The sequence below is a fragment of the Vanellus vanellus genome (assembly GCF_965231255.1).
Source record: "Vanellus vanellus genome assembly, chromosome: 3".
NCBI classification, from domain to species: Eukaryota; Metazoa; Chordata; class Aves; order Charadriiformes; family Charadriidae; genus Vanellus; species Vanellus vanellus.
The window spans coordinates 29815124-29959302 of NC_138907.1; the positions used below are offsets into that span (position 1 = coordinate 29815124).

Below are 144179 nucleotides of genomic sequence, written 5' to 3' on the forward strand. Positions count from 1 at the left end.
AGCTGAAGAATTCAATCAACTATCACAGGAATAGCACCAATACTAGTTAAAGTTAGACATCAATTTCTTCCTTATCCTCTAGGTTTCGCACATTTATCCACTTTTGAAGCTGAGGGGTTTTTTATGCTTTAGGGTAAAAACAAAACAAACACCAGTACATCTTGCTAAAAGGGGAGCAAATTCCCAACAGCTTTTGTGCTATGGAACAGTGGGAAGCAAATATACACACACACTTTTCCCATTGTAATGAAATTCTAACCATACTTGTTTTTGAATAGGGCAACAGCAAAAACAGCTGAAGTTTGAAATGTGACACTCAGCACACGTATTGTCCTTAATAAGAAGTACATGGTGTGCTGTGTTTGAGGAAGACATGGGTTTTGCTTTTTTCTTCAGTACTAATTGGCTGAAAAAAAAAATCCCTTCCCATTTTAACAGAGCCTAATAAAGCTATGCCTTTTTGACATCAAAACAGTTACCTCTGCCCAGATTGACAAGCTCATGGGCTGCTGAAAAGATTTGTGTGAGGGAAGTGTTCATAAATGGATAATATCATACTATCCGATTCATAAAATGATAGAAACCTGGGTAAAATCACCTAAAAGTGGTCACTGATCCATAATACAGACCAAATACTGGCTTTGGCAGCTCAGACTTAACTCAGTCTAAATCTCAGATGAAGTCAGAACACCCATTTCTTCTGGAAAAACTTGTGATCGCCTGTGTGATCACAGTGCCCTGAATTGCCTTTGCACCCAGCTGGAGGCCTTTGCTTCCTCTTCTCCAGTCATGAAAAATTTGGAGATGATGTTTCTGGATGTCCCGCTTCCTTTGTAAGTTCAAGGCCCCTTTCCTACTATTCCATGTGGAGAAATAAATGTTGTTTGTCACTGGATACTGCTGCTACCACCTTCAACTACCTACAGAGTGCAACTCTCCCACAAAACAGACAGCAACGTAGCCTTCTAGCCTTTTACCTATTAATGGCCAAAGTTATGCCTTCATCTCTGTCATCACTATTAAGGCCACAGCTGAAGTGTACAAAGTCTGATCTGTCTCGCTGTGAGATTGATCCCAGGGGAACCTCCTTGTCCTTTGGATCAAGGATTTGGATCAGAGCAGCATGGCTATAAGGGCCATTTACGTGCAGTATATGCCATGTGGGCCATCAGGATCCTGGGCTGTTATTGGACAAAACCATAGGCACTGAAGGTTACATGCAAGATAGCAAGCCAAAACAATGCCATGCCTTAAAGGATTTGGAGTTTGGTCATGCGTAATTCAGGAACATGGTCATGTAAATCTCAAAATTTATGGACAGCTGCAGGAAACAGGATGGCATGGCAGATATCCAGGACAGATATAGTTTTCAGACAGGAATAGGATAGATGCCCAGGGCATAGAGGGACACAGGTCCAATATCTTGGACCTATGTGTCTCTCGAGAGATCAAGTACAACTCAGATACAAAGGCCGACAAGCATTCATTACAATCTAGATAAATTGGAGCAATCTGTCCAGGCAGAAACAGGAAAGGGGACATATTTACAGGGTTGCGAGTGTGTATATCACTCTTATTTAATGTCTTTTAGTCATGTAGTTCCTCAAGGCTAGTGATATGCCATATACAGTTGTAACTTGCCCCCATGCTGCGACCAGTCTAACAACACTTCTCAGTCTCCCTGTTTCATCTGCTCCATACAGCACCACAGTGAAACCTTGATGGCACGTAGTCTTTCACTCCCAGATCTTAGCTGGTTAAGTTTTCAGTTTAGCAGATTCAAAAGATTACTAATACTCATAATTTAACATTGCAACAAGCCAAAACCCAGGTTCTAACCACAAAAACAGTCACCTCATGCGTGCTGTCTGAGCTTTCCAGCTCAAATAATTGTCTGTGACCGCCAACACAGGACACATGAGTAAGACACTGGCACTGAAGTGAGTACTGCAAGATCAGTTATCAGGGTTTGCAGGCTTTTCTCAGCAGCAGGGAATGCAGCCATCATTTTCCATCTTTGCAGGATTTCAGTAGAAACAAGCCTCAAACTTCATGAAGAAGAGAGCTTTTGAGCCTTACACGAGATGTCATGTATATCATTATAGCAATGCTGCCTGAATACAATTGAAAAATGTAGAGATAAGTGTCCGCTGCCTCTCTCACTTCATAGAACGATTTAGGTCGGAAGGGACCTTAAAGACCATCTAGTTCCAACCCCCCTGCCATAGGCAGAGACACCTTCCACTGGGCCCCATCCAACCTGGCCTTGAGCAATTCAAGGGCTGGGGCCTCCACAACTTCCCCAGGCAATTTGTTCCAGTGCCTCACCACCCTCATAGTGAAAAATTTCTTCCTAATATCTATTCTAAATCTACCCTCTTCCAGTTTGAAGCCATTACCCCTCGTCCTATTACTACATGCCCTTGTAAAAAGTCCCTCTCCAGCTTTCTTGTAGGCCCCCTTCATATACTGGAAAGCTGCTATAAGGTCCCCCCGGAGTTGTCTCTTCTCCAGGCTGAACAACCCCAACTCTCTCAGCCTGTCCTCATAGGAGAGGTGCTCCAGCCCTCTTATCATTTTGGTATCCCTCCTGTGGACCTGCTCCAACAGGTCCATGTGCTGAAGGCTCCAGAGCTGGACACAATATTCCAGGTGTGGTCTCACGAGAGCAGAGTAGGGGGGCAGAATAACTTCCTCAACCTGCTGGCCATGCTTCTTTTGATGCAGCCCAGGATATGGTTTGCCTTCTGGGCTGTGAGCGCATGTTGCCAGCTCATGTTGAGCTTCTCGTCAACAAACAGCCCCAAGTCCTTCTCCTCCGGGCTGTCCTCAATCCATTCTCTGCCCAGACTGTATTGGTGCTTGGGATTGCCCCAGCCCACATGCAGGACCTTGTTGAACTTGGCCTTGTTGAACTTCATGAGGTTTGCAAAGGCCCACCACTCAAGCCTGTCCAGGTCCCTCTGGATGGCATCCCTTCCCTCCAACACATCAACTGCTCCACACAGCTTGGTGTTGTCAGCAAACTTGCTCAAGGAGCACTCAATCCCAACATCTGTGTCACCAACAAAGATGTTAAATAGTACCGGTCCCAGTACCGACCCCTGAGGAACCCTATTTCCCATCCTCTAGTCACTGACAACTTTAGCTAATCATAGTTGGACTTCCTGCTCCCTCTTAATTACCTTTGAAAATGTTTCTAAGAAGGTTGTGTCCAACACCATCATTTGGCCTAAACCAAAATCCTGGCACCTCCTTGCAGCCCTCAGTCTTAGACGTGGACAGGACACAGGACAATAGTCCCAGCCTGGATCCTTACACTGAAGTTTTCCAAATTAAGAGAAAAAATATTTTTCTTACCTGTAGACCTTCCCAAGCCTTAAAAACACTTGTGAGGATTGCATGTCAGAAAAGGATCAGGACTTGATACTCTCAGGTATGCTGGGACAACTGCATTCTTAATCTGCTGAAACACGTCATTTTAAGGCATCCGCTATGGCACAGCCCTTAGCCACACTACACATTTAAAGGCAAGAAGTAATGCCAGGGATGCTGGCAGGAGGTGTCACAAGGCTGTGTCAGAGAACACAGAAATGGCAGCATTGTGAGAGCAAAGAAGTGATCTTTGACATCTACTATTCTCAGGCTTCAGCCAATACCAGGTTGATGGCAACACATAACAAAAATCCCAAGGATGAAATACAGTGCTGTCGCAAGTGCCACAAATATCAGTTGAGTTGACAACTTGATTTTTGCCAGCAAAATGCACACTCCACCATGATCCTACAGGTTGCAGCTGCATCAGGGATATAGAGAAAAAGAGTAGGCAAGGTGATCAAGGAGAAAGATGTAGTCCACTCATTTCTGTGATCTCTACAAGGCCAACCAAAAGGGTTTTCTCCTCTATGCAACTTTACATATCTACAAACAAGTTACTGAAGCTCAGACATCCTGCATTTTGCCCTATCTGCCATCACTGAAGGATACAGAAAGAGTAGAACTGTGTTGTGACAGTTCACAGATTGATGGAGAAAAACATTCTCCTGTTAAAACAAAACCTCACCAGGTCTACAATAGAGAGTGGAGACATGCATACTTTCAGTTCCCCTGGAACAGATGGAGTAAGCCAGATAGGCCACTCCTGGCCTTCACATGTCACTTTTGCAGATAGCTTAGGCAACTATCTTTTACAGCTTCCCATACTTCTCAACGGGCTCCAACCCTTGACCTCATGATATCAAGTCTTGTCCATAGACAGAAGTCAGGACCTGCTAGCTTCTGTTGCTGAGTGACAACTGCATGGTCAATGACATGAGCATAGGGCTTACCACCATAGCAGATACAGAGTAGGCTGTCATGCATGTCTTTCATATACTCAGTAATTATTCCAGCCTTGAAACACAGAAGCAAACTTTACTAGCCAAATTTTCTTTATATCTTCCCCATTCATATTCACCTGACATGATTAAAAATTCAGAGTATAATAGATCCATACCTATGTTTTTATCCACCATTGGCAGAAAGCTTCAATTTCTGCAGACCTGGAGAGTCACATAAGTGTTACAGAAATGGTAAGAAGTGTCCTATAATTCTTATGTATGCTCCTGTCGATGATGATTAGTACCTCTGTAACACAGACTGAAAGCAGGAAAGTCTCAATCCTAAAGTACTGCATAATATGCAGAAGGCATTAGTCTTGTGTCTTCCTGGCTTTCCTCTTGTGCTGACCTTGGAAATAGAAAATTGGGTTGCAGAGGCAATGACTTACACTAATCAACCCCACACTCATAAAGCAAAGGAACACTTCTTCCACCTGGCACTACTGAAGCTCAGATTCAGACATGTCTCATTACCAAGCTCTTGTTGCAGCACCAGGCCTCTTCAGTTCAGGAGCTGGACCTGTATCTGCTTTTAATACCAAAAATGTCCATCAAACTGTATGTAGGTCCTTACATACAACAGATTTCTTGGAGCCATGGAATCATCTGGGCTTTTGCAAATCAGCATGGCATAGTTTCTTTAGTTTAAAATATAACACACTCCCTCATTGCTGTAAGAGAGTATTTTGATAAGATCATATTGATAATTCTGAATGGAAAATTCTTAGAAAGAGATATTAAAGATTAATTAAACTCTGGTGCTTCTTCCTGAACTTAGTGAGGCTTGAGGATATTCATCACTTTGCAGATTTCCCCTTATTGTACATACACGAATGAGGAACAAAAGTGTGCTCACTGAATGATTGTAAACCTTCATTGTTCCTTACAGAGTTTTAACATAGTTTTCACAGAGGGGGATTGAGGGGAAGGTTGTTAGGTTTTGGCTGGAAAACCATATTTCAGAACAATGCTAATCAAACTACTAATGACTATCTCATGGACAAGTGTGGCCAGCATTGTTCTTTGCAACAAAAAAAAATGTACCAGCATTGTTCAGAGACACTAAACTAGGATTCTCTTGGCTACAATTGACAGTGTAGCATGTTGGTACATAACACCATTCTGATGGAGAAGGCCTAATGCTCTTGATGCTTATCTGAACATTATTGGTGCCTCCTCAGTGGAAACAAAGTTATCAGCAATGCTGCTTTTGGCCAGTCTTTCTTCCTTCCAAGCAAATATGATAGACTGCAAGAACAACTTTTCAGTTCCAGCTAAATGAGCACAGGTCAGCTCTAAGTATAATAACTATAAGCTCTAAGCACAATAATATAATAAGACATTTCTAAACATCCAAAAGATTGCGTTTCATGAATAAGCTGCTTTAAATGCTATTTAAACAAACTTATCCACTACTAATACCAATGTTGACATTGCCCTGGATTTATAATGCATTTTCAAAGGTCATTAATATTGTCATCATCAAATATCCAGCATTTCTTCTCCGAAAGGAGAAGATTTTTGTTTTCTTACATTTGATCTGATAGTATCAAAGAGAAACATTTCAAGTTTTTTTCTGCAAACACTTTTGACTCTCTGTTCTAATTCAAGACAAAAATAAACTACATATATTCTGAAACCTCAAACATCCCACCAGGCAGGAGCTCAGTTTTTTAAGCAATCTTCATCTGCTCTGAAGACAAACTATTTTGAACGTTTCTAGGAAGATTTCTAAATGCAAGTTAGCTTGTGCTACCAGAACACTTAGTGTTATGTGAAGAGAATACCAAATACAAAACACTCAGACAACTTTCCACGTGCACCCTTTTCTTACCTTCAAGATATAGCAAAATGCTTCTACTCTCTCCATATCTCCCATATTGATGACCCTAATGAACACCCTCTAAGCCACCTGGAAGGATCCCAGGGATGCTGGAGACAGAAGTGCAGAAGTCCTGGAGTAGGTTTTAATGGTCGCTGTTGTAGCAGGTCTAAGCAAAAATGCTGGCATCAGGTTCCTGTGGCCTCACATTGGACTGACCCTGAACACAGACCTATTTATGAAAGCAATAGGACTTATTTTCATACCAGTTCTCACTCCCTAATCTAATCTAATCTAATCTCTCCTCTCTAAGAAGGGTGTTTCCATCTGGAGTCCTCTGACAGGTCACAAGGTAACAAGGCAACGTATTCATTTTAACACTGAAATTCTACAATAAAACAGATGCACTGATGAGAGCTATCACCGAGTGGGAACATCCCAGGCCACTAACTTGGCATAATTACCCTCAGTACTGTAGGTAGCAACACTCACATCTAGCTCCATTCTGATCTCTACCTTGTTTACAACAAGTAATCTTACTACAATTTGAAAGGAGTCTCAATAACAACTACAGAACAAGACTGGGCGTATCAAATATTTATTTCAAAATCATTCTAAAATACATTAAAAGTGAGATGCAAAAAAGGTGAGAAAATCTGAATAGCACATCCTAACAAGACTTCAATAACTACTGGAAAAAAGTAAGTGCTTTATGGGATATAGGGTTAAAATTTGAAAATGTAAGTTCTTTCCCTGTGTTTTCAGGTTGTTTTAAAAACAAATTAAAAAAAAAAAAATACCCCTTCCCAATCACTCTGAATAGTTTAAACCAAAACATCATAGACATCCAAGACTCATGGACACCACCAGATGAAGACTGGATTCATTTTCTGGTGTTTTCCTTGGAGCTAGGATGAAGTTGAAAATGAAATGCTCAACAGCTTTGCTCAGGAAGAGAAAGGTCTGTGGGACTTAAAGCCTAATGCATTAGACGCTCAATAAAGAGTTGTAACTGAGATGCCCACTTGACCACAGACCTTTGGCTCACTCAACAGATACTGGAAAAGGTATTACAGAACTTGCAGACTCTTGCAAAAATTTTATTTTGGAAGGCAATACCTCAGCCTCACACAAGTTTAGAAAAATAACTAGGCCAGTACAAAAGGATGTTTACTGTATTATATTTCCCTTTTAAATGTGAGCCTTATTTCTTTTATTAAAATAACAGTATGTATGTGCTTTATCTAGGTTAAGTTATCATTTCATCAACAAACAAGTACTGTACATCCCACCCGCTCAACTTTGGAAATATCCCAAGTGAAAGATAATAACAGCAGTAAAGGAACATCTCAGTTTATTATTTGACTTTTCTGAAGTGCATCTTTTGTGCAACTCACATGCTTTGCCCATAACACCCTTGGGAGCAGTCAGGGTGGCTACAAGAATCACAGAATCTGTTTCATGCTTGCCTTCACCTACTTGGCTGTCTCACAGGCTTGACACACCAAGTATACTCACATGAAGTCTAATGAGCTCAAAAGGGCAAGCCATTTCTGAAGCTGCTCTTCTGACTTACTTTCAGTACTGCAGGTAAGTCAGGTTTTGATAGTATATAGCACAGAAATATATGTTATGTGTGATACAAAACTGTTGTTCATGAAGAAGGAGAGGATGGCCAACCACACGGTACGTCTTCATACCTCTAAGCTTGCTTTATTGAGAAAGGTGTCACAAGGCAAGAAAAGTGTTACAGGAGTGTACAGTACCACTTCAGCTAAAGCAAAAAGATAATGCAAAACCTGAAGTAAAGCTCTAATCTAAAATGCGTAAGTTGGTGTTTAAGGATTATTATGTACCTCCTACTGTATGCAATACCAACTGGAATTTCTTCATTCAGAAGGCTCTTACTTAGTCACATCAATATAAGCTCTACATGGTATTAATAGGGGAGGATCACACTTAAGTCAGAGGAACTCCACCGAGTCGATGGAGTTAGACCAGTCGAACTGTGGTGTGAAAGAGATATTAACAACAGTGTCAAGCCCTGTGCTTAAATCAGTCCACTACAGAAAACCTTGTGCATAACAGCCAAGGTTATAGCACGTTAAAAATACATTGTGAAAAGAGAAAAAATGCCATGCTTTATTTTGTAGCTGCCAAAACCTTTTTTCTCCTTTGCCATATGCAAGTTCATTGCTAGAAGAGCCTCTTTGTTCAGGCCAAGAAGTCTGGCATGAGGAAAGGGAGGTGCCTGGTCCCTAAGCATGAGATCCCTTTAATATTACTGATAGACTATTCTTTAAAGAGATCCATCTGTTTCTTATTTGGCATATTCAGAATAGTAGCTTGTTACATTTTTACAAGAATCTGTGTCATCCAAGGAAAGCAAAACTTCATGTAATGAAAGAAAAAGAGAGAATACTTATTAAAGAATCCCATCCATGCTGTACAACTTAAACATCCATCTCCAAAATGGCTTCAGCCTGTTCCATTCACAGCTGTTAAATTTCTTTGCTTCAAGGGAAAGGGGGTAGAAGGCCACTTATTTCTCTTCAGTTTTCCAAAATATGCATAAAGGTAACATCTCCTAAATCCAGAATAAATCTCTTCTTGCGAGTCAGTATAAAATGCTGCTCTTCATAGCTGTATTACAAACAACAGGTTCCTTCAGTCAAAGTCTAGGCTGCTCCTGCAAGAATGTAAGCTAAAGGCAGGAGCTGAAGTATGACAAAGACAGGAGCTGAGGTATAACAAAGTCAGGTCAGGACTGATCTATGACAGTAGGTATCTTTATCTGGATAATAACAGTTGCAAATATTATTCTGAGCTGAGTTTGGAAGTATAGAAGACATGCTGCCAAAGGTGGGAAAGAAAAAAATGTCACAACGTAAAGACTGGGTCTTTCTTTGAGTATTAACAACAGAAAGGGCTTGTATTCAGCTTGTAGTATATATATATAAACTTGCTCAATTACCCGAAATAGTCAGGAGCATCATTTCTTAGTGAATACAGCCAATACAACATTATTCAGAATCCAGTGCTTCTTTTTTACCCTAACAAAGAATTAAACCTAACTATTCACACCATTTATGAGCACTTCCCCTTCCTCTAGCTGGTTCTTAACTCAATATTACAAAATGTTATATGCCTTCCTGATTTATAAAGTCACTTAATTGTATTCCCAATTTTGAGGATGCATATTATCTACTGACAACATCCACACACAAGTATTTGTATCATATTTATTATACTATTTAAGTAATGCAATGTCAGGATGAGGTTGCAACAACCAAACCTCCTTCTAAGCCACGGACAGTGAGAATTCAAGACATAAATATGACCAGAGTAAAAATTTAGTACCAAGATTAGGCTCCCGAGAAGTCATTTGATTTTCAGAAGCAATATTATTTTCACAAGGTTGCTACGTACTATGATGCCTACCACTCATTTCATGCAGCTGTAGGTTCAGGACACTGCCACGAGTCAGCTGTAAGCAGGCAAAGTAGATAATGCAGTTAAATGCCATTACCATTAACCTCCAAATAATTGCCTTTTTTTAATTCCCATATAACTGTACACAAGAAGCATTATTCTTCTTTTTATAGAGAAGTACTTATCCCATAGTCATGATGAAAGATATTAAAACATAGAAGCTTCTGAAATTTTCCTGAGTCTGCACATACTCCAAACTCACAATCAGCAAAATTAAATTATCGTCAGGATTCAGAAACAAGAATTGCCACTGAAACAAATTATTTTAGCAGCAGAACCACAAGCTGATGTGCTTCCTTTTCAGTTTCAAAATGAAAGAGCAGTTAGTCACTTTCACGGTGCTCAAGAGGTGCATGAAAACCAAATCTCCTCTGCCTTCAACTGCAAAGTGCTCGTGCCCGATAGAAAGCAGCGTGCAGTCCTGCCCCCCATCACAAGCCTCCACTCCTGCCTTGACTTCAAGCACAAAGGGCAGCACCACAAGCCCCTGCTGCTCCCTACTCCACTGCCAAAATCTCTCCATTGATCTTCTACAATGCATTGGTGCTCTATCAGTCCAAAAATAACACTGCTGCTATGCTTCAAATTTAGGATTTGAAACAATACAAAATGAACTGGATAGCAAAAAAGTGCTACTGATTAGCACAGACAGCAAGGGATGAAACTCGGAGTGCTCTGTTACGTGAAGGCTAATACACAAGTAGGGCATTTAATTTTGGTAATGTATTTGGCTAATGGGATATTCCACTAGCTGCTCTTTGTGCATTGCCAGTTTGCAATAAGGGTGGAAGGAGGTCTTGGCACAGAAAATAGACAAGACCTCTGGTTTCCTAGGTTGGAAGGATAATGGGATGCATCTTTCAAAACTATTACTTGGAAAAAGTTGTATCGTGAAGCACCATCCCACTCTGTGACTACAGAGAAGCACTGATGCTTTGCAGAGGCCACTGCTAATTCCTCCAGCTCAGAAGAGTGCTCCTAATAATATGCAGGATATACAGGCAAACTGAAAAATGTATTTCCCTTTAGATGTCAAGCAATGATGACATCTTGATCCCAGAGACAGTGTTAATCAGTCTCCAGAAGGACCTCAGACTGTTTGCTACAATTTCAAAACTTTGCTTTAAAAAAAGAAAAGAAAGAGTAAAGAGAGACCAGACAATGAATATATGTCTTAAAGAGTACCATTAATGCCCTCTGAGCTTCAGAATGGGTTACTGGAACTTACTGTGGCTGAATAATGCACTGGAAACCCCATTGAAGCAGGCATCCCCACACAAGGCCTTCACCATTTTTGATGAAAAACTTGCAATATAAGCTATTATGTATAGATAACATCTGCACTAGGAAATCTCAGCTCTTTCTCAGCTAAGCCTGAAACAAAAGAGTACAGCTGTTTTGACATCTGAAAAGCTGTAAACCTGTACTTAATTTCCAAAAGCTGATGATTTAAAATTTCAATTTAAATTTCAGCTGCATTATTGTCATAGAGCACACTAGAGTCATATACTTCAAGGAAATACACAACAACAAAGGTAAGATAAAAGGTAGATTCCAATACCTGCTTTCATGAGAAGTGTGGTTCATTCCCGAGAATGAAGGACAGCACCTCTGCCATGAGGAGCCCTTTCGTTCTGGAGGCCTGTGCTGCCTCATAAGAATATATCATTAGAAAAGTCTGCATCTGCTGCATCTGAACACAGTGTTGGTATTTCTACGCACTGTGGGTAGCCAGGGCTCACTCCAAACTCTGTGTCACGGTGCCATGCGGGACAGCGGCAGGCACGCTGGTAGCTGTGGAGAGTTCTCCAGGGGTCCATCAAGGCAGGCCCTCACCAGCCAGGGCCTGTCCCACCGCCCCAGCCAGGAGGGGCCAGGCAGCTCCAGCCCCGGGCATCAGGGCAGCTCCCCGGGGAAGGGGGCAGGCCAAGGCCAGGCCAGGCTGTGGGCCTGGCTCAGCAGGGCCCATGGCCGGGCAGGGCAGAGACGTGGGGAGCTGGAGACCGTCCCTGCTGTGGCCTCGCCGGGGCAGGGTCTGATGGCCCCAGGGGCTGACATGGGGTCCTGTGCCGTGGGCAGGGTGGGGGAGCCCTGGGGGCCGGGCAGGGACACTGGGCCCTGTTGGTGCCCCCTGGGCCCTGACATTTTACAGCTGTACTCATTAATGGTGCCTATGGAAGTATAGCTGAGTAAATGATGCAATTTTATGAATAAAATACATTTAAAATATTACCAAACAGCAGGATGAAAAGCTATTAAAGCTATTAAAAATGCCAGTACTTGTTCATATATGAAGTAACGTACATTTGCTAACTGGTAGACTTTATACGGTAGTGCTCGGTTGGAGGAGGGAAGGGAAAAGCCTGCTGAGTCCAAGACCTTTTTGGGTTCAGAAAGGAAGAAACCCCTTCTTCCTTATTGGATAACTTCCTCATTAACCCCTATGAACCAACCCCTCTTTTCAGAGCTCTGAACACCTCAACTCAGATGTCTCTTCTCAAGCAGGCAAGAAACAGAAGGACTTTCACTGGAGTAATTTAGCAGTATTTGTGCAGACCTTACCCAGCCCTTGGTACTTCCATTCCACCACTGGGGCCGCCTCCTCTTTCATCTCCAGCCTGCAGCGTGGGCGGGTCCTCTGACTACAGGGTAATTTGTGCCTTAGTTTCTTCCTAGCAGAATAGGTGGTCCATTCAGTCAAATCATGAGAGGAATTTATTTCTAGGGTAATGCAAATATATACAAATTGCCATCAAAAGTAAAAAAATCCAGTGTTCGTTTCCAGGTGTAAGAGCCATCCAGACTTCTTAAGGCAGGGTTCATTAATAATCCTTCACTGAAGGCATCAGATTTTGTCCCATTAACACAACCATGGTCATTAGTTATAGGAAAATATTCCTTCTTGACAGATGTAATGGAAAAAAGCACTCAGTGTGTTTATGAAAATAATTTCTAGCATACATGTAATTCATATCTACTTGTTTACAAATAGTCAACAAATAATTGACGTGAAACAGTATGTATGTGAAATGTAGAAACACAAAATACAGAATTATTACAATCTCAAGTACTTGTAGAGGAAGAAGAATCCCAATTAAGACCATCAAAACACTCTTGCCGTTGTCTTATTGCACCAGTGGATAAAGACAGTTGCCCAAAATCTATGTCTTGTTCTAACGCATCAGTAAGATAACTAAGGCAATCATACCTTATACTTCTGGAAAGTACTGGACGTCTGGGTTTAGAGTCGGGAGTGAGAACAGGGCTTTCATAGAGAAGAAGAGAGATGGTCGTAACCGACAATTCATCAAAACTGAAATTATTCCCAGAAGAGCATCCTGTCCTCAAAAAAAATTAGAAAAACAGGTTTTGAAATTCTGGAAATGTGCTGTTTCAACATTTTTAAAACAAAAAGTCTTGGTTTTGCGGTTAAAAGCATCTTCTCCTGTTGAAACTTAATTTAGTTTATATTAAAAGGTTAAAAAAGAAAAAAAAAGGTCAGCATTAAAATGAAATATGTTTGTTTCTTAAGTCACTCATATATTCACTGAGCCCCGTGCCAGGCCTAAAATTTCAAAATCAACGGAATCCTTGTGGGACAAGAAAACTGTTTTCTGTATATCCTATCCACAAAACAAAGGGAACATTAGCAGTTCAAGCTCTTCCCATTTTCCTTCCTGTGTGGCTCAAAAATTACTTTTGAGAACCACCTTGATGAATGGAAACATAGTCTAGACCTTCAAGCTTTCAAATGTTTACCAACTTCTTATTCTCCTCCCCCTTTTTTTACTTTTATTATTATACTTTTTAGAAGAGAGCTACACCAATAGTCTTTAGGGGACTAAAACCGAGGAGTTCCTTCAACCAAATCAAAATAGTTCTTGTAGATACATGAAATCAAAGTATTAAATATACACACCTATATTTTACTCTGGCCTTTGTGTGGCAAATAAATAAGTCCTGGACCTGTTATGACAAACTGGGTGGTTGTTTTTTTTAAAGGATATCATATTTGAAAAGCTGGCAGTCAGAGGCCACTCCTCTTTTTCAGCGTCCAGCTTTTCCAATCATCTTTTCCCAAGAGCACAAAGCACAGTAGCAGGAGAAAGTTGAACTTATTTGAATTGGTACAAGTTATAAATTTATGGAACTTAAGACCAGAAAAGACTGCTTGATAAAGCAATCTGAATGCCTGTATATGCCAAGCTATCAAATTTCCTCCAGGCTCTCTTATATTGTGCTCCCTTCATTGTATCTGAGTGACACACTGTGTTTGGCTAAAGCATGTCTTGCAGACAGCCCTCCAGCTGAGGGACAGTTGAGATATTTATTTAGGCACAACGTACGTATATAGAAGAAGTAAGCCACAAAGAGAGTTTTAGACACTCACAGAAACAAGGGTAACCAGCTATTGACTACAATCTAAAAACTAAAAATCTGCCTCTGGAATTATGCATATCCGTTCTGGACACAAAATCATCAGCTTTCCCTGAAATAGTTGAAAAGCTATACCATGATATTTTTTTCAGATCTTCCAGTGTCATTTAGGACATCCCAACTATGCTGTCCTAGCTATGCCACCAAACCCATCTCTGTGGGTGGAAGACATACTGGTACAGGAGCAATTGTCTTATGGCTAATGACACTGTTTAACCATGCTAAAGGAATACCTTCCGTGACCATTGTGGTGATTGCTGATAACAGTATATGCTATACAAATACTCAAAGCCCTTTGTAGTGTAGGCTGCAAGGTTTTTTATCAGAGAAGCAGTTCAATGGAGTTATAAAGATGATGTTTGCAAGCCACCATGAAATGGCAAGGTCTTTCTTCCAAGCATGTAGTCACTTAAATCCTTCCTTCTTTATAGCAAGAAAAATACATCTCAACATTAAAGAACTATTTATTTTCATGTTCAGCTGTTCAGTCAGGTACAGCTTTCCTAAACTTCCAACTGTCCTGCTAGATTTAAGTTTCTGCATTGCCCAATGCCCCAAAACACTGGAAAAAAAATGGTTTAGCTGTCCTCAACTGGAGGACTGCTATAGGAGGAAAAAAGGAATAATCTTTTAAGGTTCCCTTTTAAGCAGTGTGCCAGATCACCCTACAAGGAGGAGAAAATTAAACTTTAGCTTAGAAATGGTCTACGATAATGACAAGTAACTTAGAATTTCCTTCGTGGACTGTCTTTTATTTCACTGAATAAACCCAGCTTACTTATTTCAGATTCTAATGACTGAAATACATCAGGTAGGAAAGCAGCAGCATTCATGCTTACTTGTTTATACCCTTTAACATGAACTGAAGTACATTGAGCCCTTTAGTGGAGAAGAAGAGTCTCTTTAGTACTCCAGAAGGGATTTCCAATATTGTAAAATTGTGCTAGTAATATGACTTGTAGTATAGAACATGTAGAAACAGTCCTACAGTCTGTAATATTTTTAAATACTTTGGAATAATCTACCCCAAATCAGGAGATGGATTCAGATTGGTGCTATGGTCATTGCTACTTCTGAGGAACTCTTTGTAATAGTATTAGTGAAATTATAGACCTATAGCTTTTAAGGCTGGAAAGGACCACGTGTAATATCTCATGTTCCCTTCTCTTAAGGAAAACCATATAATTTCACCCAGCGGTGTCTCCATTGTTTGCTAAAGCATACCATCCACTCTCTGTTTAAAGATTTCAAGAAATGGTAAGCTCACTGTTCCACTAAGTAATTGGTTCCAGTGACTGATAGCTTCATTGTTAGCAACTGAGGAGTGTAATACTAACCTAGGTGGCAACCAAAAAATACTGGGGATAGCCCTACCTGTTTAAACAACAGTATCTGAGATCTTTCACACCAGGTCTGTTCATCATAAAAGCAACAGGGCTTTAAGAATTTTTTATTTTTTTTAAGCAACCACTGCTTTTGTGAATTTTTCACATTTGTTTCTCATCATTGGGTTTTCTAGAAGCTTATAAAATTTGGAGGCAAATCCACGTTCTGGTTTCCATCTCCATGGGCCACAATGCTTTCAAACAATGACTGATACTTTCTTCTGTAGCTTTCTGTGATTTCCATGCAGCCTTTTTTCCTGATAGAATGGAAGCCGCCTTCTCACAATGAAATTATTCCCATATGGACTCATCACTGAAAATTCATGAGAACTCCTGCACATGCACAAAAAAGGAATAAGAAACGTGAATACTCTTTGGGATGCCACAAAACACATTTCCAGATAAAATAATAGTTTGCATTTTTGCAGACCTTTCCCTCTTCAAAGCATTGGGCATGCATTCATCATCAGAAAAGATTAGTGACATTAAAAGTCATAAATGTTATTTTACTAAGGTTCTACTTCACGATCACTGTCAGATTTAGCGGCTGCAGTTCAAGGGGTGATAAAACTATTATGTATGACTGACAGACTTAGCCTCTGTAGCGCACCCAACTTTGACAAGTACATCACCAGCGGAGTTCTTGGAAATCTCACTCGCTAGAACAGGGTTAGAATATGGAAAAAGTGTGTCGCACAAAGGCTGACTGCTACCATATATTAAGACCAGGTGGTCTTAATGGGTGGGCTACAACCCTCTTATCTGCCCTTCCTCTGTAAATCTGTACTTACTTTGAAGCTTTACCCTTACAAGTTCTGAGTCCTTTATTAGAAGCTGAGGCTCAGCAGCACAGAGGATTAGCCTTTATTGTCTCATGGCCAGGCCTGTCTGAAGGCCCTTTTTTCTGCAAGAGGTGCTTATTGATGGCAGAAGTCCTGTGGAGGATAATTCCCACACTACAACCATACATGGCAATGGACCACAGCACAGAGACTCCTGAGCAAAACTGACAGCTGAGATAGTCCCACAGCGTACTGCAGCACTATGCAGAGAAGCTGCTAAGGTCCCAAAAACGGCTCAGACATGTTTTTATGGCCCTGCACCCAACCATGGCAGCCCCAGCTCTAGTTCAGAATCACCTTGATACAGCTCTACCAGTTCAGTGCCCATCTCACCATGGCTGCAGGACCTCCGTAACGGTGACACATGGCCGGGAACTGCCCACTGCAGTGGATTGTTATAGCAGCCAGCACTTCAGAAATGAACACACAATAATGCTGAAAAGAAAGCAAGAAAGTACTTTAAAGTTTTACATTTATCGTCTGTTACACTGACAGAGAGGGAAGCCTAAGTTTGACTGATTTGATCAAACTAAGCAATTCAAGCATCTTCTACCTAATTTTAGGCCAAAGAAAATTGCAGCAATGCAGAAGCAGCTGAAAAATCAAAAGCAGAAAAATAGGAATTAAAGCTCAGTTCAGGCCTTTCATCTTTATTACCCTTCTTTATGTGCATATGGTAGGTGTTCAACACTTTCCAAGTCCTTATGATACTCCCTTGTGCTTCAGGAGCTGTAGGACTGTAGTTGTCTATAAAAAGGCAACCTAACAGTTTCCTGAGACCGACAGTTGAATATGTTGTTTGTTACCAGCTGGTTCATGGATAAATTGAGCCAAAGTCTTGGCTTTAAGTGATCAGACTTACTTTAAACCACACGCTCATGGGGTGAATTCACATAGAGAGAGAATTCTGGTGCAATATTTTATTTCTGACTTATGGCATATGACTCTTTTTTTCTAAAACAATATTAAAACCAGAACCTATAATACACCAAATACAGACTGCATTTTTTGGAAAGCTGATACCAAACTAACAGTAAACGAACCCTTCTGAAAGGTTAAAGTTGCTTTCATATAAAACATTTTCTACCAGGAAATGGAAGTGGAATGTTGAACCAAACATTTAACTTGAAAGAACTGTGCACAGACTCCAATGGTTGCGTTATCCTTTAAAATAAAAAAAGCAAAATGTTTTTCATGAGCATACGTAGCTCTAGTTTCGTAAAAAGGGTATTATGTTGACAAGGTAAAATGAATCCCAGTATTTTAGATGCTTCTTTTAACCTTCTAACAGCTCCCTTCATGTGCACTAACCATTCTAGGGTGAAGTTTTGCAGTATGGCTGAATTCATAGAATCATTTAGGTTGGAAAAGACCTTTAAGATCATTGAGTCCAACTGTAAACCTAACACTGCGAAGTCCACCATTAAACCATGGCGCCAAGCGCTACATCTACATGTCTTTTAAATATCTCCATGGATGGTGACTCAACCACTTCCCTGGGTGGCCTGTTCCAATGCTTGATAACCTTTTCTGTGAATAATTTTTTTCTAATATCCAATCTAAACCTTCCCTGCACAACTTGAGGCTATTTCCTCCTGTCATTTTTAAATGTTCAGCTCGTATCCAGAAAAGAGTTCAGCTCTATGCAAAGGATGTAAAAGAAAGCTGTTGACAATGGGATCTGGAAAGAAGATTCCCTGGCATAGCTGATTGCAAGAAACAGCACAACACTGCCAAAAGACCATTGAGCACCACGCAGAAGAGTGCATGGCTAGAGTCTCATCTTCCCCATGAACACAAATCTCACTCTTCAGCAGCTGTCTGACTTCACTGTCCTTGGGATAATATTACAGAGGGCCAGCAAGCGATGTCCTTGATTAGGAGTTAAGGCCATTTCTGCTTTAGTCCCACCTCTACTGTGCCACCACAAACAAGTTGCATCATGCCCTCAGTTACCCTATGTATAAAATGATGATGGTGACATTCAGTTTACTGGGCAAAATATTTGAAGGTACATCCCATGACAGTGGCATCTATTTATAGTACTTCTATTATATATTTTTCTCCTTCAACTGTTGTATAGAGTTGCTGCGTGCAGGAGCGGCTGATCTAGCAGTCCTGCTCCCTCCACTTCTCCCTGCATCCTTCCTTCCCTGGCATACAGGCCCATTCCTTCCCTTCCACTTTCTCTGGTTTACACATGGCTCCTCAGTGAACCCAACTGGATTACTAAACTAAGAGAAAACTATTCATATTTTTATTTTGCTAAGTTAGTTTTCTACCAGCTGGCAAGGTGAACAGCTCTAGGAGCGATACAGAAATCGGATCTGGTGCAGAAGAATCAGTGGCTGAGAACAACACTCCTAGATTTTCTTGGGAGACCTCAAACACTTAAAGCACCATTCTAAATAATGTGATTGCCTCTTACAAATACACTTACCATTTGAGATTGTGGACATGCTGCACTAGCTTCTCCAAAAAATTAATGAAAGTAATGGTACCAAGCAGATTTACCAGAGACAACAAAGATAAATGGCAAATAGATGTACCATAGAGTGGTTGCCCATTCTCATGAAGAGACGCTCCTGCATGAGGGCAGAGACCCATACATCTTTATATAAAGTGATCAAAGAGTGTCTCTTTACTGGATACTTGTGTGTGTCCTCCCACCACGTTTCTGTGATGGCGACTATATCATAGTTTCCTTGCTGTACAATGGCCTCCAGCTCCTCCTGTTTATTTCCCATGCTGCGTGCATTAGTATAGATGCACTTCAGCTGGGCTGATTGCCCTGCCACTTTCTTGGGGGGACAAGCCCTAATTCGCACCTGATCATACTCAGGCACTACTGTAGCTACCAAATTATCACTACCCCTCGTGCCTTGGCTGATACAATCTTCTGCTTCAAGGAAAAAAAGAAAGAAAAAAAAAAACCAACCAACCAAATAAACAGAAAACTTTACACAGTTTCCTTGACTCTTGATTTTGATTCCTTCATCGTTTGGGGAGAGGGGAAATCATTCAAATGAGCTTGGCACATTGAGCTACTGCTGATTTGCCAGATTCCAGTGTCCTCAAGTGTGACACAGCATTATTATTCAGTGTCCTGTATGTAAAATCAGAAGGGATTTAATCTGGCTCTCAGCCATCCCACTTGCTGACTTGTTGACACCATGTAAATAATGCATAGCTGTGTGACCAAACTACTTTCATACCACATGCTGAGAGAAACAGACAACACCTGCTATTATTATTAGCCACATCTTTGATACCTTGGAAATCTGCAAAATGAACACCAAAATTAATTCAAACATGTTGTGGTCTCCAGCTCCAAACTCTTTCATTAGACCTCAAAGGGAACCTGTGCATCCACAGTGATTAAAAACAGAGATTGCTGATTTACATCTGACATCCTTTAAAAGTCATCCTCCTAAGACTGTTACTAAATAACCGAGTTTGTTAACTGACACAAGAATTCAACCAGCAAGACTTTTCTCTGTACAGTGTTGACTGAAAAGACCATCATTTTAGAAGAAAGCTCAAAGAGTAACAAAAAACGAGTTCTAGACTGCAAAATTCTAACTACCTAATTAATATCAGACACTCCTCGCTGCTAACATTAGCCAGTCTACTTCGACTCACGGTCACATCAAAATGTAAACCAATGTCATCAGGGAACGCTCATTAAACCAGAGTGAAATTGTGGTTTTAACTGGGGGTCATTGTAAAGCAAAGATAGCACATCTAATATGTCACCTACCTCTTACATGACCGTCTTTTATCATTTAAGTGTCATACAATCTCAGTCATATTGAGAGCAGACAGCAATATATACTGCTTTTCACAGGGCATTTAACAAGGTTGAAAGTTACTATCTATATCACTGGTCCCCAACTATCGCTACATATACCGTCCTTTCTAATCTTGTGACCGCCAAGCAGAGAAAACAGTTGATTACATTTTTACCTTTCTGTCACATACAGCAGTAGAAAACTTGCCCGTCTTCTTCATTTCACTAAGCCTATGCTGTCAGGGCAGGACCATGATACGTGTTCTTCCTGTGAAGACACACAGGAGTAACTATTAAGTCAGGAGAGACAACAAAATACAACAAACAATGAAAAATAAAAATGAAGCCTTTATAGTTTAGAAGCTGGGATGGCTGTGTTGTTGTGGAGAACTCACCTCAGTCCTCACTCTGTAGTCAGCACTAGGAACTGCACTTATGTAGATATGCAGTTCCCTACCAACTTTCAATTCCCAAAGCCTGAAATAAAAGAATCTACGGCTTCAAACCACTGAACTGTGCAACTAGATCATAATTTCTCAGGGAAAATCAGATATACAGCTCAAAATGCCTTGCCCAAATAAATTCCTTCAGAAACTTTGGAAACGAGCAAACATAAAAACGAAAGGGAGGGTCTGGGGTTTGGGGGTTTTTTTTCAGCTCCTATGAGACAGTCAGAGCACACAGAAGGTTGGTTTATTTCTGCTCAAGGATGAACACACTGGACAATATTCTGTACTTGTTCACACTGTTCAAAAGGATCAGCATTTTGAGCGTCCCAGACTGAGACCAATTCTTTCTGTTTTCTCCATTAAGAAGACCAGGAATCTTGTGGTCTCTTTTCAAAGGAATGTCTTTGTCCAGAATCTTGCCTCAGAGATTTATTTGCACTGTGTTATTTAGAACAGAAAAGAACACTGGAATGACTTCCTAATTTCTTTAGTAAATCTGTTTTCAATCTGCTTTATTCCAAGCATTTTTATAGACAGTTTCTTACATGATGTTCTACTCTGAAGCTCTGTAATTACACACACACTGGTCAAACTTTCTCTTGACTGGAACAGACTTGTAACTCCAGTACATTGAAAGGAAAAGTTTGAGGAAAAAGATTAGGTTGGTTGAGAAGATAACTTACTGCTCAAGATGCGATTTCTGTTCTGACAGTTGCTATGGGTAACGTAGATGACCCTCACACAGAAGTGAGAAAGCCTGTCTTGTGGAGGTTTTGTACAGTTTTTGTTTTGCCTGGGGTTTGGATTTCACAAGGCTAACTAGATTGCCCTCGTCTAGGAAACCCCCGGGGTAAAGCCAGATGGTGTCTGCGTGCAAGCTGGAAAGAGTGAAAACTGGAAAAGGGTAGTAGCTGAAAACCAGAGAATAAAACCCACTGAACTAGATGAGCGGGTAAAATATAAGAAGTTAACAAGAAGTTATGAAGTGGCATGACAAGGGTAATGAAGTGTGCTCACCACAGGCAAAAACGTGAGTATTTTGAGAGGAATGTCAAGTGTATTTGGGCATTTTTTCTGAAGTTCATTCAAAGCTTCTTTCAGTAAGGTTTTCACTCTGCCCCCTCAATGGAAGCCTTGTGAGACTACTATTAGCTTCAGAAAATTCTTCTAAATGCTTGTTGCTAGATATATACCTGTATATGCAAGAATAAATGAATTATTACAAACAAGTCCAGTGCTAGACAAGTAGCGAGTAAAAATAGCACAACTTGCACATTCTTGCTAAGAGCTAGCTCAGCAGTCAGCAGCGCTGCCTGAATGGTCAACTATAAAAGCTCCCGCTGTGTGGTAACCTGATTTGACTGTTTCCTCTGTGACAGTGTCCTATTTAAGTGACTTAAAATGTACAGGTAAGTCTCATATTTTGTGCAGCTGAAAGTGCGCCAACACAGAAAGAGAAAAATCTGGGTAAATGTGAGCTACTGACAGCAGTAATGAGTCTCTTCGAGAGGAAATAGTGCACTCTTCCTGTCACTGGTTTCTCTCTCGGTGGTGGAGGGGGTAGGAACGAGGGGAAATAGAGACTCTGCCACATTCAAAGGCAAGATCTTCCAATGGTGAGGCTTTCTTGCATTTTATCTGATGTCCATATTTACAAACTTGAGCACATGTGGTTTCACAGAAACGCTCAGAAGGGAAGATAGAGGCGATGAGCAGCACATGCATGACCTGTTTCCTGTGGTGGTTGAGAAGGGTGTGCTGGATGCCAGGCCAGGCTGGCGGGGCGGCAGCGAGAGCTGTGGCACGCAGTCAGTGACACCATCAAAGTTGTGGCAAGAAGCCGCGTGTGAGGGCACAGGATGAGCATACGTACATGAGCCCAGCTGGAGTCCAATGGCAGTTAATTTTCCTTTTTTATAAGTTGTGTCATTCGCAGACCAGTTTCAAGTGACACCAAAAAAAGCTTTTTTTATATATATATACATAACGATTATTGCCCCATCTATACAGAATTTTGAACATTTTCTGTGATAAACAGTGCTGGATTTTGTTTTTATATTCTACTATCAACATGCAAGTTTTCACATCTAAAAAGCATGCACAGTTCCACACAGAGGTGTAATCTCTGCTTGACTGTTTACAATTCCAGTGTTATACCCTTTCTTATCTGTTCATTTTGGCTAATGTGGCTTGATGATTTCACTCTGTGTTTTCCCTTTTCAATTGTATATATCAGATAGCAGATATTCATACTTCCCTTCCATCATGTGACACATTTTCATAATGCAGGGTGACAACGTGGCAGACTTACTTTTGCAAAGAATTAGCCTTGATCTATTCTACAGCATTTCTTAGAAACTAGTGTTAATTTTTACAGTATAAATTAAAGAATGCAAGGTATGGACGGTACTGTGCTTGCAAATATAAATTATATGTGTTTCATTTCTGCAGAAAACCAGTACTCACTGAATTAGTCTGAAGATTCGTTTGTTGTTTAAGGCTAATTCTATTTCTGAAACAGCCTCTTCAAAACAGTATTATCTGCTTCATCTCTGTGCTAGCCTGCTATCTCTGATATGACTGATGCTTTGGAAGACATTGCTGTGAAAGGAGACTACGCTTGCAGCAGTTGTACTTGAAAGCTAACGAACTGTCATCCATCTTCTCTTTTACAGTATGTGCTGGTATAAACAATGGGAAAATCAGAGGCTTATTGAGGCTGCATTGAAAAGTGGTGACACCGAGTTTCACTGAAAAATTGTTAAGGGTGCTGGGCTGTAATTTTAAAGGTGTTCATTGTTCCAGATAAATGTATATTTAGCTTCCTGTGAAGAACTAAGGTACCTTAACTCCACTTACTTCAGCTCAAGGTGAATGCTTTCAAAGTTCTCAAAATTGCAACAGGCAACTACTTGAATACAAAAGGCCTAGATACCCTTGAAAATCTGAACCCCAGTTCTTGTTGACCAGTAATCTTAGCCTGCCAGCTCAATTCAGTCTTGAACACTGTATGAGTGCTACCTACCCACCCACTAGAACTAGGTCATTACCACACATCTGAACAGTAACTCAGAAGTAATGAGTAAGAAATATCCCTCTTGGTCAGTATTTGAAGTAGTGACATAGAGGTAAAAGGCTAACCATACCACTATAAGCATCCTAACCCTCCAGTCTTACCATCATTCATACCTCTAATTAAGCATGTAAAGAACAAATATCTTCCTGACGGTCTTTCCTCAGGCTTGGTATGAGTGATCTGACAATGTCCAGAAAATTGCTATGAAAAGACGTCATGAAATATTTTTTCATTCTAAGAGCTTTTTTTTTATTCTAAATAGACTTTTTTTTTTTTGTTTCAAGAAACTGTAACAATGCTCTAAGCTAGAATCTATGTCTTGAAACTACAGCAAAGCCTACACTCCAGTTACAATAAATAAAATTTTAAAAAAAAAAAAGTTACGAGCAATAATTTTTTTAAAAGACAGAAGAATTTGTGCTTTTAAGATTATATCAGTGAAAGATCTAGCAAGCCAAAGTGCTTTCCTTTTCCATTCCAACTAAATCATACACTATTTGGAGTAGAACTTTGGCAGGGAACTCTGTTGGATTATCCCTACATTGTGGCTGGACTGATTTCTTTATCCTTTTTTGATAGATGGACGTCTAGCCGAGCCCTGAATATCTTCAGTGGTGCTGATTCCAAAACTTCATTTGGCAGCTGGTTTCCTTGGCTATGAGTCCTTATGTTTATAAACTTTTCCCTGATATATAATCCTCATTTTCCCCTCACAGTGCTTAACGGCCACTTCTTTCTTTCTTTCTTTATTGTTAACTAATGACAATAATCAAATATCATCTCTTTTTCTTTCCCTTTCTATTGTGGGCAATAAGAGAGGTCACTTTAAACTTCCTGGAAATAACGTGATTAATTCTCTTAACATCATACCGTGGGTCTTATTTTGCAAGCCTACCATCACTTTTCTTACATAGCTAAAGATTTAGCCAACTTTTTTTAAACAAAATATCTAAAACCAGTTACAGTACTTCAGCATATGACCATAAATGACCATAAACAAGACCAAAGTTCTCCCTTCTCATTATGTACATTTCCATGGACATAAGTGGTTACACTAGCTGATTATGTGGAGCTTTCATCAGGCTAGAAAGTGTAAGAGTTTGTAGAGCTGAAAAATATCAGTGCTGGAAAAAGAATGACGCTAATCGTTGAGGCAACAGTTGGAGAGAATAATTCTAATCAGCAAAGAAATTAAATAGTAGACCAGTATCAATATTAATCCCACTGAATTGTGAGGCTGGTGGTTCTGTAGCCACTACAAGACCGTTAAGCAGGGTTAGGGAAGGAGAGATTTATTTTAGGGGGAGTAAAGACAATGTGAGAAAAGGAGCAAGGGGATGTGAATTAGCACTTTGAAAAGCTGCTGAAAAGGAGACTCTTTTAGGAGCTGAAGAAGGGCCTAAAACTGTCTAAAGAGTTTTGGGGAGCTGATCGTACATTGGGAAGCTACAGAAGATTGTTAGCTGTGCAGTGCCAAGCTGCATCACTCAACAACAGTTCATGGCTGAGGATCCTAGGAAGAAGGAGGCTGAACTGCATCCTAGACGCAGAGAAAAGTGAAGCAAGCTAAGCACTATTTTTCTTCCAAACAATTCCTACCTGCTAGCAGTTTCTTCCTTGGTATGTGCAGAGTTTGGTGCATTCCCTCCCAAGGTGCCCAGGCATGCTCCTCAGCACAGTATACTACATCTTTTCTGGATAAATCTCATTAGGTGCCTTAGAACACAGAAGTTCTTTGGTGGACCTAGCCCTGGGTTGGATTTGCACAAAATCATCATTAAATCAAAAGCAGTAAGTATCTGGTAGCTTCTGGCAATTCCACTAAACACCTATTTGCTTAAAGTGTTTTGGAACAACTGACTGCAAGTGCCCCCATTGGTCATTGCAGCTTCATGGATCAGACAACAGGATGTGTGAACACACACAGAAAGACGGATCACAATGGTTTGAATCTGGGAGTCTCTTCTATTAACAGGATGAGCACTTGGTTCAGACTGTGTTTGCTCAAGCTTCCGGACATTCTCAGCGAACATGCTCGTATGACTAACGGGAGCTTTACCAGAGTGTCTCCCATGCAGGCATTAATCTAATTTGCCGATACATTCTCACACTACTAACCTGGCATGCATCTTTCTAGTTACCATGTAATCATTTACTTTTTGTCAGTGGTTACACAGTACCAAATGTGCCAAGACCATTCAAATATTTTTGACCATTTCTCTAGTTCGGTTCCAACCACAAAAAGTAACCCAGCCGATCCCAAATATAAAAGAACTGCTTCATTGGGGCATTAATCGCTTGTAGTGACAATTAAATAAGTTGTTTTGGAGTAGGAGTGTTATGGCCACTAAGTAGAAAACTCACCATAGCCTCAGATCTGACCTTGTTTTCCAGGTAGCTTTTAGCCACTATACCATTTCCTCTGAGCTGTGAAGCCTTTAACCACTGCATGTACATCTGGATCAGTGTGTTCAAGGAACATTTATTTCTGCATCTCACTGACCCCTGTCATCAAGCTAAGGATTACCAAGATCTTTTCACTATAGGACTGTCACTTTTAGGACGTGGGAAATGTGGTTCCTTTTTTAAATAAAGAAAGTCTGAGTAATTCTGTAAAGCCACGAAGACCAAACTCTGCATATGCATTTATTCCAGCACCTTACATCATTTCAGCTTTTGAATTTCTGATGTCCAAAACAACCTTATTAAAATCACAGAGCTTTTAAGCAACCAGGTCCATTGAGAGCAATTGTTTCCTGACACTGAGGACAAAATTCCCTAAATCGGAATACTGCACTTGAAAGTTTTCTTGATACTGTAAGACTTTGTTGTGCTTCCATCTGTCTGCTCAATAATTTGCTGCTAAACATTACTACTGTATACAAACCACTTGGCAGCATTGCTTCCAGGTTGAAGAGCCACTAGATTCAGTCAGACATTGAGAAAAGTTCTGCCTTGCTGAAATTCCTATTTTTTTGTTTAGATTTGCATCTTCCACTAGCTTGCTGTATGATGCCACACATCTAGTTTGCTATCTGGAACCTGGAACTGCAGTCTTTGACAGAAGTAGACAGACAGGCCTGCTCTCTGGTGGAACCCTTCTCATTGATGTGCAGTCTAGAGGAATGCCACTTTGAAATCATTGCTGCATAAAATATTTGCATGGCCATTAAGACAGCTAGCAAGGCAGCAGGAGACCTCATGCTCTTGGGCTGCTGATGATGGATGTTTATCATTCAGGTACTATCCACTTCAGCCACTACCAAAGCACTGAAACACAAGCCAGAGCAAGCTCCCTGGAGTTCAACAACAACAACAAAAAAAAAGTTGAGCACAGTGACCTTGAAGAAGCAACTAGGGAGTATCTGCATAGCTGTGGCCAACCTTCTCATATGTGGCCAATAGGAGCTACCCACCTGAGCCTTCCAAAGCAGCAAGGTACCTACTACAGACCTTAGGAAGTCAACAGATGGGAGACTGAGGATCAATTAGCAGGAAGAGATAATCAGCTCACCACTGGTCCATAGACAGATATGTAAATCCTGAATCTGTCAAGTCCTGGGACAACCTAACAGTATCAATTTCAGCAGCAGACACGCGTGCTAGTACACCATGCTGTTTCTCGCTTACTGACCAGGACACCTTGCTGGGAGGCCTACAGCGCTCTCAAGCTGGGATAGCCAATCCTTTGATCCTGCTGAGTCGCTTATAGCCTACGGTCTGGTGTCTGAACAGCACTCACTCCTACTTCCATATCACATTTGAGGGCAGTGAGGGTTTTAAAGCCTGAATCCCTAATTAAACAAATACTGTCAGTGCTTTTTGAGGTTCAGGGACACTAGACCTTGCCACCTCCAGATCAAACCAATTAAATACGGTGACATTTCAGGCATGAGCTGTTTTTTTGATATGGCTTTGAGGATGATGGAAGGTATGTTTTTAGGTGGATGAAAGGAGAAGAATCAGGCCAACTAAATTCATTGCCTGAATGCTTTCTAGTACAGCTCAGGAGAATCAGGTTCTGATCTGAACAGAATACCAGACTAGAAACCTTGTTAATATGGTTACCCACATAAAGTCACTAATTTAAATGAAAACAATTGCTGACAACAATACTTTAAATTTACAAAGCTCTTTATAGGTGGGATTTTAACAGAACTTAGTCTAAACCTAACTCTGACCATTTAAGTCTATGATAAAGCTCCCACTGACAACTGCAGAAGCAGAGACCTCATGGAAACTTTTTTAAAGAATTTTTAAACTTTCACCTCACTGCTTTAAAGCATTTTGCAAGCACATACACCTCAGAGGTTTTATATAGCTGGTGAGTAAGCTAAAACACATGAGGAAGAAATAATTTGTTCTAAGCCACAAAAGAAATCTGTGTCAGAGCTAGAAATTGCACTCAGAACTGTTGATATCCTGTTCCCTGTAGCATGGGAAAGTCTTCTCATTGAGATTTCAGGTCCACAGGGCAGAAATGATACTATCAGTGAGTTAAAGCTCTTTGAGTTGTTTATGAAGAAAAGTGGCCATGATGATACCTGTAGCTCTACATTTTTCATTTCCTTATTACAAAATGGAAGATAATTCTTATTTTAAAGCGTCTATTTGAGCTTAGTCAGACTGAGTTTAAGGGCTTAATGCACTTTAAGTAGAGACCATAGGAACTGTAAAACTCTAACATGTTTCATCAGATCCTTTCAGCTGTAATGGTCAAATATTTAAGGCAAAAAAAAAAAAAAAAAAAAAATCAATAGGCATGACAGAAGCATACAGAAAGCATTTCAAGTTTTCTTAGTATTTTATATTACAGAAACCAGGAAGACAAATAGATTCTTCTCCCTGAAGTGCTTAACATTATCTCTGAAAAAAACAAAGCATGTATAACTGCACAGCTGATTTTCAGCATGTGACCTCTGATAAATGTCAATTCTTCTGGAAAATGAAGAAACAGTGCATAAAAATATAATTTAAAAAAAAAAGAAGAAAACAGAAATTAGACAGTGAAAAAGCAGCATTGAGGCAGATCTCAGGAAATATATTTTCTTTTCCAGTTTTACATTCCAAGATATTTTTAAATCACAGATATTGAAAACAGATTCCCATACAATTCTTAATCAGTTACAGTAGCCACCGGGGTTAGTGGTTCCTAACATGTGGCAAAAAATATAATATTTCTAACTCAAGCCATGTCATGTTGGTATTTTACCAGCATTCCTTATACTATTGTTACAATTCCACTAGTTTCACAGCATTTGATTCTTTCCCAATGTAAGCACAAAGTATCTCCCTTTATGATTATACTGCTTGCTGTTAATATCAGAGTAACCACGGTTCTTTTCATCCCACTATCTCAAGATACTTTGATCCCTACCCCTGATGATTTTGTAGGTGGAGAACCTGCAACTCAGAATCATGAGGTGAATCTCTGGAGTCAGCCAGCGGTAAGCTTGCTGTAGGGCCTAAAATGGAAAAAAACAGCAAAAAGAAGCACTTCCCAAACTTTATAGAGTCTATGTGGTCTCACACATGAGAGACTTTAAATTCTAATCTCCTCCTCTTAATTTGCACCCCAGCAATGTTGCTCTCATGCATCTCCAGGGCAGCATGGCTTCCTCACTGTGAAGGTGGGACCCCAACCCGCCAGACACAGCTAATACACAGCTCTGCAATCCCCTTAGAGGCGACAGCCTCTGGGGGGGAACCCTGAACAGGGTCCCCAACAGAGGCCAGGGAGAGGGATGCACCACTGGAAAGCTGACACCCTGGTCCTGCTGCTACCACTTGAGACTGTGCTCCTGGAGAGAAAGGGGCACAACAAGGCACAACCTGATATGGGGACTCCCATCACCAAGCCATTACCCACCAACAACTGACATGTGGCACATGCCAGTCCTCACCCCTGTGATTTGCAGCAGATATGGACATCAGGTATCCACATGCACTGGGGCAACGCGTCAAGTCTTATAAAAAAACCCTATAAAAAGTATTATTCATCTGTGAGACACTCATAATTATTAGTGAAACTTACTGTTTATGGAAAACACATTGAAATAAATCACATTAACAAAACCTACCTGATTTCATAAGCAACTTGTATCCAATATTTAAGATTTTAAAACTGATTAAACACTTCATTTAACAATGGAGTAACTAGAAAACTCTGAGATAAAAGCTACAAAAAGAGAATCTGAAAGAGATCTTGAAAAGCTTGGCACAAATCTATATCAACGTTTTTAAGAGAAACCATTCCTAGTTAGCTATTATAAAACAAAGCAGAGTTACATAGAAAAGTTCAAAACAAGAGTCACTGTCTTCTATTTCATAAGAAATCCTGAAGAGGTGGTATTTGCACGACTGGCTGGGCTTTCTGTTCTCCATCATCAGTGCTAAGAGTATGAAGTGGCAAATCACGTTACCCCAAAAGTTCCACTTGGAGATCACCAAGCATGATTATAAAACGACACAAAAGATGGTGATGGGTGAAAGTTAATCTAGGAAAGCTGGATAATTATGTTTCGAAAGTGACATACTATTTTTACATGCACACAAAAAAAATATTTGAGTTGAGTTTTTCATTTAATTTCAAGTTAACCTGAATCTGTTTGGTTGGTTGTTGTTTTTTTTTCAACAGTATCACTTTCCTTACATTCCCTGAGGTTAGAGGAAAGAAAAAAACCAAACTAGCACCTGACCAACAGCAGGGAAAGGCTCATTCCAGGACACACAGGGATTGTTATCTGTCTCCTGCATAAAAAAATACAACACAACAGTGGCTAGCAAAGTACTGCTGACTTATCTGATGCAAATGCTGCAGGCAAGTTAAACATTTGGAAATAAATAACCTTCTTCCCTTACAACAGTTATTAATGCACTTCAAATGCAAATTTTACTTTTCTTAGTCCAGAATAAGAGCTCCTGGAGAGCATGGTATGCATGGATTGAAAGTTGTCAGTTTTATTTATATTAAAAATATATTTCAAAATTGAAATGCTAGGTTTAAAATTAAACATTTGGTTAAGATGACCTGGTATTTGCCAAACTTCACCAGCATAGTCACAAATACAGTTACAAGAATTTGGCTTCTCTTTTTCATGTTCAGGCAATTTACAGAAATGAAACTAACCCTAAACTAACAGTGCCCATTGCCCTTCCAAAAAGACTGATGTCCAGGTTCAGTGCATTTGTTTTCTCGCAAGGACGTCAGCAGTATATTTAGCACCAGGGTGGAAATAGGGGAGGTTAGACTAAAAGACTCATATTACATATCGCAAGTCTCATATTCCCACTCTTGTGTTGCTCCTGAGTTTATGGCCTGCTCATTTCTTGGTTGCTGTAGCATGGTGTTATTTTTTGCACAAAAACAGCTTCACAGACTAAAGACAGAAAAACAGGGAAAAAACCTTCAGATGTAGAGTTACAGCAGGAGAAACCAGGGGGACTGTAGAAGCAAAAAAGGTTCGAGTAGCCGTTTTGCCTTTGATAAAAGAGAACTGAGAAGAACTGAAACCATGGAAGTAAAGCATTAACAGCAGAACACAATCAAGAATATTCATGCAGAGCCAAATTTTTTCAGCAGGCAAAGGAGAGGGAAAGGTAACAACACTGGCCACAGTGTAGCCCATAAAGAGAAAAAGATTCAAAGGGTCCCATCCTACCACTCCCTCCCTGCATTGGACTAAAAAATGAGATTTATTCTACTAGAGAACGCAAATTGAGAGGAAGGACAATGGTAAATGCTAATGGGAGCAGGAAGATATCACATCCTACATTATTTCAGGACTTTGCTTCCTTACAGAGAAACTCTCTGATCCAGCAAGAAACAGACTGTTCTGACTTTTCAGTGAGGTCAAGATATGTTTAGAAGTTTTCTACCAGTCATTCCTGGTAGTACGTGGTACTAATATCTCTATACTTGAGATTCAGAGAAGTGGCTGTCACCTGCAGCCTGAGCACAGTCGGCAGCGTTGATGTATTTCTGCCATTCTAACTGCGGCGGCATCTAAACAGGGGGGGACTATTCAGCACCCCTCTTCTCTCATACCCTGGCAAGCAACTTATTTCTGTGAATGCTTTCCTGGCTGGCTAGTTTTGTTCTGGGTCCAATGTTAGTTCCAATTCCGCTCTCTACCATCCTGGTTGTTACCAGATCTCTCTTCTGTAACTTCTCATTAACTTTTCAATGTGCAAAGCTATCGTTTACTAAACAGACTCCCCTCCGCGCAATACTTAAGAATATCTTTATGTCAACCACTGGATCAAAGAGCCTTTACTTTTTTTTTGCTGCATGAGAAAAATCCCTTTTGGAGTGAAAAGAAAATACCGGGAGTTTCATCTTGTGAGATTTCCCGAGATGCTCAGTAAGCAAAGAGCATTTATACTAGTCTCTCACCATCTCTCAGCCTCTCACAGGGCTGGGCATCCAGGCTGTACCCAACCACGGCTAATACGAAAAAATTTCACAAGGAACAAAACAATACAGATGCAAACGCTCAATTTCAAGCATCATATTTCTATGTAAGTTCGTACTTCTCTCCTTTGTCATTTCAGGGGTGATGACTTGGACCTATGGGTCTTTTCTTGGGAGATTTTTCTTTCATGTTCCAGCCTCTACCAAAACGCTGGTGGTGACACTTCACAGGGGCCTGCGGTGCAAAGAAAGCAATGTCACAGGCATGCTATAGAAGCCAAACTCATTCATTAGTCCAAGGTCTCCTTTTACCTCAAACACTGTTTGATAATGAAAAAAAAGCATGGGATCCAGAATTTACTTAACAACATGAAAACAATATTTCCATGTGGTTTCTATAAACTCTTAACCCAGGAACAACATTCAAGGGTTTAATTGCACAAAAGGCAACATCACCAGCCTCTCACTCTTGATGACCTGTATTAACACTAAGTCTCAAATCACCTACAAAAACAATACCACAGTGAAAAAGTAATCAGTCCTGACCTTACTGCACATTTGTCTGCGTGGTATTATCACAGAGTTCAGAAATTTGAACCATCTCATAAATAAAGGCGGCATTAAAACCATTTGGAAGCACCTGAAGTACACGAGGAAACGTGTGCTTTGCTGCTTTCTGGCACTAACCTTTTCCACAAGTCCCTTTGCCAGTCTGACCATGCACAAGGCTGCGGGACCGAAGCAGAAACTGATTAAACTATGCACGGGCACGTGTGCCCGTATAAATGCGCGCATTTATATGTATACACACACATTTCTAAGTATGTGCTAAGGAAAGAAAGGATGCAGGGAGGACTTTAAAAAGCTTTTATGCAGGGTAAGCTTAAGGAAGTCAGGGACAACTGCTCTCGGTAAACTGATCTGAGATAAAGAAAAAAGGAAATGGTCCCCTTTGATGAAGGAGTTTAGAATAGGTACAGCTGCATTGTGCAGGAACAGGAACTTGATAATAAAAACACTGTGATGTGGCATTTACCCCAAAACATCAGTGAGTAAAAATAAATACACATCCACAGAGCTTAGGCTATTCTGGTGCAGCTCAAATCGCTTTAGAGCATCACAAGATTGGGGACTTGCTGGAAATTAGGCTTCTAGAGAGTATTTATGGTTGCTGCAATCAGTTACTGGACATTTGTGTCTTTTAGGTAGTCGCATACAACATCAGTGGAATGCAGCATCTGTGGGCAACAAAGTTCTAGATTAGGAACCAGCTATTTAAGGAAAATTAGTGCCCTCAGCCAGGGCCTATATCACCCACATTCTTTGTTGGGTTCATCTCTTTTGCTTATTGAGGCTGTTTGCATGGATTGCTACTGTCCTAAAGTCGCACAAACTGAAGTCCTCTTGTTCTTACTCATTTGGGCTACTTTTTTCCAGTCCAGTACAGCTGTCAGTCAGGGTTCAATCTCTTTGAGAGCAACAAATGAGCCAGATGCATAGTTCAATGGCCAGACACTTCAAGTCATAACAAGCTAGTGAAGCGAGCTAATTTTGCTTGCAAAAGAATTAGCCGTTATTAGCCACTAATACCACTTTTTGCCCTGCATAGCCCTTTAACCAGCTGCAGCTCCATTGACATCACATATTGGAAAGATTACTAGTGGCACGGCTGGTTGTGGAAAGCTTAGAGGGCTTTCTAGAGTAGCTACCACCACTTACTAGGCCAGCTGAGGAATGAACTGAAATTACCGCACTGTACGCATTCATGTGGGATAAATCTTGCCATTCAGACTACAAATTCTGCAAGACGCTTTTGCCCGTGTCTAATTTTTGTCGTATGTTTATCACATGTACATATGTGTACACATGTACATACATGGCATGCATGTTAGTAACTTAATGAATTGAGGCAAGAGCTGATGGAGAACATGTACAGAATTGCATATATACATATGTATTTTTATGTGTGTGTATAGTCATATACATATATGTATATTTTTGTGTTTATGTCATCATGTTTGGTCTTGGTTTTGGAGACAGTGATGGAATCATTGGTACTTTGTATTTTTCTATCTATCTTCTCTGTTTCTGTAGAATTGAGGACAGTCAATAGCCGAGCTGCACTCATAGACTCTAACTTCAGATATATTTTATATGAATCACTATGGTTCACAGACCCCGGCTAAACCCAGCGTACTTACTTTTTTTCCTATGGAAGCGTTGGACTGCAGTGATATCTTACAACTTTGTAATACTGCTGTAGATCAAAAATCACAAATTAACCTGCTGATCTAGAGGATCAGACAAAAGACCAAATCTATTTTAATCAGCTATGGCACTTCCTACACAGAAAAATAGTAGAAGGTCTTGAGATCCTAACAAGCTGAATACAGGCAAACTCACTTGATTTCATTTCAAAGGGTTCAAAGTCCAAGTAAGAAGCAAAATTATTTTTGACTCTGAATAATGTTTAAAGAAACAAAGTACAAGGAAGCTGCATGGGTTGCAATGCTGAGAGGGAGAAGAGAAAAAAAAATCTCAAAAAAATAATAGTGTATTAAACAAACCACTTTCAAGTTTCAATTAATCATAGTCTAGCTTTGAAGGAGAGGGGGAACAGTATCATAGGTTCTCTGTCAAACTGTTTAGGTCAGAAATCCAAACCAGTTGATTTTTTTAGTAACTATAATCATAAAAACGACCCATGAAGGCCACTGATACCTAAAAGTATTAAAAAGTCCAATAAAGAAAAGACAGGGAGTTACTTTTAGAGTTGCCTACCTCAAAAAAATTAGGGTGTGGGCCCCCACACAGTGGGAATGTGCCTCAGCCACTGGAAGTATTAGTCCCGCTGCTTCAAGAAGCACGGCATCATCATGCCTCTCCTATATCCACAAGAAGTCTCCCGACAGATGGGCTACAGTTTCAGTCTCATGTGACATCTTTTATATTGTTTTTTGTCTAATCAAATAAATAAGGAGTAGGTCCCTAAAAGGATGTGTTTCACCTGGAATATAACAGTAATAATGTACAGCAGCAATTAACATGTTCTGGTATAGCTAGGATGCTCAACACACTTTAAACCCAAACTGACTAAAAAGAACAAAGGAGGTTGAAATATTTCCTTTCATGTAAGTAGATATTTTCTGTGGATCAGATGCATGGCTAGCAGCATTAGTAACATCAACTTTCCATCATTTAAAAAACTGTAAGGAAGGCCTCCCTGGGACAAAACTGGAAATTCTGACAGACATATTTCAGTATGGAGCCGCTGAAACATGGACTCAAACCATGATTTAGCATTCATGGGTAGGATGTATCAAAGGGAACCCTTTCCCACCAAAAGCATACCTGAGCAGAGGGAACCAATCCAACCAGACTTCAGGCTGCGCCAATAGAAATAATAAATATATGCCCCTTTGGGCAGGATGCAGAGTGGTGTTCTCCCTCTTTCTGTCACATGCCAGCATGGCTTCGATAAGAAAACCGTGGGTGTACATCTTATCAGTGGTTGCAAAAAAGAGCATTTGTCTTTGTCTTTGCCTTTCCTTCTAATCATGTTCTACAAAGTCTACCATAATGGATTCTCAACTTTGAAATTATTAATGAATGCAGTTGCGATCATCCCCTTTTTATGAGTAAGCTGGACAAGTTCCTACACAGTATATAAAAGGGTAGCCCCTTAAACACTTCTCTTGCACAATACAGGAAAAAGTAAGAATCTGGCAGACAAAATCCCAAACACCTCATGGCAATGCAATTCCTCTCCTGTCTTAGCAACACCAGTTCTCCTCAGCATTGCCACAAGCAATAGCTGCCTTTGCATTTTTACTTCACTTATAACCACAGAAAAACCAACGTGAATGTAGGGCTGGTCTTCTACCTAGCTAACTGCTTATGCCACCCAAAGCAAATCTGAACGTGGCAGCTCGTCTGCCCCCGCACTTCCTTTGCTGCTCCCTTTACTGGTGCTACCCAGAGAGGTCAATAAGATGGAGAAAAAATGTTGTGTGGGAAAAGCTGCAAGGAAATAGCTGCCTTGCCAAACAAACAGTAGCTGTTAAAGGGTACACCTGCTTTGTAGGGCATACAGAGAGAAACCAAAATATTTTAGAAAGGACACCTGCTACAGAGTAGCAGGAGCAGAGATTCTCATCAGCTCCAGTGAAGCTGGCTCAGATGACTGGTGAAAAAGAAAAACATCATTCTTAGGAAAAGCAAAACAACAAACAAAAAAACCTAATGAGATGGTTAAAACTAAGGCGAAGACAAACAACACTTGCTACCAGTGCGACACACCTACAAGAGAGGGAAGCAGTAGGGAAGAGGGGAAGCCACGCTAATACCACACCACAGCAAAGACTGGCCCTGAGAATACATTCGCCATGTACCACAGTCAAAATAAGGGTCATCTGCACCGTGTGATGCTGCCAGGGATACTGACAGTCTCAGCAAGTTTCTGGATTTGATGCATCAGACATTGAGTTGCCATTGACCCACATGGAAAGGACAAACCCGAAAGGAGGGATTACGATTGGCACAGGCAACATGGATTAAATTTGTATGATGGTAAAAATCAGGCTCAGATTTTTGCTTATATTTCCTCTCCCTTCCCCCCACAAAGCTCTCACGATTAAAGAGTGGAGAACAATGTCAGATCTCACACAGAGTCAGCATGGCATGAGACAGGGAGTCTGCGCTAAACCGATTTTATGGATATATGCTTCCAGATGAAATCAAAACTTCCCTAACACTGCAGCCCTTCTGCTCCCAAGGCTTTCCCAACTTCTGGAGGTTATTGGCAGTTACCTAAGGGCTTATTTTAAGGAACAACTGGGAAATTGCAGTAGTCTGGATCTGTCATAAACAACCAGACGCTGCGCTGCTGGGTACCCAGGCAGTCTGGGAGCACAGAGGCCCTGCAGCTGGGGCTGGAGCCATGAGGGGGTTTTGCAATCCCCATTATCTCCTGTGCAGTCAGCTCCTGGCCACAGAAAACAGGCAGTTGTGCTTAAATTGGGGATTTAACCTGGGGGGATTGCAGTTAGATGAAATCTCCATAGAGAGGGATCTTCCCTGCCACCTCCACCAGGAAATGGGTGTTTATAGAGTTATTTGTCCCAGATCACACTAGCAGACCAGCTTGGCTACCAGTTGCGAGGACGTTTGGGGGACTTATCAGATTATAAAACACTGAAGTGTGATGATTACTCAGCCAGTGCCCTCTCCAGTCACCACAACCATCATCTGTGGCTTACCAGCCACTAACTTCGAGTCATGAAAACAGAGGCTGTTGACTAGTGAGCCACGTGGGCTCATCTCCAGCCCACCAAACTATCTACCACAGCAGAGCTGGAGTGCAGCACCTTAACTTTCAGTGAGGTACACCGGTCAGAAGCTGTTATATCACCTTCATCGTGTATTATCTTGATACTTAAGCGATGCAGGCTCTTTCCTAAATCGTTCGGTAAGGGGGGTTGGCAATGGTTTCATGTTACAAGGCTTCTTTTTATATGTCCTGCTGCCTCTTTCAGGCCCTATCCACCCATTCCTTGCAACTATTAATAAAGTATGCCTTCCTCCAGCTGTGAGAGCAGGCTTTGCAGCCTGTTTTTAAGCTATTGTTTCACTTTTAACAATTAAGACTTCACAGCTTAGACTTCATTATTTTCTTTCCTTGACTCCAAAGTGCATTTTTAAAGAAACTATGTCAGCTGACATCTAGTCCTAAAAATAGGTATTAAAAAAGCTAAAACCTATAGAAATGCCTCCGGGACTTTTTTTTTTTTTTTAATTTAAAAGAAATACTGGTGTTGAATTTAACTTTCTTCTGCAACCCAAGTAGTACTGCTCTGTATTAGCAAGAAGAAAGAATTTGAGGGAAAAGTTAACTCTAAGCCAACCATCCTGACAGCACCCATGCTCATGCTGTCCTTTTAAAAAGCCTGTCCTCTCGCTACCCCTGCAAGATACTACCCCCTAGATTCACCTACACAATGGACGGAAAGATGGAATACATAGGTTATCTATGTATTATCATATATATTCGGTAGCTATTACTTCTATTCCCCATACAGTACAGTCAGCACTGTTCTCACCACCATCTTAGTGGAAGACCACATCTAAATCATAGAGAAAGCCCTAGAGCAATTAGGATGTTATGGAAGAGATGTGCAGAGTCAGGGTGCTGTCACACTGCTCAGCTTTGCTTCCTTTAACGTGGACCACAGCAGGATACACCTTCTGGGTTCCAGCACAGCAGTATCCAAATCTGCTCGCCTAAATTCAGCAAACCAAAGATCAGACACTGAAATGATGAAGAGCACATAAGGATTTTGACTGCATCCTTCTTTTTCTCCTTTCATTTTTCTGTGCCATATTGACACACTCCAAACACACCAAAATTTCAGAAGGCGCGTGGTCTACACTCCTTTAAAGCCACCCTTCTCTAAAATTTCTCACTTTTGGACCCTTAAAAAATAGAGGCGCTCAAAATAAACAATCACTTTGAAAATCTTGGCCTATATCCCAGTAGGGAGTGAATCTAGTCACGTACACAACAACCTTCAGACTACACAAAAAATAAGCATTAGAGCAGTAAAACCACAACAAGCAATACAGAAACAAAAAAACCACTCGGTATGATGCAGCAGCTAAGATCATGTAGATCTCGCTTATCTATTAAATCGTAAATGATCACTACTTAGTTTGTTAGTCCCCACCATGAACAAGAACCCCATTGGCTTTCTGGTCCTTGAAAAGCAACGCAAAACACAGTTCCTATGCCATCAAGTTTAAAATAAATGCAGTCAGAGCCAATACTCTGTGTTACGTTTTACCTGTGCTGTTTCCTCTTCATGTCAGGCATTCAGTAAGGAAGAAGTCCCAGATTTCTCTTATTGACTGCTGCCATTTCTGCCTTCTTTTCAGCTGACTCCATCTTTCTGAGGGGTTATTACCTCTTTGGTTCTGATGTAATTTTTAATTTAAAGGGAACGTAAAGCTGTACAAAAGGTACATACTTGATTAGTATTCTTCTTCTTTTGTCTAAGCATACTCGTTCACAAAATCAAAACGCATGGCCAGAAGTAACAGGAAGCATCAGTTCTTGAATAATAAAACCACTGAAAGAAAAAGTTTTACAAGCCAACTCTGGTCCACAGACCACAATGTAAAAGCTTTTAGATTAAATTATTTTCATTGTCTAGGGTTGAAAAAGGAAGGAGAGAAAGAAAGAGAGAGAGAGAAAAAAAAAATCCTTTACATCATTATCATAGTTAGAGCTGGAAAAAAATGAAAATTTAATCCTATAAAATACTTTGGTATTCAACATTTTTTTCCTAAAGTGGGATGAATAAGTAAATATAAAATTATTTTTGCATGCTTTTTAAGGAATTTCCAATGAGAAATAAAACTTTGGGGTTATTTTGGGAAGAAATTCCAATTTTTAGTATTCATGAATTGAAAAATTTTCTTTCAATTTGCTGGACTCTTTCCCTGCTGCATTTCTCATGAGAGCTCAGGAGCAACCGTCTGCATCCCTCATCCTCTTCTATGGAATAACGACTGCCATAATGTACTAAGCTGCTCAAAGAATACTAGTGTTCTGATGCTTAGTGGCAAATACCAACTGGCAAGCAAGCTCAGACCAGCAAGGAAACTGGGAGCAGTAAGCATACAAACTATAAATTGACTGAAGAAATAAAGCACAAAAGGGAAATGCAGAATTTACTCAAAACTAAATAGTGTCAAAATGGAAGGCTCCATTTCCTTTTCTGAAAGAAAAATAAAATAGCACAAAGTTAAAAAACTAAAAGTCTTTTTTTTTTTTTTTCTCACAACACATTAATTTTTCAGAAGTTGCATTATAATGTCATCATGATGGCAGATTCCTGACCTGTCTGGATTTGTCCCTTTGAATCACTGGTATTTCATATTCCCTAAAAGATAATTCTGTTATCAAAATCACCTTTGAATATGAGGCAAAAAGCAGATTAGGGCACAAGTGGCAGAAAAGCTATAGTAATATTTTCTTCACGTCTATTCAGGAAACTCTCCATGTTAGGGGAGAACGCAAAGCTTAGGCTTCTGAAAGTGTAGGTATCATAATGCTATCGTAATACAAGGAAGCAGGTCAGTTTGCTAGTTAAAATATATAGAACTGGCCAACACGCCTCCCAATTTCTTTTCCAAGCTCTGCCGCTGACCTACTGTAGCCTTCCAGAAGTCATTTTGACTATATTTGAAAGATCTAATAGATAGCTATTTTCTTCCACAAGATGTGTGAAACATAACTCGTATCTAAGCAATACTATAGAGATCCACAGTCAGAAATGGACTAGGGAAACAAATATAACAAATGCATCTTTGTGCTGTTCTCTAAGCCCCTGTTCGATTAAATAATATGCCCTTCCTCCTATAGCTGTATTGAGTAGTTCTTGCTGCCCATTGCGGGAGTTCTGTTACACTGGAATCACTTATCTCCAGCATGACTTAACATTATTTTATTTTTAAAGCATTTTTTTTTAAATAGATAAAACAACCTCATCAGAAAAGTTTTCAAAATAAATATTCCTCTTGGGTTTTGTCAGGTATTTTCTTCATATAGACCAGATTGCTGCACTTAACTCAGGAACATGAGAAGGACAAGAGAGGAGACAGCTTACGCTCTTGAAACGCCCACGGTTGTCTCGGACAACCTGGAGGCCTGTCTAGGCTCAGGGCCGCTTTATTTTATACTTGGGTGAAAATGCTGCTTGAAGCCGGGCAGGAAACAAGCCTTCACGAGCCCAAACCACAGATGGCATGCTTGCCTTCACCGTACGATTCACCAGGGGTTGAAATCTGGGAGACATCATTTGGAAGAGCCCACGATGTCACTTCCGAAGCACAAGCTGCGCAGTCCGCGGGCAAAAGGCAGGCACAGGGTCTCTGGGTGCCAGCGTACAAAAGGAGTCTGTACGCATGAGAGCCCTTATCACTGGCAGACTCTAGGACTTGCAAAGTCAGAGCAAGGAAGCCCAAAATACTTATATATAGGCAGAACGAGCGACAAACTTTCCACCCTGATGAAAGCGCAATGAGGAAAATCTTTCCGACAGATTCACAGCTGGTTTCAATCTACAGCCTGAGCATATCTAATGGGCCGCCTTTATCAGAGCAGCTCTCATAGGGTTCTGGCTGCTACTGAGGGCAGTTTGCCACTGTGCAGACCCCTCAACAAAAGTCAGAGAGGACACTGTGTACTCCCTACACGAACTGAGGCACGGGGTAATAGACACCATCTGCTACAAATTCTGGCCTTACTTGCACCCTTATTAATCCATTCCAGCTCCTAAGAACTTACTGCAGTTAATGTAGCTGCCCTATTAAAGTATCAGAAAAATGCAAGTCATAGCTCTCAAGAATCTTATTTCTTCTTCTATCGCTCTCGGAGGTAAATTACAGGGTTCTACTCCTGTGGATACAGAAAGTAACAACGCCTGGTCTCAAACACTCCTGGGTGAAACTCTGGCTTCTCTAGAGGCAGGAGAAGCTTTTCTGTTTGGAGAGGTTAAGAGAAGCCACCATGTTCAGTAAAAGCAGGACATTCACCTTCTTTTACAGCACACGCTACTTACTAAACGAGAAAAAGTTCAAAACCCCATATCCGTTCATGAAAATTTGCACGCTAGGGACTTGTTGAGAAGTTATTGTGTGCATGTCATGTAGTAAGTAAAAAGCACTTCAAATATACATGACTTTATTTTTCACCCCAGTGGTTTACAGATTTGTCCTGGGACAATAGAAGTTTACAGGGAAGGGGGAGATGTCTGTGATTAACGCGGCTTTCAGCTCTTCTTCCTACAGATACCCCGTGGATATTGCTGTATTCTCCAGAATCTAAGCTTCCACTTAAAAAACAATGAAGTTTCTAGCCCATCTGGGTTTGCGGAAGCAGAATGTAAACAGATGTACTGTTGTCTTATTTTAGAAGCTATAGCAAGCCAGACTGAAACAATAGCACTAAGAAATGTCAACTGCTCCCATTCATCTCAGTGGGGTGGGGTGTTAACTTTGAAGCCTAATTGTGACCACTTTAAAGCCAACCTTTTAACCATTTCCCTGCTCTTGCCACACCAGAAACTCCAAAGTAATGAACTTACCCGGCCTCTGTATTTGTATGCATTACTCTGAGATCTCCCATTCACTTGAAAAGGACACTGCATTACAATCGAGCTGCTTTGAATATTCTTTCACTTAAGAAGTTAGCTAAATTGTTTGCTACTGTCTTTCAAAACTAGGGTTAAAAGAAAGTCAAGGGTGAAAGGTTAGCTTCATTGTTGATGCGCTCAAAAGTGCAACACGTGGGATTTCACGCTCTTTGCTTTGATCAGGGCCCGCGGATGGCAGTTCATTTCAATAAACTGACAAACAGCTACGTACAAAACTGAAAATAATTACTATTCAAATAACACAGCACCATCAATTAGGAGTAAAGAAAAAATCCTAATGACACGGTAACAAGTGCTTGCAACAATAAAGGAGGGGAAAGAGGGGAAAAGGGTCTTCATTTTCAAAAACTCCCGACTCTCGTTACCTTAAATCTAAGGTACAATGGCCCCGGTTCTGAGCATACAGAAAAAACACGCCTTTCTGAAGATGTTTTACATCCAGTTTCCAAGAAGTTGAAGGACTCTTCATCAGTAGTCACTCTTGAGTCAACACATGAATTTTCCTCTGGGATCAACAGCTGAAGACTACCAGCTCTATGCGCACATTTTTGTAAACATGACTTCAGATACTGTGGAAACTCACGGTTGAAAATCATTAGGGCGAGTTAGTCTAGTTCATGTTTCTGAGCATCCAGAAGTCACTGGCATGCAGCTGCACGCCGGGTCCCAGAAGCAGTGGCGCTGCAGAGCACGATGGAGATGCGCTGGGTCGGGTTCGGTGAGGCTGTTTGCAGCTCACCTGACGGCTCTGGGCTCAGCCGGCCCTCCCGCCCATCTCCACCACAGGACATTTCTGCAGTGTCTGCCATCACATCTGCCACAGGTTGTGGGTGGCACAGGACTGCTGCAGAACAATATACGCGGTATGTTAGTAACTCTTCCCAGCTCCCATTTCTACGGTTACCTCTGCACTGATGACCCAGCCACAAGCCTTTTTACCTACCATTTTCTTCCTAACAGCACATATATTAGGCTGAGAAGTCAATACTAGCAACACAACAGCACTACTCCGGCCATCATTAGTACATCTAAGTTTGGTACCTTAAATAGATAATGCTGACATGTCTCAAGATGCCCTCAATGCAGCTACAGCCACCAGCTCAGTGGGAGTGAAACAGGACGGGGAGTGTCATCCAAGTCAGCTACATGGCAGAGCTATGAGAATGGTATCACCCAGCAAGATATTGAACAAGCAGGTGGGACAGGAGTAACCTCTCCAGCTCACAGAGCAGCAACTGGAAGAAAGAAACATGGAAGGATCTGCATAACCCACGCTACGTTTACAGCAAGATAACTTCTTGAGAGCACATTCTCATCCCTGAATAAAACCGTCTTCACTTGGGAAGGTCTTGATCTGGCATAAGAGTGCCTACATGTGGCAAGGCATAGGGTTATTCTGCTAGAAGGGGGAAACTTTCCTGTCTACGCAATGCCTAGGTGTTTGTGGAAACAAAGCCCTAATTCAGGCAGCTCAGGTTCCTTTGCCTGCTGCAACAGACAGTACTCTGACATTGTTATTAGCACGTTATGAATGCACAATCCTTCCATGTGTAAACTTCCACTGTAAGCTGGGCATTAGGGTGTTTGGGATTTGCCCTAATAAAAACAGCAAATCCAAACCCCTGTATTATCAAGCACCTGTGTTTCCTAAATCTTGATCTTTAAACCACAACAGAATATTTGTAAAATGCTTATGGTAGAAAACAGAAAATAAAACTCTGTTTTCACTTAAAAACCTGCAAACACTGACTTCACATGTGAAAGCCCTGGTATGGAAAGACAGACAAGACACCTTCATTTTCTATTGACTTCAATCAGCTGCAGCAGGGTGATCAGTTCCCTGCAGAAGGTGCTGAATAAGATCATATATTATTTCACAGAAGCGTTTGAGTGCCGTTGAACACGTTTTCTGCAGATGCTTAGAGGTACAGAACAAAGGCAGCTGAACACAGACTTGGTAAGTTTACAGTTTTACTTTATCACTGTATTAAATTCCCATTCAACATCAATAAGGCACCACACACTTATTATAGAAAGAATAAACAGCCTCATAAAAACTAGACTCGCCACTCTTTGCTTTGCCTCGCATCCCTCTTCTTTTCAACTGCTAACAAGTAAAACAACCCCCCGACAGCTGGATGTGCAGAAGCCTGTGCCGGCGGTGTCCTGGTCCGGAGCGATGCTGGGGGATGGAATGCTGACGCTGGCAGGGCTGCCACCGCGTTTACTTAACACTCATTTCTCTCAGTCTGCTTCAGACCAGAAATGCCGGCAATGAAAACCTATTCAACCTTTGAGAACCTCGGCCGCGGAGGTTAGCAGAGAGGGGTCTTTGCAGGTACATGAAAGAGGCTTTCAGAAGACGCTCCCATTCAAGGGAGGTAGAAAGAGAGCCCCCAGCTGTCTCTGGTTACCTTTTATTGGCATGAAAAGGGGGAGGCAGGAGGAGCAAGGTTTCAGGACAAATGAAAAACAAGCTTTCTAAGATTCACTGTTCAACCTCAAAACAAAAGCTTGGCGAATTTAAGCCAAAGGAGCTTAGTTCCATTTCTTTCAGTTTGGCAATTTATTATGGTAAAGAGAATGAAACAGCTGTTTCAAGTAGTTGATTAAACATTGCCCTGTAACAGAAGTAGAGTGGAAAAAAATATATGTTATGAATTCATCGAGTTTCTCGGATAAATAAATAGCAATTAGCAAACACATGAGAAAGTGTACCATATTAGTATGTATCCAAGGATCTTCGGGTGAAAACATTTACATCTTGATGATAGCTGGACAAAACATCTGCCACAGAAGCATTATTAAGTAGAGGGTATAATCTGTAAACACTCGCCACCCAAATTAAACCAAGGTCTGTTGAGATGTAGGAGAAAGGCCTCGTGTTTGAAGGTAGGCGCCATGGCTGCGGATGGCCCAGTGCTGCCTTCCGGAGGAAACCAGCCCAGGGCAAGGTGAGGGCAGGAGAGTGGCACTGTCAGGAGTGTCAGTCAGCCGGGGGAGGAGGCACACTGGCCAGCAGACCCCCCTGCCCCTCTCAGCCCACGGGGGTAGGCAGCCCACAGAGCCCTGCACTGTCCCAACCTTGCTACAAGCCTGAACAAAACCCAATTTTGTAAGTCTTGCATGACGTGGCAGACTCTCCCCTAGGCGTGGTGGATGCCCAGATTAATTCTGGGTTCATTCCATGCAGCCAGCACCTTGGAAGAGAAGAGGTATGGGCCAAAACTTCCCCACAAGTACTAGAAAACCCATTGCCCCCCACGTGACCATGAGCAGTTTATCTACCCCCCAGCCATGCTGCATGGTGGGGCACAGCGCAGGGACCGCAGGACAGCTCCAGGCACCCATCCTGCAGCCCAAAGCACAGCCTGGCACCATACAGCACGCACGGCATAGTGCCGCACCAGGGCCAGCACGCACTCTCGCTCGTGTGGGGTGAAGAGTTAAGTCTCGGCACAGCATCAAGTCTCAATTCTTCCCGTTAAATGAGGACAGTAGCATGTTCCTGCTTGATAGGATCTTTTAAAGAAATGTGAGGGCCTCAGACACTGTGGAAGAGGGGACCCCACAAGTCAGGAATGCCTGTTAAATGTGTTCAACAGTGAATTTAACAGATTACCTCAGTCAGGAAAACATAATTAATAACTATAATACCTAATATTTACATAGTTCTCTATACAAACCTATTATTTTGCTGTAGAGGTGTAAAAATATTACCTAATCAGTCACCTGAGGACACATGGCCAAATCCTTGGCTTCTTGATGAACTGCAGAAGTCTTAAATTGTGACCACGCACTCCAAGGTTTGTTGCATTGAATCTAGGCAACGCAAATTTAGCTGCACTTGTGTAAATACCTTGAGATAACTCAGAGCGCCTTATAAATTTAGGTGTCCTTCATGCCACCTAAATTTAGGTAGGTTTGTGAGACCTGAAAAATGATACAGAATAATTTATTAGCAACTATCATAATTTTTTTAAGACCAATATTTAGCATCTATGATACCGTTTTCATTTCACGCCAGTATGTCTCTTGGAGGTAAGCTAGCCAGAGAGCAGACTGTCGGGTTGAAAAGCCACGATCTGGATCATTGCATGCTATCTATCACCTTGATACAGAATGAAATATAGAAAACCAGGAAGGATTTATTTGGAATTCATTTGGCAATACTGTAGGATTTGCTGTAAGGGAAAATATCTAGGAGTTTATGTAATTCCTTAAATCTTTGAAGAGATGAAATGGATAATTTAGAAAAAGTTCTTAGAAACACTTCAGAAAAATATTTTACTCATTACAGTAGCTTCTTTTTTTCTAGATCATTCTTTTAGTCTCTTAACATATCTTCAAGCAAACATGGCCTGCCAAATATTTTAATCAGACTACTTCTGATCTGTAATCTCTCTGATATAGATCATATCTTAATAAATCATTTCACAGTCTAGAAGAGCCTTTAGGAGCAAACTACAGCACACTTGCAGATGGATTGTACAGTAGTCACTCAGTGTTACTGTAGCTGATAAGAGAGGATAGAAACAATGGTCAAAATTCACTGTTGTTACCCGAATATTTAAAAATCAGCGGATAAGGCCTTGATTCCTGTCATTTGCCAAGCAGTTCTACTGAAGCTGACCCTAAAAGCTAACATTAAAAGTTGTGAGAGAATATGACGAGGTGCATTCCTATAGAAACCTTACTCAAGTCAACAGAAGTCATCCCACTGACATGAATAGAATTTGTCAAACCCAAATATTCAGTGGTGTAAAATGCACACTGAGGAGCAAGAAAAGTTCAGAAGCAACAGGATTTTAATCTCTTGGGCTCAAAGGATGGATTTATTATTTTGTCTCAGACCTCCTTGCAAGACACCCAATACATTTTAGACACTACATTAAACAGAGGTAAATAAATCAGTATTATTTTCCTAAAAAGAGCACTTACTGGCAACCATACTTTCATCTCTTCTCAGGTTTTACGTTGGTGGCGAATCTTGCAGGTGGTAGGATAAACACTATAGCAGGCACCTGCTAAACACAATGCAGTTGTATTCTGTTATTAAAACTTCATTCTTTCTTGTGTTTTTGGCAGCATTCACTATTCTATGTAACATTCTGCTTTACTGCTGTCCCGACACATATGTCCCGATCCATAAGTGGTCTGTTTTTCATCCAGGCCGTCCTTACTCACCTGACTCCTCACTTGCACAGTTCTTTTAGCATTTATTTGGGCAAGCTACACTTCCCTTTCTTTTCTGGTTTAACTATTACGGGGAAATGTCTGCTACCCCCTTGTAGAAAATGGACACTGTGCCTGCACCTGAGCTTCCACCCATGTAAACAACATTGGCAGCGTGTTTAGGAGAGTCTTCTGGTTAACGTTTCTGTTACTGGGCCAAGTTCAGGTCTGTCATGGGCTATTCGACTCTTCCTGTTTTCTCCTCGATCCCAAGCCCTTCCCTTCTCCTCACCACCACCACCCCCCCTGACCTCAGCAGAAAAAGGAGCTGGTCCCACTGGGGCCAGCGAGAGCCTGTCCAGAGTCTGCCAGGAATCTGGTCCCGCATCATCAAAACAGCCCGACCATTAACTTGGAAGTCGTAACCATTTCTGGGGAAAGTCTACTGCTTATGTAACACGTCAGTTTGTCAGAGAAGCAGCAGTCTTTAGGGGATTTAGCTTTATTAAAAACGAAACATATGAACAGCTGCACCCCTCCTTTAGCATCCCCACTAGCCAGGGCAGCAGAACAAACAGAAAGCTTTCCAGGAGTGGCCTTCAAGGAAGAAAATAAAAATTACTTAAAAGGCTCAAAGCCACACAGAAAAACTCTTCTTGTCCGAGAACTGGAATAATGAAAAAGAGCAGTCCTTGTGAAAATATTATTTACTACTGAACAGATCCAAGCTCCGTGTGACCCCTGACATGCAGCAATAAATGCAAGAAGTGAGTGTCTTACTTGCAGGAAAAAAAAAAACAACCTGAAAAATTTAGTATTAAATATGATTAGAAAACACTACAGAATTTGAAAGCTTTGCTTCAGATATCATCACTATTCATTACTGATTGCGCAGGGAACTCTCATGAGGAGCTCACTAGAAAGGTTTTATAATCTGATTCCCAAGGAATTGCAATAAAAGGCCAAGAAAAAGGGTTGAAATAATGAAATAAAGCAAGTTACCATCAGTAACATTGCATGGACATTGAGCAATCGTATTTACAGACCATGAAATAGTATTTAGGGGTGTTTTGGTAAATATTTTACTGACTCATTCCTTAAGGGCATTTACGTTAGAAGGAGCTCTTGAAAAGGAGATAGTAGACATCTTTTGGAAGAGCATGCAAAGGTAGGGGCAATACAGGCACAGAAAAAGAGATTAATGAACAAGATTAATGAAACTTTAGATATCATCAGTTGTTTATCTGAATGTCTGCAGTTTACTTTGGTTTAAAGATTAGGCTTACAAGAACACGTAGTATCCATCAAGCCAGACATAACCACCAAACTCTCTCACTGTATCTTGGCTTCTCTTCCTCTTTTCCCGTATTTGTGTGCGAGGCTGTACACGAATAGAAAACTATTACTATCTTTTTACAATAGTAATCTTGTATTCTGTTATTAAAACTTCACTCTTTCTTGTGTTTTTGGCAGCATTCACTGTTCTAGTGAATCTTGGGGAAATCTGTCTCCCAGGTTGGCAAAATCCTTTTCTTATCTGGGCACATTTGCACAGCATCCTGACAATCCAGTATGAATACACTACGGATACTTTATGCTGCTGCCACTGTCTCACACAACAGGCTGAAACTAACCTTGTAGACAACCTCAACTCCTATGTAGTAAACACGGGTTACACAAAAAATTCCCTTCCCACCACTGAGAGAGAACGCCGTATCAATTGCACAGTGCACGAAAGCAGAACAAAACCCTTCGGAAGAGGAAGCGGCAGTTACAGCATAACTATTTGATGCTGCAGGGGGAAGAAGGCATAATCTAACTTGTTCACAGCACCTGGGTGGAACACCTTATTCTTATCACTTATTCCATGTAACAGAACTCAGCCAACTGATCTTTACTTGGATAAGTAACTTTGATGACCTCCAGGTCATTAAAGCGTTTCCCCCTTCTATCTACCATTATGCGGACTGAGGACTGCAAAGCGTCATGAAGTTCTTGGAAAGGGGCTTTCCTCACACGTTTTAAAAACAGCCAAAGTATCTTGTTTTCAAAGAAGGAGCTGTGAACTTTCATGAGAGACTTCGTCTGCTTTCAAGTGTTGTGGCTTTTTTTTCTGCAAGGTAGCACTAGTAGTTTCTGGAAAAACACCTGAAAACGCTGGGAATACATAATATAAAGGAGGTAACATGGAGGAGCTCAGGAGACTGAGCTACGTACAAGATTCTGCACCACTTTAGTTGCTAGTTGTAACCTCGCAAAGTCTGTAGAGAGGGAGGTCTGTATGGTTTCTATTTATGGTTGTCCAAAACCACACTGGAAGATAAAAAGACACAGCTGTGAGGTACAGTGGGATGGGGTTTCAGAAAAATAACTCCACTTTCATATCTCATTTGGGTCATGCTTACACAACAGGAACAAACGGTTTGTAATTGAATCAGCTGAACAGGATTCGTATAAACAAGACCTGCTGAAGTTTAAATTTTGTTCTACAGTTTCCAATATTCATCTGCAGCTTTTTCTAAGAATTCCCTATTCCTGGGAATAATGAATCTTTCATGAGGCCTCTGATGAACTGTGAACACATAATGGGAAATTAGGTGATTGAAATAAATTTCTGTGTCCAGTCTGGCACTTAACTAGCTTGGTTTCAAATGCTGAATTGGCTATTAAATGTGCTAAAGGAAAGCTACTCTAAACACTAATTAAACTATTTGTAAATTGTTCTAGGATGTTTTAACGTGTTTATATGCCTTGTTCACAAACGTTTCCAGGATTTTAAGTAGTTTAATTTAATATTCCCAGTAAAGACTAAGCCTAAAGGTAATACATGTTGATGTGATCAAAGTCTCTCTCTTCCTGAATGAATATACAACTCGGTGCAATATAACTAACACAATGAAATAAGTTCTGTCAAGTGATATAGGCCAACAAATCACAAACCCAGGAGGTCTACAGGTAGAAGACCCAGCTGTTCTTCTCAATGTCATCCCACATTTCTGACTAGAATTTCCAAAACTAAAAAAAAAAAATAAAAATCCTGATCCCCTCTTGCCCGCAGTCAAACAAAAGTGAGTCAAAATAAGAGGATGACATAAATGCAGTCATCCATCTATCGTTAACACGCCTACCAACCTGTCTAAGCAGAATCTCACTTCATATGAAGTCTCTGCTTTTTTTCTTGTCCTCTGTAGCATTATTAACATAAATATTATGGATTGATTTTTCTACACACACCAGAAAGTAAATGTCAAAGTATTTCAATATTTAAAGTAAGTGGTCTTGGTACCTATATTAATATAACCTAGGCTATATTCTCTCAGGTTTCCCTGGAAAAAAATATGCCTATCTAAACTCCTAGGGGCGAGGAGGAGGTGGGGGTTGGACAACTGTTGGAGACAGAAAGAGACTTTGCCTTAAAGGTAAGAAGAGGAAGAGTGAGGGTGTATCCCAGAGGCTCCTTCCATTCCCTGTCACCACTATAGGAAAAGACAAGAATTAAGACTGTTCCTGACTGTTGCTGGCTTACTTTGTGTATTCACTGGTGTTTCACCGCTTCAGCCTAGGGCTCAGCGAGAGCTTTCTCACCCAGGAGTCTGTATCAGTTATTACCAGCAACACCACAACGAGGTAAATCAGCAGCAGCAACGCAGTTCTTTCAGCAGTACAGGAGAGAAACTATGGAAAAGGATGAGGCCCCACAAAATGTCAAGCCACCTGTCCGTTCACGGCCAAAAAAACCCAAAAGTATCTACGCGGGGAGAAGTAAGTAAGTGGCTATTTTTCCCCTAACAGAATAAGCAAGACATTTTCTAAATTGAAGCATTTCTGACAGCGTCATAGTTGATATTACTGTGTTGAAAGAATGAGAAATTGCTGAGAACTGTGGCCAACTGTCCTGCAAATGGCCTGTGTCTATATTAGCAACCTCTCTTAGCCTGTGGAAGTAGGTGATTGTGTGCAACCTGCCTATTGGGATGGTCTCTGGGATGCCCTATCTCCAGGGAATGCTCTAATGGGTCACTGACAGAGGTGACCATGTCCCAGGTATTGGGAACATTCCCAGGTACAACTTAACTAATTACTGGTACTTATGCAGCACTAACATCTTTTTAAAGTACCACACAATACCTTCCTCTTTCACGAGGCAGTCACAATTCACCAGCAATCCTCTGTTATTAACAGTGTTTCCGAGGATAACTATAGGTGTCCTCTCTGTTGAGCCCAGGGACAAGTTGCAGTTTTTTGCAGAGTTCCTGAGAAGCAGGTACACCTCCACATCGTCAAAACACACAGACACCCTAGAATGGACTCCCTACGTAGCATCTTATAATTTTGTGTTATCGGGCTTTGTGCTAACAATTCTTATAAATTTTCTAGCTTAAACACACACGCGTGCATTACAAACAGTCCCTCACCAGCTAGATTCGCATTCATTGTTACTCCTTAACCTGAAACCTCAGGTTTAAATAACTGCCAGCTGATATTATCAATGTTTGGCTTATGAGTCATCCAGCCAGCATGAGGGGCCAAGGTAGAAAACAGCACCCTTACAAACATGTCCTATTTTTTCTGCTGCCATGGGGAGGAGGAGAAGCAGGGAGAGGGCACAGGAAGGATTTGCAGCCTGAACCAAAATATACGTCCCATGCCAGGGTTATACCTGTTAAGCACATGTAAATTTATAAATCAGGTCATGAAGACAACAGCAGGAAAACAGCTCTGGGACATTAGACCTAATGTTTCAGCATAGTTTCAAGTTTCAGCAAGAAACTTTTGCTAACTTGCTTCCTATTTAAGTTTGCTCCTTCACCTAAACGTCAGATTTCTTTAAGTATTTATTTTTTCCCTCAGTGAGGCTCCAGAAGTTTGAAAACCGGGAAGGGAGAGAGAAATCACTGCTCTAGATTTGGCTGTAAGGTCACTGAAAAAGCAACTGTCTGCCCTCCCATGCACACGTGCTAAGGACAGTTTTGCTAAAATCATCAAAGCAATCCACTTATGGAGAAGCACAGAATCAAGTTGCTCTCATGAGTCTTCTTCTCAGCGGAATTCTGCACTGTCCCTGGAGCCCAGCAGATTCCGCCTTGCCGGGTGCTGAGCACCTCGCCTGGCTGCTGGCTCCAACAAAGAGCAGCAGAGACCTAGCAGCAGAGAGCAAGACACAGTTGCCAGCCTCACTCAGATTGCACAGATATGCAATATGCCCAGGCTGGAATCATCTGGGATGCATTAGGCTGGGAAATCTCTCATCTCTGCTAGCATACCTGCTTTTTATTCAGGGCGAGTGTCGTTGCAACAAGAGTTATTATACGTTAGACTGCTGCGATAAAATTGTCTATCAGAATCTGGGTTGGTCACTTTTATCTCAATACTAAAATTAAATATTTCTATGAAAATTAGCCTTGACTTTTGTTGCACAAAGTAAATCAAAACCCCTTTGGTTTTGTTTAAACTGGTGGATTGCAGATATCGGAAGAGAACATAAGGAGGGGAGTGGAAAATTTTGCAGTATGGCACTAGGTGATTCATTATGTTTTATCTGTGCTGCAAAATCATTTTCAAGGGTATCGTATTCTCTGTAAATTATTATAGCTTCTAAACCTATCACAACTTCAACAGCAACAGACCAAAACCAGCATGCAAATACTGACTTCATGTCTTGTGTTCAGATCCTGCTAGCTATTGTTCAAGTATAGTCATTTTAAATTATTAGTGTTTTTCTTATCTGCATCTCCTATATAAAGGTGCAGACCCTTTACTTACGCTTTTGTGACACCTGGTTAAGGTTTAGGGCTTCAGCCTGAGAACAGCAAGGTAACAGTTTCTTTCATATAATTTCCAGTACTTCCTTGCTACGGCCAAATCAAAAACATAAGCAGTACTGCATTACTCAGATTTTTGCCGTGGACAAAAACCAGCCCCGGAAAGTTGCCTGGGCTCCCTGTGTGGTCAAGCTGGAGGTAGGCAGGCTCTTCCCAGGGGCACTTAATTCCACCATCACCACCCCCACCTCCCCAAATTAACACAGGTGGGATGAATTGCCCTCTGGACATACTTATTTAGCCTCACTGACTATAAACAGGGCTTAAGCCACTAGATGCATTGATCAAGATAGGCAAGATGAATCTGCTACTGGAACCTAAGCCTCAAGTAAAAAAACCGAAATGAAACGCATTCAGTAAGAATGCAGTGCCTTTTCCTTTAAAAGCAGTAGCCGTAACCTGCTGATGTTTCAGACCGGGATCATGCGGCCACTGGGAACTCTGGAGCTGCCCTGGCTTCCAGCTATTTCTGGTGCAGGTCTTGGTGTTGATTTTCGACCTTTTGGAGACCTCTTTGTGTAAGGTAACACTGCTCACTAGCCCTCTCCCCAAAACGCACAGGAGATTGAGCAACGCAGGAAAGTGAAAGCAATAGCAGCATTCCATCAGGCAGGGAAAGAGTTAAAGATATGAGGATCAGGGAAGCTGACTTTCTTTAGGAACTCCTACAGTTTCAGTCACTTATTAAAAAAGGATTTATATTTCTGAAGTAAGGATCTGTACTTCCTCCCTCTTCTGAAGCTATACATTTCTCTGCCAGACTGTGATGAAAAGGGCCCTCCCTTGTCCATCACAAGCCAACGCTGAAGTCATCCTGTTATTCTTTTTCACCTTGCACACATGTTGAGGCTTCTCTGTGGAAGTCTTGCCGAGACACACATCTCATTGTCTCTCATTGCTCTTTGCTCATGAGGCCTTTTTTTAAATCCCAGATTTCTTCTGCATATAGTTCAAGCAAGAATGTTTCTGGTATTTCAGTGAAGGGGGATCCATACATGTAGACAATCCTGCTTTCTAACTGCACACACGATCATCTGTTAAAACCAGAAGTCATTTCTATGAAAAGGGTATTGTAAAGAGCTCTTGCTAGGTCTTGCTCACCTCTTGTTTGAAAGATCACCTGCTGTGCCCAACTACAATGGATGAAAGCAGTAAGGTCGGGAAGGTGGACCCCTTTCACACCACAGCAGGGTTTGGTAGGCTGCTGCTTTTGGCAGGTGGATGTGGAACCAGCCACAGGGTGATGTGGCTGCAAATGACCCCTCTCCCACCTGCATCGCTAGAGAAATGCTGCAAAGGCCCAGTGCCGCTCACAGTACTTCTCCATGTTGGAACTGAGAGATGCAGAGGCTACCTCTGCTCTGTTTTAGGTAATATGCTCATCCTTGAGGTTGAACTTAAGGGCATACTTAAAGATTGTCTAGATTTTTTACCTGCTGGTATTCATTCTGGGCTGATCTGTGTGTGTCAAAGCACTGAAGGGCATACATGGCTGCAGGACTTCAGCAGCCACTTCCCCAACCAGGTCACTTCCATGTATTCAGTCTGTCCTCCCAGTAAAGAAAAAGTCTTTCAAAAATGGGCACCACAGTCATTTGCTGGAGGAGGTGGAACTTGGGCAATCTGAACTCTGCACAGCAAAGACACAACGAGCACTACAGGCTTCAGACCACTCCCAAGATCAGTTCAGATACGACGCAGGTGTAGCCACAGGCTTTCCTTGTGGGAAGGAGAGAAAATTGGATAGCTGTATGTTATATATCTTTGGGGTTGTTAGAACGATGAGGATAAAGCGAAGCAAGATTAAGATGAGTATTAGGCTGTCTCTGACAGATTTTTCCACCTGTCAGGAAGAGTTTCCCACTGAGCTCACAGGAGATGCTGAGGCCCTGTGAGGACTCCATGCAGAGGCGGGAATTTGCAACCACAAATGGCCCTGTTTTTCTGTGCAAGGCTGAACTATCAGGGAAGGTATCAGTGCAGCCTGTTGCTACTGATACTGTAAGCAGAAGACAGGAACAGTGGATCTTTTGTTTATCAGCTCCCTGCAGTGTACAGCCCCTTTGTGAATAATAAACCACCTTTCTGCAGCTCTGGTATAGTGCAATGCAACATTTTCAGGTCAGCTCAGCTGAACTGAATCTGTAATCACCTGATATCAGGGAGTTAAAATACTACTGATAAGAAAAATGTCAGTACAAGAAAATTCTGAGGAGCACGGCGCAAGAATAAGTTAAACCAAAGACGACACGTTCTTTCTCGTAAACACACGTTACTTTTGGCTGGTCTTTGCATCTCAGATTTGCTACTTGTACTATGGGAATCGTTGTATTACCTCATCAGGGGGCTCACGTGAAGCTGTGCTTACTCATGCTTGCAAAGCACTTAAAGATCGGAGAGAGCAGGGTCTGTAAAACCATAAAGGATACTTCGTTACCATTATTATTTGACCACAGCAATGGGGAAATATGTTTTAAAAATGCTTCAGGTTCCTTAGTTCATGACTACCTTTTAGTAGCTATAATTTTAGCCGAGAACCTAAAAGCAAAATCCGGCAAGCTGCAAGGTGGCAGCTTCAGACTTCGTACACCTCAATACAGGCCTATTTTTTCCCTCACTATAGCTGGTGCTTATTTTTAATACTGTCTTTAATCCAAAGGTAACAAGTAGATGCAGAGGTAAAGTAAATGCAAATGAATCTGGGACTCACCCTAAAACATCTGTCTCCCAAAATGTTACCCTCTGCCCCACATCCCGAGTTGCTATCCTTCTCCCTGCATAAGCTTTTGGGGTCTCATTAACGCACCGGGCAAGTCTGCACAGCAAAAGGCTGTCAGAGATCCTGAGGTAGCTTTGAGGAAACTGGCTTGTCTACATGGTACATAGCAATGCCATGCACGGAGGCTAGCTTACATCCCAGAGGCAATGTAGCTGTGTCTGTATAGCAAAGCATGCACAGTAATTAGCCCTGCCCCTGAGGATGCTGCGGGAATGGAGCTAATTAGGTATGCTGAGAGGCACCTCTGTTAATTAGCCCAGGGAGAACACAACAGCACTAACAGAGCTTCCGATCATGGCATTAGCTCAGGGATCTCTACAGTGTACTTGGCTGTGCAGCATAGCTGAGCCCACAAGCTCTTCTGAGCATCACCCTAAGAACCTAAATATCTTCTTTCAATCCAGTCTCAGCGTCTGACCCTGCTTTTGCAAGTATTCACAGTTGGCTTTTTTCCTTGATGGTAGGAAAATGAAGTAAATAAATAGATTCAAAAGAATGAAGAAAAAAGCCAGTATAAACCACACTACAATAATCCAGTATTATTAAATTCAGCTACAGGTAGCGACACGCCTGTAGGGAAGCACTGGATATTCCTAACCCATCTTGATAAAAGGCATGCTTTGGCTAGTGGTACGTGTTTTGCAAGCAGTGTATCTCTAAAGGTACTGTTAACGCAAGCCAACTCAGCCATAAATACAGACGACGGTGTATTAAGTTGTAATCGTGCAAGATTTTCCATTACATGTTCAGGGCTGAATGAAATCATTTAAGCACAGGCCCACACCTAGGAAAGATGGAGCTCCCGAGAGAGCAGTTTTCTCCTCTTCCTTCTCCCCTGGTTTGCCCAGGCGGGAGAACGGGGCTGTTCTGGCTTGTCCTTCTGCCTCCTCTCTCCAACAGACCCCTGGCTCGACAGCACCGTTGTCCGTAACTTTGCACGTCGTAGGTAAGGCTCTCCCCGCCCCTGCTGCTATCCCGCCTGGCTCCCAATGCTAAGCAACGTACACAGTTAGTCCTCTAACTTCCACGGGTTGCTATACAACAACGCAGGGGTAAATAACAGTCTGTCTCCCCTACAGCCAGCACAGATACCAGGACAGCGATCAGACTATTGTTAAGGAGCGTTTCCAAATGCCATTCCAAGCCCCATATCGTAGGTACGCATAAAAAGTTAATGCCTTTCAAAGAGAAAATGCGCAGGCTTTGTGTCGTTCTAGGAGGGGTTATTTTACGGCTCTTGTTTTTGAAAAACAGATCACAGTGATTTCCAACGATCTTCCAGGCACATGCATAAAGGCACCCAGTTCTTTCCCACACAGTTCAGAAAAAATGGTTTTGCACATGCGTAACTTCTGAACAGGACCCTAAGCCCTTAAGTCCTGGCTTGAGTTCTCTATCTGCAAAAAACGCACAGTGAAACTTTAAGTCAGCCTTTAGAGCTTATAATGTGGATCTGCTGGAACATTTGAGACAACCAAAATTTAAGAAAGTGGATATTATGAAATGATAAATACCAGAGAAGGCAGAGATTTCTTCTGGAATTAATGTGATTCCAGCAGCCATAATACTTAGGCTTCTGTTAAAAAAGGCTACCTTTTAGGTGTATAAAAGCAAAACATTTCAGGCTCTTATCTTTTAGGTTCCCAAGAATTTAGTATTTAGGATATGGAGGGTGGGTTGTGGGGCATAATATATTTTAAAATCAAAGTTCAGTGTTTAATCTTTACTTCGTATCCTTTAGAAAAAAAAAATGATCTTAAAAGTATGGTTTCTGTTTATGTAGCTTTATGATACTTGTCAAAATAATATAGTGTGCTATAGCATTTACTAATGCAAACTGGGATATCTCACGCAACCTTGACTTTACAACAGGGGTTCTGGATGTATACCAGACACACAAAATGGTCATTAACTTGATATGATATGGGAAAGGTGTTGAAGTGAATAACTTATATTGTAGTAATAGTGGTTCTGTCTATGGACATTTTATCTTGCCCTTGAACGGCAAAAAAATACTTTAACATGCCTTGTCTCCAGGCAAGTTTAAAGTGACCTAGAGTCTTCTCAGTTTCAGAGTTCAAAATCTGCCTCTCCATTTATACTTGGCCAGTGCTCAGACCAAGGCTGCGACACATCACATCGTCTCAGAGACTTAAAAAATAGAAGAGACTGAAATTCTAGGCAGGAGCATCTCCTGACTCTTTAAAAGACGATACTGTGTGCCAAAATAATGAAAATACCCCAGCTCTGTTTCCAACTGTATAAATAGCTCAGATTTTCAGTTTTACTGCCAGAGCTTGGCTAATACCCCTCAGGTTTGCCTGTCCAGTTTTAAATCTACCAATAACTGTTTTCTCCTCTTCTATCTATTCAAAACAAAACCTGAAGCACAAAGGTTATCAACTTCCAAAACCTCTTGTGCATAGGCAGACCCATAAGGTCTCTGTCAATGCACAACAGCTCATCATTCATTCTTATTATACTGGCGCATAAATCTTCTGAGTGACCAGGGAAACGGGAAGCTTGCTACCCTCATAACATTCCTTGCGTGCCTGCTGAAGGCGTTATGTCTATACGTTGCCCGCGATTCCCAGAAACAGAGTTAAGAATAATTCAAGATACATAATGAGGAATAGGAGGGAAGGGTGACCTGCATGTAAACTTTGACAAAAAGTCCTCAAAACTAATTGCTTGAGGTGGTTAGGAAAATAAGAAAAAACTGTGATGGTTATCGGTCTTACTTCTCAAAGGTTGACTGGGCTGAGTATAGTTTTGCATGCCATCCCCTCACTACTCCCTCCCCCCCCCCCCCAAAAAAAAAAAAAAGTGATTAACATTAGAGCTGAGGCTCATGGTTTTATACAATTTGGAAGCCCTTACAAATTTTCTAATGGGGGTGCTACATGGGCAACAGCTTCACATTTTTTGAGTTACCCTGCACTGACCTCTTCCAACAGCCCACAGAAATGAGAGATCCAGCAGGCAACGGGCTGACTGCCACGGAGCTACAAAGTCATCTGTGAGACAGAAAGGCTAAGCGGGTGAGCAGCAGCATGTCCAGGGTACAAACATGGCATTTCCCAAAACTCACACACTCCAGACCTGCCCGACATATCCATACAGACATAGCCCATTTCTTTTGTGCAAAGGAAGAGCTTCCATTTCATACAAAAAAAAACCCAAACACGTCTGCCCTCCAAACTCTTAGAATTATAAATAGTTTGAGTGACAAATACTTCTGTCACAGTGTTCAGGATACCTTCAAAAGATATCCCTAGCACTGTATGTGATTAACCATCGCCTGGCAGAGTTCACCCTTATAAATATATTCTGGATAAGCATGTTGGTTTGAACAAGAATTTGTCTGTCTGTGTCTAAAGGAAGAAGAGAAGAAGCAGGAAGGTAAGTTGTGTCAGTCCCTTGAACACTTTTCAAGCTGACTAGTATAGCTTGATATCTGGGCTTTGACAGTAATAAGAGAGTTAAATTCCTAAATGTTGTGCACTACGTTGCTCAACAGGTTTTATCACAGAAAAACTGAGTAGTCTTGATGAATGAAGTTTCATATAGGGTAATGTTTAAAAAAAAAAATTAGACATTATTTGCATAGATTGCATTAAGTTGCTTGTTTCCCACCCCTCCCAAGCATCTCAGTACCTTAGAAATAAATTATAGTCAGAGAGTTATTAAAATAAAATTAAAAAAGAAACCCAAACCAACCAAAAACCTGAAGTCAATCTCAAACCACAAGACAAAGCAAACAGTACTGTAGTCTATTCTCAGACCTCCTCGAAGTTAATCATATTCTAGTTGTCAAACAACCATGCATCTCCCAGCTGTCTTTTTTCCTGAAATTCTGCTATGGTGCCTTCCACAGACACATTAAATTATTTCCTCTTCAATATGTTAAGGGGGAAAAAAAAAAAGGCCAAAAAGCAAACCACCCTAAAGTCACATGTGTTTCTCTTTAAGAAAAAGGGTCTCCCCAGTTCAACTTAATAAGGAGAATAGTCCTCTGTTAATGAAGTCATGCTGTGATTTCAAAAGTATCTAGATTAGGAAAGCAGTAGTATTGGTAGCAATGTCATTGTCACACAAGGTAGAAATATTCCTTCTGACCCTTTTTTAATTCCAGCCTTCCTGGGACAGTGTTTCAACCTGTACAAACCAGATTCTTTGCTAAATATATAACTGTGTTGAGAAACACATCACTTCAGAGAAGCGCAAGGAAAGCTGTACGAAATACTAAGGTTTAAACTCTCTTTCAAAAATATTTGTTGTCTTTCCAACCCAATGGGAAGAACAAGGGAGATGAAAGGTTTGCAACAGCAGCTTGCCTCTGTTGGTAGAGCCTGAATAGGGGCTTTTGCCTGGTTTATTTTAAGTCCAAGCAGCTAGCAGCTGGAGTATGTCCCACATGCTAACACTTGGAATTCCCCCGGGAGAAGGTTTGTTTCAAATGTAACATTGGCCCTCCAAAGCTGGTGATCTTTCTGCTTTATTAAGTTGAGGTGCTCCATCATTGCCTCAAGTCTTGATGATAATACACCCATTCTGAGCGATCAAACCTCCTCGCCAGCTTCATATGAACTGTTTTTGATTTAAATGCAATCTATTAACAATATCTGCTCGCGCACACATACGCACCCCCGCCAGATACTAACAGACGCAGTCTTGCAGACTTACACAGCAGCTGTGACAACAACTGATGTCACCTCCTTTGCAGAAATTTCCACAAGTGTCTTCCAAAGGCCAAGTTAAAGGAGATAGAGCTTATCAGTTTCTTTAAAGTGCTCTGGATGAGACCAGTCCATGTGACCCCCTTCCCAGCCACGGGGGTGTGGTATGTCACGGCTCCCCTATCAGCTGGCACATGGCGGTGGGAGATATGAGACAGCAGAAAAGTAGTAGTAACAACATCACCCGGACTGCCGAAGACGGAACAAATACGCTGAGTAACTTCAGTGTGCGTGCACTCACTTTCCGAAAACAGGTGGAGGGTTTTCAGCCCTGACTTCTGCTTGCACATCCCGCTCGGCACAGATGGGTGGTAATGTTGCCAGCAACGCGTTGGAAAGGCTGTGGTTCATTAGCGTCCTATTAACACCTTCAGCAGTGAGTTGCAATTTTTTTTTTCTTCCCAAAGTTTTCCCCTCTTTTGAGTATTCTGTGAATATAAAGAAATTACTGACTAGCAGAGATATTTTTCCAAAAGCAATTCCTTAAAATAAATTCCCTGCCTCTGTTCTTACATCAGAAAAATTAGAGAATTTCAGAAGATACCCTCCTCAGTTTTACCACTGAAAACACTGAATGTTTCAGGTTTCCTTCACTGCCTTTAGTTATGATTAAACAATCAGTTGCAAAGAGTTAATTTTTAAGCTTTCACAATGATTAATTTTATTCAAAATATTAACCAGCCAATAACATATTAACAACAGCATATATTTAAATATTTGCAAAACACCTCATTTAATGCTTCATCTTTGCTAGGACAAAAAGGCACCTTATTTGCAGCAATTTAAAACCAGCCATATTATTGAGCATTGCATTTAATCAGCTAGTAATTTCCACTCCAGGGCTCTCTCAGTTTCCCTACCTGGGCCTGTTACCACAGAGAACAGCCTTAAACTCTTACCTCCAGCTAGTTATCATATTTTAGTTAACAGATGCTGGGAACGCACCTTTTTTTCTTTGTAAATGTACCCCTTCAATTCCTGAATTTATATGCGCTTACCCCTCCTGTCACTGTTCCGCTGTGCTTCATTAATAGTTTCCCCACAGTAAACTTTTCTGATTTTAAAAAGCTGGAAATATGCGGTGGGAATGAAATAAAATAAAATAAAATAAAATAAAATAAAATAAAATAAAATAATCTGCTGAGCAAAGATACGTTTCAGACTGCCTTTTTTTTTTTTTTTTTTTTTTTTTTTAACATTTCAGGAGTCAGGGGCTTGCCTTCCTCTTTGCAGCACAACCATTTGCTTTTTGCCTTGCTGTACCACTGGATATGTTGCATCAATATAGAATCATAGAATGGTTTAGGTTGGAAAGGACCTTGAAGATCATCGAGTTCCAACCCCCCTGCCGTAGGCAGGGACACCTCCCACTAGACCAGGTTGCCCAAGGCCACATCCAGCCTGGCCTTGAACACCTCCAGGGATGGGGCCTCGACAGCCTCTCTGGGCAACTTGTGCCAGTGCCTCACCACCCTCAAAGTGGAAAAGTTCTTCCTAATGTAATATATTCTTATAATTCTTATATTATAATATTCTTATAATGTAATATATGTAATATATTCTCCTTTGTTCTTTTTGTTTTTTTCTTGAGGTTGTCACGCCAATCTGCTTTTACAGATTCATACTTTGCATGCTCAGAATTCACCTTATATGGGCACTTCTTGCACCAGCATAGTTAGTCACTCTAGTTCACTTGGGCACGTCCCTTGTAAGTTGTGCTAGTGGTGCAAGATTTTCAGATTCTGGCATGCAGCAGTGCAAGGTATAAGTTCTGGATCTAGCACAGCACTGAACAGTTTTGTACATGGGTACTCAAGATATTGGTGGCAAAGATAGTAAGAAAAGCTGAAATTCAGTCTCACCCTTCTTCATGCCTGAGGTCCTTCCCCTAGCCCCACTACCAAATGTGGATTGACACCATTAATTTTTTTTTTTTTTCTTTTCAGAACATTTTTTGCAGTTCTACCAGATTGCCCCAATCTTACCGCAATCTCACACCCGTTAAGAATCTCACTGACTGGTCTAGCCAGCTCATATTGGATGAAAAAAATCTAGATCACCTTTACCCATTTCCTCTTTCAAAGCTAAGTGCCTGCAGATAGAACATAAGCTTTCTAGGGCGCGGAAAGCTTCTCATATTTCAACTATTTCGTTCCCAGCACAAAATTGTGGCTGGAACCTAGATGTTGGTGCCATCTTAATAATATTTTTTCAGGTGCTGGCCAGAGTTTTAAGAGATAGTTCCAGCAATGAGCATATTAGAGTAGCCAAGACACAGCTGCTCAAAACAGCAACATGCAGCAGTTATATGTGCAATGAAAAAAGACCTTCAAGAAAGCTATTGAGGACAGCTGCAGATCAGTCCTCCACAGGGTTCATTAGCTTTTTTCATCTTCTGTAAGCCAACCCCTGGGCGTGACTTTAGCAGATGATTAAACTGAAGATTTGTGTGTCATTGCACTCTCTTCAACTCCAGCTGCAACTTTTTATCCATGAAAGCACCAGGATTCATGATCCAGGATAGAATCCCTCCTATCTGTGATATTTCGTTGGCATGCTGGTTGCAGTCACTTCTCCCACCATCACCTATGTCTGAACTGTCTTTGGTTAAAGATCCTTAATCCTTGCTGGAACTGTGTAAACAGAAGCATGGATCACCAGCCACCTAAAATCACTTGTACGCCCTGGGCTATGGCAGACAAAAGAGGCCTTTCAGTATTCTCCCCAGCAAGTCTTCCACAGAGGCATGATGACTTTTGTGCCCAAGTTCACTTTAACTTTATGCTGTAGGGATGCTCCAAATGGTCCTGGTATGTACAGGACATATATATTTATATGTAATCCTGCCCATACAGATGGTCAGATGCCAGCTATGAATCAATAGAATTTATGAAGCTTTGCCGAAGGTACTCATAGCTGCAAGTTGCACACATGGGTGCTTTAAGTGCTAAAAAAGGCCCTGCTTTCTTCACACCTGAAGTATGGGCCCATAGCCCCTACACCTACAGAATTCACAAGCCAGTGCATGATAGCCTGCGCACAGGGAATTTTAAATGCAGACACATGACCTCAGATTCCACTCATAAAGGGTGATCTGTACTGCAGTGTTTGAGACCTACAAGTGCAAACACAGCAGAGGCACTACGGGGCTGATGTGAAAAAATAATTATTCTATGTAGAAAGGAAGTTGGCTTGCTTTGAGCAGAGGTGTTAATAGACTAGCCTTTTTCCCCAACACCAGCCTGCTTACCTGAAAATATGAAAACATCTACTGACGCAGAGTTGTATTTATTTGAGATGGGTATCATATCCCACACATGTTAAATGTCTTGCTGCATTTCAGACTAAGATGGTACTTAATCTGAATGCCAGTTATAAGAGTCATTTACTAAAAAATAAGCCTTGGACAACTGTGCTGCAATTTTAGTAATTTGGGGGCAGAGCGGTATGCAGTTCATAGTATACAAACAGGGCTGAATTTAAAAGAGCAGCTTCAGAATAGATACCTTCCCCCCTTCCACCGGGCTGGGGATAGTTAATAAGAGCTGGATCTTGAATGACAGTAACAAGATAGGGAGTTGGCACAGAGAAGACTTACTTCATCACAGAGATCCTCCAGAGTAAGAATAAAACCAGCGGCAACTGGAGCAGAGAAAAGAGGGAACGATTACAGAGATCTATGGTAGACAAGGTATTTGGGTCCCTCTCAAAGGCAGCATAACTGTTTCCTAAACAAGGTTTCTTCTCCTCCTCCTGTCTCCAAAATTTTCAATTGCAATCAATGGTAATTCCCAGGCAGCGGGAAGAGTGAGAACACTTGGGTATACACGGCATTAGTAAATTAAGCACTGGGCCATCAGCTGTTCTGGCTGCACCTGAGTAACATCCCCCTCACCTCCTGCTTTTCTCCATCAGCAGCAAATTGTTTCCTCTGCCAGGATAAGCATGCACATAGTAGGTCCCTAACCCTATAAAAATGAGTCGGGCCTGAAAATAGGCAAGACAAAGACCTATAGAAAATGTTTAAACTAAGTCAGACACTACTGAGACAACCAAGCAGTCGTGCAGCTGTGCCTGCAGGCTGGGTGGGATCCCAGTGAGACCACACTGAGGGAGCGGGACAACCTCCTCACCTGCTTTCCTTCCAGCTGAAACTGCAATAGGCATAAGCCAGAAAACACCTCACCAACAGCAATACAAATGTGAGTGTCTAGGAGTGAAGCTCTGTTGAGGTAAAGTAGGCAGCAGTGACCAAGAGCACTTGCTCTCCCAGCAAATCCCTCGTACCCCAGGGATGTGCAGGACAGGCATGGACAGGCAAGATAAAGTCTGCATCTCCTACCTTGCAGTCAAAGTATGTAGCTACTCCTGCTTGGTTCTGAAGCTCTTTTGGATAGACTTTGGGTAAGGATAGGAAAGGATAAACTGTGTTGTCTCAGGTTGGATACACCTTCCCTTACATTTTATTTCCAGCCTAAAGAGGTTTGGAAGAGGGTCAGTATCTAAGGTCATAAATTTGTCTCCTACGGTAGGAAAGTAGACATAAAGCTGCTAGGACACTCAGTGGAAGATGCTGCTGGTCAGATGCTGATCTGTAAGGCAGGGGGTCCCTGGACATCCACACCCCAGTGGAATTCCTCCCATAACTGCTTCCTTAGGACTCTATTGTCCCTTGTTTTAGCATCTCTGCAATAACCCAGATCTAGAAGAGGAAAGGGGGGAAAAAAAAAATAATGACATTTGCATCATGTACTTCTATCTATGTAACTCTTACATCTGCTTCTATGAATTGATCCACCTACTTTGCTCCTCCCAGAACTTAGACTGTCTGCCCTTCAAGGGACGACTTTGCTTTTGCTCTGTTTGTGGAAATGGGTGTGTGTATTTGGTTGTGTTTAGTTTTTTAGTGCCGGTTTTATATGCTCTAAAATAAGTTGCAAGGCTGCTTGCTTTATGGAGCTACACTACATAAAGAAATAATTTCTCACCTACAGCCCAAGGCAGATCATGCAAGGTCATTTGCTAAGATGTTGGAGTGCTAATATGTGGTATGCATGGGCACCTTTTACATGTATCATCCACACCTACTTGCCTGGAAGCAAATCAATAACTCCCTACACCAAAGCTCATGTTTGTCTACTCTTATTAGAGGTGGGATGGTGCCCTAAGGACGGCCACCGGCATTCCATTACTTAGGATCAGCGCCTGAGCAAAATGGAAAGGCTGCTAAAAATAAGCAACATTTGCTCATTGGTATAAATAACAAAAGCGAGAGAGAAAGAAAAACAGAAAGAGAACAAGACGAAAATGAAAACTGGCCCCAGACCAGGCCTTGCAGACTGACTAGTCACCTCCTCATTGCCAATTCTGTCACCATCTCCAGTATGGGCGAGATACTCGCCACTGCCAAGTGCCCTCAGCTTCTTTCCTGGGAGGACCATTACTTGCAGATTCTCAGTGGGCCTGAGCACAGGAGGTAGCTCCCACAGCACACGTGTCTTTCCCTAAGAGGTTCGGGGCTTGGGCATATTGAAACAAGGAGGCAGCACTTCACAAGCCAGCACACAATGCCAATGTGATCCCTGCAGTAGCTTGTGAAGCAAGTATTTAGTTTATCTCTGTTTCGTTTATAAAGGGAATTATTTGGCGGGGGGGCAGGGAGGAAGGGTTGCACTCCCATAAAGCTATCATCATTAAAAACTTTATCCTCTCTTTATTAAAATAGAAATAACTTTTGGATCCCCGGTTTTCTAACAGACTTCCCTAGCAAATAGTTCCCAGAGCACACTTGGCTGCCTATTCTCAAGTACTAAAGTTGAGAAAGCTAAGAAGTGCCTGTCTATATTTGGAGGAAAATAAGACGACTGGGCTAATTAAAAATTCACCCTTGCCCTGTATGCCTAAAAGCACTGCACACCCCTATGGCACCAGACGTTTCAGAGTGCGCTGCCCTGCCATACAACTGGGAAGTTTAAAGTCAGGTATGCTTCTGGTTACTTTTCATTTTAGGCTGTCATTAATAAAAAGGAATAATAATTGGGAACCAGCTCCCAAGTAGCAGACTCGATTTTTCCTCTGCTTCTATTTCATGTATTCTATTGTAATAAAGCACACACACACAAAAACTCTATTAGCCCTACAATTAAACAAATAACGGTATTAACAACTCCCACTCACCACCTTAAGCAGGTTTAGCTGGGAGAGCTGAAGCAGCTGTCTCTGTCCTGTGTCTCTGCCAGAGGTCACCATCCTGCAGCGGGATCAGCTGATCCTCCTGGATAAACTCCTGAGCAAGTGCAGTCTACAGGCTGCAGCATTAACATAAACCACCTCCAATTTCAGTTTACTCTGGCAGTAACCTCCTAGAAAAATAAAAGGGAGGAAACCTAGGGCTGGTAACTGTTTCATCTCTTAGTATCAGATAAATCCACCTTTGATTACATTTCAAAGCCCTAAAAAACAGAACAGTCAAGAGGTTTATAATAATGTTCTGGCTTGCCATGAATTAACATGAATTCTTGTAATGAAAAAGGTCACTAGCATAACCATTGAAGCTCTTATTTTAGCAGTGTTAAGAAAGGGCCTCTAAAAGTTTATCCAGGTATGCGTAGAGTTTAAACATTTTCAAAAATAGCTATAGCTGCTAACTCTATGAAATTATTTCCAAACCTAGGACTAGGACAAATTTGGGTATGTCCATATGGCTCCAACCGTGTTGCAATATCCAAGCTATCGTAGCTACAATATGAGTTTTCAAACAGTAGAAAGATGAGAGAAGGACAAGGTTTCTACTCCAGTGAGGTTATTTTTCATGTCAGATCAACAGATGACTGGCTCAAAAGCTATCAATTTCTCTCTGGCATCCAAAGTGGAGATACAAATACTTATAGTGCATTTGCTTACTGGTAACTATAGAGAAAACAGCAGGTGGTTACAGTTCAGTTTCTGGTGCACACATTTCACACTGTCAAATTCACACAAAACACAGGAAGATGTTGGGTTTGAGTAACGTGTGAATGAGGAGAGCGCTAAACAGTAAGTATACCTTGAAAGCAGGAAAATGATACAAAAGGAGTGCCACGGTCTCCACAGTGCTGGGAGTGTGTGCAAGAAGAGAAGATTAACAAATGAGGGCAAGATTTATTATGCTTAGTATGGAGTGTGATGCTAAGGCTTTTGAGGCTGGGAGGTGGGGGCAGACTGAAACAATGAAGAACTTTCAGAAGGAGAATGGTTGGTGATATCCGGGAGGGTTTTGCTTTACAGCACTTGAACCACACTTATCTAGCTGCAATACCACAAAGCCCTCGTATAGATGCATTGTGCTAAGATGAGAGGACCTTCTGTTGTGGCTTTCACCGCACTTGTCCTAGCCTCCTACGTAGAGTTCGCGCTGATACGGCTCCAGCTAGCCCCAAGACATCAAACCCTGACACAACTACTTCACGCACCTCTCTCACGTCGCCCTTCCGAACAGCACGGGCAAGCCCTTTTCCTCCCGGTCACGTTTGTAACCGAGAGTTTCCCTGCAGCTAAGGCAAACTCCGAGTAGTTATATCTGTATAGAGACGAGCAGGATCTGGTGTCTAACAGGTAAACCCTGCCCAAAGTCAGCCTCTAAAACCGCCATGCTACGTTTTCAGGACTATCTTATTTAAATGATCTAGAAACATTGTAAGTACGAGACAGGAGGAGAGGGAGTGTGACACTGCTGGCTCGAGGCACACGTGGCAAGGGCAGGCGCGGAGCCAGCCAGCTCCCGAAAGGCAGGGGAGCCAGCCCCGCTCCAGCCCAAAACAGCTCTCCCTGCTATTCCCGTCACGGGCCGCTCCGCAGAGCCTCTGCCAGCCCGCGGAGGAGGGCACAGGCACATGATAAGGATAAGCAGGAACTGAAACGAGATGGCACCGAATTAATTCCCCTGTGCGTGACCTATGCACTAGATTTTCTGGCATCTCGAAAGGCGCAAAGAGAAACGCACTGGAGTAAGTAGGGCCCTGCGTCAGCAAAACGCTTCATTTCTCACCTGAAACACCCAGGTTGGCGGAGCTGCAAAGGTAAGGATTACTCACCGTTTCCAAGTGCGGTACCCACGTGTTTAAGACATGACTACGAAGGAGCAGGCAGAGTATTCATCTCGCTTTCCTTTCCTCCTTCTTTAAAATAACTTAAGAGTGCACAATGAAGATGTGAGAGATGCCATTTCTGCTCTCAAAAAATCAGGGCAGGGAGAAGGAGTCCAGTGATTTATTACCAGGCAACACATCTACTATGAAACACTGTGAATGACCAAAGAGCAAATACGATGACATCATCACAAGTACGAATAAAGTAAAAACTGAAGAAGAAAAGGCTTTCTCTTCAGCTTGCCTAGCGAGAGTAGTTCAATCAAGCAAATAGAAAAAAAGTCTTGACAATTGTATTCAGTTAAGAATTGGGGAAGATCTGTAAATACACTTAAAAATGAAGGTCACCAAATCTGACCTGTATTGTTCAGCCAATGAAATTTCCTCCACTTACACTTTTGTCTATGGCTTTTTGCTTGCTGCAACTTTTTTATTGAATATGTCAGCCAACAAAAGGAAATAGCAAAACCAGAAAGGAGACAAGGCATTCTTTTTCTGGGAAACTGGAAACTAATTCAGCAAAGTGGGTCAAAGGAAATGCTGAAAAATACAAACCCATCCTATGGTTTAACTTAAGCCAGAAAGTACCAGCCTACACACAGTTTTTGTGGCACTTAATAGATACTTCAAATTTGGTTTAGAAATCAATAGAGAGAAAGTAGAACAGTCACCCAATGTGGATAAATAGGCCACAGCATTTGGGACTCTGGAAAAGGCTATTCCAATAAAATAATATAGTGGCAAACATGCATTTGCCGAAGATCCTACAGGTCCCTTTCCATCAAGAAAGACTCGCACTGAGAAATGCAGGAGCCTGTTACCTGTTTATCCACTAAAGCTGCAGGTTAAAGAGAGGTACCTGACAGAAAGTTAGGGCAGGAGGGGGCTGGAGATCAGGAGAAGCTCCAATGACAAACCATCTCCCTACTTTAAATGAGGCTGATGGTGGCTTTAGTTGCATCACAAGGGAGCAAAGCAACGGAAGAAGCCCTCCCTCACAGCTGGATTAAGAGATGGTAAACAAGGTGGATTTGTCCATCTCCGTAGTCCTCAGGGAGGAGAAAGCAGCTAAACCAGGAAACAAGAAGAATAAAAGGGTGGTAGCAGAAAGGAGTAGGGGAAGAAGGTTGAGGGTTTGGAGGAGGGATTACCTAGTCCAAGAACGTACCACTGGGAAAGGTTCCAGCTGGCTACAAGCATCACCACCTACTTGCAGGCTGGCTGGTTTGGACCAGGCTCTTCTGGGGAGCACTGTGAGCAGCAATAGGTGCACTAGAGAGGTGGGGAGGCCTCATCACAGGCTGTTTTGTCAAACTCTGTGGCGCTCCATGGCTGTGTCTTATGCCAGCTTTCTCCCTCAGAGCAAGTTTCAAGGCGAAAATGTTTGCAGCGAGTAAAACCTTTGAAGGGAAACGGCAAGTACTGAGGAGGATTGTTTGCAGCCATCAGACTTGTGCCCTATTTTATGCCTACAAATGCAAAGTAAATGAGAGGTGATTTGGCAATGGTGCGAAGAGGCTGTCCCTCTGAAACGCCAACCTTTCCCTCAGTTTCAGGCTATGCCATGCCTCCTATTTTACTTTCAAACAGCTAACTGGCAGAGAAATCCATGATGTAAGCTAGTAACTACACAAAATTAGCTCTAGCCAACTGTGAATTTATTTGTTCTTTCTATTTGCAGCCTCTCCTTTGCTGAAACATAAAACTTGGTACAAGTCAGCATATTTCACCACATTTAAAATTATAACAACAAGGGCAAAGGCACAAATAAAAATATCACTAATGCAAAAGATTAACAAAAATCCAGTCTAGGGACAATCATGGCAGCAGAGCAATTTAGTATACCTGAACTACTTTACTGCCATCTTTCGTATTCTAGTTCTAGTCTAGCCTTTCTACTGTCAAAAAAAAAAAAAAAAAAAAACCAACCAAAAAATATAATCTCTTCCTATGGATTATATAAAAATAAAAAAAAAGAAAAAAGAAACAACAAAAAAAACACCACACCCAAACAACCCACCAAACTAACCATTCTTCATGCTGATTTGTGGAATAAGACTTTTTCTGCAAGCTTTAAGTAGGTCTATGTGATTAACAGCAAAATAAACACCACTTGCCAAATAAACCTGCACTAATCTAATCTAACAGCATCTAACCACTCTCCGTGTTTCCCTATTGTTATACCCCATGGAACGATTCTGCTAGCCCTCCCCTAAACCCGATGCTTCCTGTACCTCCTGCATCTCAAAGGCATGCAAATGAATCCGTAACAGCTTTTCCCCCTTCCTTGACACATACACTTTTTTTACTTTTCTTTTCTTAACAGGCTAGAAGCAAACACACATGTATTTATTTACATTGTGATAGTCTCCAAAGGCTCCATCCAGCGCTGTGGTTAAAGCAAACAACCAATCAGCAAAGCAAGTCCAGAGTTCGAGCAGCAGCAATCACTGCGCTGAGCTGAGCTCATCCGCTGGCAAACTTCGGCGTGCGGCTACCTGCAAAACAGAGAAGTGCTCACTGGACTCCAGCAGCACTGCAAGGTATAATTGCTTCCTCCACTAAATTGTTTGGCATTTAAATAATGGGAATGTATTTTCTCTTAAGTAGGGTTCTCTACCCTTTACATTGTCATAAAAACTGATTTCTGTCACCTCCATCGATATATATGAGCTATTGCGATTAGGCACAACCTTTACTCCCAGTCAGTTAAATCTATGCGGATAGGTCATGCGTTATTAGACCAAAGCCAGAAAACACAGCCAAATGGAAGTATGGTTTCTTAACTTAGATAAGATTAAACAAACAAAAAAAAAAAAGGTCAAGGGCAGCATTTTCAAACATAAGGGCAAACAATAGGCCCCTAAATTTGTACTGGGTCACACTAACTGAAGCCCCATCCTTCTTTAGAAATCTATTTCAGCTAAATAGGATCGTTCTGGTTTAATAAGTTCTATTTTGGTTAAATCCCTGACAACATACCTATGAAGCAGTCTGCAGACTTTGAACAGCAGAGCACAGCACATAGTTCCACCAGGACTCCCCACCACCGGAAACTACGGGGCTGTCACTGTTGGTTGAGATATACTTGTGTCCCCTTGCCATGCAATTACTTACTGCAAATCTTAGTTACTCCAGTAATCAGCCTACACAACTTACCTTGCTGCGCAGAGCACATCCTGACCAAATAACCATGGAGTCACTTTTTCTTCCTGGTTGTGCGATACAGCTTCTGAAAACGCATCACTTCAGGACGGAATAGAAACAAAACAGCAAGGCTGGCTCTAGCACAAACCAGAGGACTGCCCCTCCCAGTCTCCACATCGTCACACTGGGCTGTAAAAGGTGACAGTCAAAACAGCAAGAGCTGTCAAGGGTTACTTTTTCCATGGTGTTTACCTAGTGGGAATCTTTAAGAAAATAAACCCAGGCTTCAGGTGAGACTGTGTCAGTAATATTAGGCAGGGGTCACTGAGGTGCCCTGTCCCCGCTTAAAAGAATTTAAGCTTGCATTTGTATTGGAGGAGGTAGAAGGTAGGAAACTTGCAGCTGAAAATAGAGATTATTCCCAAATTTTGAGGCCAAGAAATGGCTACCAGCTGAATACAAAAGACCTCTCCCCTTCCCTAATGAATCAAAACAGACATTTCAGGAAAAGTGGGCACCTCCAGATGTTCTCCTGAACCACCTGCAAATATCCAAGCATATTTAAGCTGAGCTTTAAGCAGATGTCTGGCAGACAGCGTCATCCCACTCTTGCAAGCAATTCACTGTGTGGCCTTAAATAAATCACTTGCATATGATCAGCACTCGAGAAGAAGGTTTTCTGCTCCTTTTCTTTTCATGTATGGAGGCGCTATATGAAAACAGGCAGAAGAATTGGCTGTTATAGCCGGGGGGGGGAGTTGATATTTATTTATAGGGAATCTTCATTTTCTTTGTTTTGGAAAGAGATTTTTAAATGAGATCACTGTACCACAAAAGACCACTGTGAGAAAGGGGAATTTTCAGTTGGCCCTGGTGACAGGTAATATTCCAAAATAACACAAATATCTGAGAAAATATTTGAAGACAAGCTTTCATTAGAGAAAATTAGGGATTGCCATAGCTCAGAAAGAAGAGAAGCAGCCATCTAAGAGCTTGACAGAAAATATAGTGTTCCTCTCCCTTGCATTTGAAGGTTACCTTTACTGTTGGCGAGACTGTCCCTCTGCAGAAGGGGTGAGCAAACAAAAATGCATCCCATATATCTGCTGATCTTCTGTACTTAAGTTTCCCACAAGGTTCCTTGGGTTTTCCTCCCACTTATCAGCTATTTATACTGCTCTGCACGTCCAGAAACCAGTTAATTGGTATCAGTAGAGCATGTACACGTCTATAACCTAACCCAACTAGTAAAAGATGACTCTGCCTGTAGCTCTGCTTTTAGGAACTGCCGTTTGAACTAGGCAGCACCGAGGACGGATCAAAAAAACCCTGGGTGAAACGCGAGGTAGGTTACAGCTGGATAGTAAAATGAAATTGGGTTTTCTGAGGCCCCTTTCCCCACAGCCCCGGCGCTGCGCTCCCCAGGTGCTGCCCTCATGCCCTACAGATACTCATGAGCTGCAGTACAAAGCACAGTTGGCAGCTAATTTGGATTTAGCCATTTCGCACTTGCAAGCCAGGGATTCAAAGCCAAATACCCCGGCCCCCTCCTTACTTTCCAACACAGAAACAATTTAAAACAGATCTAACACCTATGTAGTACTGATTTGGTTATCTTCAAAATCCCCATTGTTCCGTTTAAAGAGCATATCCTCCTAGAATAGCCTCCTTTTGATAAACAACTCCTCCTGCATGTCAGCCAAGCAACAGTTTTGGTCTTTATCACAAGTGGACCAGCAGCAGAAACAGTGTGTGGCGAAGCGGGGGAGGAGGGGGTTTTAGCTGAAAATAGAGTTCATTGTCAGCTGGACTTTAGACTCAGGTTTTTAAATAGGTTTTGGAATGTGGATATGAAGCGGTTAAAAGAACCCTACCTCCAGCCCTTAAAGGAAGGAATGTCTAGTCACACGCTTAAAAGCATCGTAGGACCTCAGGTAATGGGGTCGCTTGTGCGTTGTGCACAGAAGTTTCTTGTAGAAGAAGGTCAAAATACACAGGAAGCAAAATATTAATTCCGCGGGAAACAAAAAATAAATTTCTTAAATAAAAACACATAACTCTAAAGAACCTGTTTTAAACAAACAGTTTCAAAAAGGGATGGTTAAATTTAAATGCCTATTACAAAAAAGCCCACAAACATAAAACTACAAATATAATTTTTAAAAGTTATATAAGCCAGAGACTTTTGTGCCTTTTACACAGTTTGTAGGAAATTAATAAAGTTGCTACAAATTATAGATTTTTTTTTTTTTTTTTTTTTTTACATTCCATGTATGCACCTGGGGAAATGTGACCATTTCTGGTGTTTATTTTATGAAAAATATCATTGGCATGAATCTATAATGACACTACATAGTTTGATTGTATATTTTACTTCAAATATCCCCTCAGCATGGCTGAAAATAGTTTTACTTTTTCAATTCTCAGGACTAGTTGGTATAAGGGCGTGATGAAAACACTCAAAAATCTTCCACAAAAGAAAATAAAACTCTTATTTTGCGTGTTCCATTAAGAGCAAGCTACCCTAAGAAAATCGATCTTTGAAAAGCTGATATGACTGACTTTAGTAATCACCAGCACGTGTGGGAAACAGTAAAATGAAAAAAAGGCGTGTCCAAACACAAAAAGTGATGACCAACGTAAAATACAGGCTAAATACCGTTTATAGTCTAGCTTCTGGAAACCACACAACTCTTGGAATATCCATGTGTTTTGCTAGCAACCGCATAAAACGTTCCTGTAGTTAGAGAAGAGGCAGTATTCCTATCGTATTCTTATGTTAAAAAAATGCTCTTCGGTCCACAAGCCGCCACATCACTTTGTTCTAAAATGTTTGCTGAAAAGCCGTAAGTGGCCCAAACAACACAAACTTCAACATCTTCAGCAGTGCTATCTCCTGTCAGGGCTAACTGACAGCACACCCGGGCCACGGGGTGACCCCAGCTCACACAAACAGGCGAGACCTCGGATAAGACGGTTGAATTTGGAAAACGCTGGCGGTCGGCGCTGCCTCGTTTCTAGGTTTCCCACAGATAGAGCATCTGGGCAGCGTTAACTGTGGCATCCTGTAAACACTGGCTGGATGATAATAGAGTATAGCGCAGGCAACAAAGTGACTGTGTAAGACTGTTTTCCTCTGTTTTGGTGGTAATCAGATGGCATAGCCAAATGTTGTGCCTGTGGAAACGAGCTCTGGAAGTAGTTAAAGAAGTGTTTACAGCACAGTCTGCAACAGATAAGGAGACAAGATGTTCTTCAAAAGTCAGGAAAACCTATCTAAGCATAAGGTTTTTTTCTTCTGTTCAACACCAAGAGCCACAGACACCACAAACGCAATTCCAGCCAGACAATTGGACTGGCTTTTCAGCAGATTTCCAGCGTTAGGGGCCAGCAAAGCCTTGGTCCACATATGGCAAAACTCCCCACTGGTCAGAGGTGACAGAAGTTCTCAAAAATTCTTACGTATAAGTCAATAAACTTTTTAGATCTTGCCATTTCTATTTAAATAGGCCAATCACAGCCTATATATACATACATATACGCAAATCATCAAATGAGATAGGAAAAACTTGAATATAATTGTGTCATTGATAGGAAGGAACTAATGCTGATTTTCTTTTTACTACTGAGTTTTTCTGCATCTTGGTGGCAAACATAAGATATTGCCTCAATTGAATTTTCTACAGAAATACAAGTTAGTGCCGTTCATTCAAGGGTCCATACTAAGAAATGAGCGGCAGCAAGGAATCGCAATCAGTGAACTGATCTTCCTCCCATTTATGATCATCTAACTTCCTTGTAACAACTACAGTAACTGCTGCTGCTGCTGCAGAACATCTGCTTTAAATCCGTTTTGGCTAGCCTTTGCTGCACTTTGGTGGTTGAACGGAGGAGGATGACTTCTTCATGTGAGCAGTCTCCAGAAGTTCTACCTGGACTGCTGACGAGCACTCACCCACAGTACGAGAGCCTAGTCTGTGCAGCTCATTGAAAATTTCATAATTTGTTAAAGATGCACTAAAGGAAACTAAGTAACTCCGATAAATACAACAGTTGTTTATGCTCATAAGAACCGAGAAAGCTGCTATTATAATGAGGACAGTTGGCATTTTACCTTCATCTCGGATTCAACTGCATGAGAAGAGATACAAACTATCTACTCCTGCAGAGACTCTTGCTTTCACGAGTTTGGGGGTTTTGTTTGGTCTTTTTTGAAACTGAAATAAAGCATACGGTATGGTTGTTCTCCATGTAAAGGAAGATAAATGCTTTCCATCTTTTAAAGTCAGCTACAACTGAAAGGAGCTTAAAGACCAAAAAAGGAGAAAAGCAATAGATTTCTTTTTAAGGGAAAATAATGGATTTACCTAGTAAAGGAAAGATTTAAATTTAAGGACTTTGAGCAATATTGCTGGAAAAAAAACAGTCCATGCTGTCTATCATGCAGCAGAGTGAAAAACATGCACGTAGCAATTATGTGCAGATATGTCACTGAGGAAACCTAATACTGTGTTATGGAATTAAACAGAGAGATGAAAATTAGCTGCAAACTGAAGGTGGGGAGGAACAGAGTCCAATTTTGGACCTAGGGCTCTGACAGCATGCATTAAGTATTCAGAATACAAGCTCAGGATCGTCAAGATTGCTGTGAAGGGAATCTAGGTTCATTTCAATGACACAGAACAACTCCTTTCAGGAAGTCAAATCATACTGCAGAAAAGTAGAGCCACATCAGATAGCAGAGGGGGTTACAGCAAAAAGAGAGTCCCCTGTTCTCAGTGCTCCTTGGTGTAGCTTCTACAAAATAAACATTTTTCTCCCACTTTCCCTTACTTTTCTTTTTAACAAATTTGCAAATGCTTATGAAAAGAAAACAGAGACAAGATTGCATCTGGTTTGTCTATGGCGCCATTTGTTGCTATAGGGAGACTACTTGGAAAAGGTGATGAGTGGTAAGTTGGTGAATGATATTAATAGAGAAACAATAGACAAATTGCTCTCAGTGCTGTGGTTAACCCTTTAGTGTTCACATTTTGGTTTCTCCCTCTTCTCTGGGAGGCCCAAGCAGAGGATAATAATTACATCTCCCTGCACAAGCTGCTGATTGTTTTCCGCCCCAAAATGTTAGCATTTTTCTCCTTTTCACTTCCATGAGCACTATGTAGTAAAAACATTTTTGGAAGCCACGGGGGAAGCAACCCACTGAAATGTTCTTTTTCTTTTTTTTCCTGATTCGGGTCCTTAAGCAGAACTGAACAACATTTCAGACTTTAATAAGAAGGATGATTTGTACCCTCAGCACAAGTCAAACACCATCTAACGTGGTATTTTCTCCTGAAGGTGTAGGTATAGAATGCATAGGTTTTAAAGGAAAAAATGCCACCACTGGAACCCACCGAGCCGAGAGCCGAAACATGCAAACCACTAAGTACTTACTGTAAAGATGTAACTTTGATGAATGCAAAAAGCATCCCTTCAAGAGCCTTTAATAAAGAAAAAAAAAAAAAAAAAGGCCACATAGAAATGATTTGCAGTTTCCCAATGAGCACATCAATTTACTTAATTAAATATTGCTTTCAAAGTTTCAGTTACAATAGCTCTTGTCCCTTGCCAGTTGCAGTGAGAAAGATACATTGAACAAGGATGTCAGCTGAATACTAGGCATTGATATTAATGCCAACTGTCCAAAGCCCTGCCAAGTCGCTGACGTTTAGAGCGAGGACTCCCTCGTTTTCAGCTCTTTTTAAGGCTTTGTCAAAGTACTGAAATTCTAGGAGCCCATTTTTGTGCATTTTGCGGAGACATACAAGACCGTTTATTTTCAAACAGGACAAGATCCCTCTCCCATGCTGAGGTTTTTTTAATGGAAAGCGTTTGTGTCACATACTGTTTTCGTTTTCATTGCTGACTACCAGATTTTGGTCCCACATTTTGTTTCATTAGGTTTAAGCTCACTTTGCAAGTGCGCTCATATCTTAATTACGATTTAAAAAAAAAGATTCCCTCCCTAAAAATGCCAATCGTTCTCTGAAATGAATCTCTCACACTCAGATCGATACAGAGAGACACCTACATTTTTTTTCCTGGTTTCTCATTTCTGCACAAGACATAGAAACTCAGATTTCTGTAGTTTTGCCTGCATCCTCAATTAACTCCGGCCTAGTAATTTTTAGTAGAAGAAATTATTATTTTCTCCTTCATCTATAAAGCTATGTTTCTAAGTAAGGGAAGAAGCCAAGAACAAACCAGTTTCAAGCAAAAGTGCCATTCTGCAGCTCCCTGAGCATCAGGATTGAAAGGTAAGATCATACAAAGAGCAATGAAAACAGTGAAAACAAAAATGTTGGGGCTTTTTCCCCCTACTTGCTTCTTTTTTACTTGCAGTGATAGAGGCATAAAAAGCAGCAATAAGATTTGTCTAGTGACACTGGGGGCAACACATATATACACACCTATGGAACCTGTTCAGTAACCAGCAGGCTTAATATTGACTTCAATTCCTCTGAAACAGGAATTGCATTGATGACATTTCTTGTAAGCGGGTGCTTCAGCCCTGACTCTTGGTGGGGCTGTCTTGGTCTTGTGGACTTTTAAGGTGAGACGCATAAATAATTGGTCACTGATACTGCCTAATCACTGTCTTTGTTGTCAACTTCATTCCAGAGGCAACTGCGTTTTAACTTCGAGTACTGAAGACATGCAGCTAAAACTCACATCTTCTCAAAATTAAGTGAATGGAATTTTGACATTTTCCCTTTGACATTCTCAAAATCCTCTCTTGTGCTGCCATCCCATCCAAAGTCAAATGTATAGGGAGCATACACAAAGTATAAAACCTTGCCCTTCTGAAGTTATATTCAAGGACTCATACTTTCTTTCTTTCTTTTTTTTTTATGACCTGTAGTTAATCCTATTTTAATGCCTAATATTAGACAAGTGAGCTGCTTATTTGCTTGGGCATAAACCAAATTATTTTATATCGTAAGGTCTGATCCATATTTGTAAATTTATATTTTAGGACACATCACTTTTAACTCACTGAATAAAGGCTTTCTTTAAAGAGTAGTGTCATCTTAAAAAGCACAATATGTCAAGACTCGTTTATAGTAAATTATATTTTAGTGTAACACAAACACTAAATAATAACCCAGCATTTTTAAAAGGGAGTTAAAAAAAAAAAAAACCCACGTCTAGTCCTGAATTCCTATGACACACCTATAGGTCTTCAAAACAATATTTCCACACCTCTCAAGCAGCACCTTACCATGTGCCTTAGAGTTAGTCTTTTAAGCAGAGTTAGAGACTTGGATTCCAAACGTTTAATCTAAATGCCATCTCAGGTTTGAAACAAATGTCACTGTGGTATACAGCCATGGGAAGGGAGGGGAAAAAAAAAAAAAATCTGAATTGTCACTCTCCAGACCTACTATCGTCAGAAAGAACAGAGGGTGCTGAACACCTCATAAGCTCGAGTTCTGCATTTTAATTTAATTACAACTGTAATTCTACTCAGAAAACAAAAAACAATAACTGAATGTCTTCTTCATGATTCCCTAGTGCATAAATTGCACGTTGCATGTTCTCTCATTGCTTTGTCCAGGCCTCCAAAGCCTTAGAGAGACTGTTGCACCATTTCTTGAGGCATTTGTCCCAAAGTTTCAATGGCAAACCAAATAAGAGGCAGAGAATAAAAGGGACTATAACAGCAGAGGGTGATTCTCTCTGTTGTGTAACATCACAGCTTGAAATTATAATGAAATTAGTCATACAGAAAAAAGCAAACTTATAAATCATATTACATATAAAAACGCTTCATATTCTTAAAGAGCTCCTCATCTGCCAGTGAATTCATGAGCCGGTTTTAAGAGGCTCGCACCACAAAATTTTGCCTACAGAACCAAAGAGGCTGGATGAACAAATGTGGGAATGAAAGACCACGTGTTAAGTCTTTGAACTTACAGGTGTGAGCTTGGTGCCTTCAGCAGGATGAGCTGGCAGGTAGACTGGGGTCTCTTTACTGCTGCATTTTTGCCACTTTCCTGCAATGCTGGCTAACATCCGACCGATTTCTGTCTCTCCTTGTAAAACAATACATCATCCTCATCCTGATGGCCCCAGCTAACATACCCAGCGCTCAAATCGCTCATTTACATCTAGAGTTCCTTCTATTTTTTTATGACAAGAGCAATGAGGCTAAAAATAAATAACTCTATGTTTTTCTTTTATGAGCAAAAGTATTTCCACAAGTCATCGAATCTGCTTCTCCCCCCCCCCCCCCCCAAATCTACATACAGCCCAACAGATCCTAACATCTGGCATTGCGCCCTTCAGTCAATCCTGGAAAAGGGCCATTTAATGCACACTGAAATAAAGGCAGACTAACAGCATTTATTCAATATAGTGTGATTAGTCACTATTACTTACTTAAAGAGGCTTTTCATGTGCTCCAAACACTGTTCACATGCAACGCAACTGCACTGGGTGACATGCTGGAAGGCAGCAGCTAACTGCACAGTTGTGGAGAAAGAAGAATGCAGTGACTCAGGACAAAAACCCAGCTCGCCCAGAAAATGCTGTGTGCTCTTGGATGTTTACAAAGAGCAGACAGACCTTTTCGATGTTGTTTTCAAGGACACGTCAGATGCCTCGTACTATGGCAGAAGCCAGAATTTTGTTTCCCTTCTTCCAAAGGATAAAGGGCTGAATCAACCATTACTGCAGGTCCTGCAGTCCCAAGGAGTCTGTAGTTTTTCAAACCTAAAAGTGAGAGGCTTTCAAGTAGCAGCAGTGTCTTCACACACACACACACACACACTCTTTAAAAAAGAAAAAGCAGCTCTTTCAATATAAGTTGCTCTTGAGAGGTCTACATTGTGGTATGCTTTTTCATTCATCCTTCTTGGTTTTATCAAGCAAGGATGACTAATGTGCTATTGTGATGCGCTTTTCTCAGAAACGTGGCCAACTGAGGCTGCTTCCACCGTAGTTCCATGGGTGTTTAACATTAAAAAAAGAGCCCTCAGCCGGGCAATGGTAAGTCATTACACCCCGCTTTAAAACAACAGGCCCCATACATAAACCATGCTCTCATGCAAATCTGACCTACCTAATGTTGAAATCTTCCAAGGTCAGGAAGATTTCACAAGTAATCCCATGTGTCCCATAGCTGTAAAAGTGGTGTTACTTTAGCACCACAGTGAGCAGCTCATTTGCCTCCAACAGCTCATGGTGGTACGCTCCCAAGTTTCTTACAGCTTGGCCAGGAAGTTTAGATGGGCCAAACGTCTTCAGAACCATTCATCCTCTGCCAAAAAATACTCTTCCAGCTCAGCTTACACACAATTTAACCACCTGGGATAGACTAACAAGTCTTTATGCCGCACACACTCACACACACAAAAAAAAAAAAAGAGGCATATTCTAGACTGTATATATGAGATTAACATGAAACCCCTGACTTCAGCCGGGCCAGGATTTTACTCCTTGTCCCTACAGACCGCTGAATATTCATTTTAGGCCCTAAGATACAAAGGCCAAATAGCACCCCGGAGTCTGATCGGTAAGGAAGATAGTACAGTTTTGCTACGAGAACACTTGAAATCATTCCTTGAAAACTGGAATAGTGTTTTCAAGTGACCGCGTAGGTCAGTAAAGTTTGTTGTAGCATAAGCCATTAGTTCGCATTTCAAGATCTGCACTTTTTCACCCCTTCTGCCAAATGAACCCTTGTCTTTCCATTTCTTCTGCATAAGACTTGCAGGTTCAAACTCAGCTCTAAAACTGTGCGCTTCTGTGCAGAAAAGGACTCCTGACTTTTGACTGTGATATTCACAGGGGCCTACAGTTATCTACACAAAAAGGTCATTAAAAGAGCATTTTTGAATAGCATTACTAGATATTCTTAAATGCGTTGCTCAGCCAGAGTAAATACAATCACTTTATTCATCTCTTCATGGAAAGCTTACACTTATTCATGCCTCATTAACCTAAAAATCCTTCCAGCATGTTTATCATCCTTTACTGTCTTTGTGATTTAAAAAGAGAAAATTTTATTACCCTAATCAAAGGTATGAAATGTTCCTCTGAATCACGTTATTATACGATACATGCCTCCACCTTATAAGGATGCCTTATAAATCTCCTTCCTTATAAGAAGCAGGAACAAAAGGAATAAAAATGTTAAATTAGATTAATCTCGTGGGCCCAAATCAGCCGTATCTGAGACTTGGAAGTATAATACTATGTCACGAGATAAATGTTTCAAATGTTGACAGTCTTCAAAACAGTTGGCAACTAGATGTGTTGCTCAGAAAATTAGTATTGCTCTTACAGTATCTTTTAAACAACAAAACCAAAAGCTTGAAACTTAATTCCAAACACAGAATTAAATTCTTTCCTCCATACTAGGAATTTCCATATGACATTTCACACTTGCCCTAAAACGACACTTTTTCTGACCTCAGTGAAAATTCCTTGCATTGGAAAGAAGATTGTAAATAACAAAATGCCCAGGACATATCAATGGAGAAAGTTTTAGCAAATATCCAGGCTAGAAAAGAACAAATTTACAGTAAGAACCTCCTTAATATTATACAACCGTGTAACATGTTTCTCCGAAACATATTTTATACTAGTTCTTTGCTGCAAATAAATATACCCAGAAATACTAAGTTTTGATTGTTTTTTTCTTTTGCTCTGACTTTCACCTAACAATCTGGATTTGAAGGAAAAAGGCAACAAGGAATATAAAAAGTAATTACTTATATGGTTCTAAGTTTGATTTCACTGACTTCTCTTGTGGCAACACAGAGAAGGTTAAGGACAAATTATTTAATAATGATCTTAGCTAAAGAGCCTGCAGAAATTTGAAAAAGTTCTTACTGCCCTTGCTGAACAAACATACAACTGCTCCCTTCATTAGCTAACACGAGTCTGAAAGAGAATGCCATTGCTGAGAAAAAAAACAGACCCTTAACATGTTTGCTTTATTTCCCCATATAATTTCAATTAAGGGAATTAAGTCATCCCTCTCATTAAGAATATTTGACCGAGTTCCTAGTGCAAATGATCTTATGTACAGCAGGTGAAGAGGTAGGCATTGCATTCAGCCCTGAAAAAAATGCTAATTGTCCGGCTTTTTCTTTTCCGTGACTGACGTGGTACACAGCAATTTTCTAACGCTCTTGCTAACAATAGCAGGCAGGAAGACTGCAGTTCAACCTAGTTTATGTTTAGGAAGAGCAGCGCCGACTTCCCACAATTAGTCCTTGAATACAGCATCGAGCCAAAAGGAGCAGCAGGGGAAACAATGGAAGGCTTCCATGTGCGCAAGAATATTGTTTCTCTCCTTTGAAGAGCTTGTCATTAGACAATCCCACAACATAAAGGAGACTTTAGGAGAAAAGAAAAACACTGATCTGTATCTAAGTGAATAAAAGCAAAATTACAGAACACTTGTGCCACAGTTATCACCATGGAATAATCTCTTTCAAAGAGTTCCTGGTTGTTTCCAGAGACAATTTTAGGCAGTGGATCAGAAAAGTGGAAAGGTTTGCAAAAGGGAAATTCCTAGGCTTTTCTTGAACCAGCCTTGGCACTTGTAGACCCCCTTTTACCTTAACAATTTGGTTCAGTAACCCACCAAAAACTACCCAGGAGCCATCTTCTGCCCCACCAATGAACTGAATGTGTGTGGCATGCCATCCTACCTACACCAGAGGTAGCAGCGGGTAAAGGGAGGGACTGGCCCCTTTCCTCAAAGGTGAACAAGTATGTCTGCTCAGCTGCGCTCCTGAGCCACAGCACCCAGCAGCTTCTGCCCTCTCTGCCACAATACAGACTGCTGGCAGGGGAAAAAAAAAAAAAAGCAACCAACAAAAAAAAAAAAAAGAAAAAAAGAAAAATAACCCAAGAAAGAGTTTACATTTCCCCACCAGATATTCCATATACTACCTTTATTTCATGCATTTTTATTGGGACTATCACCATAAAGTATGTTACCCGAGACGAGGAAGAGAGAAGAAGTGAACAGAGGAAAGGTGGTCTTTGATTAAAATATTGATTAGAATTTGGGGGATTCAGCTAATTTCTGGATTTCTTACATACATCCTGCATGACTAGATCTCACGTGACCTGCAATAACTTTTCCTGTTCAGCTTAATTACCTTATCTAGCAAGAATATTTGCATTCTCTTATGTTAATATAAGCTTTTCAGGGCCGAGTTTGCCTATCACTAGATTTATATATTGAGTGAGCTTATCTTTAGTGCACGAAAGTAATAATAGTAGGGGTGAGAGGAAACATCAGAACAGGAGGAATAAGGAATTATGTTTTTACTCCATTGCTTTAGATAGAAACACGCTTCTAAAACTTTGTTGTGTATTACACATGCAATCAAATCTCATTTTAGCTAACAAAGAGGAAGGCATGCAGTCTAGTAGACACAACCTCTGTTAAGTAATACCGATTGCACACAAACAAGAACATTGTCCTTCTAAAGCAACATATCTGCCCTCTTGCTGTATTTCCCATCCAAAGAGATAAATCACTTTGTGGAACCAGAGCACTAACGAAAACCAATATATTGACTTGTAAGATGCAAACCTAAACAAATTGCACAACACACAGAGTGGAGTTAAGCAGTGATGACGCACAGACTGTACAACACAAAAAAGGAAGGGTCAAAACACACAAATATACAAGTACGTAGGGTCTAGAAATAAACTGTCAAACATTTAGATAGCTGTTCTTTCTTTACATTTTTGGACTTTGGACCTAAGCGCTTTGATGTTTATTAGTTTATTGTTTTTCTCAGTTGCAAAATTAACTAATCAGGCTGTAACACTTAGCATCTGTTATTTTAAGCAATCTTCATGAGAAGTGCAAACAGAAAATCCAGACTCCATGGCTGAAGTGTAATGGCACTGCATATAAATAAGCATAGAGACTCATCCATGGGACAGAACACTATGTTTGTACCAAAGTACATCAGGAAGCCGAGTTGTCCTTACTTACAGCACATAAAAAGTGGGGCCTATTGGGATTCCTCCTGAGTTTGTATTTCTCCAGCAGTGGGGCTGGGTGAACACATTGGAGGAAGAAGAGATCCTGATAGAGAGATAGGCATGTGTACATTGATTAACGATGAATGACCAACATACAGTTGACATACTCCAGGCTCTCTGGCCTTTTGATGTTGATTGTAAGAATGAAGGCGTCTATTTGTGTGTTTAATATTGCAATAAAAGCCCTAATTTAGAGTTGCTTCTTTCAACACTTTTAAGAGCAGGAGGCTGAAAGGTTCAAAGTAACCAGCTTCTCTTCCAGAGATCCAAGGTTAAGCAAATAAAGTTCCTCAAGTCTCAATAAGCTATTATCAGCAATAAAAAAAAGCCCAACAACCATATAACAATAAATACGGCAGCATAAAAGCAACCAGGCTGAAGAAACTGGAAAAGCTTATCAAACTGAAGGGAGGAGAGCAATACCTGGTCAATATCAGCTCTGATCCACAACAGAAGCCTTCATCCATTGCTTTCCTTGTCCTTTAGCCTACGAAAGGCACAAATAACCGGTAGGTTACTGACATACAGAGCGCCCTGGATTCCCATGATGGTGATATAACTGATTCCAAGCTGAGGCCCAGAAAACTTAGACTTGCGTTTAAATGATGGAACATTCAGACATGATTATAGTATGACACTGCCACCACCAATAGCACTTTACTTTCTAAGGACGTTCTCCTGCAAGTGTCTCAAAAACTTGTAGGCACCATTGCACAAACCAGCGAGGCAGGCAGATATTACTGCTCCTCTATAGTTTACCTTCTGTGAGAAAGGGGGGGAGGGGGAGAAACAAACAAACAAACAAAAAAAAAAACCTACAACACTCAGATCTCCTGAATCCCAAAGCCTCACTTGCTCTTCCCCAGTCATGTAGAGATCTGAGCTTGAGAGCAAAGGAGAAGTTTTGAGACCTACCCATAACAGGCTGTGATGAGAGAAGCAGCAGGAGAATACGAAAGCTGCCCAGAAGGTATCAATACAAATACAGCTATAGCAAGGGTTTATGCATGGGAGAGGAAGAGTTGCATAACCCTTTAGACCCTCAAGTCTTCCAGCACATCCACACGCTGGTTAAGCAGCTTAGCAGACGTGAGCCACTTACTTCCGCAGATCATAGAATGGTTTAAGTTAGAAGGGACCTCAAAAATCATCGAGTTCCAACCCCCCTGCAATGGGCAGGGACACCTCCCACTAGACCAGGTTGCTCAAAGCCCCATCCAACCTGGCCTTGAATACTTCCAGGGATGAGACATCTACAACTTCTCTGGGCAACCTATGCCAGTGCTTCACCACCCTCATAGTGAAAAATTTCTTCCTAATATCTATTCTAAATCTACCCTCTTCCAGTTTGAAGCCATTACCCCTTGTCCTATCATTACATGCCCTTGTAAAAAGTCCCTCTCCAGCTTTCTTGTAGGCCCACTTCATATACTGGAAAGCTGCTATAAGGTCTCCTCGGAGCCTTCTCTTCTCCAGGCTGAGCAACCCCGACTCCCTCAGCCTGTCCTCATAGGAAAGGTGCTCCAGCCCTCTTACATTTGGTATCCCTCCTGTGGACGCACTCCAACAGATCCAGGTCCTTCTTATGTTGAGGGCTCCAGAGCTGAGCACAATATTCCAGGTGTGGTTTCACGAAAGCAGAGTAGAGGGGCAGAATCACCTCCTGTGACCTGCTGGCCACGCTTCTTTTGATACACAAACCCAGCTGAAAACACAGATGTAGCGAGAGATAAACCACTGCTGCAGTGCTCATCTGTGTCAGCGTGGTCAGTAACTGCGTCAGATGACCCCATCACAGCCAGGAAGGAAAAAGAAACAAAAAACGTGAAGCTCAACTCATCTTTCCTGTGTAGACAAGACTTTGCAAACAGTGCTGTGCCTCAAAGTGAAGTCCAAAGTTAGGCCTAATCTCACCAGATTTTGGACACCACTTACACAGGTGGTTTTATCCTTTGATGTCATACTTAGTTTTGGGGGCGAGGTAGGGGGATTTCTAGGTCTCTTTAAAATTGCATGTGTAATTTGTTCAGTCTGGCAGACGTTTCCTGTGCAGACTTGCATACTGACCTTTATCCCCTGAGGATTTTTAAATTGTCTAATTGTCACTTGTTCACAAGCCCCTTGGCAAAGATTCTATAACCTTTAATTATTGACTGAAACACGAAAAGTTACAAAATGTATCAATTCTGCAGACTTCTAGATGTTTCCTTCCTTCAGGAGCTGGCAGAATTCACTATATTGGGATGATGGCATACACTTGGTTCCCCATTGCTCCAAGAGTTAATCATTAGACCATTACCAGTAATGCTCAAAATACTGAGAGCAGAGAGAGAGAGAGCGCGCGTTTTCTGTCAAAGGTCTGGGAAAAAGACGTAATGCAAAGTCCAAGCCCCATCAGCACAGGGAGATAAAAAGTGCTAGTCTGTTCCCACCGAGATGGCCTCCAAACATACCAAGCACTTTCTAATTTGTTTGAGAATGCATTTTAATTCTGGTTTTAATAGGTACTAAGTACATGCAAACAGAAAGAGCTTAATTAAGATGATCAATCTGCAAGAAGGCAAGCACATAAAGAGAGCGTGCAAAAGGGTTAAGTAATCATAATAGTAATTATTAATTGCATTATAATTAATAATTATAATGTAATAGATCTCTGGCTGTTCTTTCGCAAGGAGCTTAAAATAATTTCCAGGTACTACATTAAGTTACGCAATAGAAAGACATTCCTGAAACAGCTTTTGAGCTGCAAATGCCACTTCAGCAAGACCATTTATTTCCACAGATATGAAAACTCCAATGAAGCATATGACTGCCTCAATAAGATGCATTATGACTGACCCTAACAAATCTGGAGAAGAGGAAACATTCTGCAATGAAGATTTTCATTATCTAGGTTTTCCTTATGATTCAATTGGAAAATAAATGTATATATTTACATATATGTATAAAGTTATGTTCTATATTAAATAATTATATACATAAATATACACTTGTGTATATATATAAACTTTTAATCTCTACAGTTTCTCTGAGGCAAAAGTCTTTTTTCCCCCACCAGTTCCGTTCTCAAATACTCTTTGAGGCAGACACTGAAGTTGCTAGTTATAGATGAGCAACTAAGAGCCAGATTTCAGAACTTGTCCAAAAGTCACCCAGAGCCAGCGGCAGTACGGAGAGCAAAGCCTGCCCCTGGCTCTCCAGCCGGCTTTGCTTTCAAGGGGCAGGAGCTCGCAATGAAGTCTGCTGCGACGTGTCAGAGGTGGTGTGTTTGTGTCACGCTGACCTGGTGCTGTGCGGCGTCACCCGCGTGCAAAGGGCAGTTGGGCAAACGCCACCACTTCGTCCCCCGGGGCTAGAGGGTGCGGGTTTGCGTGGGGGCAGTGGCAGAGGGAGGCTGGCTGTCACAGACAGCAGCACCCTGAAATGGATTTTGTAAGAAGAATGCAAGTGCGTCAGGCACGCCGCCTGCCTCTTACATTGATTTTAAATCCCTGTTGAATATTTTCACATAGTGGGATGTCCTCACAAGTGTGACCAGGTACCTGTGTCACTTTTGTGAGTCTTCTGCGTGCTGCAGCCTCTAAGCTCCTGGGACTTAGTGCTGCTTTTCAGAGACCCACTCTTCTGTCACGCCTCCACGCAAACGGTAACTGACAGGATGCACGCAGTTCTATGTTTCCTAAAAACTTCTGTTTCTACCCTATGCTTCTTATTTGCCTAAATCAAAAACTATCACACCAGAAAGTGGTGCACCTATTCGTTTCAAATGACTAAAGAAACCAGAAAATTTTAGAAGGTATGGAAAAGAAAAATAACTTCACTAGTAACATAAGGCTCATATTCCACATTTAAACATTGCCAAGCAATTAAGCCATTTTATTACATTGAATTTGATCATCTTTCAATCCACTGAGAAACGTGCCTCAGTAGCCTAAAGACACGGTCTGCTTGGACCCTGGAGCCGTCCTCAGAACATGTAAGCTACACCCAGGAGGAGCTGCATCAGAAGTATTTTCTCCACTTCACTTATTAAAGAAAGACCCAGGAACATAGCATTTTTAGATATTCATCTGCAACTCCAGCTTTTTATCTCATGGAGTCATAAAACCACACAACATGCTTACATCATTGCTAAAATTGAAAAACTATAAATAGGTCTATAACCTTTGGTTCAAATTGGAATATGGGATTCTTTTGAAAAGACAGAAAGGAAACCAGAAAATTTATTACTCAAAAAATAAACAATGTCCCTTCTATACAGGCACTGTAGCACATATGTTCAATGGTAACCAAATGTGATGTCAAAAAAAAAAACAAACCCAAACAAAAAATAACCCAGAAAATTATGATTTTGGGGTGAGAATAAAAACAGCAGGAACAGATAAGCATTTAAAAATAAAGAGCCCATTATATTTGAATGAAACAAAGAATGAGGAGAGAAAATAATAGGCCGTAAAAATATATCTGTCAGCAAAGCTGTTTCGGGACTGGACGTCTCCCCCATAAGATTCTCAGGAAGCAGCAGGCACCCTCCAGGTTTAAAGCTTTCATCCCTGGGCTCTGAGCTATATTGGTTTCCTGTATAAAAGGAATCAAGACGAGAAGAAAACATTTGACCGACTGCCCCAGCAATCATACAATGTTTTATACTTTGTGGAGCGCTGCCTAACACAACAAAACCGAGTATTGTTACAGAGGACTCAAAGAGTCCAACCAATTATGTCCCTTCATGGGTATGGCTATACTAGCCTTTGATCACCAGTTCTAACTACCAGCAGTAAAGCAAACACAAATCTGCAGACAGCATCAATAAACCTTGCAGCGGGAGGGAACAGAGATACTCAGTACCCAGTTGGCTTTTTCTCCCTCCCCGCCCCCCCCTTCCCTAAATCCCCGTCAAAATTATCTACTGGTTGTCCTCACAGGCAGATTTAAAGCAAGTGAAGGGCAGCTTTGCTCACTTTTTAAAGCCAGTAGCATGAAAAATTATTTTTCTTTTTTTTTTTTTTTTAAAAAAGCACACTTCAGCAGAATTCTCTAACCAAGGCAAAATTCAGTCTGCTAATTACCTGGAATTCATCTGTGCTTTTATTAAACCCTGTTTTTACACACACACATGTAATACGTGTATTGATGATCAAAGAGTTTGTAGAAACATTCTCTTTAGTTCACTCTTTGTTTACTGTGTGGGCTCTTTCCTGAAGATTTTCCTGCTAAACCCAATCTAAACACTCCAAACTTTCTGGCAATTTGTGCCTATATTTTACTATGATCTCACAGTGCAGGATTTAATCAGTGAAGAGGTCTGGGGTGAGTGTGCGCTGAGTATTGCTCACCCAGCACTATCACTTGGACTTTTCATTCCCACAACCCAGAAGTTCAACAAAACAGACCTCCCATACCCAAGATGCACATCGTCTTTTCAAGCTCAGAGGCACAGCTTCAGCGTAAAAACCGCAGCGGTTTTCATCATGCAGAACAGACAGGTTTTAGGCAGAGATCTGAACAAAAGATTAGGAAAGGCAGTCTGGTCCAGCAGTTAAGCCACTAGCCTGGGACCTAGAAATCCCGGCTCTGCCAGAGACAGCCTGTGCGGCTGGCATCAACACACAAAATCACATCCGCGGCCTCAAGCCTCAGAAATATGCAGGGCCTGAATGCCCCTTGAAATCATTCAGAGTCAAAGTACCTTTGAGGGTCTGGGCCTTGTTTACTTTGTGCTGCAATAACTCTCCATAAAATGAAAGATAACAACATTTCCCTGTCTCACCAATACCCATGGTACCAAGGACACCTAGCATACCTGACGAGCTGGGTGCTGCACCGCTGCAAAGAGGCATGAAAACAAAAATGAGGTTTCACATCAGCCACGTGCTGCACATCTAGCCTGACAGAGGCATGGTTGAGGTAAAAGCACGGGGTTGCAACCTGACAGACCTGTGCAGAATCAAATAAAAACCAATTCTCTCACTCTCGTGTCTGTGGTCAGATATTTCTTAATGACTGGTGGATGCTAACTGGGCTTTACGCCTGCTGTCTGCTTTGTCTGGCACATGATTCAGCTCCTGTCACTGCATAAAGCTCTCAATTTATTTAGCTGTGTCTTCCTAACTGGCAGAGCAAGTCTTCCCTTCCCTTCCAGCTCTGCTGCTTTAGACACCTTGCAGTGCATTTCACTTGGGAGAAGCACTGCTCCCATGGCTGGCTAGCAGGAACCCTGTCTCTCCTGTAAATAAAGGCAATGCTTTTTTTTTTTTTTTTTTTTTTTTTTTAAACGACATTGCCCAGAAAATAAGGATCTATTTATTATTTTCCATGTTCTCTTCAGGTAAAAATTTACCTACTGTTACTTAAAGTACTGTGCAGCAAACAGCCAATCCAAAATTCAGGGTGGGAGAATCTGCAGGAAAGGAAAATAATTTTTACTTGTAATGCACTAAAATGGGAACAACGTGACTTGGATTCAGTTTCCAACTTACTATAAACTTCACATATGTTCTCACTGCATCTTCCCAATACCACTGTTCCTGTTGCACATGATCAAGATGATATGGCATCTTTTCTCTCATCATTTGTCTATTTTATCAATTCAGAATATAATCTGGAGGTAACAAATTTCTTTCACAGGGAGGATCTACAGACTTTAGCACAAGAAGGACTAAGTGAAAAACATTACTGTAACACAACCACAGCTTTTTCACTTTAGTAGCGCTACTTACATCTGGATGAAAAACTAGTCCATGCCAAATAGGTAGTAAAAGCCAAAACACATGGGTGATAGCCAAAAAGACATCTCAAGCATTATAATTTACAATCTGTTAAACTCATGCCTTCAAGTTTTTTAAAAAAGTCTCCATAACTTCTAAGCAAACCCCCAAGAGAAAAAGAGAAACAAAGCACTAAGGAAAGAAAAGTCAAAGAAAAATCAAGCATAGAATGAAGACTGAATAGAAATTAAAGCCAAGCCCTTACATAGAAATGGAGTAGGCAACACCGTATCTATAGCAAACAAAGCCGTATTTAAATAATTACAGCCCCGTAATAAAGTGGGAACACAGTAGATGTGTGAGCGGGACACAAGATGAAGTTGCATCTAATATGGTGATTCATACTTACTCAGAAAATCTGGTTGTTACTATACCAGTTGATGCCAAGCTGCATTTTATTCAAACCAATAAAATCTTTTGTGTGGTCTCTTGACCTCGCTAATTATCTAATTTACATTTAAGACACTAATGTTGCTTAGTAATTTAAAAAGGAAGTGTTCCCACCCTGGAGTGTTATCCCTGCATCTCCTCTGAAGAAACTTTAAACTGGAGAATGCTGCAAGTGAATGGGAGTTCTCTGCAACCCAGTTCGTAATTATCTCTCTTAATTGGTTTTGCTCCGGGAGTGTTTAAGGTTTTACATATCAATTCTATCTGGCATGCTCAGAGGAGGCAAAATCTGGAGTTATCCAGATTTATCCGATTCAGGGAATGTTAGAGGAAAAGTAAAAGTCTCTCCTAAGCATGGTCCAGGGTACCAGGATGCAATCCAACAATGCACAGACACTTAATTTCTTCCCATAGCCACTTAATTTCTTTTCATAGCCTTGCTTTTAAAAGACCAAACTTATCTTGATATTCTGGTCATCGAATGTCAGTACAAAACTCAAACAAAGATAGGCTTGGACCACTGTGCATCATCTTCAGCCAAACCTTACTGTACTAGAGGCAGGAACAGCGTAGGCCGGGAGAAAAAGCATTACACCTTGAAAACCATTCCATCTTTCCTATAGTAGTAAGCAAAGGGGGTGAAAAATACTAAGTGATCTTCAGAAGCAGCTGCCTCTCTATCACTTTCTACCGTGGCATGAATGGAGAACTTAGGCAACTAAACACACAGAGACAGAGCTGAAGTCAACAGCCTGGTTTTTCAATTTCTTATTTTCCTTCTAGTCACTGTAAAAAGTTGTGGTGTTTTCTTTTTTAAATGTATAATACAGTCACTCTCATTCAAACAGTCTGTGAGCGACCACAGGTGCTTTCTTGCTAAATATAAAACAGGTATAAAACCACATCAGGATAAGGCAGACCCCCTAAACATCACATTTGGTGAGCATTACCATACTGACAGGTAGTTCACCAGCTGAGGCCACTTCCATCAGGATCCTCTGTGTGTGCACACGAGCTGAAAGCAGAAGCTGGCTCGGGCCACAACGTGCATCAGGAATTACCAGTATCACTGGTTTACACACTTCTGCTGAAACAGTCTCTGTTTTGCCACCCATTTTCCCTGGGTGCAAAGCCACCCACCTGTACTCCACGTCACAGTCCAGTGCCACCTCGCTTACATCAGTGCGACTTTGTGGAGGGAAGCGTATAAATAAAACAGACTGGATCTGCAGATCTGAGTTGATAAGAAAAAAAAAAAAGTTTTACTGCTGGATACTTTTCTGCATGGAGATGTTTAACCTGGATTGCTTCAGCACAGCCTCACAAACAGCTGCATCAGCACAACCACAGCAGTGACAAACTGCAGTGCAGGAAAAGCCATGAGAAAGCAGGGGTGGGAAGCGCGAATTTCTTAGAGTTTGTCTTCTGTCAACTCCAATTTATTTAACATTTAATTACATCCTTAGAGCTACCAAAGAACGGGGGAAGGAAATGATCATTAGTTTTTAAGAAAAGGTCTGATGTAAGTTATTTTATGTTGCTTGTACTTACACAGGAAACAAGACTTGGACATACTGCATGCACTTTCTAGTTCTGTTCTGAATTGAACTAAGCAAATTGTTCCTTAAATAATTCCTGGGAGCCAACTGATCGTGACTGATGAAGTCCTTTCAAACTTGCCAATTCATGAAACATTTCTCATTTTTTCCCAAACAACACTGTGTTCATCCGGCAGCGAGGACACCAAGGCACCTGCAGCAGCTGATGCAGTGTGCCCCTCAACAGATGACACTGAGATGTGACCATGATCTTCATTAAAAGAGGGCAGCAGTACACTCCGTTAAAGCTTATAAATTCACTCCTTTTGCTTTTCAAAGGTTCAACAATAAAGGATTGACAGTACTGGTTAAAAAGAATACCAGCCCCTGCTGGTCTTCCTGCCTCCGCCCAGGGTTGCTGCCCAGTCGTGGGGTCTGCACATATCTGCTCCTCAACTGCAGGTCATAGCCCAAGGTAATAACAAAATAAGCGGTAGCTAAGTTAAAATGCTAGGCACTAGGCAGGGGTGGCTGAAAAGCTGATACATAGACTCATTACAGAAACTTCTACTACAGAGCTATGTTTCAGCAAGAGAGAAACGCCCAGTAACAGCTAAATAGTAATAAAAAAAAATAAATCCATCACATCCCTGAATCAAGTCACAGAGCTAAACCTGCAGCAACGTGTGGAGGAATACTTCCTTCAGTTTGCAGCACACATACCTCAACTCCCAGAAGTACTAAGAGCCGATCATACCATGGGAGTGGGGAGGGCTCAGCCCTTTTATAAAGGAGGCCAGACAGTTCCCACCCCTATAGCCGTAGTTTTCCCCAACCAACAGCCCAGGTCATAAAAAGGTTGGGTTACTTCTCACTTGAAAAATTTAATATAGCTTAACTTACACTGGTTGACAAAGCTATGAATACCACAGAGAAGATAAATGAGAAGCAACTGTTCACCTTATCTTGGATACGAGAAATAAGGAACATCTAGTGAATTTTTAGGAGAACAGAATTAAAACAACATTGGATAAGAGAGAAAGCCACTACAATGGGTTGTTGCAGAGGTATTCAAGGCAGGACTTTTTCAGTTCGGACAAACTCCTGTAGGATAAGTCCCTTAGTAACCATTATGATCTGGAGACAACCTACAGCCCAGAAGTCCTGCTCCCCTGCAGCTGCAAGGGTGTACCGCGTATAGCAGCACTATATGTGCCGTATTTCCTGCACCCTCTCCACAGCTACTGCCCCTGTGGGACACAACACAGGGCAAGAGGGGTGAGAGGGACTTTTCGTCAGGAACAGCATGGTTCTTCTGAACAGAGTATGTTTGTATTGTCATTGCTTGTGTGTCTGTCACATCTACGGAGACTCCAAACACTGTGCAATTCTCCTCTGGCACGTACACAGAGCTAGGCACAGAGGTGCCACTCTCACGATTGCAGCCTCCTGATATCACTGCAGGACAAACATGGTAATAGTAACAATTAGTGACTCAGATAAGGCACTCAGTTATAAATTCCCCATCCAAAGCACGGAGGCTTTATGCAGCATAAACTTTCAACATGCAGCTAGAGCTCTTCCTTCACTCTGGGGTATGTGTTCCCACTCTCTCCCACAGACCAGCACTAACATTTACATGACCTCCTGGGGAGCAGGTCCACACAGCTCATCACCTCTTTTTCAGGTTACTTTTTGGCTGGATCAGCTCCCTGAAACAGTGCAGCAGGAGTTGCATGAGCATTGGTGCTGCTGCAAAGGAAGAGCTAATCACATGCTGCTGCAGATGGGAGGTAAGGAAAGGATGAGACTGATGCGTAACCTGACCTGGAGCATATCCTGAACCTTGACTAAAAGAGAAGGCTGTGGCCATCACAAACCTAAGGGTTCTGAGCCACAGAATTGCATGGTTCCAGACTCAGCAACTGCCATCCTGAACTTCTCTGCAAAAATTCAGATAAAGCTCCATAAGGCTGCAGAGAGAGGGGCAGATCAGAGCACCTCACTGGGCACGTGCTCGGCGGACTGTGGAACCCCAGGTATTTACAAAGACAACAGCAACTGCCAGAAATTAACTGCTATGCACAGGAGTCCTCCTTCCAAACATCAAACAGTGGAGACTACGTTCGGCCCCTAAAAATTAGATGAAGTCACGTGTTCTATGACAACCCCGTCATCTCATGTACTGCTCCTTCCCATGAGGGACTGTGCCCGTGGAACCCGGGGGCAGGAGCCAGCTGGGAGCACTTGCTGCGCTGATCAGAGGTTCACCTTTCATACCAAACTGATCAGCAAGGCACCGAGGGAAGCCAATTTCTCTCAGACCTCTCTGGCAATTCATACTACTGCCAAGTGTACTCCAGGCTCCAAATACAACTCTCTTGTCTGCAAAACCTTCCCATGGCCTTAGCACACCAGTCGCCCGAAAAAAAAATTGGGTATAATTTTACTGATGGGCTTCTCTGCTCAGAGCAGCTTTTCATTTTTCAGATATACATAAATTCATTTGGTTCTCAAAATGCACCTCTTAGCAGAAATAGCTGTCAAGAGTAGACAGGAATGAAAAGCTGTAAGTAATACTGGCCTACAATTTACATTCGCCAAAACACTTGGAGCTATTTAAGGAAAGGCTCCAGCGTAAGTAATTCTTCCTTCAAACAGGGCTGGGCCAAAGTAACACCTCAAGAGGTTAGAAAAATCTGCCCAGTACACTGCCAAAGCAGCCCCATGATCAGAACAAGAGGGGATAAACAAGTCTTTTGGGACAAAGGGCTCATCTCCTTGCTCCAGGTAGTCTGTCCGAGCAGTTTCCATTAATGCACAGCAGAAAGTGCAAGGTTCAGCAGGCACACGCTGGAGATGGGGAACTAACCAAGGTCAAGAGCAAAAGGGCTGCGACGGCTTTCTCCAGGGCACCTCTCAAACTATCCACCCGTTAAACCTTAACCTAGCTTTCTATTTAAACTGATTTACATTTGTTTTACTTGCTAATGAACCTACCCAAAGGGGTTTGTAAACCCTGGGAGGGTTCCACAGCCATCTCGGGCTCAGGCCCTTTTCTGAGCACAGGAACATAAGGCTCAGGGTTTGGCCACCGCTCGTATTTCAACGGCTATCGATCACACCATTTCATATCACAGAAACTGTTCCAAATAGTTAAAATATTCCCCCTCAAACCACTCAAGTTTAATTTCTCTCGGGGGGGATCAAATCAAAGAAACACTGGAGTGTTTCTTCAAATCAAAACATTGTCAGATCAGACACTGGCTCAAGTTCAGACCTAACATTCGTGGGGCTGGATCAAAGCGGAGCCCCAGACCTAAAACTCAAGGAATGAACAGGCCTGGATCTCTGTACTGTGTTTTTTTGGAAGCCAATGTCTTTCCTAAAGCGTACATTTCTTAAAGGCAATGGGCTAGGTGTTTCCCAACAGAACAGGAATGTGCAGGAGCACAGCAATCCCGGGAATCGCACCCAAACAGAATGGAGACCACCAAGGCACGGGGCAACCAGGAAGGCGCAGAGGAAGAAGTATAGAGAACCAGAGAAGGCTGAGAGCTGGAGGGAAAACTGTTTGTACGAGTATTGCAGTGTGCTGGGTGCCTCAGGCAGGCAGCTGTTGTGTTGGCCAGTAAGCAACACCCTGTTTTACTACTTAAAATGGTGATTTGAAGAGAGCTCCCACTCCTATGGCCCTGAGGACTATCTGCTCAATACTCGCTCTGAAAGTCGCCCTTCTCGCCCTGCCACCTCCTGTGTGTAACACCAGTACAGTGCTGTGAAATGTGGCATGGGGACAGAGCTTGTGGAGACCCGCCCAGGCGTTTTTAATCGCAGGGTTCTCTGAAGCTGCTCAGAGCAGATTATACATGCAGATGTAAAAATGCCTGGGGTGAAATCCTGACCCTGTCACATTAACGGCACCCGTGTTCAAAGACTCGCTGGAGCTTTGCACAAAAAGAGGACCATGCACACAGTTTTGGCTGTATACGGAGAAATGGGGAAGTTATTTCAGCCCATGTCCCCCAGATTCCTGGTCCCTGACCTAAACCACGGGCAAATAATATCCAGAAAAACATCAGTGGACTGAGACACTCAGGTCTACAAACTGGCCTGCGCCTCCACCAGAACAGTTGTGGAACTCTAGGAAAGGCTGAAAACTGAGGCCCTGTTGACACTCGTTTGTCAGCTTCCCACTATCTCTTTTAACATCACTTGAACCCTTTCTCGTTGCTGAAAATATGTGAAAATATCAGAGACTGAGGGCCTTGCAGCAAAGTCAAACACACGTACCTCTGTTGTTGAGCACTGGGAGCTAGAGCCCGACGGGATGGAGCAACCTGCCACCCTCTCACAGGCTCAGGGACTGTCACCCCAACAGGACTGTGGGAGTCCCTGGTGCTCAGGATCAGCATCTCCAGACGCAGCAGAATTGAAGACAATTTTGAACCGTCACTCCACCGTGGTCCCGTTGGCGTCAAGAATTAGTTTCTTGTATCAGGAAAAGCAGAGAAAGTTCCCTTAATCTGTATGGACTCTGGGAAAAAAAAAAAAAATATATCTGATTTTCTCCTATTTCTTGTGCTTCAGTCAGTCACAATTTGCTTTCCTCCTGTAGAAATCCATGAGTGACAGCCTAGACAGTGTCACAGAAAGCATGCAGGCCCAGGCGAAGGTGACTCTAAAGTGCTCTCTATTTCATTTGCCTGAGCTCAGACAAAACAGAAAATGGAAAGAAACTTCCAGAGCAGAAAAGGAGAACAGATCCTTTTGGCAACTGCAAAGAGCTATAAGGAAATGCTGAAGGGTCCCCATCGAGACTGTCACTCTGAAGTCCTCTCTAACAACGCTGAAGAAAAACTTCAGGATACTCAGATAAGAATATTAGTGTATATCATGCATTTTATAGCAAACTTTGGTTAAACCAATCTGCCAGACACAACAGCCCTATTGGGCTTTACGTTCAGATATTGTAGATACTTCCATTTCAACACAGATTTACCCACTTTCCAGCTTCAAGACACACCAATCATTTAGGAAGGCTTAAATATGGAGAGACTAGGTGGCCTATGCCTGGGTAACTCAGCCAGGCCAGTCATCAATCCTTTCACAAAGATCCAAACATACCACATCTTTGCGGTACGTTTGCCTTACCCCGTAATGTCTGCAATCAAGGATGACCACAGAAAGCACGGCAGGCGTTTCCATCCAGATGCTAAATCTGAACCATTTTGCTTATAGAAAATCTGCCAATTATAAAAATAACTTAATTCCAGGTGGTTAGTGGTGGGTTGGGGGGGTCAACAGAATGTTAGTACTGCTGTCCACACAAACATCATGTTTCAGCCAAGAACATTTAAAAAAAAAATCTGGATGACATATGAGGAACACCTACAGCTTTCTGTGCATAATCCATTGAATGTGCTGCTCCAGCTGATCTGAATTACATCTTGCATTTGCAGATTTATTTCAAAGGGCAGTTATAACTACAAGAAGAAAAACATGAAGTAAGAGTCTTCATTTCCAGAGTCCTCCTCTTGTGAATATAGGCTATTGCTTCTTTTGAAGAAAGAAGAAATCACAACCCTAATACCAATAATGCGTGAAAGCTAACAGCCAGCTCAGGTCAAAGCAACTGACCAGCAACTCTTGCTAAGACTTGATGAACTTTTCAAATGTAACTAAACCATGGCAAACCCCAAGGTTTCCTAAAGTCTCAGCAGTACCTGAGGAGACAATTAAATACTGAAGTTGCCACAAATTATTCTATCAAGGACAACTGTATGATATCTGGCTCTTTCCGATGTCTCTACCCTAGATGCTCCAGTTATTCAGTTATACCAATAAATGTTACAACTAAGTTGAAAGACTATTGTAGATGGGTGGGTTTATTAAACAAAAATGTATGTTTATTTTTTGAAGTTTAAGGGCTATCCTTTCAAGCGTGACCAACACAAAAATGCGTGGTTCATTCCTTCTCTGATACACCCCGGGCTGAGACACCTTTGTGCGATGTTCTGTTTCAGCGGGAAAGCTGATAGCCGTTTGAAGGGTGGCACTGCAACATGCGATGTCCTCGACTGCTGTTTCGCAGGCTTAGATGGCAAGGTAGTACCAATAGGCCTGGTTCATCCAGGTAGAGCTAACCTGAGCCCACAGACTGGCCAATCATAGTCATATGCTGCACTGTACCAGAGCCTTTCCAAGGAAGGGCAGAGAGACTCCTGCACCTCTCTGTGCAGCCAACCCAGGGCTGGTAGAAAAGGTGCAAGTGCTTCAAAGACCACACAGAGTTGCAAATGAAGCACAGAGGTGTTGGAAAGCATGATGATAACACCCGGTACAAGCTGGGAAGGGATGAAGGAGGTGTCCCACAGTCACACACACATATGAACTTCCACAGTTCACTGTCTACAGAATTTTACTAGTTGGAAAATGATTTGACCTTACATTGTGAGCAAAGAAAACCTTTCCAAGTAAACAATGTGTTCATTATCTGTTAACTTTAGCTGTTCTGAACGAAAGAGGGCAACAAGAAAAAAGCGTGCAAGGTAGGGACAAAAACACAAGAAAAAAAGACATGAGGGCAAAAAGCTTAAGAGTAAAATCTCTAACCTTCATCCTTTACTGAAGAAAAGGAAAAACTTTCCTCTTCTCATACTACTTACTGCTGATACTCATTAGAGACCTGATTATTCAAACTTACTGAAGCTGTGAACACACTATGAAATGCAAACATTCTCTTTCATACTTTCAATAAATTAGAACATAATTCTCTGCCCAAATTCTTGGGTCACCTTGCGAGGCAAAGGTCTCAGCTCCAACCTCCAGCACAACACAACTAAAAGGAACTTGTCCAGCTGATATGAAACAGATCTTCCAAAATGCTTGCCACATGAGCCTTAATAAAGCTGTGATAAATGCTTTTCAGAATGAAAATAAACAAGAACCCTGGAGTACCCTGAAAGCCCAGTCTAAGGAAATTAATCTATGATTAACACTTTTTCATCATATTCTAGAGACACAGTGTTTCTTCTTTGAGAGGACAGTACTTTCATGATGGTTATTGGGAGATTTGGAATAAATCTCCCTTTGTCTTGATTGCAAATTCCTCAGCCCAGTAAGTTCTGATACAACCTTCACCTTTACAGTTCCAGAGTGGCTTGAAGCAGTACATTCTACAGTGTGACCAACATCTATCGTGTGTTCTTTGTTCTCCCTCCGAATGAATTTGGGAGTTCTGCATGTGCACACGTACCACTGGCTGTTTCTGATAATGACAGACAATGGTGCGGCTTCTGCTAGAAGTACAGTTCCTGTTTCACAGTCTGTATTAAGACCCTCCTGGGGAATTTATGTGTCAGAGTTGAGTCACTCTCGCAGTTCATCATTGCCAAAAGTAGCGCGTCCCGCACTCCAGCCCTGCCCTTTCTTCTCTCCATCCCAGTCATGCTAACCCACCCTTTCTCTTGCATCAAATTAATGTTCATTAGAGCCTTCACTGAGCTCATTCAGTTCATTAACCCAGGAGCAAACAATTCATGTTTTTGTCACGTTAGTTTTCTTCCAGGCCAGTGAGTTGAATCCGTTTCACTCGGGGTCTGATGAACGCTAGACTTGCTGCCGGCCAGGGGAGCAGGCAGCCAGGAGCAGGGGAGAGGAGCAATAAGATGAGGACGGGACACCGTATGTCCCCATTACAAAGAGAGACATGATCAGCTGTAACATGTCACTTTACCTTCAGAAATCTGACCCTGACCGAAGAAGGTTTCTTTGCAGCCAAGGAGTGAAACCACCAGCTGCAGCTCTCCTTTTCAAGCTCTCATCAGTCTGCCACAAACGCTTACTCCAAGCCAATAAGGACCCTGACAACCAACAGGCAGACTCTGGACCTAATCTAATACCCTACGGAAAGCAAGGGCAAAAAGTAAGTTTGATGCATTCAACGACAGCTGCTGTTGGTGGAGAGGTGCACACTACAGCTTTCTGTGTCTCCCAATGGCTAACAGTTTTAAGACTTCTTTTATTGACCAGACATTTTATCACCTGCAACCAGCTTGGAAAAAAAAACAGGTCTGCACAGAGTGAGTGACAAAGGAGATACTGAAAAGGCACAAAGTTTGCCACATTCTTAATCCTCAAGTCCCTTCTCTTTCTACGCTTATTGCAGATCACCTATACCTCCTTGGTTACTCTTGTTCCTTGCCGGCTTTGTACACAACTTCTTCCTATTTGCCTGCCTCCTCATGCACAGAGATCCTCCCTGAATACCTCTACAGCCTGTTCCTTTTACAAAGCTTCTAAGAGGCCTCTACCACACACGTTTATGAGAAATCAACTACTAATTAATAGCCAGGAAGCAAAATCTAACGCTTACATGTTTGTATTCACACATGAATATGTATCAAGTGTATATATACTTAAATATGTACAAGTATATTTAGTATCACTGTTTCCCCTCTTCCCCCATTTGTTGTATGCCAGGGCACCAATCTAATTTGCACTGGAGCTTAATTCCTATGACTTGTTGGGAAATCTCATTTTAAGGTGTAACGCTTTAATACACTGGAGGTTCATCTAATTCCACCCAGTTTATTCACACAAAAAATAACACACATCACTAAACCTGACTCTGTGTGGGCTGACACTCCTTTCCAACAATGAAAGCGATTTGTTACTTTTCCTCTAACAATAGCTAGGAGGGAAAGGTTCCTTCTCCACAGCTGTTTCTTGAAAACCTAGGCACACTACAATGACTGACAGACCTTTCAATGGAGTAGGTTGGATGCTTATTCGTCATGAATTGATCCAAGCCCTTGATAACCTGATAAAAGGATGCAGTTGACTGCTTTGTAAAACAGCCAGGATTTCATAGACTGTGTAAAACAGTGGATATCATAGTATTTAACCTATCATAATATTTAACATGTTTTCTCAATAGCAGAGTTAATCTGCATAACTCATTTGTTCAGTGATACTCATCTACATATTAGCCTTACACATACAATCTCATTTTCTTTACATGTAAAGTTTCAGTTTAATTTTTGGCTTCTCTTCCTACTGTGTTTTGCATCCCAAATCCATTGTTTGTAACTTCCCAGCCAAAGTAGATCGGTTCAATTCATACAGCAGTTAAAGTTTGTGCAAGAAGCTCCCTTGAAACCTTTCTCTGCCACCACCACAGCATCCGTGATACCATCAGGACTGGGTAGAGTTACCATCTATAACAGAAACTTTTCCAAAAGCCACTCTTGCCACCTTCAGCTCCGCAATGAATTGAAGGGCTGCTGCTGTGCAGGGAAAACCCCTGCAGCTCTGAAAATTATAGAGGAGGGAAGCAGACAGGTTCCTTTAGGTGGTAAAAGAGGTTATGGTTTCCTTCCAATAACAGTTACCATATCCTTTGATATTCTATCTACTTTATCATTTTCCCCAGTTCTGCAGAATAGCAGCTGTGATAACACAGAGCCCATCTTCGGCACCGCCTGTCGCTGCACGGAGGGAGATCTGTGAGGATGGAGAAAACACTTGTTGGGAGCCCTCCGCTTGCCTCGGCCAGGAGGCAGAAGATGAGTCACCACCTGACCCGGGAGCCAGGGGTCACCCCCTCCGGGGAGTCACCGCCTTGTTCAGTCCACTCGCAGCTAATCCCCAGTGAGTGGCTCTTGCTAAAAGATTTCTTTATCCCCTTGGCTGAAAAAAAATAACAACAGAGTTAACAAGCCCAGTAAAAATCCATGACTCAGGCAAATCCTTAAGGATCAAGTGGGGAGGGGGAGGGAACATAAACTAATCCGAGAGTCCAAAACGTCTTTTGCCAAAGCCTTTTAAAAAACAAAAACTTCACTAGGGTCTCCTCGTTAGTGGCGATTACAGGGGAGGCCTTTCTTTCTTTCTTAACTAAGAATCTCTTCTCAACAACACAAACAAGGGTGCCCATTGACGTGGTGCAGTGCTTTCTAATCCATCTGACCAGCTGGCTTTGTATGTCTTTTATACATACTGCAGGAGGAAAAAGAAAGGCCTCTCTGGGAGAAGAGCCTCTGTCTCCCTGGCGGAAATACTGGTTTTACTGCTGGATGGCCTGCAGTGCTCCTGGGGAATAGATACAAATTTCTCTTTAATAGAAACATTTACAGTACACGGTTTTGAATATCAGCAGTGACTCACAGAAGTTATAAATGATCGTTTCCTCCTTTTTCCCCCCAGAGAAAATTACACAGGTCTTAGATGTTGGTTCTGACACCAGTTTCCAATCTGAAAACATCAGCCCAGGTTTCCTGGGGTTAAAATAGAAGCATTAGTGATGTCACTAAATTTCAGTAGATGCCTCACAAATATGGGCAACACAGGACAGCACGTACACAGCAGAGAGCAAAGGTTCGTAAGAAGGGCCTGGAGGGTCCTGAGAATTGCTTACAATGCCAGCTTACAGTCTTCATTTTCTAGGTCCATTTCTGGAGTCAGACGTGGCAGAGATGAACCCTCAGCTGCTGTCACCCCTTTCAGCAGTTTCTAGCTTGGGCCCCCACCAATGTCAGCTCACTGCTGCAGAAAGTGAGGCCTCCCCTCCATCCCGTCTCAGCCATGTCGCCCAGTCCCCTCCCAAGAGCACTATCTCTGGCATTCACTTTTCCTTTCACAGAGCCAATAACCTCCAAAAAAACCCAATGAACCAACAAAACAGCCAATTAAAAAAAAAAAAAAAAAAAAAGGAGAAAAAAAAAAAAGCTGTCGGTACCACAACAGCTAGGAATATACTCTGACGTGGGGGCAGGATCCTCTCCTTTTTGTAGCATCATTATTCTGTTTTGGCTCAATCTACCTTACAACACCATGCCCCAAGGTGTATCTTTACATCCCACTCCAAGCCCTTAGTCCACGATCGCTCTCTTTTCTCTAGCAGTATCTCTAGAAAGCACTTTGGCTGTTGACTTTCCTGTCCTACTGTCCACGCATGTTCTAACTTTTTTGTTTTTAATCTCCAAATGTCAACATACAAACTATAGCAACAGTGCTGGACCCAGCACAGCTCTTTTCACTGAATATTAATTGTTGCAGAAAGAAAATTTACATTTCACTTCCAAAACTCATACGTGGATTCACGTGTCATGAGTTTCAATATAGCACATTTCAAACTCGGGGACATTCACTGAAGGCTGGTACAGAGCCCTGAACACACCTGAAGAAAATGAATTTGAAATTTTACACTGGGCAACGTAGCTTTTCCCCACGTACCTTCTACTCAGCTAGCTTCAGTAGTCTGAATTTTTATGGACTTCAATATTTTTATTGCTTTGCGTGATTCACATCAAATCAACGTGAGCATTGTCTCCCTTGATGTCTCACTCACACTTTACTTTTTTTTCCACATGTCCTGTCCTTTTAACTGAAGGAGTCATCTCCATTTTGCTTTACATCTGAGCGCAGAAAAGTTTCCAAACCATTGTTTCCCTCGCAGAACTCTGGGCCCTAGCCCTAATTTGAGGGGCGCAGGTGTAGGTGCTGTCAGGGGCAGCGCCGGGAGGTAGTGGAGCAGTGCAGAGCTCTGTTAGAGCAGGTGCAAGATGAGGCTTGGAGTCAACAGTTCACTGTTTTGTCAAATGCTGTCAGGATTCACAGCTGTGTTTTGACCAGCTTCCATAACCTCATGCCTGCATGGGAGCCCTTCTCAGGCATGGCTTCCACTGACACCCTGAAGCAGCGCAAAGCCTTCAATAGCGCACACTTGGCAGGGCTAGTGCGAACACCGCCTTTACGAGCTCTGAAGATGTGAGTCAGAGCTCACCTCTTTCTGCACAGTCCTTCCCCTCCCTTCACGTCAGAAATATTTCCATCTGCCTGCTGGTGAAAGATGTCTTCTAAAGCAATATCTATTCAGATGTTTGGGTTACATCTGTAAGGACTTTTCCACCCTAACATTAAAAACAACACAGAAAAATTGTTTTGAAAGGTGCTAGCAAAGGAAGTATTAACTTTACGGGCAATTAAAAACTCGTGCGGTTACTGTTCTGTTTTCAAAGAACATATGTACCCATCTGTAATAAAATGATTAGGAGGCATGACTAAGAACCAGCTTTTAATCCTAGAAACTTTGAAAAATAGTTTAGTCACTGTTCGGATGGTCCCAATCCCTTCCAGAGTTGATAGCTCCGGGGGTCAATTCACTTCGCCTTGTGCAATGCAGGAGTGAAACAACACGGGGAAGCACTGCACCAGGCAACCTGGGCAAAGATACACAGCTACCAGGAGCAGTCTAGCTATTCTTTTCCTCTTAAGCCAGTTTCCCCTCAAAGCTGTGAGTAAAGGAAACAAAAGGCTGGATACTCAAGACTTTTTAAACATAACTAGGCTGCTTCATTTTTCATGTCTTTTCATTTCCAGAGCTTTGCAGTTTGCCTCCAACCTCCCCACTGCGAAGTCCTCAGTCAAGTCAAACCTGTTTGCTGCTTGTGTGTGTGCGAGTGCCCTTAGACCCAAACCCAGCCAACAGTTTAGAGTAAACAGACCTACCCAGGGAGGAGCTGGAATTTGAACTGCAAATCATGTGTGTCCCAAACAATTACTCCCTCTCCAGGTGAGGGAACGCAGCAACATTTCTGGTGTCTGAGCAAATTTCTCTGCAGTAGTTCGAAAGATGGGAGATGGGACTTTTTACATCAGGGGCGGGGCACTGCCGTAGAGAGACTCGTCAACAAAAAAACCTGCTTAGCTAACTAGTCTGCTCCTTTTGCTTACCTACTGCTGATTTGTTGAGCTAATATTTTAAGAACAGTGGGTACATCCTGGAACCACCCTCCTACCTCAATGATTATGTCTAAATTGTTCTGCTGAGTATCTTACATAAGACTTGCATAAGTAATGCGTTCTGCTTCTGGTAAGTTTGGTTGCTCTAGCTAACGAGGAGCACCACACGGTGAACTTCCCAGACTGCGGAATGCCCAAAACTGCACTGCTTGACACAGTGCTCATCCTTCTTTAGCCCAAGACTGACCTTTCAAAGAAGATTAAACCTACTCAAACAATTGAAAAGCCCGAGCAAGGGAGACCTGGCAGCAAAGGCAAACACTAGCACAAAGGAATCACGAAGGGGAAAGAAAAGGGTAGGAATAAATAAGTGAGAGTGGTAATTACTCTCCATCTGAGAGAAGGAACCAGAGACAAACCTGAGCATGGAGGGGTTTTGGTATGAGCGTTAAGATTTCCTCCTTCCATTTCCCTCTGTCACCACCACTGGTTTAGGGATGCTCAGATTCAGATTTGTGAACTCACCTGCTACATATGCATGTTCTAATTACACCAGGTAGTCCACTCACCTCTTGACTACATCATTTGAAATGTAAATGAAAGGTCTCAGATAAAGGTTACCTATTTGCGGGAAGAGCATGTTCCATGCAAGACTTGCACATCCTGCTCCCCACGAGAAAACATCTCTCTTCCAGATTGACTTAGAAGATTTCTCTGAAGACAGATCAGGGTAGCGAAGGCTGTGGAGGGTGAGCTACATGATTGATGCGTAGGAATACCAATTCCAGGCTGTAAACTGGAGTAACTTCAGAGACCTCCACTAAAACATTTAGTATTAATCATGATTTCATCTTTTCTTTCTCTTTTCCCAAAGTCCAAGGATGCAGGCTTCGTATGCACAAAAATGGAAGATAACACACACAAAATATGTAGCCCACATTATCCTGTTACTCATAAATGAGAACACATGGCAAATTAAAATAGATTAAAAAATTGCTACCAGCCAATGATACTTTGATAATTACATAGCTAATAGGCATGACCTTCTATATTAGACAGCATGTACAGTATTATTTAAAATTCACATTAAATCTGTAAGGAAGGTGGCCAGAAGGACTAAAAGTAAAAAAAACCAAAACAAACAAACAAACAAAAAAAAAAAACAAAACAAAAAACAACCTACAAAACTCACAGTGGTTGGGAAATACAGTAATGAAGGTAGATGGTGCAAGCATCATTTGCCCTTGTCATTATGAGGCAGTCCTTAGTACACAATCACACACTGTTTTTGCCTTGGCTCCTGCCTCATTCACTGCATAATTATAATTAAAATGAAGGTAGATGTTTTAATGCTAAATGTTTTGGAAGCTTAATTTAGGAGTCACTACAGCTTCGCTTAAAAGTCATATAGCACACGTTTCCATCTACACCAAAGTACAGTCAAAGCTAAAAAACGTGTGTTAGGCACCAGGTATTTTATTCAGTGTGATCAACTTGCTTCTGTAACAGGGGTCCAGCCTGGGAGAGAAGCAAACTTTGGATCCCAATTCGCTTTGTTGTCAGCAGGTGCTACACTGTGTTGTGACCTGTCCCGGCCACACCTATAATCACCCAGCGAGCTACAGGTAACTCCTGAGATTGCCTTTTATCTTTAATCGCTTCCTGTTCACACTTCATTCTGCCAACACCTCCTGTCAGGGTTATTGCTGTTTATTTCCCATGAATATCTAAGAATATCATTCATCCCGGCAATAAAGGTCTCCATGCAGTGAGGCGTGTTTCAGAAGTGACCTGCAGTATTTCCTAAAAGGTTACTTGACTGACTTGTTGGTTGGGAAAGTAAACAGGAAGACCTACGTTGTCTGTCATAAAAAGCAACAGTATTAGGCAGCCAGAGATCACTGAAGCAGTTATTCCAGCATAGTTCTCTAGAAATGAAAGTCTTGCACACAGATTAAATCATCTACTAGCAGCAGCAGCAGCATGGGTCTGATCTTGAAAGTTCTTAGTCAGATTGAATTGTTTCCTCTTAACAAATACTCGGATGAGACATAGTTGCAGATTTCAGATAAACTGCGTTGGTCACTAACTACTCAGATCCAAGATTTCTGGGAGATGCTTGGTAATTTAGTTTATGATCCTAACTGCACAGTACAACAACTGAGTCATACCACAGCCTCTTAGAAGTCCACATCTCCCTCTCCCAGCTACTCATAATGATACCTAAGTGGTCAGCCTGACTGCTTTAAAGATAGACCTGAAGAGCCTAGTAACTAACTTTTCTCTCATGAGGATGTGCAGGTGTCAGCAGCGGTAAGTCCGTCATCCTTACTACATCCCACCACACAACCAAACACAATGGAAAGACATCACTGACCTTCTAGAAATGTTGTTTAACAAACACTTTAAAATACCAGAATCTGTTCAGGAGGCCACATGGCAAACCCATATCAGGGTATTTATGCATCTGAAAATAAACCATTTCTTACTGCAGAGAGAAGTAATACAAAAGTGAGGGCACGCTGAATGAAACTATCAGAAGTTTGCTCTGAAACAAGAAGAAAAAGCACTGCTTCTTGCACTAGCTATTATTCAGCTGTGAAGCACATTGCCACAGGATACTGTGGACATCAGGGTTGAACAGGGTCCAAAAGCAGTTGCACACAGCCATGCAAGAGAGATCTATCAAGGGCTACTAACCTCGAGGATACCACCTCTGGCTCCAGAATGCAGCACACTACTGAAAACTGGGAGAGAACACTAAAAACCATCACTGAGTCTATCCTGCTCTTTTAGCTCATTACAGACCACTGTCAGAGGCAGGACAACAGGAGCTGTTCTTATATTATTATTACGTTCCCTATTAGGCAAAGATTTCCAAATCGAGCTCAGATTTCCACCATTCTTCATATGCCTCCTCTCTCTGCTGGAGCAGATACAACCACGATAACCTCCGTTTGGAGATGCCGACCCTGCGAAGGACTGCCAACAAATAGCGGTGAAATGACAGACGCTGGCCACGCTAGGGCTTGCGAGCCTCAGCATTCAGCCCCTGCTCAACATCTCTGTTGGCCCCACAAGGTCTGAGCAGTGAGGACTGTCTGCATCTTCCATTTCACACACTCTTCCTCTCATTCTGTTAAGTCAGTTGCCTCTGACCAGACTCATCTGCTCCCCAGGCTGACAACAGTAACACTTCAGCCTTACAGCGATCACGGGCACTTCCCAGCATCGCTCTTTTCTCCTTCTGTTTAAAAATGTCCTGCTTTATATTCACGGTAAGCTGGAGTGGTTTTCACTGCGGCGTGGAGCTTCCCCTGCTACCGTTACACACTTTCATAATTAAGACTTCTCTGCCTGAGTCAACTGAAAACTACTGAAAATGTCAAGTATTTCAAAACTAACTATTGCCAGAAATAGTCACAACGCTTTCAGACAATTTTACTTCTGGCAGTCACTCCTTGAATGCAGAAACTAAAGCAATTTTTAAGACTCCATCTATCCTCCATACTCATCAGTATTTGTTAACACTGGTTTCTGCATAACTCAATAACGAGTTGCAATTATACCTTTAAGAGGTTTTCAAAGGGCCATTCCTCTCCCTATGACGTTTGTATATAAACTGACTACGTTCTGCTTTATCCCTTGCAAAAATGTACTTGGCGTTTACTTTCCCAATGACTCCATCTTCCATATGGTCCTTCCACTTTGTGATGGGGATCAGCGTTCCACATATGCAAGAAATAAGGAGAGCTACACAAAGGATCAAAATAGAGTCCTGTCCCATTGGGTGGATTGATTTGCCACAGACCTCAGGCTCCATGCTACGCAATTTAATATCTTTTTTGTGCTTGGCACTATTGATCCTCCTACCTCTTCATCTGTAAATTACGGCAACTTCCCCTGTGGGTTAACAACCAAGTGTGCTCAGTTCTTCCTTCTTAAGAAAAATCTTAGACAGCTGTTAGGGGTCTACTTCATAGTTTTAAGTAAAACAATATTGATTTTTATAGCGAGTCTAATGATAGCACATCGCCTATTTACCCTTACTTCACGAGTGACATGTTGGCATTCTCTTTATCACTATACCACGAACAACAGAAAAAATTTTGCCATATCCTGTAAATTACAAAACATTGCTCTCCAGACAATTTGTCTAGTTGAATAGCTGCTGCCTACAGCTGCTTTCTACATGAGAAAAAGATACCCGACTTTGCTAGTACTTGGAGATGAAGCGGAAAAATACCAGCTACTTTAGAAAAACATCACTCATTAATCACCCAATGGTGGTTCTTCTGGACTGCTATTGAAGCAAATGGTGATCTGCAAACCAAGTACAGAGAACCAGGATGAATTAGAATATGCCAAACACTTATTCTTTAATTGAAGCAAGCCAGTCAACAGGACTCCGAGTCTTTTTTCTTAAACTTCCCTCTAGGAAGGGTTTTATAAAATGGCAGGAACTCAGTAAAGCTTGGACCTTTGTCTAACGCCTCACAGTGTAAGCCATCCATAGACATTTTGAAAGATTGTGAGTATTTGAACCTATAGGAAAAAATACTGTCAGCAACAATATTGTCAGCTTTTGCCTGGCTGGTTGGTTCCATATTTTGGTAGACACATTTGACTTCATCAGTGTACTCCCTACCACGTCTCATGCAACAGGAGTTTGAGAACTCAGAATGTTTAACGGTTTATTTTAACTTACATCACCAAGATATACAAACACCTCTTTAAAACAGTGCCCTGGGAACAGAACAAAATCAATCCTTTCCATACAGACACTTGCTTCTTTAGATCTTCCTTTCAAGCAGCACAGTTCTGGTGTCCTCTCCTTACAATACACAGAAGGAAACAACCCAAGCTAGAGGCAATGTTGCCAAGCTTGTTTCCTTTTGTTTTGGGCGAATCCTTCCGGCAGGCTTTTATATGCTCTGGAAAATGTATGCTGTTATAACTTTGCAGCAGCTGTTGACTGTAGCCGTCCTGTCTGAATCTGGTCCAGTATAGGTCACCAGGAGTCAGGGCTAGAACAAGCACTTCTTTAGCTGTTAGCAATTGCATCATCACATCACTTCCCCGCATAGTGTCTTATCACTGATCATCTGGGGAACACAGATTTTTGTTAATTTGCCAGATGGATCTTAGTAGGGCAAATTCTTTCTGGAATACCTGAAGGAGAGAAAAGCTACGTGTGGCCGCCTTTCTTATTTTTATTTTTACTGAAAAGTAAAGCAATCAGTGCTAGCTTTGCAGGATGATCCTCAGGGGCTATCCACAAAACCACTGAACCCCAAGTAAGTAAATGCCTAAAATAAAACAAAACCCAGTAACAAACGCATTGTTTTCTCTTGCTTCTAACACAATGCATCCCACTAAGCCTCTAAAACCAATACTGAATATATTTAATTGTGATCATGCTGAACACAAGATTAGCAGAGCCAGAAAATGTCTTGGACTTGAATCAACAATTGTTTTCCATTTTGAAAACTTCACAATGAACATGGCTGGAGACTTGGCTTCCACTCCCTGAATGAAACCCAGCATCAGCCCTGGGTCCCCAGAGTCCCAAAACTGAAGTGACCCAGATGCTGCAAAGGTCAGTACAACCAAGAACCACCACTGAATTTACTATTTTTGCTATCATAGTGCCCAAAGTCTTTAGTCCTGAGCCAGGGCCTCCGCTGCATTAAGCAATGTGCAAACAGTTTTGAAGAAGTAGTCCCTGCACCAAAGACCTTACAGTAGAAGTTTTAGCGGGCTCCATCAGCTACGCAAAAGCAGCAAGCGGGACAGGAGGGGGACTTGGTAACCCAAACGCAAGCATATATTGGCACAATGAGCATTAGTCATGGCTTACCACCAACTAATCTCAAAAAAAATGTTTTCCAGTAAGAGTTCTCACTTTTACCAACATGAACAATGATATAACAGAGCTTTTTTTTTTTTTTTTTTTCTTTTTTTCTTTTCAGGGCTCTCAGTACTGAACCACCTACAGACAGAAAACCCATCTCTTCTTTGCTAGGACCATGCCATTTTGCTGTGTCTTGTGCACTGGGGGTGGGGGGAAGCAGCAGCAAAAAAGTAAACCATGGCAAGCCATTCAATTAGATGAGGCTGACCTTTCTTTTCACAGCGAAGGAGTTTTCTTTTCCCCAAGAGAGAGAAAACTCCAAAACTTGGTCTTATAAGGAGGTGTCAATGAGGTCCTTTACGTAAAAGCTGCATTTAAGAGGGAAAACTCACAGTTCTCAAAAGCACATTGCTTCTTTTCTCCTGTGCACTTTGTTCTGAGCCTGCTGTTACATGTGTATTCACTGAACCAGCTTTTATTAATGAGATTTGGCACACTACATGATAGCTCAGAGAGACTGGGTGATCTTCTATGCAGTATTTATTATTTTACTAAATTTGAAGGGTCCTAAGCTTACACGCTTATGCTCTCAAGCATCCTGCTGGGTTGGAAAGGCAAGCCACCGATGATGGTACAAGGTGCAGTTGAGTCCAGAGGGGGGGGCTGTAAACAAGCCATGAAGGCTCTCTCCTGGTGGGACATGAGCTTGGGAGCTCAGCTTTGCTCAGCTGAGGATTATCCGGTGTTGTCATGAGGTGCTATCGCTTATGGGATTCAGTCCACCACTTTTTGTTTTCACCTTAGGCTGGGAACTGAAGAAAGGGGTTGCCCTTTAGCCCCTCTACACAGAGGTGGTTGAGTTCAGACCTCTGGAATTCCCAGATCCTGAAGGCAACTTAAAAAAAAAAAAAAAAAAAAAAAAAAAAAAAAAAAAGCAGAAGGAAAGGCTGGATTCACCTTACAAAGCAGCACTACCACAACACACACATGCCTAATTTTATATTAAATTAAGAAGTGTTTTCTCCATTTTCCCAAAGCAGAGCAATGGTAGGTAAGCCAAGCAAAATAAGCAGATTCATGTGCTCTAAAGCACACTGTCCAGACAGACATGAATCCTTCTGCTGTTCAGCGCAAGGCATTATTTATAAGTTAACGATATACTCCCCCATGGTCCCAGCGCAAGAAAAACATTCATTCTCTCTTTGACATGATACTATAGTTCTCCAAGCTTCCTCAATATAGTGGGTTCAGGGTAAATTCTTCATTTGGCCTGCCCTTACAATTCCCAACAAATGAGGATGTCTAGAATGACAGAACACCATTTTATTGAGCTAACTAGCTGCTTTTGGCTTTATTCTCATTTCTCCCTATAACACAGAGCCTTTTATCTTGGGGCTGTCTCCTCCTGGGCATGCCTCCAGCTAGCCTTAGCGCCTGCTGCACATGAGCACTGTCTACGCAATATCATTATTGCTTTAAAAAAGTACCAAATGCAGGAAAACAGTTTCTCTCTCTCTCCCGCACCCACACCCCTTTTTTTTAATAAGAATTTTTCCATGTGGTTAGAGAAATAACATCTGGAATTGCTGAAGGCTGCCAAAAGGAGAGAATGAAAACAATGAGTTGAGTCACACTTGAACCCGCCAACTTCATATGGTTTAGACCTTCTTGAGGGAGTTTGAAAAGGAAAAAAAAAAAAAAGGAAAATGTTTTAGTTTGCTCTTTATAATGCAATTTTTTTTTTTTAATCTGCTGATGTAAGTGGCAGAGTCGGCCAAGACAGCACCATAGCACGGGCATTCATCCTTGCAGCACTCTGATATCACAATCTTTCTATAGTTCATCTATACAAACACAACAGCAGATTGAGGTTTCTCTTTCTGAGCAGAGTATCACTGAGCTAATGAAATTTCTTCCAGGAGTAGACACAAAGCTGCACTGGACTATTTTATTCCATCCCACAATGCAGTGCAGATAATTTGAAAGTTTCCTAAATGCCCCTTCATTTTTCATACCCATGAGAAGTACTGGTATGCTCTGGTAAATTTTAAAATGGTTGCATACTGTTGCAATGTAGTGTCTGTAGAAAAATCAGCTCCCATACAATTGCCATAACCCTGATTAAAGACATTACACTTCTCTCTCTAGTCTAGGAAAGGCCTTCAAGTGTTTCCACGGTCAGAATTTTTCACCTCTTTTCACCCTGAACACTTAACGCCACGCTAGCGCATGGTTGGTATGCCCACTGAAGCTGGCGATTGCAATGCCAGTAACAGATAGAGAGAGCAGTTAAGCTGTCTAACGAAACAGAACGCTCAGGTGGTAGGAACAAGCAGCAAAATATTCCATGAAAAAGTCACAAATAGAAATCAAGCCAGGCACAGCCTGAGGAGCTTTCCATGGGATTTAAATGCAAACGTACTCGTGTCAGGTGGAAAAGAGCAAAGCTGGAGGCTGCATGATGTTTGCTGGAGCCTTGCATGTATGAGAGAGAAGACCAGAAAAGCACAGGAATCAATAGACAGCAGAGGAGGATTTGTGGCAACACTTTGGGGGGAAAAAAAAAAAAAAAAAAAAAAAACACACAACCTCTGGAGAACAGGCTTAGCTACAAAGCCAAGAAACTTTGTCCTGCCAATTGATACATGACATATTGAGGGATTTATAGATATTGTTTATAAACTGTCTGAATCCAAGACATACCCAACTTCTTCATCCATTTTTTTTCTCCTTACAGAAACCACTCAAAAGACTTAAGTGTAGCTAACCGCTCAGACGAGCGGGATTGCATGGTTCATATCTAAGCAGAGTATGTGAAATTATTATGAATCCTGTACAGTATCATCTGGCAACAGAGAAAAGGTTATGTACAGTCATGCTGTATGACCATAGGTGACGCTATACTCTTCTTATGAAGCTATAAACTCTTTTACAAGAGTACTTTTTCTGGTGTGTCAAAAAGCCCTTAGAAACAGCCATATTATACGGCCAGCATTTATACTAACATCACCCTTGTCTGACATTATCTTACTACCATCATTACCCAGTACTCTTGTGGGAGGAGCAAGCGATACTCTCAGCAGCTTTCGCAACAGTGTCCCAGTGTGGTAATTCCACCCTGGCTTCAGCAGCCCATTACTGGCTTGGGAGGAAGGCATCTACTCCCCTCCTTTCATTTCACAAAAGCTGCCGTTTCATCAGGCTATGACAAACCACTTTCTGCGCAGCTATCGTAGCTCCTTTCCCTCAGTGCCAAGCTACTGGAAATTCTTATCGAGCTTGCCCACTCCATTGTTCCACGCTATCACGTGTTATCGGAGGAGTCACTGCACATTTAGTGAAAAGAAAAAAGCCGACACGTGCTAAGTCACTTGGCAACAGTGCCAGCAGCTCTTCTTGCCTCAAAGACTTTAAACAATCCTACCAAGATGGCTGAGCAGCTAGAGATGCGTTAACACAACTCCCTCACGTGGGTAGACCTTTGTTCCAGGATAAGGCAGGACAAGACTCACTGTTTAGCTTAAAATCCTTCATAAATAGTAAGCTAAAGTAACCCCATCTAGTTTGATACCAAAACAGGAGTGTCTGCAAGATGTGGCTGCACTGATTTAGTTTTACAGTTTTAAATTTGCTTCTTATCTTATACCAAGAGCTTTTCCATTTAGACAAAGTGTTAGCCTGCTAAACGGTAGTTAACCACCCACTATTTTGTACTTATTAACTTACTGTCATTTAACATAAAATGTTTAGGCAAACCATGAGAGAGATCAGAATTCTGATCCTCATACTAAAAAGAAAAGGGCTCCAGGCATTAGATTGTGAAATATGATTTCCCAGGATATATTAAATTCTGGTTTAATGTTCTTTTTGATATCTCAGAAAGTCAAACCTCATTTCATAAGAGGGCACTTCAGCACGTTTTGCATACAGCATGCTTTCCCTTGATAAAGTCTCTGTGCTGCAGCAAACTTGGAATTTGATCAGAACCTCTGGAGCACCCGGCGGTGGGAGTGGAGGAGAGCAAAACCCACACTGTGAACCTCATCTCACAGAAGTTCCTTAGATAGTTTTACAGCAAACAAACAAGACGAATGAGCCAAGGGGCTCGGCAGAAAGCATCACAGACTTGAATTATGCTGCAGGACAGACTGCAGATGCAGAGCCTAGCTCATACAGCCGTGCCAAGTACAGCACACATCACATGTGTATCCACATGTTGACTACATTTTTGCAAGAGTCATGGCAGAATGACAGACAGAAGCATGCATTTAGGACCATCTGTAACCAAAGGGTACCAAGGCCTGAACTTTTTCACATGGTAACTGTCAGTCTAACTATAGAAGAACTACTGAGGAAAACTTACGACCTAACCCTGGTTGCAGTATATCTACTGTACCTCAGAGATTCTCACAAAGTACAGAGTTTCAGAGGGAAGTTCTCCTCTGTCCTCACGGTCTTGCATAATTCTTTCATATGTTCCTTTAGCTTTTGCATACTTCAACATGAAACACAAAAGCAGAATTGTTTAGAAGAAAGCCTACCGTGACTGATGTCATTAGAGGAAATCAGCAGGGAGGCTGCATAGAGGAGGGAAGTTTGGATGAAGTGGAAAGAGCACCCTGATACTCTGGCGGTGGACAGTTTACTGCAAGACACCACTAACCACTCTCAATCTCTCCTCCTTCTCTGCTTGGGCACACAATTCTCCAGAAGTAGAAGATTCCTGCAATTAATGGGTGATATCCTGAGGTCAACAGAGTAGGTTTTGACCCAACAATTTTAAAGTGAAGGCCCACCACTGACAGTCTTGTGTCTTTTAAAATTATTCCTTTGTGCCACATTCTGGACCTCCTCCCTGTATAGGCAGCTGCCAAACATGCAGGCTGACGCAGCCACGTGCAGCGTATTAAGCCCCCTCGCTGCCGTGGGGGCAGCCAAGCAAAAAGGATGAGATGGTCAAGAGCCTTTAACCGTTCCCCAATTTGCCTCCCGTCCCAAGCATCCTCTCCGGTACACGCTGCCATACTACCTGTGCATTAGCGAGATGTTGCTGGCAGAAAGCAGTAAGCTGCTGTCCTGCGAATATCTGCTATTCTTTCACAGAAAACCTTGCCATTATGCGACTAGGTCTTGATCTAACATGATGACTGGGGATGAGTATTTTCTGTGCTGCTCCCAGACAGTACATTTTCAGCAAACAAAAGTGAGTTTTCAGGATATTCTTAACAGCAGATCATGACTCATACCATAAAGGAAGGTTTCCATAGCAGATTGTATAAAAAAAAAAAAAAAAAAAAAGCAGTGATAATGCTAGCAGGAGTAATGATTTATTGCACAGCACTCTAGAAGTGGTTCACGTGTTGTCTGGAGTCACAAGCAGTGGCTTTGAGTAAAGAATTAGCAAAAGATCCCTGTATCTTGTAGATCGGTTTATATGCTTATAGAAAACTCTCACGGGTAATATACATAAAAAGCAATTATTTATATTTTATTAACAACAATTGTTATTTAATGAACTTCATTATGTTTCATAACTGATTAAGACTCTTCCATATTAATTCTTGCAAAATAAATTACAAGCCTCATCTCCAATGAAATTTTATCCCCTTCCTTCACCCTCCCACACAGTAGGTGCTTTGTAAATTATGATTACCTTTTATCACACAGTTCTTTTATTTGTTATAACTCATTTTGATGGGCATCTTGATGTGTGATTTGATACTTTTTTAAAAAAAGACAACACACATGCAGTGTCAGAAATTTACTTATATTCAGGCATTGTTCAGTTGCTTCTTCCTGTGTTTTATGCTTCCCATTGGTCTTCCCCAAGACCCTCTCTAATTTAGGAGGGAAAGGGAGGGAAAAAAGGAATATTTAGGAATATCACCAGATTCACAATTCTCTGCAAGCCAATGTTTAGTCTGAAAGAATACATGAGAATTTAAATTTGTCTCCGTCTCTTCCTTTTAGCAGTCCCCACCGTTGAAAAAATAAGTTTTCCAGGGAAAAATCATCATTGCCAATTAGAGTAGGACCATAGTTTTGTCAACTGGACAAACTACTCTGACAGAAGCTGGGCTGATTTAGGAAATCACAATATACGTGAAGAACTTTGTTAATGGAGGTACAAGAGTGGCCCAAGTATCCGTATACAGAAAGAGTCTACATTAGCTACAGCAATCATTTCTGAGTTTTAAAATCTTTGTTTTAGTGAATATATCTGCCAAGTCTTTCAATCCAGGAACTACTCAGATGATAGAAAAATCAAATCTTTCAGTAGTGGGCAGCAATACTTATTACATTGTTGATAAATCTTCAATCTTAAAATAACAACAACAAAAACAACACCAAAAACCACCACACACTAAAAAACCAAACATGTCTCTTTTTTTCTCCCGTGTGGACAGATATGGCTTAGCTTTGGCATAATCTTATTATATTCCCTTCTTAAATAATAACGCAACTAAACAGAGCTAAATAAATAGTAAATCTTTGCAATTTACTTTAACACAGGGTATTGATGATATTAATTAATTAATATAACTTTCTGTAGCAAATGACTACCTTTAGTTATGGAATGGTGTGCTTATATATGTTAGTAGCTAAAAATCATGCCTCATTTCATAAAACGTTTGATGCCACATCGCAATGCATTCCAAAGACACTAGCGTTGAAGGAATGAAATTGAGCTTTAGAAAAAACTGTAGGTAAAGCACAACTCAAATCCACTGTCATTTAACTTATTCATTTGAATAACTGATTTACTAGACGCATTCCCCAAACACAAACTATTCAGAACAGTTAAAACTTAAATGTATCCTTGGGTTTGACTAAAACAGAAGAGCTAAAGAGGAACAATGCCCACTTTTTGTCATTTTACTTGTTCTTGATAGTATTTTTCTTTTATTCCACAGTTACTCTGATTAGCACAGTAATTCTTACTTAAGAAATAAACATCAAGAAAAAATTAGGCTCTTTAGAAATAAACAATTAATAGGCTTATAATGCACTGTTGATACATGTCCTCCTGAGTGCATTAGAGAAGGATACCAAACGATGAGGAACTAAATATCAAATAACTATTTAACAAAGGGTTAAGTGAAAACATTTGAACAAACCACAAAGCTTTTAGTTCAATTTTTGTGCACAGTAGCTATTCAGAGAGAGTAATAATCCAAAGCAAGATTAAAAAAAAAAAAAAAAAAACCTTTGAAAAATATCCCTGACTTCACAAAAGAACATTTTTAAGCCATCTTGCAGGCTTTACAAGCCATTGGCATTATTGCTTGTCAGGGCCTTCACACCAAACAACAGGTGTTTTGTCATGAACTAGACTACAAATTTCATTTTGGTTACCCAGTTTTAGTAATTCCCGTGTTATCCCAGGAGTTTCTTAAAACCTTCCGTCCAGATGATGAGGTGAGCAACTCAGCTTTCATTTAGGGGAGTGAGGGGGGTGGTGGATGAATTGTTTCTAAACAAATACATCTCTAGCCCTTGCAGTTGTGGCAAATAATTGAAAAATATGAGCAAGGGTGCACCCCCACGACCTCAAATACACGAAAAAAAAAAAATAGGAAAAACAATTGGGTTTGTTTCTGCTATTTAATTATATGGGTGGGTTTGACAATACGAGGACATAGGGAAAAGAAGTATGAGAAATACGAGCAACGCCAGAGAATTTTCTGTGAGTAGAACACAGCTATAAACCAGAACCCTTCAAGCCCCATGAAGTGAAGCAAACTGTAGCTTACCTCACCCTCAGCCTGATGCTGCAGCCTGGAGATACAATAGGCAGTGGCATCCTATATCAGCCCAGCCCCACTTCACGTTTAAGCGCTTCAGCCTTTTTCATTCTTTCGCCTAAATTCTTTTCACTCGCTCCAGCAGACAGCTCAGCTACAAGACACTAAAACAAAAGAGCAGGAATTATTACATTAATCCTCAGCAAATAGGCTTTTGCCTCTAAAGCTACACATGTATGTTCAACATGAACTCAACTTGAAATAATTTCTTCTCCATCAACCAGTACAACACCCTCATTTACCTGGAGAACAGAAGATGTGTTTTGTTTTTTTTTTTAAAAAAAAAAAAAAAAAAAGGAGGGGGCAGAATCTCTTTGAATAAGTCTTTCTTTTTTTAGACAAACAGCATACTTCTGTTGTAACTAGGACAATTATGGAGCTTTCCCCAAGATATTAAAAATAATTAAAATAATTCAGCAGTTATCTCTGTATCATGGTTAGCATTGTGTAATTATTACTGAAAGGTAACTCTGCATCACCGAGTGACAGCATACAACAATATCAGTTTGTGGACTGTCAGGTGTCCAATGTGCAGTGTCAGTAGCTGCTTTCACAATAATGGAAATAAGAATAGCTGTCATTATTCACTGAAATCAAAGCTCACAAACACCTTCGGTGCATTCTAGTTTAAGATTCAGGTCAGATGTCCCTGGACCCCAGCGCCCTCCTATACCCAGTGTTCAACACGGTCCACCTAGCTGACGAGAAGTTTGGAATGTTTTGTAAAGCTGGTGAAAAAAAGTCTCTGGGAGGGTTAAAACAGGCAAGCAAGGAACTGCAAGGTGATGAATGGAGCCTGTCCCTGCAAGCCTTCCAGGTTATCTTCATCTTCATGCCCACTGGGAAATGACTCACAGGTGTTTTAGGAAGCAGCAGCTGCCTGCTTTGTGACATTTCAGCTTTTGCCTCCAGGTTGAGAAGGGTTTACAGGATAAGATACACAGAGAGGAGACAGTCTGCTGGAGATATCACACTGCTTTTGCTACATCCAGTGTAGAGTAGAACTTGTCTGGCAAGTGAGCAGAAAGGTTTCCACATTTCAAACTCAAAAGGAGGCCGGTCCCATCCCGTTGACAAAGGGCAGAGACTCTGAAAGGAGAAAAGCATTTAAAGCAAATTAATGCCATTAGCAAATTTAGAGCTGCTGAAAGCAGCTTGACACGGGCTGACATTTCTGGAGACCAACATCCTCCAGTTGCAGGGACAGACAAAACAGGAGGAGGCATCGCCCGGCTTCCCCCTCCGCAGGTCCCAGAGCAGAAATGGAGGGTGGGAACTCGCACGTGCTGAAATCCTGCCCAGCACTGAGCAGGGCCTTCATGTTAAGTAGTCACGCATCGCGTCACTCCCGCCTTGCTCCACACATCAAGCCCTTCAAGCTTTTCCTCCTGTGGGTAAGGGGCACGCAAGGAAATTGCCCACCAATTGAGAATACTTATTTCCTCAGTGCAATTTGAAGCAATGAATTTAAATGTACATGTAAATTTAAAGCAATGGATCAAGAAATCAACACAACTTAAACTGAACTCTAGGAGTTCTACGGGTTTCTAATAAATAAGTCTGTCACCAGCAGTGTCATGACAGCATTTATGTAAGAAATACCACACTTTTTGACGGCATTTTCCTTTTCACAAGCATAAAACAAACAAACAAACTCATAGCATATCTGTTAGAAGATAAGCCCAGCAGATAGGAATCTCTGAGGCTTTATCTCACCTTGCCCCAAACTAATTAATATGGTATTATCCTGTCTTCTAAGAATCACTAGTGATTTATAAAGTAAGTAAAAATTGTCATTATTCCTATCTGACACATGGCGAAACTGAGGTATGTGGAGGTTAACGGGCAAGAAAAAACAAAACCGAAGCTGAGCTTTGAAGACAGTACTGAATTACTGATATCTGCACCCATAGCCCATCTACCAAATCCATAAAGTTTGCTAGTTACATGGTTTTGCACTTTTACTGTAACCTTTGTCCTAGGAAGATTACTTATCTGCAAGTCAATAGCAACACAAATTTTTATGAAGCAGGAGACAAAATCTGAGCAAACCTCTTTTTTTCCTTTTTTTCTTTCCCTCTTTTTATTTTCTTTAACACACCATTGCAAACTCACAAAGTCAGATTAAGTCCAGAACCCCACTAACCCCCACCCCCCCTATCCCGTCCCCATGCCAAGAAGCGTGCAAGCAAAGAAGAAAGAGCTGAATGAGCGGAAAAGGGGCGTTGCTTGGTTCAAAGAGTCACCGAGTCTATTTACAAAGGAGGCCGAGAGGTCGGAGCGGGGCCTGCGCAGCCGTCCAGAATTACCCCGGCCAGAAACAGACGCTGCATCCCTTTGCAGCGCGCAAACCTTGTTCTGTCAGTGAAACTATAGTAACTACATGACCACTGGGGATTAGCGTGACCCCGGGTCATAAAACTTGATCGCGGTAGATTAGCAAAAGATCAGGCCAGCACTGGAGAGGAGGCCTTTATTTTTTTTTTTTTTCTTTCTTTCTTTCTTTTAAAGAAAGGGCATCACAAGCGAGATGCTAATTCTGCTTTGAATCAGAAGTAAAACACACACATGACAAAACAAATGTGTGCTTACAAATATTTTGTCATATTAGATTAAATTATAGCACACAGACTAAACAGAGAAATCTGAAATGCAGGGTCTTGTGTTTGGGATATCCTTGGAGCTTTTATACAAAGAAAGAGAGAAGTTTATACTTCGGCATTGCAGGGCGCACAGTCATCTCATACCTGCGGCCTAACAAACACAGCTCGCTGTCTGACAGCCGTGTATCTGTCAATGCAAGAACACATCGGTTTAACTGTCAAAATCCTTCTCCTTGCCTACTGATTTGACTGTGCCGCCCTTCTGCTCCTGGCACTTCTTGTCCCTTCCTGATAAACGACAGCCTGCTCTCACTTCCCCGAAGCTCAGTTTTGGGTCCATCTGCCTTTATTTCCACCCCGATTTCCTATTTCTTACTGATTTTCGCCTCTTTTTAGGCTCTGCACATCCTGCGGAGGCCCCATTTAATAGGTACAGCAGCCTCCTGCCTTCTACCTACCTGGGTCTCCCGCGAATACCACTCCTTTTTGTGGCGCTTTCTTGTGCCAATCTCCTCATCAAAAAAACCAACACATTTCCACACCTTCCTACGTATTGTTACTCCATGCAGCAGGGCTGGGCTGAGACAAGGGGAAATCTGTTGGGGCAGAGAGCTGGCGGAGGCAGCGATAGCAGAGGCAGGGACAGAGGAATTGGGTCAGGCAGGGAGTCAGCCCGGCCGGGCGGCAGGCACAGGGAGCAAGGGGTGCCCGGGCACCAGTTTCGGCTGGATGTGCGGCAAAACGGCTCCAGGAGGCTGAGAGATAGCAGGGTTACCTCTGTCAGACAGAAGAAACTGCAGGACATCACTGACATTTGATGTCAACTGGATGGTTTGTTTGTTTTGTGATATTTTTTGGTGTGGTGGGGTTGTTTGTTGTTGTTTTGGGTTTTTTTGGGGGTGTTTTTTTTTTTTTAGGCTACAAATCGTAAGAAAGGTACTAGTCACTGGGCTAGTCCAATGGCTCCCCTGTAGGGTTCTGACTCAAAAAAAAAAAAATCCATACTTGGCTTTTAGAAGAAAGCTCACAAATTTAAGAAAGGGATCGCGCAAGTGCAACGTGCTTGCTGAGACAGGAGTGCCCAGACTCATTAACCCAGGAGGGCCTTTCTAGTTCTGTGCGTCTCTCTTTTCCAGGAAGTAAAGGGTGAAGAGTAAAGGAGCTTGTTGGACTGGTATAATATTCACAAGGGAGAAGGAGGAGGAGAGAGCAAAGCAGTGCCTGAGCTTCAGGGCTTTTTTGGAGAAGGAAGTTTCAACCTTTTCTTCTCCTTTTTTTTGAAATACATTATGGCCTGGCTTTCTGGTTTGTTTTTTTTTTTTTTTTTTTTCCTGTTCCCACTTATCCTGCAAAACAGTGCGCACCAAAACTCCTGAACAAGGCCTTTGCTCCAAGATCTCTTCTGTTCCTAGGACTGCCGAAGGTTGCAGAGGAGCAAGGGGCAGTTCAGCAGGGCCAGCACATCCAAGGAGATAAACTGGGCAGTCACCCAGGCTGGCAGAACTGGAGGGGCAGCATTTCTGGGATGCTTTCTGCAGAGCTGCTGACTGGTCAGCATGGCTTACTATGCAAATATGGGGGGAATAGCAACAAAAATTGATTTTGCCAGAACCGCAAAATAATTAGAACAATTCCTGCCCTGCAGAAAATACATCTAGGAGAAGTTAATTGCATCAGCAGAGGGATGAAAGACTGCACTAACTGTACGCAGAATAGCATCAGCAAGAAGAGTAGAGCTGCACCAACCATGGGTGTCCAGAAAGAGCTCCTCTTATTTCTGCTGCCCACCACCCAGAATACCCCTTCGTACCTCACCTCCACCTCCTCAGTGCCTCCAGGAGAAGAGGTCCTCTCCTCTCTCAGCTCCTTATCAGTCCAGGCAGTGGCACCACTCTCCCTCACAGAAAAACATTCTCTGTGCTGATGGCACAGGGAGGGACAGTCATGGCCAAACCAAGAGGTCTCTGGGACTGCAGCACTCATGAGGTTCTCAATCATCCTATAGAGAAGAAATAACCCAAAATACGTGGGTTTAATAGTTTCCCATGGGAGACCATGGTGGACTCGCAGCATCCCTTGTCAGCATCCAGCAAGGACCTGTGACTGTAGCATATAGCCCTTCCTTGACAAAAAATTCCCACAGAGCAGTTACATCAAAAATTTTGTCACACCACCACGCATACATCTTTCTCCTTGCCCATCCTGGCAGCACCTCCTTCAGTCCTCAGTGTCTTCTCTGGTCCCATGCTGCTGCCAGCATTGCTCAGCCAGGTGCATTGGTGGCAGCAGCATGCATGGGAGATGAGGCTTTGTGAATCAGGGTGATGACAGCACTGAGCCCTGGTTCTGGCACCTCTCATAGCTCTGCCATCATGGCCCAAAGCACTGGTGGCTGGGATGGTGCAGGTTAGCTCAGATGATTTCATAGAATGGTTTAGGTTGGAAAGGACCTTGAATATCATCGAGTTCCAACCCCCCTGCCACAGGCAGGGACACCTCCCACTAGATCAGATTGCCCGAGACCATGTCCGGCCTGGCCTTGAACACCTCCAAGGATGGGGCCTCAACAACCTCTCTGGGCAACCTGTTCCAGTGCCTTGCCACCCCCAAAGTGATAAACTTCTTCCCAATGTTTAATCTAAACCTGCCCTCTTCCAGTTTAAAGCCTTTCCCCCTCATCCTATCACTACATGCCCTAGTAAAAAGTCCTTCCCCAGCTCTCCTGTAGGCCCCCTTTAGGTACTGGAAGGCCGCAATAAGATCTCCCTGGAGCCTTCTCTTCTCCAGGCTGAACAGCCCCAACTCTTTCAGCCTCTCCTCGTAGGAGAGGTGCTCCAGCCCTCGGATCATCCTCGTGGCCCTCCTCTGGACACACTCCAGCAGGTCCATGTCCTTCTTATGTTGGGGACTCCAGAGCTGCTGGATGCAGTACTCCAGGTGGGGTCTCACGAGAGTGGAGCAGAGGGGCAGAATCACCTCCTTGGACCTGCTGGCCACACTTCTCAAGCAGCTCAGGATACGATTGGCTTTCTGGGCTGCCATCACACGTTGTTGGCTCATGTTGAGCTTCTCATCAATCAGCACCCCCAGGTCCTTCTCCTCAGGGCTGCTCTCCAGCCATTCCCCGCCAAGCCTGTATTTGTGCTTGGGATTGCCCTGACCCAGATGTAAGACCTTGCACTTGGCCTTGTTGAACTGCATGACGTTGACTTGGACCCACCTCTCCAGCCTATCCAGGTCCCTCTGGATGGCATCCCTCCCCTCCAGCGTGTCTATCTCACCAAACAGCTTGGTATCATCGGCAAACTTGCTGAGTGTGCACTCAACCCCACTGTCCATGTCACCAACAAAGATGTTGAACAGTACAAGTCCCAGTACCGACCCCTGAGGAACACCACTTGTCACTGGTCTCCACTTGGAGATCAAGCCGTTGACTGCAACTCTGAGTGCGACCGTCCACTCTGTATCCACCGAGTGGTCCATTTGTTGGATCCACATCTCTCCAATTTAGAGACCAGGATAGTGTCAAACACTTCGCACAAGTCCACGTAGATGACATCAGTTGATCTTCCCTTGTCCACTGCCACTGCAACCCCTTCGTAGAAGGCCACCAAATTTGTCAGGCATGACTTGCCCTTGGTGAAGCCATGCTGGCTGCCACCAATCACCTCCTTGTTTTCTACGTGCCTCAGAAGAGTTTCCAGGAGGATCTGCTCCATGATTTTGCCAGGCACAGAGGTGAGACTGACTGGCCTATAGTTCCCTGGGTCTTCCTTATTTCCCTTTTTGAAAACAGGAGTTATATTTCCCCTTTTCCAGTCAGCAAGAACCTCACCAGAGTACCACAACTTCTCAAATATGATGGCTAGTGGCTTAGTGACTTCATCTGCCAGTTCCTTCAGGATCCGCAGATGCATCTCATCAGGTCCCATGAACTTGTGCACCTTCATGTTCCTCAGGTGGTCTCACACTTGATCTTCACCTACAGTGGGCGGTTCCCCATTTTCCCAATCCCCGCCTTTGCATTCTGCATCACGGGCAGTGTGGCTGCAGTCCTTGCCAGTGAAGACTGAGGCAAAAAAGTCATTGAGTACCTCAGCTCTGTCTCTGTCCTGGGTAACCAGTTCTCGTGTTTCCTTCCGGAGAGGGCCCACAGTTTCCCTAATCTTTCTTTTCTCATTGACATACTTAAGGATTTTTTGTTTGTCTTAATGTCCCTGGCTAGTTCTATTTATTTCAATCCGGTGCCTGTCAGCAGCACCCAACACTGCCACCATTACTGGGTTTGGGTCCTAAGGATGCTGCTTCAAATCCCCCCACTTCTGTTCGTAGCAACATAAATCCAAAGCGTCATTAAATCTGCCACTCTCCTCCTTTGTCCTAAGGCTCCCCAGACGGCTTTGACTTTCACAGGGCAGAGCCAAAGCCTGCCCCCCCCCCCCCCCCCCCCCCCCCATGCTGCACTCACCTCCCCGACAACAAGTCCCTCCCCAGCACAGCCAGCATAAAATACCTTCCCTGCCTGGGTTTTGCTTTCGTTGTATCTGTTTCAGAACTGATCCCTGAAATAGCACAGGAGTTAATGTGCTGATATGCAGATTGTTTTTTGAAGGGAAAAATATTTTTATGCCTTTATGTTCATTAATTACATAGAATGTTGCTTTTTTATAGAAGCCTCACTCCTCTATAAGGAGAAAAAAAAGGGATAAAAATTGACATTATCTCATACTTTGGATAACGAGGTTAGCTAAGCTCTGAGTAGGAGACAAGGAGGAAAGGCTTTTCCAGCTGTGGGTCAATGCCCCACATTTGGGTCTGCACCACTGGCTGCCTCGCATCTCTTGGCTGGGGTTTCCAGGCCCTGACAGAGGCACAGTCCAGCCAAAACCTCGTCTAGCAATCATCTTCTACCTGCAGAGCTGTACCTGCCCTGAGTGTCTGGAAACAGCTTCTCCTCCTCTTCTTCTCGCCCCTGCTGCCCACAGTCCCAGGCCCTGAGTGCCCATTTCCCCTCTGGGAGATTAACCCAGCTGGGCTCCCACCTCACAGGTACCATACCCATGCGTGCACCTCTGCAGAAATGGCTAATATGCATTTGACCATGCAGTCTTCAGCTTAAAAAAAACAATAAAAAAAAATTCTCTTCCTGATGTCTGTGGTTGAGAAGTGTTTGTGCCAAGTGCCATTCAGCTGGTAGTTATAGCTACATATATATTTATATTTGACTTGCACTTGACTTAATACCACATGAACTGCTGAGAGTAAAAGGACATTGATCTCTGCCTTACTGCTTTGCTTCACAACAAAGGTGTAGGCACAAGAGGTGGGTTCACCACAGAATATTCATGGATTGCAGTTTGGGCAGGAACAGTTTGTAAACATCAGAAGAAACAGCAAAAAAAAAATATTTGTGTTGTGAAACAGTAACGTGTCATTAAAAGACAGTTTACTTTTCAGACATGTACAGTGCTCCACATTGTTCCCATGCTTTTCAAAGGAAATGATTAGTGTTATTAGCACAGCAGTCCTCTTTTACAAAAGCAGCTCTAGCCAAGGTTAATGTTTAAGAAGGAATTAAACATTAACTCAAGGGAAAGCACAGAAGTCATAATGGTTTCAGACTATACATCAGACACCCAGAAAAATATTGCTGTGAAAGCAGGGAAGAAAAAAAAAAAAAAAAAAAAAAGACTAAGCAGGTTTGGTTCCCAAAGCTAAAAAAAAAAAATATAAAAAAATAATCAGAGTTCTCCTGCCTCATCACCTTCAGGTTCCCCGAGACAGCATTGCCTCTCTGCTTTTCACCCCAGGACAGGTAATTTTCCTCCTGCATTTGGTTTAGCAATGACTCCTTAACAATAGAAGGTGGATCACAGTGACTTAACCTGCTGAGGAGGGCTGCAATTTGATTCCCAGCCTGAGATTTGCAGGTAAGATAAAGTGCAAAGGTGACTAAACACCACAACAAGCAAGGTCTAGCCCCGTGGCTTTGCCTGGAAGGAAAAACGGATTATTATTATTATTATAGCAGCAAATCTACCAAGATCTGTTCCTTTTCTCTTGTTCCAGCTCCAGTAAATGAAAATCCTTGCAGCTGTCTGAAGACTGTTTTATAGTGGCAAAATGACTTGTTATATTAGTCCACAACATGCATTCTGCCCTGTTCTACAATCATCCCTTATTCTCTTTCCCATCTTTGCATTCTCACTGCAAACTTGTGAGCTGAGAACAAAGCCATGAATATTAACTAACTGCACCACTATAAATGCACTTTTTTATATTGCATGTTTTGCTGAACTTCCAGAATAATATTCTCATTAATATAAATGTTTGGTCCTAGACCATATCTACACTGTACTTTTCATCTTCAAAGCACTTTAAAGATATTAACGAATTAATCCACTCAAACTCCTCTGGGGGAAGCAAACTATCATCATCACATTGTTCTTACGTTTTTACAAATAGAGGAACTGAGGCAGGAAAGTAACTTATTCAGTGCCTCAGAGGGAAGGAGTGTGAGAAAGTTGTCAGGACTTGCTGCCTCCCTCTCCTAAACCCAAGCTACTACTGTAGCTCATCTGCACCTCATCACTTGTCACTGCGGCGAGTGTGCATTTCTTCCTCGCTCACGTAATTTTACAGCAACTCTTCAGCACATAGTCTTTAATAAATTGCAAACACCAGATAAGCAGGTCTCTGTTCACAATAGGAAAGAAAAAAAAAAAAAAGGAAAAAAAAAAAGAAAAGGCCAAAATAGCTTTATAAGGACAGTGACAAATCACTTGGGCCAACTCAGCCTCATGGGCTGCTTATTTCAGCTTGGAGGGAGACTTGCAAGTATTGGCCTTTACGTGAGCAGTGTGTGCTCTTAATAAGCAAGTGGATGAAAACTCCCCTTCTCTAGGGGAGCAAAGCAGGATGAAATGAAATCTTAATTCTGAAAGTGTATATTCACAGGAATGGCTACTACACATGTGGGCTGTCTCCGGAACTCAGTAGGACTACAAAAAGCATATAAACAGAAATCCTACACATTCCAGTTTGAGTAATGGAGGGAAAAGCTCCCATGGTTTTTGGTTGCTCACTAAATGCATGCCTCTGAAGCCCAGAGTTCTTGAAAGTCTCCTCTGAAAGGCCTTGTCTCTCTTTCACCACAGAATCCACATCATGCTTTTCAAGTTTCTTTTATCCTTTCTCTTATAACAGAAACTAGCAAAATAGTATGGAATGGTTTCTGCCCTACATTTCTTCGTCCTGAAGCCAGTACATATTGCATCTCAAGGGATGAAAAACTAACTTGGGCCTTAAATGCTAATCTTCTAAGAGTCAGAGGCTAAGTAAATAATGATTTTCATAGGGAAACACCCATACAGAACCTGGAAAGATAAGTCTAAACAGACTCTGCAGAGCACCAAAACACAATTATTTCTTAGATAATCATTGCAGGCTGGAGCAATAGACACCAAAGTCTGAGCACAACTTGACACCAAATTTTGTAGCAGGACATTCTTATGTTTTCTTTGAGTGCTTTCTTCAGGCAAGAATAGCTTTCCATCCATTTTCTTTCCTTCTTGCAGCTTTGTCTAAGAGAACCTTAGCAACCTAAAATGACAATTTGATCCCACCATTTGAACAGTTGTGGAATGACAATAGCATATTACAACTGACTTATCTTTGCCAAGTAAATTGCCCAGACTCAACACAAGCACAGTGGAGTCCACCAATGGAAACTGCAGAGTCAGGGACACCACATTACCTGGAAGAACCATTGCTCTGTCCACAACGGTCACAATAACAACATCTAATAATTCAGCTGATTTCTCAAAATCCAAACAGTAAATTACAACAATGAGGCAATTCACATAGCTTCAGGTGAAAAGGTCTCCAAGGCCGTTCAGAAATGCTGTGTATTTCTTTATCTTTTTCCCCTTGGCTTCCTTGCATCATGTTTTACAACTGCTCATCAGGTATTGGCTAACCAGGATTATCATGACAAGAATATGATATTGCTAGCATTTTAACCCGTTGCTTCACTATATCTTTCTTAAATATTTTCAGCTCTCAACAAACTGATCCAGCTGCTTTCAGATGATGTTATCTCAGACTTTTTGCTCATTTCGATAACTCTGGGAGATAAGTGCGACTCCTCCCCTATGTCCATCCCTTCTTTCACCTCTGCCTGTGTTGAGCAGCTTGTTCCACAGTTCCTTCCAGCCACTGCCCACACACTGGCCCATATCTGGGTTGGCTTATTCTATCTGGCCAAGGATCTCACAATCTTACTCAGTTGCACAACTTCTCACTACAAACTCTTTTTACATAAGGTTGTTAATCATATACTCAGTCTTTTTTTATAGTACTGTACACTTTATTTGAAACACTGCCCTAAGAGACTTGTGCAGTTACTATCAGAAGTTTTAGTGATGTGTTTTCTTGTGGCGGATGGTTGTTTTTTGCTCAAATGCCTTCACTCCTTTTCTACGGCTGGGCAGATAACCAGATCTGTGGCTAGACTCACGGGGACAGGAGCACACAGGTCTCCAGAGCGGTTCCGACAGTGGCATCTGCAAGACCATAAGTGACCACCGCAGCCGAGGTTTGAGACAGGCCGGCGGGGCTGTTTCTCAGGGACATTCCCACTCACAAGGGAAGTGCCAGGCTGAGGCAGGAAACAGGTACTTCCCAGGAAAGACTTTTCAGCGGCTCTCTATAGAAATTACAAAGTTGCCCAGCTCAGAGGAGGCGTTTCTGTCATTAAAGTTCACACGGCTCAAAATTTCAAAATTTCCTCAGTGCCTACGTTTCTAGTAGTCATTACATTTATGTTACAGTAGGCCATCTCAATATAGAGCAATATAGCACTACAGCGGGCAGAGATAGCTGTCAAAATAAAAACATATGAAGATTTAAAAGCTGCAGAATACAACTGGTTTGACATCCCCGTACCCAAAATTCACATTTCTCACAAAAAAGTCCCTTATTACCAAAATCTCTTTTCAATGGGATTAATTCTTCCCTCTGTTAATCAAAGTGGTGTGACATAAAAGCCACTAACTGTCCTTTGTAAAGAATATGTCAAAAAGTATCTCACTACCATCACTTTTGATATAATTTCCAGAGAGAACAGCTTGGTCACCAGCACATTTACATAAGTGACGGCTGTGCCACTGTCTATGGGTGGCACAGGCAAGTATATCAGGTGCAGCACATCTGGAAAAATATCCCATGCCACATGTTTGTATCCAGATCTCCAAGTGGCTGCTGAGAAGCTGGGAATAAATACTCTCAGGGAGAGTTGGAGAACTGGTAAGAGCTTAAATAGATCAAAAAGGTAAATACCAATTCACTGTGGGTATCTACTGTAGAACAGGCACTACTGGGGGTCAGGACATCGCAGCCCAGAAGCTGCATCCTAAATACAGTATTGCAGACAACCACAGTTTTATCTTACTTCTATTCTGCTATGGAGTTACTTCCTTGACTGCTTCCAACAGGTTGATGAATTTGAGGTTTTGATTTGACAGAGCTTCCACTCCTCTGCCACTGTATCAGTCCACAAAAGTACATCATCAGTAACAGACCCTGTATGTTAATATATCTTACTGGCAGCACTGATAACCTTCATTTTAGCTTTGATCTTAAATGCCATCCTCAACCATCTCCATTTACTTGCTGATGCCCCGAATGTGATAAGGTAGGTGTTTTCCGCATCCACTTGCCAGTACCCTCAATACTCAGTGCCAAAGATGGCTGCTTTTCATTTTTGCCACTGGTTCCTCAATCACGCACACTTTGTAATGAACTCCAAGGTGCTCGGCTTTGCAAAAATCACAGCTTGGCTGGTGTTTTCATGATGACCACATGCCAATTCCCTATGTAGACTTTTTAACTGGCAATGTCGCATTTCCCCCCAGCCTCAATTTCTCTATAGCTCATATTTTTTCCTCCTCATAGAGCAATTGCTGTGTGCGGCAAGCGCTACAGCAGCTGAATCCTTTAATCTTTTTCCAGGTGCAGAGTGCCTGGAAGAAATCTCAGACCTTCAAAAACATTTTGATAATCTTTCAGCAGTTTTGCTGTAGGGATACCACAATATATGTCTGCTCAGACCGGATTTCTAGAGTTCCTCGTGTCTCTATTATATGGATCACTTGCCTGTCCCAATTTGCACATCACAGGGGTTATGAATTTAATAGTATTTGTGACCAGCAGTGACTTTGGCATTGTCCATACTAACTGCATCTTCACCTTGTAAAGCTCCCCCTTGGTGCCTTTCCTATGTTTTACATTGGCATAGTGGAATGCAGATGATCCATCATAAAGATTTTAATATTTGCAGTGCCTGATGACATTTTGACATTCTTCCCTTTAATAGTGCAATGCCTTCACTGATAACGCACCCTCTACATGGCATACAGTTTCCTGCCTACATGCAGCTGCCATATGATGGTGTTAGATTGAGGTTTACAACCGTTTCACATTATTATTCTGGAGTCGGAGCACTGTCTTGTACTGGCATTATTGTGTTTCTTTTTTTTAGTCTACATACGCTTACAAACTTTTCAATAACGATATCGTCTGCCTCAATCAATGCAGGCAGCACTGTACTTGGAGCTTTTTTCAATGGATTTTCTTTTCCCCAGAACTTTCTCCTCATTTGTTATTCTTTTCCTGCTTTCTTCTACGCATTTGTTCCTGCACAAAACTTAGTTTATTTTGACACGTTTTCTTCTGCTTACACTGTGTTTGAGGTGAGCTACCTCACTTATCTTGGAATATAGCTATCGTATTTGACAAGCTTATTTCTAGCTTTCTGAGCAGCCCTGTTCAAAATGACATCCGTTCTGTCCTCATTGCTAAGGTCTAATTTGACTTCTGAGATCTGACATTGACAGAAATCATCCATTTTATGCCACTGCTATTAACTAAGCACTTCTCAGCAACAGCTGATGAAAGCTTTTTGCATGTGATACTTTCTGCTTTTTCTGCAGTTTGAAGATGTTTCTAGAACGTTGCTAGAAGTTTACATGGGTTCCTTCAAGCTGCCACTCCTGCTGCTTCTGGAGCCAGTGGCAGCTATTGCTCAACAAGAGTTCAACAGGAACTGCCCCTTTGTGTCTTTTTTGGTGTCCTTAGAGCAATATCACAGCCTTTTTATTTTGTATTCCTGGCATTCGGGTTCTTTGCTTGTACATATTATAGATATTCTTAGGTTTCTGAATTCATGTACTCACAGAAGGCCACTTATTTCTGACACCAAGTTCAGCATTTAAGCATCGAGAGCTAGGCAAAAAGCCAAAGCCATCCAGCATTTATTACCTCTTCTGCATGAACTCTCTTTTGTCACCAGACCTTTCCTGAAAGTAGTATTCTCTCAATTTCTAGACATTACCCTACATTCAGTGGTCCAAGTGGTCACACAGACAACAGGAAGCTACCCTAGCAGGTCTCCAGACACCAAACTACCTATCCTAGCACATGTCACAAAAATCACAGAATGGTCAGGGTTGGAAGGGACCTCTGGAGATCATCTAGTCCAGTCCCCCTGCCTGAGCAGGGCCACCTACAGCAAGTTGCACAGGACGGCATCCAGGCAGGTTTTGAATTTCAGAGGTGGTCTGTTGGAGAAATTACTTAAGTGCTAGGACTGCTAAACATTCATGACAGAATTTCAAAATTTCTGCTTTGACAAGTCTCTCGGTATAGTCTCTTACTGTAACAACCCATACAGGAGTAACAAAGATGAGGAAGAGCAGAAGATATAACCCCCAGTAGACAAATTTTAAATAGGTCCTTTCGGTGGTAATACAGGATGTGTTTTCTCTGCTTTGGGTGACTTGACAGTTGTATATGTAAAGGCTGTAGTCTTGCTGTGAAATGCTATTTTAGTTCCTGCATGCATAGGACCACGTGTGAGGGGCAGCTGTGCATGTATATCCTGAGCCTGGTCTGGGAAAGACCAATAGCATCATCAAGGAGCCATCCTCACAACCGCAGTATATATTTCTATATTCCTGTTTCAATTAATCTAACGGCAGATCTGTTTATCTGCCTTGAGTAGACAAGGAACTGAAACCATTCGAGTAGAAAATGACCAAAAACCACAAGGGAACATATTGTAAGAGCTATTGATGGCAACCCCAAAACTTCTAGAGTGTATTGCAAGAGTTGCACACACACCAGGCCATGCATAGGTTCAGTGTTGCTTCTACCTGTGCTAGTAGAAGAAACAGGCAAAAAGGAAGAGACATGCAAAGTTCAAAGTCTACGCTATCTGATAAGGCCTGTCAGAACGAAAACCAGGAGGTACTGCCAGAATTAAATTATTTCCTCAGGACAAATCATGCATTTGGAATCAAACAACACGGGCTGAACAGATAAAGCCCATTTGTATAACATAATAATGGATAGGCATATATTTCACCAAAATAGTAAATATATACACTCTATACAAACACAGGGCAAAACCACAGACGCAACAGACAACACAACATCCTTTCTGCCGAGACTTGAACAGCAAGACACAAAAAAAAAAGCTAAAAAGCAACTGACTGATAGATATGCATACACTCTCTGAAAACTCTACACCTCTGAAAAAAAGGAGTCAAAGCTGTCTCCCCTCTTGCAAAAAGGGATTACACTTGCTCCAACATGAATCCACCTTCAAAGACTACCCAAGAATTTTTAAAATACCTAGGCATGAAAAAAAAAAAAGAAACAACAACATATAGCCTTCCCCAAACTAGAAAAAGAATTTTTTTTAGGTAAAAGAGTGTTAATCAAAACAAACAAACAATTGAAGCAGAGACAGAGTGTGTCGCATATGCGATGAGACAAATTTGCAGGGACTACCGTATTTAATATGCAAACAGGCTTCACTAATCACGCTGAATTTTCCTATCTTGATGGAGACAAAAGGGGTGCTGTAACAGCCATCCCTATAGGAGGGCTTTATGAACAAACAGGGCTGCATGTAGGAACTTGGAGTCAGAACACGCCTGATAAGGATGGGAGGCTTCCCGGGTGAACTGTCTCCATTCAGAAGCGTGGAGCAGTTACCAAGACAGTGCTACCACCCCTATAGCCCAACCAAATGGCTCTAGAGGGCCGTCTCCATCATTAACCAAACCAGGCAGGAGGCCTCTCTGCCAGACCGGTACCGACACCGCGCACCGCTTCAGAACAATCACATACGCTCCAGACTCTACTCCTGTTTTACCAGTACAGAAAGGTTTTATTTCCAGTAAGCAGTGGTGTGGAACAGGCAGATTCCACCCTGCTTTTTACCCTTCAACTCTCTGCAAGCAGCTGAGCTTAATAGTCCACACTTCCCTCTACTCCGCAGCAAGGGTTCAAGGAATTATTTTATACTCATCTTGCTAAAGCATATCCTTTCCAGTGATAGGTGAACGAAGATCGTTTTTAAAAACATATACCCATTGCTTTTCCCAGCATATTGGAGAAAAGAGTACTGCAGGGGAAAGGAGAAGTATTTACAGATATTTGTTCAAGAAAACCTTGAAGATTCGGTGTTCAAGGTTCCTTTTCATGAGCTTACTGCAAACATTCATAGCAATTTAGTTCCATCTTCAAGAATGTTCACAAACATGGATAACACTGCAGGTTCTTGTGCAAACATATATCCATTAATGAAGATATGCTAAAAGACTGGCACAATTATTTGCATTGAAAGCATTTGCAGAGCTAATGTAAAAGCTTCTTGTGGTTTGGGAATTCCCAAGGCAGGTATCAAAAAATATAATTAAAATACATAAAATAAAAAAAAAAATATAAGAAAAAATACAGCACACTGCAAGCAACCAATGGAGCTAAAGCAAATAACAAATATTCAAATCATGTACAAGTACTCTCCAGATTCAGCTATGCTCCCTCTAACCATTCACTGAGCAAGATGAAAAGTTGGTTAAATTTTTTTTTTTTTTAAATCAAAGAACTTTTGTATAGTATTTGTAAACAGAAAGGATATATCTGCCAAATGCATTTTTTGCTGCAGTTAGTTCACTGTTCTTCGCCAGATTCTTCATATTTCTGCCTACAAGAGCCCCTGCTTGTTCTGTTTTGCTCAGCTCCGCACTTGATTCAGGTTTGTTCCAGGTAAACAGAGGCAAGGCTGGGCTAACTGCGTGGGGTCAGCCAGTGCAGGATGGCACCACCGGTATGGCCTTCGGCACTTCACTCCCACGTTTGTGTTCTGCTTTTATTGACTCTTCACAAAATGTCACCGTAACACCCTGCAACCAACAGCGAAAAGGATGAAGGACGGACAGTAGGGATCATTGCTGCCTATCCAGACCTTGGCAGACATCCTGGGAGCCCAGGCACCCTTCGCTCGCCGTGCTGGGGGGAAGGGGCTGTCCCACACGCCACCAGCAGAGCAGCCGCCGCGTCCGTTGTGGTGGGCTGGTTCCCCGTCTACACCGCAGCTCCTCGCTTGGTCTCCTCCTCCCGCAGACCCAGGGGATGGGGTCGATTTAATTCAGGGTGTTCCTGCGTGGTTCCCACACTGCCACCGCCACTGCCACGCGGACTGGCGACCTGCACAGGGAGCAGCAAAGCCTGGCACGGGAGCGGGAGGAGGAGGAGGAGAGGAGGGCTGGGAAGTGTTTTCACCCAGGTCTACCGCTGAAGCCAACATGTTGTGCAACCTCATCCTGCAAGGTTAAGGCAGCTCAGGGTTCCTGGAGAAATCACCTTCTGTTGCCAAGACGTGCTTCTAGTAGGGACAGGGAATTCCTATTTCCTGGGGACAAGCAAAGCTGGGTAAAACCGTTGCCTGCTTACGACCTGCTGTCCATTGTAGTTCCTCTAACAGAAGCACCCATTTCTATCAACCATTCAGAAGTAAAGTCAGGGCCAAAACAATCATAGTATAACTTGAAACGAGGGGTCTTTAAAATTAAAAAAAATAAAGAAAAAAAAAAAGAAAAGAACAGAACAAACTAACAACTCTGGTTTTTATTTGCCTTTAGATTAAACTAAAAGCTGGCCACATTTGTTTAACCTCAGGCTTTGGTGGCCTGACATGCCTGAACAGACCTTAACCCTGCCAGGGCTGCAGAGGCTGAGGTAACAGGAGAAGAAGAGCAGAAAGCTGCAGCCTGTTGCTAAGACCAGGCAGCTTCCAAGTTCTAACCACGACCACAACAGACATCCCATTTGAAGGAGCAGCACATATGAAGGAGAAAGTGGCCGAGTTGATGCCAGATTCTTTGCCAGCACTTCTAAATGCAAGGGAAGAGGAGGGTGGGGGAGGGAAAGGGGCTACAGGGAAAGATCTGAGGAAATTTCATGTTGTTCTTCAGCAAGCAAAGAAACACAAATATGTACACCTACAGTGACTTATGCTGTTAATGGCACATGCGGATAAAACAGGTTACAAATGCAAAGAATTTAAAACAATCGTCTACAGATATAATATGCTCAAAACCCTTAGAGACAGTTATGTCCCCTTCCCTAAGAGTCTAATAGCATAAAACTAAGAATCCGGGGTCTGGATGGAGCTGTGTGCGCTGCAGGAGTTACCATCGCCCGCCCCTGCTCTGGGAGCCAGACAGGTACATAGAGAAAACGTCTGTTCTTCAAAACTTGTGGCTTGTGCCTACGCCGTCGACAAGGTCAGTCCGGAGGCAGTGAGACCTGACAACAAGGTTAACAACACTGAGAGCGGGTGTTGAAATAGCACCAGCAGGAACTGCTTTAGCAGAAAATGCAGGTGGGAGAGAAAAGGAGCTCAGCTGAAGGAGCCCCTCGCCCCGCAGAAATGAAGAAACACACCCTTTGTGCTTGGGTGAGCTGAACTCAAATATTCTTCTCATACTCGACTAAAACTGTGTAAATATTTAAACCAGATGGGACACCGTTTTTCTGGGTGGGTTTTTTTTGCTTGCCTTTTTTTGGGTTTGGGTTTTTTTTTTTGTTTTTAAACTCCCCAGCTGTGTACATGCACCCCCACCCTGGGTTATACCAATAACAGGTAAGACTCCCTGAGTTACCTGCCAAAAAAAAAAAAAAAAAAAAAAAAAAAAAAAAAAAAAAGAGAGAGAAGTCAGCACTGTTTACTGTTATCCAAGCTTGGGATTTCTCATAGCCAAACAGATAACCGGCTTTCTTCCTTCCCTTCACCTTTTAACTGTACTGGATATTACCAGGTACAAAAACATTTACATTTTGGGGGGTTGGGAAGGAAAAACTCATTAGACAAATTCAAGTAGCAACATCTGTCCCCGCGAGCGCAGCCCATTCAGTTGGAAAGCGTAGAGACGGGACGGGACCTCGGCTGTAGCGGAGCGGGGAGTTTGCTGGATGAGTTGTACGCAAGCTACAAAACGACTCCAGTGTGCCGGGTCCCCCGGGGGACCGCAGCTGCGGCCACTGCCCCCGGCTGGCGCATGCCCACCGCCCTGCCAGCGGCTCCCCCACGCGCAGTGGCCATCGCCAGAACCCGTGGATGTGATGCGCGCGGAGGATGATTCACTCCGAAAGCCAAAGGCATCGCACAATTAAACAAGCAAGCCCATTTAACTCGTCATTAAAACGCACGCTTGTGAAAGAGGGCTCGGGCAGAATGAGCACTAACCTGAACGCTCAGCCGGCGATGCTGCGCTGGCCTGATTACTTCTGGCATGCCGCCTCCTTGGCCTTAATTTTGGCTCTCTGGAAGGTGCCCATGCTGCACCTATCACTAAGGCTATTAGTGAGCTCGCTAAGCCAGGCACGTCCCATCCGCATCGCAAAACCAAACCAGATCTGAAAAGGGGTTAAGGAGACAGATAAATTCTTCTACCGCTATTAAAATACCAACAACGCCTATACAGCTTTAGGCCACAGCTACAATGGGAAAATAGCTTTATTTTTACTAGTCTGTGTTTTGTAAGGAGCAAGATTTTGAATATATATTGTATCTTTTATCAAAAGGGAGCGATCATATTCAATAAGTTTTTTTAAAATGCATATGTATAAACTCACTGTTTTAAATATTATTTTAGATAGACTGAACTTTTAAAACCAGCATTAATGAAGCGTGCCAGCTGACATATTTTAAAAAAAATTCTGTTTTCATGGTCTAAACACGACCTGCAGAAAAACATGTCCTTAACATGCTTTCTGATAGTGGTTAAGCCCTGGCTGAGATTAAATCTGCATTAGACAAAAGATTGTTCCAGGAACTCAGGGAACTTCTGCTCTACCACCAAAGCCATTCATTACTGCAGAGTAGGTGGGTCGCTGCCTTTGGGTTTTGCTCTTTCTCTTGTAACAATGCTATAGTTACAAAGGTGGCTCAGCAGGTTCTAATATCACAGCTCATTCCTACTACCCACCCACTTTTTTAGCAAGCTTTTCATATGCTAAGTGACAGCAAATCAGATACAATCATCCTACCAGTGTATCCCCGCATCTTCCTATACAACAGACATCGTCATAAAACACTGTCCTTGTGAGGAGCAGGAATGCTGGGCTCAGCAGACTGTGCTACCAGGCTTTCTTTTCTGCTTTTATTTCTAAAACACATGCTTTGTTTCCCTGCCAGACAGAGGTCTCCGTGCAGGATGGGCCTATGTGCGCTTCTCATGCTTATTTCTCATGCTAATTTGCGGACAGGTCAGCAGCAGCTGCTCATACAGACACAGGTCATTTCCCCGCCTGTGGCCCGCAGTCTCCACGCTTTTCCTCATTACAGCAAGAAAGGCATGTGTTTATATGTCTCCAGGTAGCTGCTAAACCTGTGTCTCTTAGTAAGGGCTCTGATTCAGTGGGGGGAAAGGTCTTACCTGCAACTTCTGCAGTAGTTCCCCAGGTTTCCCTCCCACACCTACACCAGAGATTTTTCACCTTTCCTGCCGGGACAGCTCTGCGGCTCATGAAACAACAGCTGATCTGCCACATTTCACAGCCCAACGTGTGACAGCAAACCGTCACTGGCAAAGGTGCAGCGTCACAGTCCTCGCCCCAAGCTAAGCTGTCCCCATTTCTCCATCTAACCTCTCCAGTACGTGCCGCTTCTTCCAGGAGAGTGGTTACAAAAGCTTACTACAGCTAAAGCCTCCTGACTTGGAAGATACAAATATCACAGCTGCAAAACATCACGTCTACGTTACTAAGAAGCCAAGATATGAATCTCTCTTGAATCGTGTCACCTGGACCACTTAGACCTCACTGTGGGCAGAACGCTGTATCTGCTGTGGAAGCCATACAACGGCATATAAATTCTCAGTCTTTACTGACCCCAGGCAGTTGGACAGAATTTTCTCCATTAAGTGGAAAAATTGATGACAGAGTCCGCTCTCTCATTGAGGCAATAATGTTTACATAAAAAAAAAAAATAATTCAAAGTCCTCCTTTTTTTGAACAAGGACTCAAGAGATTGATACTTTGCCAAGGTTCAAACCTCATGTGGCAAGTACTTAATGCAAAACACTTTTTTTTTTTTTTCCTTCCTTTAGGGCCATTTAAACAGGCTTCAATAGCTATGTCCAGCTGGCATTTACTGTTTCGCTCTGCCTCAGTTTCCCTGAGTAAAACCCCACGCAGTGTTACCCCTGCCCCATACCCAAGCCCTCCCTTTGGCGGTTCTTACCTATATTTTAAACAAAAGGCGGCTGTTACTCCTGTGGCTAGAAGCCAGCCTACAAAAACATGCCGCTTTTCATCCTCCTTTCCTATTCTGGCCTCCAAGGTCGGTCTCCCTACCCGCTTTGTCCTGGCTGTAAAGAAGGGCAGTGTTTTCTAGCAGTGCTCTGGGATGTTCACCCCTGCGTAGCCAGAAATCACAAAACGAGCCCTACAGGATCGTGAAGTTAAAATGTGCAAATGCTAATAACACGGGTGGATCGACCCTGCTAGCCCCTTTCAAGCTCTGAAGAGCCCAGACACCAAGCAGGAAAGCGAGTTTGCCATTCCATGCCGTGGGAAGGGGCTGCAGCCAGGGGGGACCATCCTCCTCTCTTGGTTTTCAAAAGGCAAGCTGAGATCAAGAAAGTCACAGGGAAAGAGAAGCTCAGGTTTTTCCTGCTGAAATCCAGTGACAGACTTTGCTGGCTGCCATGCAGGGCTGAGCTCTCGCCGAAATACCCTGACAGGCTCGTTACGCACATCCAGTGATGGGTGCCCTGGAGATCCTGCCACCCAAACACACAGTGCAGCATCAGGTACTACTGTAGGTACCATTGTACATGATTTTTCTTTACTTTCTTTGTAGAGATTTCCCTTCAGGTCACTCTTGCTCAACTACCCTCTGCTTATAATTGACTTGCGTAACCTAACTTTTTTTCCCCTTTGTGGGAAAAGACGGCATTTCTATTTAAAAAAAAAAAAAAAAAAAAAACACACACACCACTAATTAGCAAATCAATTCTGAAAAAGAACAAAAGCTAAACAGAAATTGAAATTCCCAGCTAATCGCAATTTCAAAACAGACTAAATAATATCAAAGACAAAACTGAAGTAATTTCAAGCCTTCAAAAGGTAGACTGTAATGTTATGGAAATGGTTTTCAATCACTCCTTCTAAATAAGGCTTATTTGAAATTAACACCTTTTTGCAAAGGGCTGGATGAATCAGCATTTTCCACTGGAAAAACCTTCCACCCAAAGACTTCCAGCTTGTTCTACAGCTTTCGCTGAGCTCGACTTTCTTGCCTTTCCTGTACTGTGTTTATTTTAACATTGTAACATCATATTTTGTCTCGTTCTCGCAGTTCTCCTTTCTGTTTCTTCCCAGCATGACAGGGCCAATATTTAAATAAGGCTGAGCCAATATAAAAGTGAAGGGCTACTACAAGCAGTAGACAGCGAGGCACAGGGCTCAACACATTCCCCAGTTATGTGGGCGTAAATCCCATAAGAAGAGAGGAATGGCTACAACTGTCCTACTTAAATCATTCGCCTTCTGCTGCTGACGGAACACGCAGTTTGATTATTTTAATAAAAACTCCTTCCTCTGAATTAATTTTGTATATTGGTCACAGGAATTGAATAGTACTTTTTATTTATATTATAGTGAGAACCAGCTAGAATATTGTTTGATACCATATAGCTGTTGCAGAAATTAAAACATATGTAGACTGAAGCACTACGGTATGCTAAAGGAAGGAGGAGAAGGAGAAAAGTAAAGCAGGAAGGGGTGAAAGAGCAGTGATGGCAATCTAGAAAAAGAAGCAAGTCTGGCGTATGATGGGCCGGTACCTTCTTCACATAATTATGGATGTTCTTATTCGTCTGCATGCATACAGATGAGCTTCTCTCTCTTTCTAGGATCTTGCTAAGACCTTGAGGTGTGTTGATTCCTTGTGGCAATAAGATCCCCAGCTTCGTTACGTGTTGTGACTTGGAATCAACAGTAGTCAGCCCTGAGCAAGCTAAGGTCAAATTCAACTCTGCCAAGTGCTATTAAGTCAGAAGTATCAGGCACAAGCAAGGGAGAATGACGACCCTGGAGATCATCTTCAAACAGTAAGTTTTTTTTTCCCCACCTGCCTCTCAGGTGGGAAAGGGAATTCCTGCAGCAGGCAGAATACAGTAATTGCCCCTATAATAATTACACTTCAAGATTCTGGGCATGATATGTAAAATAAAGAAAGGACCAATGTGATCTCTGTCTTACAGAAATTCTGATCTAGATCTGTGATTTCACAAGGTGCTTTACAATGGCAGCCCCCCGAGCTTTACAGAGTGTCACTAAAACCAGCAGTTCCCTCATAATCCAGCTAAAGCCCACACAGGGCAGTGCAGACCAGAGCACGGTGGCCTTTAGCCAGAGGATGCGTTTCTAGTGAAATCCTGCAGCTGTCCGTGTCGTGCTCAATACACTTCAATACCCATATTAACAACCCAAAGAAATACATACATATAAAATAACTGCAGGTAACATTTGGAAGTGACAAAAACACGATAACCCGTAACAAAGACTGATCGGTCTTCTGGCTTCTTCTCTAACAGCTTCCATAGTAAATTAATCTAAATAGCGTGATGCTAAAGCAGTCTTACATTTAGGAACGTTGTGGGAAAAAAAAAAAAAAAAAAGTGGGGCTCCCTTGTGTTCCCACATCTAGAGAGACCATTTGTGACCAAGTGCAAGCCTGGAGATCTGGAAAGGCTTGACATTGACGGATGTAAAAGGATCAACATAGCACATCAAAATGAAACTTAAATACATTTTACAGTTTCCAGCTACCAACAGGGAATGCGAGTAATCAGAGATCATATGTATCTGTAATTTGGCAGAAAGAGAGGGCCTGGAAGCTGAAACCATAGAGGGCAATAAGTTCTGAACTGGAAAAAAGTATCAGCAGAGTAGCTCAGCTTAGG

General features: G+C 42.0%; 1 long non-coding RNA gene across 1 annotated transcript; it reads right to left on the reverse strand.

Annotated features, from left to right (window-relative positions):
- Positions 1 to 15570: 15570 nt before the first annotated feature.
- Positions 15571 to 60853, reverse strand: LOC309670280. Its single transcript, XR_014268986.1, has 4 exons — positions 60762 to 60853; positions 20324 to 20415; positions 16691 to 16792; positions 15571 to 15848 (listed from the first exon to the last, which is right to left on the reverse strand). It is a non-coding gene; the product is annotated as an uncharacterized lncRNA (long non-coding RNA).
- Positions 60854 to 144179: the final 83326 nt, after the last annotated feature.